The sequence below is a fragment of the Sceloporus occidentalis genome, unplaced genomic scaffold (assembly GCF_023333645.1).
Source record: "Sceloporus occidentalis isolate IW3139 unplaced genomic scaffold, rSceOcc1.0.p SCAF_4, whole genome shotgun sequence".
NCBI lineage: Eukaryota > Metazoa > Chordata > Lepidosauria > Squamata > Phrynosomatidae > Sceloporus > Sceloporus occidentalis.
The window spans coordinates 82,674,812-82,818,990 of NW_028316984.1; the positions used below are offsets into that span (position 1 = coordinate 82,674,812).

The window sequence follows — 144,179 nt, forward strand, 5'->3', positions numbered from 1 at the left end:
GCTGGTCCTCCTCGTGCAGCCCCAGTGCCTCCATGGATGAGTAGCCCAGAATTGGGCCGGGGAGCTCTGCTCGTTCTTTAAGGCTCGCTGCACCTTGGCTGGAGGCGTTGGGAGCCGCCAGGGGCCAGAGACGGCCCACAAAAGGGAGCACCAGCCAGTCAGCTGACCGTCACCCCTGAGGAGGAGGAAGGAGAGGAGGGAGAGGCGCAGAGGTGCTTGGCCGGCTTGCTTGAAGGCGGCAGAGGTGGCGGGGAGGAAACCCGCCAGTACCCCATGGAGGAAGGGAGGCAGGGATGGCAAGGGAAACCCATAGGATCATAGAATCATAGAGTTGGAAGAGACCACAGGGGCCATCCAGTCCAACCCCCTGCCATGCAGGAAATTCAAATCCATCTCTGCTCATGGTCTTCCTTCTCCAGGACATGCCCTCCACCCCCCCACCCCCCACCCCCGGCACAGGCTTTTAAGTCCAGGTTGCTGCTTATGTCACTAATGATTGACATGTATTTTGAAGCGGGGCAACTAGTGGGAATGACAACTGTGCCACAATAAGAAGTGATTTCACTGGGGAAGAAAAAACTCCACTTTCATAGTGGGAACAAGGGACCTTTTGGAATCGAATTCCAAAACGCAGGGAAAGCAAATCAGGATTCGAATTAAACTTAGTGATTGGAGAAACCCATGTTTTTCTTCTCGTTCATTGAGAACTTGAAGAGAATTTCTTTAAAAAACATTTGTTCCACAAAACCCCCTTTCAAAAGGTGATTTCTTCTCTCCCTTCCAGCAGCTAGCGAAATATTTTTCACAGATTTCTCGAATGACAATAAAAGACAAGTTGAATAATTATGCTAATTACTTTGCATTTCAAACTCAATTGCCATGTCAAAAGGAAGTTTGGCAGATGTTTAAAGAACATTCCTATGCTTAAAAAAACCTGAAGGCACACACACAAAAGGGGAAAAAAAGCCCAGTCTCAATAAATAAACTGTGATTGAAGCCCCAACAAGAAATGGTAGAGTTGAGGGGACCTAGGAGTTGGAATTGAAGCTGGGAGCAAGTGACTTGCCCAAGGTCAGCCAGTGAATTTCTATGGTGAACTGGGAGAATGAAGATCTACTGAACTTTTCCCCTTCCCCACTGCCATTCCCTTCTCCTTTTGTCTCCTTCATGAATGAATGCTGATGGTTCTGGCCTTTGGTTTTGTTTCATTTCAAGAAAGCCTCTTTAAATAATAAAGTTACAATTTATTTATTTATTTATTTATTCATTCATTCTATGATTGGTTTGCTTTTGGGCAATGATTGTTCAGAATGTCCCTGAGGCTGAGACAATATAACTTACCCAGAGACACCTCTGCATTTACCTGGCTGAGCTGGGATTAGAATAATAATAATAATAATAATAATAATAATAATAATAATAATAAATGCCCAGCTCTTCAGCCAAAAGGCTATCAGAGCAGCTTACAAATTGTTAGACATTTCCCTGCCCTCAGGCTTCCAATCTAAAGGAGAAGGGAATGGCAGTGGGGAAGGGGAAAAGTTCAGTAGATCTTCATTCTCCCAGTTCACCATAGAAATTCACTGGCTGACCTTGGGCAAGTCACTTGCTCTCAGCTTCAACTCCAACTCTGCACCTCTCCCATGGTGATGCTAAGGTCATGCAATAATAATAATAATAATAATAATAATAATAATAATAATAATAGGCAAGGAGAGTGCAGAATATCCATGAGTGAGAGAGTGTGACTTACCCAATGTCACCCTGTGGATTTACATGGCTGAGCTGGGATCAGGACTCTAGCCTCCCAGTTCACCATAGAAATTCACTGGCTGATCTTGGGCAAGTCACATGCTCTCAGCTTCAACTCCAACTCCTAGGTATTCCTTCATGGTAGAAGAGGGGGGTTGGATGATCTCTTGGAATCCCTTCGAATGCTAGGTTTTATCCATCATGGCAGAATTCCTGCCATTGCACCCTACCCTGCTCCTTCTTCTCTTTTGTGAGGGTCACACTCTCTCAGCCTCAGAGGCAGGGCATGACCAACTCTGCACTTCTCCCATGGTGATGCTAAGGTCATGCAATAATAATAATAATAATAATAATAATAATAATAATAATAATAATAATTGGCAAGGAGAGTGCACATTCTCTCAGCCTCAGAGGCAGGGCATGACAAACCTCTCTCCAGCTCTCTCAAGGTGATGCTAAGGCAAACCTACTTTTATTTTGCATTTTAATATATATATATATATATATGGCAAGGAGAGTTCAAAATATCCACGAATAAGAGTGTGTGATGCATCCAAAAAGAGCATGGCATAAAGGGCCGAATGTCTTATCTACCACCAACACACAAAATGCCTCCCCTTTTGTTCTCTTTTGTTTTTCAAAGTAAAGCTGTGAATGAGCAAAGATTGGGGGGGGGGGGGGGAAATCACCCTAACAAAGGAAATAGCCTCTGGTAAAACCCAGGATGAATGGTAGCTTTTCTTATGCAAAATACCCAAATCCTGTAGGTCGAATTTGGCAGCTGAAAGTTTCTTCTCTTCTCTTCATTTGGAAATGATTAAAAATCAAAATTCTTACTCATGATCGAGAAGTGATCAGAATTTCTTCTCTATAAAATGCTTTTGAAATTTTCGAATTAGACATATTTCTACTAATTTTCGAATTTTGGAGAATATTCTTTACATCCTTAATTAAACTGCAAGTGTGAATGACCCCTTGGTGTGAGGCGGCAGATATCACTTACACACAGTGGAAAGTACAGCTCCACAGAAGAGGCACTGTTGTCTTGCTCTAATGTCCACATTATAGAGCTTGACAAATGTTAATGGCTATGCATATGAATTCTCTATAAGGGTATACCATTGAGCTGTGGATGTTGAAAGTGTCCTGGTGGAATGATTCTACTAGGGAAGGAATTGTCAGTTAGCCCATTAAACAGTTACACACCACTCTCAGCTTCAGAAAATCTTGTGATAGGGTTGCCTTAGAGCAGTGCTTCTCAATTATTTTCTGTCATGCCCCCCGCAGGAAGAAGAAAACATTTCGCGCCCCCGCGCGACTGTAAATAGTATAATTTGTCTATAAAATTGTTATAAGTACACCTCTGCATAACAGAGCCTTGCGCCCCCCTTTACGGAGCCTCGCACCCCCCCCGGGGGCCCACCCCACTATTTGAGAAAGGCTGCCTTAGAGTCACCATAAATAATGACTGGATGGCACACAACAATGACTTGTGTATGTGTATCTTTCTTCAAGTCACTTGTTGACTTAGGGCAACCTCATAGGTCTCGGAGGGTCTTGCCAGTTGGCCAATAAAGCAGTCACACATCACTCTCAGCCTCAGAAAATCCTGTGATTGGGTCACTTTAGAGTAACCATAAATCAAGAAACAGCTGGATGGCACACAACAATATATATCTTCCTTCAAGTCACTTGTTGACCTATGGCAATCTCATGGCTCTGGAAGGGCCTTCTCAGTTAGCCAATAAAGCAGGCCAATGGGTACAGCCACCCAGTTAAGCAGTTCAGGTGAAACAGGGGTCTCTACAATACAAAAACACAGTGAAAAGGCTGTATCTTTTTTACATATACAAATCCAGGCCTCTTGTTAGGTTGAGTGTGTGCCTTGTATAGAAAGAATACTGGTTGTACAATGTGTTGTGATTTGTGAAACAATAACATAATGTTTGGCAATAAAATGAAATCAGGACGCAGAGTAATCTCTTTATGGAACTGGAGAAAAGGTTGGTCTGAACAGAGAGCCACTAGCTCACTGTCCTGTTTCATGGATATGGCCATGACAAATGTTGTTTGCTATGTGAAAAAACAACAACAAATGTTGTTTTCTATGTGAAAAAAAACAAAGGTCCTGTGTTGTGAAGTGTCCAAAGGTTTCCCAGTGAACCTGAAGAGGACTAGTTGCAGGTTCCATGAAGGAACTATTAGTTTTAAGTAAGAAGTCTTCAAATGGTTTGAGAAAACCTTAACCTCTGAGTATATGAACCAGGAAAGACCTGTAAGGGGTGGAGAATGTGCTGCAATTCCCACCAGATACATCTTCATAAAAGAAATACAACTTATTTTTAACCAGGTGGGCTAGGAACTAAAGTCCACCCACATAAGTGAGACTGTGTGATCTCTTAATCCTATGAAAATATGGGTGTGGTACAGACCACCCCAAAAGGGTGGCTTGCCGGTGCCTGTTTTTCCGCTGAAGGGAAGCCTCAGCCACCAAACCGTGAGGCTTCCTTCCGGTGGAAAAAGAACCCACAAAAGCAGGTTCTTTTGAAGCTGCGGCGGCAGTGTAACTAGTGCGCCACTGGCGCACTTGTTACATAAGTGCTGCCTGGCGCCATGCAGATGCCACGCGGTATTTACATAACAATGGCGGCACCATGTATGCTGGGCACCGCCATTGTTACACCCTCGTCACGTGCGAGGGTTGCGGGGCGTATCACGTGACAAGGGTGCCTAAAAGGCCCTTATGTATCAGGCCATGGAAAGATTTAGGTAAGATTTTTATGCCAATGGATTCCTTGGTGTGGGAAGAGTATTTTTCACATGTGACAAGTATGACATATGACAAGTGCTGTCTGGTGCAAGATATAAAGTCCTGGATATAGGACAGATCTTCCCTGTTGGGATATTTTGACTGCAGTGAGAGCTTCCAGTAGTGACCATGTGTTTACTCAGTGGTTCCCAAACTTCAATCCTCCAGATGTTTTGGACTACAGCTCCCACAGTTCCTTATTGTTGGCCAAGATGGCTGGGGTTTCTGAGAACTCCAAAATATCTGGAGGACCAAAGTATGAGAGCCAGTTAACTGAACAAGGGTAAAGCAAGGTTGCTGTGGCCACCACCATCGTTAAAATATGGTGGGCTGGAGTCTCCAAATTTTGATGATAGCCATTGCTGGGGGCAGGGAGAGGTAAATTGTATAGTTTTAGCTGCTAAGCAAATTATCTTCCAGATAGTGAAGCTAATTCCCCTGGAACAAAATTATTTATAATGGGCATTCTCTTGTGTACCAAATGCTTATTGTGGAAGCACCCCATCTTGTAAGTAGTTTCACCACTACATGAGGTGCCATTCCTGCAATACTTCTGTTTTGTAGCTCAGAAAAATCTGGTAAATTACTGCTCAATCTTGTTGTATAGTAGTATGGAAGTGTCCTTGCTAATGCACCAGTCCCAGAAGCACAGAAATTCAAAAAGGAATGACTCTCATGCCTCCTTGGTTGTTTATGTAGTGTATCATGCTGGTATTGTCCGTCCCAAATAGGCACGTGACCTTGTAGAGTCCTCAAATACAAAAAGAACTTCATTACTGAGATCTTTAAGAAAACAAATATGGAGAGATCTTTCCTCACATCACCATGTCTGCTCAAAATTAGATGGTCAAAATGATCTCCCCATTCTACTTTGGATGCAGCCATAGTGACCTCTACTGTTGGGTGGTGTGTACAAAATAGGTCCCCAGTAATCTTGGTCCCCAGTAAGTTGGATTGGTATATCCACCATGCTTTATGATGGGTGGTAGTATTGCCCATCTGTTCTTTGTATCAGTTCAATGAACACATTTGTGAGTGAACTTATACTGTTACCCTACAGAGCCATGCTAAATCACTGCTGTAGTTGGAAGCCATGTGATCTGTACTAAGCACATCTCTACTCTTGGTATGTTCATAAAACAACATGCGGTATCCCTTATTCTGTATTCTCTTTCAAGAAGCAACAGGCTTTTCCCCACTGGGATCTAACAATGCTCTGATGAACTTTTTTTTTTCTTGAGTTGGGAATAAGATCAATTTTTTATTATGACTCCTACTTGGGACAGTAAGAATTTGATATAGGTCTGCATACTACTGAGTCTTTAATAATTTAACTACTATCTAGTCAACTACATCTGGGAAAATACATATCCTAAATATTCTTAGATAAGCAGGAACCACCATCATGTAACTCAAACACGCTGGGGCAGTGGACAGGACAAATTTCAGAAGCCAGAAGGATGGCTAAATAACAGAATTATTTCCTTAGAGGTCTTTAAACAGAGGCTGGATGGCCATCTGTCGGGGATGCTTTGATTTAGATTTCTTGCATGGCAGGGGGTCTCTTGCGGTCTCTTCCATCTCTATGAGAATGACTGAGGACATGGCTTCAAGTGCTGTTTAACTAATTGTTCATATTCCATGATAAGCCCATTCTCACAAAGCTAATATAGTATAGTGCTTATTAATTGCTTTACTGGGATCTGGAAGATCCAGGTTCTAGCCTACAGTGTCATTACATTCACTAGGTGGCTCTGCGTCGGTCACTCTCACAATGACCTACCCCACATGGCTGTAAGGATAAAATGGGGAAGAGAGCCAGAAGATCATTAGACAAAAAGCTAGGATGTAATCTATAAATTTTATTAACAAATATATATGTATTTTAAAACATCCTCCTCCCCAAAAAACGGATATGGTTTGCAGAATGGGAATTGCTTCAAATTTAATTTTTTTTAATACAGAAGGCCCTGGGACACTGGGTAGGTAAAGGTGTGGTAGGCTAATGATCAAACTCTCATCTAAGCTGGGATTCCCCTGAATCTGAGCTCACATCATAATCAATATGCAGACCCACACATTTTTTCTTGAAATTTTTATTCCAAAATCCACCCCATGAAACAAAGTCTCCCTTCAGAGGCTGGTATATTTTCTTTCCCCATTCACTTGTCTCTCATTCCTGTGGTAATATACTTGAGGAAAGATTCTCTAAAACCGTTATTGGCAAATGATTAGAAAATGAAAAATCCCAACTATCTTCCCTCCCTTTAGCCCCAAATATTCCCAAACCCTAAACATGTCAACCGAGAGAGCGCAAGACTTGGTTTCTTTTACCCTTAATGCTTACATTTAATTTTAAAGCACAACATTGGAGATTGACTCTAAGTTAGCAACAAAAAATATATATTTACAATTTCTTCAAAAAACACAAAAGAACAACCAAACCCTTTTAGACAATAGTGACTTTCTTTAAGGAGTTTTTATTTAGGGAGCATGTTTTCTTTTTTAATCACTAAGTGATTTTATATATAATTTCTCTTTCCTTTATGTCACCATTTACCGTCTGGGGTGGTGGCCCGTTTAGGCAATGAAGTTTCACAATTTGTTTTTAGTCACTTAAGCCACAGTCACTGGAGGGCTACATTTGAGAAGGCTGCAGGACAGCAAAGCCTAGGCCCACAATACCCTTCCCAATCAGTCTGATGCTTGCTTCATCCCTCTTGCCGCAAGACGAGATTCCTCCCAGACTCTAATGCTCCTGACATGCCAGCTTTCTGCAGTTCAGCACCTCTCAGGCTGAACAAAGCATATGGAGAGTGGTGAAGGTGCTCCCAACTTTTGAGAAAAGAGAGAGAGAGGAGAGAGAGGAAAAAAACAAACACAAAATACCTAGAGCCTAGAACTCTCCAAGCTGGGAGTTATCTGGGCAGATGCACTTGAACCTCCTATATGGCTATTCTCAACTTCCTCTTGAAAGAAAAAAGCAAAACAAAACAGAAGATTGATTCTACAATATTTTCCCCATGGGAGTCAACACAAGGCAGAACGTATCCACTTCTAGAAGATCAGCGGGTGTTTTTGCAGGGGAAAAAAATCAATATGCAGCAAAGCTCCTGTGTACTGAGGCACTCTGGAACTCATCACACTAGCATTGTCCTCTTGGCAAAGAAGCCTGCTCCTCCTATGAAGTGACAGGGAACCTCTGGATCCCAGCACACTTAAACATATATAGATATGCCCCACCCCATTCCCAACTGTGCAGGCGAAGCTGCTCTTCCCCAAGGCGCAGATGCCCCAGCATTTAACGCAACTGGGCTGGGCAATGCGGGGAGCTATGGGTGTATTCCTCCTCCTCCCTTATTGCTTCAGAAGCAGCGAGGGTGCATTGGGCTTTCCTCCAACTTTGTCACCTCTTTTCCCCTGCTGCACAGACACTGGAGAGCTCTTTTCTTTTTTGCCATGTGAGGCTCAGAAGGGGAGGCAGGGGTGAAGGGCAGTCTAATTTGTGCTATCACTATGGGGAAGAGAGCAGAGTGCAAAGTGTGCATTCAAACCCTGACAAGCTCAGACAGCTGGAAGGAGTGTCCAGTCACCCAGGTAGGGGGAAAAATAAAATAGGGATCCAAAATATTACCTTTCTTTCTAAAGTGCAAAAAGCTCTCTGCTGCCCAAGAGAGAAGTTCTTTGGACCGGCCATTCATTGCAAAAGAAGAGAGGCAGCTAATTGGGCATTCACCCATCTCCCAGTTCAAGAGCCAATAGCTACGCCCCCCTCCAATGTGTAGGCATTTTTCTCAAACCAGCATGATAGAGAGCATTTCTGCTGGTGTTAGGATATCTCACCAGATGCCTCTCAAGCTTTCAAGCTTGACTGCAGCTTTCCCCCTACATATGCTGCCATCTTTCTGAACATGGCTCCCTATATGTGAAAGCTTCACCATCCCCACACTAGCTTCAAAATGGAAAATACCTGCAGGCTAACCACAGGGCACACGGAGTACTCCTCACCTCAGAAGGGGTACCACTATTGTGGACACTGCAGCTTTGAGTAATCAGCATAAAGTGGTAGCTGCCCATTGCAGCTGCTGATGGGTGAGAAAAGGAAGCTAGCACAGTGCCTTGGGCACAAGAAGTTACTCCCAGGCCCGGTATTTAGTAACAAATCACACACCAAGACAGCAGAGAAACAGAAGTGACCCTGTTTAACACTATTCTGGTCTGATTCCCCCACAATCTGATGGGGCAGTGTGATCTATTTTTGTAGGACTTATGGGAAAGAGCAGAGACTGAAAGGAGAGAAAGGGACACATTCCTCCTGAAAATGCTGCTACAAAACATCAAGTTAGGGCATGTAGCTGATGAGCAAGTATCCCACAAAAACAGCCGTCCTACAATCCCTTCTGGTTCCACTTCCTCAAATATCTGTGGGATTTCCTGGTCTACAGAAGTCCCAAGGAGAGGAGGGACATCATAGTCACAAACAGGCTGCTATTTTCTCTTCCTGTTGATGTTGAGGAAAATGGGGGAGGGTCTGCTCTCCAAGAGGGGTTGTCTGGGATCTTTCCTTCTCTTCAGTCTATCTGTGGCAAATTTCTAGCTGATTTTCTGGATCAGCTTTTCATCTGACAGGCAGTAAAGGCTGTTGATTGATAGATCTGAGATGAAGTGCTCACAGGCCTTACGGGTGATCTGCTTGCAGCCACGAAGGTCTATCAGAGTGACATTAGAAATGCGCCGCAGGTAAAGCAGGGACTGGTCTGTGAGCTTATTGCAGCCTGTGGAGAGGAAGACAGTGTTACGGTCTACACAGTCCTCATGCCCATTTTCACAAACTGCGCAATGCTACAGAGGAATAATTGAAGTGATATGAAGACTCAGTAAAGGTTACACACAAGCATAAAAGGCAATTCTCCCCTAGACATATGCACTGTTTGACTTTTTGGTCACCTAAGAGTGTGACTACAAATAGGCTGCACCTCGTGCATATATGGCTTTGACCAGATGATATGGAACAAGACAGACTTTATGCCTCGATTAATGAGGAATAAAGTAAAAGCCATTCTTTGCATCAAGATGCAGAAAAAAAAGTTTTTTAGGGTTTTTTTTTTTTGGCAAGCGCTGTTTACACCAGTGTAATATATCCAGATTTAAATGTTAGCATTGCCTCAAATATTTATTTTGCTATATCCATATTAAAAAGGGTCAGAGAAAAAGGCCCTCTTGTACTATATGATATAGTACCCCAAATACACTTATCTCTCCACATTCGCTGAGGTTAGGGGCACAGGACCCCAGTGAATGTGAAAAAACTACAAATAACAAAAACACTGTTTTTACCTGAGAACATCTCTCTAGGTCCTCCACTGCAACTCTGTGGTCAACATCTGCCAGACTCTGACCACAGAACTGTGCTGCAGGAGCTACAAATGCCTAGTGGAGTGCTCTCTCTAGGAATCTCTAGGTCCTTCAGTGCAACTTTTGGTTAAAGTTGAGTACAGTGTTGCATTGGAGGATCTAGATATTCCTAGAGAGAACATATTAATAACATTCATGAATAATCAAATCCGCAAAAGTCAAATCCGCAAATATGGAGGGACAAGTGTAGTGATATAACTACTAGCCTTAAATCTTCACTTAAATCTGTGGCCCTGTGTGAAAACACGCCACATCAATTTACATGTAAATAACTTCTTTTTCCAGTAACAAAGAAATCTCAGACTAGCAATGCTTTGCCATAGTAGTCCCTACATGTCAGAAGGGATGGATACACTTAAGAAAATGTCCAAAGACACACACCTGCCATATTGATTTCAGTGAGTGAGTTTCGTGTGGAAGATCCCACAGCTGTTAACAGGTTGGTTGACTGGTCTGTAAGGTGATTGCAGTGACTAAGATCTAGTCTTGAGAGCAGAGGCATGTGGCGGATGATGAGTCGGAGTGTGGCATCTGTGATGTCCAGCCCAGCCAACCGGAAGTCTATCATGTTACGGAGTTTGCTGCGATTGTCTTGGCCTGTTTGAAGATATGTAAAGATGTTCAAAAGGAATACAGATTCTTGCCTCTCTAGAGCAGACATCATAAACCACATTCTTATAAATGCATCAAACTCTTATTTCTCATCATTTTGTCCCTTCCACAAACTATCTCACCAGCAAGAACAAGTATAGTGTAAAGGCAAAACAAACAAACAAACCAAAAACATACTGGGTTTATCTGATGGAGGTGTGAGCAAGTCCCGAATCTGAGGATCCTTGATTCCTACTGCCCACCGAAGATCGAGAGTCCTGAGAAGGGGGCAAGTGGAGGTACCGAGAGCAGAAACTGCAGACCAGGAGCAGCCTGCTAAGATGAGGTCTTTGAGGCCTGTGAGACAGCAACCGAAACAAGTAAACAAAAAACAGTGGAACTGTTCATTTCAGAACAGTTCCTTTTCCGTATTCTCTTTTACAATAGTAGAATAGCAGCCCCCCCCCCAAAATAAAACTCCCAATGTGAACAACAAAATCAAAGTTATATTTTGATTAGGCTATAAATAATGGGAAGCAATAGACCTCCTGGGCTGGGTTATAATGGCAGATGCCACATGAACAACAACATGCTACTCAGAGCAACTTGCCAGAGTTACAGCTAAAGAACAATGAAGTGAAGAGGAAGGCAATCTTATGGTATTCAGAATCCAAGTGCGTATTCACAAACCAGCTTCAGGGATAGATGAAATATAGGAAATTACTTTGTTCAATGCAAAGCACCCAAACTAATGCCAAGTGTTAAGATAAGCTGATCCACCAAGATGCATACCTGGTAGTCTGTTTATGAGCCAAGTGAGCTGTTTTCTGGAAATATTGGTCCAGCTGAGGTCAAGGCTAACTGGCTGCCTCCTGATTATACCACCAAGGGCTAGGGGTGTGATGGACTTGTACCTGCTTAAATCAATCTTTGTCCACAATCTTCTATCACCACACCTAAAGGAAAACACATGGAGTTAGAGAAGTGCTTTCCCCCTTCACCATATCTATATACTTATTGGTTCTTGATAAAGATTTTGTGGCAAGATCCCCTTTACAGATAAGCATATTTGCAGGGCAGTAGTGGATGCCCATAAATAAAACCAATCTAGAATGAGAGGAAACCCATATTCAATCTTGATTTCAGTCAACTTCCCAATTCCTGCAACAATTTGTGCATTTCATGGATGAAACGTAATTTGGTTTTGCCTGCAGGGATGACCTAATAACCACAGTCCTTGCAAGGAACTGAAGGACAGGTGAAAGAATAGACTGAGTCACTACTACGGCCATTTGCAAGACTGTCTTTTGGGTTCATCAAGTTTTGTGATCTGTATACCTCCTTCTAATGACCCATTAAATCTATTTCCACAGAAAAGAGTAAGGGGAAAGTATCTCTCCTGGGCAACCTGATATATACTTCCTCCTTTAGCATCCCAGATGCTCTCAAAGAAACACCTAATTCAAGGTTCGGTGATAGTAACTCTCTATGGAAAGACTGAGATTTTATGTGGGGAATGCAAAAGCTCATAAATTTCTTACAACTATTTCAGCATTTGCTGTCCTAAACTAAAACTAGGGGTGAAAAAATAGATTTTCTTAATATTATTCATGTCTCCAACCCAGGGCACAATCTCCAATAGGGAATCTCAGAAAGGATGGTTCACATTTTTCTAACTTTCGTCCTCTGATTACAGCCTAAACATGAGCCAGTTACCAGATGTAGGGGAGCTAAGGTTTTCTATGATGGAAAGACTCTCCAAGAGGCACAAAGATTTGGTCAAGATGTTAAATAGTATCCAAGGCATTTCTGGAACTATGGGTCCAAATCCAGTCTTTCAGTAGCACAGGAACTAATAGTATTCATATGACTATTCCCAGCCATTTTTTTCCTTTGCCTTAAAGAGTTATAAGCTTGAGAACTCAACCTTAGCCCATCTATTGAACGAGAATGGATACTGGCTAGACTGAACCTGAAGCAAAACTCAGGGCTTTAAAGATATCCTGCTAAAAAGTAGAAAACATCTGAATTCTTATACAGAAAGGCAAAAGAATCCAGGAAGTCTGACAAGAGCCAGGTCACTATTTTTGTTTGCCAACATGTACTTGCTGAACTTGGATTATGCCAAGCAAGAGGCTTCTTTAGCCTTTCAGGGTGACCAAGAGCCCTAGTACCGTGAAACGCAATATTTAAAGCTGCTATTCAGACTTTATATCTGAAGACACAGAAATGTTGGCAATAACAATTTAAATTTTAGGCTTAAACTAGGAATCTTTTTTTCGCTCATTCTTGTATGCGTGTTTGGGGAATCATTCCTAAAGAGCCTCATAAAACACATTAAAATTATCGTATTTACTCAACTATAAGTTGACTTCATGTATAAATCGAGGGCAGGTTTTGGGGCCAAAATTAAGGATTTTGACATGGATAAGTTGAGGGCAAAACTTAGGGGCACGTAACAAAGGATGAATCAAAGCAAAGCAATGCCAAAAATATTATAAAATTCCATCAGACATGTTTGTGCTCACAGTAAAGGCTGGGTGGATGAGAGAATAGAGTGGGGTCAGTGATTCCAGGAGATTATGCTTTTGCCTTTCTCCAGGTGATGTTTCCTTTTTAAAATAAGAGTTAAAGTACAGTACCTACACTGACCCATGGATAAGTCGACTCAGTTTTTTGGGGTCAATTTTTTGACCAAAATTTCTAGACTTATATATGAGTATATACAGTATTTTAAAACAACCAAAAACTTAAAAAAATAAAATATCCCCAATAAAAAGCCCCTTTCCTTATACATTAAAAACCCGCTTAAACAGAAAAGTCTTTGCCTGCCAACAGAAGGAGATCAATGAGGGGTCAGTCTCGACTCTTGTGGAAGGGAATTCCAGAGGGTGGTAGCAGCCATGGAAAAGACTGTCTCTTGTGTCCTCACCAAGCAAGCTTGTGATTTTGGTGGGACTGACAGAAAGCCTTATCTTTAAGATCTTAGGGCTCTGGTATTTTTCTATCAGGAGATATAGTCTTTTAGATTTACTTTATTTATGATTTCATAATTGACAATTATTTATTAATGAAATCAATACTACAAACATTTCTTTCTATTGACCAAATCCAATTTGTTTTCTCAAAAATATTTCCATGCCCTCCAAACACCTGAGTATTTTACATCCATTCCAACCAAACTGATGTGGTTGTATGGGTGAGCCCAGGCCCTCTGTTGTTTGTGCTGCACAAGTCAATCTTGGGAATTTAAGAGACCAAGTTGTCGTCATCGTCATCATCATCGTCATCATGATGGTTTAACCTTTTTTGTTTTAGAAAATACCATACATGGCTCAGTCAGACCATGACAGGAAAAATTTAACAGGATACTTTGTAGGAACTGCTACACTGTATCAAGATAAATGTTTCCCACATTTCTGTTTTCAACAGTGAAACATAAAAGCAATTTTTTAATTGTTGTTGTTGTGCAACTTCAATGGTGACCCTACCATGGGGTTTTCGTGGCAAGATTTCTTCAGCAGGGGATTACCATTGCCTTCTTTTGAGGCTCTCTGACAAGGTCATCCAGTTGGTTTCCCAGACGGACAACAGATTTGAATCTTACCACTACACTAGATCAATATTTTGATTACTCCCCTTTCCCCCAACTTTTATTTAGTACCCATATATAGCCAGCATGGTATAATGCAGTGATGGCGAACCTCTCAGGGGTTGAGTGCCCAAAAGGTCTTTCAGCACCGGGTGTTAACTGGTGCCAGGGGCGGGTGCTTCCGCCATCCAGGGGTGTGACTTCCAAAGTGGAACTTCTTCTCCTGACCTCCCAGGCCTTCAGCTGCCTCTCCAGAGACAGCTGAAGGCCCAGGAGGGCGAGGGGGGAAGAAGAGGAACAGGTGTAGTGCAGTGATGGCGAACCTCTCAGGGGCCAAGTACCCATACTAAAAGGTCTTTCAGCACAGAGTGTTACCTGGTACCAGGGATGGGGGCTTCCGCCCGCCTGGGGTGTGACTTCCAAAGTGGGACTTCTTCTCCTGCCCTCCTGGGCCTTCAGCTGCCTTTCCAGAGACAGCTGAAGGCCCAGGAGGGCGAAGGGGGGAAGAAGAGGAACAGGTGCATGACTCTTTCTCCTCCTCCCCACGCACTGTTCCCAGCCTTCAGCTGCCTCTGGAGAGGCACCTGGAGGACAGGGAGGTTGGAAGGGAGGAAGAGGCGTGTGTGCTTCTTCCTCCTCCTCCTCACGCAGCGTTCCCAGCCTTCAACTGCCTCCAGAGAGGCAGCTGAAGGCCTAGGACGACCGGAAAGGAGAAACAGGTGCATACCTCTTCCTCCTCCCCGCCCTCTGTGTGCCAGGGAAATGGGTTCCATAAGGTGCCATCGATTCGCCATAATGGGTGTAGTGATTTGAGCATTGGACTACGACTCTGATTCTCCACTCGAGCATAAAAACCCACTGGGTGAGCCACATTCTCTCAGCCTCAGGAGATGACAATGGCAAACTCCCTCTGAAGTAACTTGTCAAGAAATCCCTGTAACAGGTTCACCTTAGGGCTGCCATAGATCAAAAATGACTTGGCGGCATATGACAACAATACACACACACACACACACACACACACACACACACACACACACTGCTCCTGAAGATGAGGGTTTAAACTTTTATCTAGATGTTACTGACAACCTAGCCATGGATTTGTCAAAGTTTTATACAACAGTCATCTGGGTTTTTGCCATCACTACAGCCTACTGTATAGCAGGGATTCTGAGAGTTAATTATGAATTGCATAAATACATTTTCTTTTCCTCCTCTGCCCACTTATCTTCCCTTATGTCTACTTATACACAAGTCTGTAAGATCCAGATAGAATTGAGTCTGAGAGGGATATGGGTTTAGTAAAGCATTCTGAAAGACAGAAACAACAGATAAATGAGTAGAAAGTGCAATTTGGGTAACAAGTTCTTTCCACTTACCATTTGTACCAGGTTTTGCATACACGCATACATTCACAAAGCTCCTTGCGAGTGAGATAGCGGAAGACAGACATCCACACTTCCTTCTGCATCAAGACCTCCTCCCCATCCGGTGCCCTGCCACCCTGACCATTCAATCTGGCTGCCCCACTCTCCTCAGCACTCTCCTCTTCCTCATCTGCAGTTTCCTCTTCTTCCTCCTCCTCAGCAGCCTCATCATCTCCTCCCCGCTGGGGTGTCTTAGCCGAACTTTGGCGCATGACCACACGGGGAGAGTGTCGCAGATTAGTGGAGGCCGTTATTGCCTGCAGCTTGGGCACAATGGAAGTGCCATGCATGTCTTTGGTAGGTCTTTGCAATGTGACTGTAAGGTAAGAACCATGGAGCTTGGCTTTCTCTACCTCTGAAAGCTCTTTCTTGCCACTAGGGTTGTTCTCTTTTTCCCGCACTACTGTGCGCTCTGCACCCTGCAGCCGAAGTAGCTGGCGCCGCTTAAAGCGTTCATCCCGACTTGCACCATGATGGTCACTAGGACCTGCTCCTGGAGAGGATCGTGTTACTATGCTTCGTGGTGACACAGGGTCATGGATCAACTGCAGCATTGGGGTAGGTGAATGTGGTGGGGGAGTCAGAGGTTCCTCACAGCTTCTCAAAGGTCGCAGGACTTTGGCTTGGACTGCATCATCATCACCATCATCCATCTTCCGCTTCTGCAATGTGAGCAGCACCAGATTAACATTTGAAGGCTAAACATCAGGCTTAAAGACTGAACAAGAATTTTAGTCTTGGAGCTGGTATGACAGAACAGATTAAGTTAAAAGTAAAATGCATGAGGGAGGGATCTCGATGTCTGCTTCCACAAGATTAAGACTAACTCAATATCTCTCAGTAAAAAGATGTCTTTTCCACTCCCACTGGCATCAACTAAAAGCTGTTCACCATTACTAGTAAAAATTGGGAATAGCAGAAATTGCACTGACTTACTATAAAAGCAAAGGAGGCTTAATACAGAACCAAGGTATTTATCACAAAGGTCACTAATGCAGTCGTCATGTGTTAATATACTGTAGGTCCTAGTAGAAACCTCCCTGAAACAGAGTTATTGAGAAACTGAGACTTATTGCTCCCTTGTTGATTCTTTTTATTTTAAATGGTCCCTAACTAGTTGTATCATTATTACAAAGAAGTAGAAGAAGAAGAGAAGAGACAGGTTGTATCAACTCTTTGCTTCTACTTCCTGTGTGGGACAGAGAGGAAGTGGAGAAAAGCAGAAGCTGAATTGCTTTGAGTGTATTAAGGCCCTGGCTGGGACAGTGGAGGGGCAGAGACCACAAAGGACAGGAGTTATGCCAAGGCCTTAAGGAGTTGCTGCCTAGGCTTTGTACAGGACTCAGACCTTTCCTCAGCAGCCAGAGCCTGGGCAAATCCTGTATGACTGTTCATGGCAACTGCTGTACAGAGCCTTAAATGCCTATTTTAAAGAAGTTCTCTCTCACTGCATGTCATCTATTTCTAGCGGAGACAATTAAACCCCTATGTATGAAAGTGTAATCTTTCTCCTATTGACCACTGTGTGAATCAAGACCGTGTGTGTATGTTGTGTGCCTTCAATTTGTTTTCAACTTATGGAGACCCTAATGCAACCCTTTCTTGGCAAGATTTGTTCAAAGGATTATATTCAGGTGGAAAATCTTAGACAACCTCTACATTAGTTCTTGGCTAAACAGGGTCTGACAGACTTTGCTCTAAACAAAAAGGCAACCTAAAAGTTAGAGGTCATTAAGGGCTTTGAAAAAAGTGGCAAAGAATATAATACGTTGAATATAATACATTGAAGTTCTAGCATATATCCAACAAAAAGTTCTTACGTTGCAGAATAAAACTTGAGCGCACCAGAGGCACATATGCATCCACTATGAAGTAAAGTAGCAAATATGGTAAGCTAGTCAACTATTACACCCAACTCAAGCTACACATGGTTTAGAGCAACTCTTAGTGTGCAGAATAGAGAATGTGCAACTTTTCTGACAGATTAATTTGCGAGCAGTTGTTGATGCTGAAACCAGCCAGCATCTTTGCTCTGCAGAACTGTGTTTCATTTAAAAGTGGTGATTCCCAGAAAAGTAAAATGTGTCAGAAGGAACAAAACGAGTGTTACTTAAACTGAGGAGAGATCCAGAACCCATATTTTACACCTTAGTAAGAAACCTGAAAGTAGCTTACACAAGTGTTTATCATACAAGGACTGCTGAGAATAATAATAATAATAATAATAATAATAATAATAATAATTTGTTTTATTTATATACCGCTATTCCAAAGATCATAGCGGTGAACAGCAAGTAAGCTAATTAGCAAGTAAGCTAATTTGCCCCCATCAGTCTGGGTACTCATTTTAGCGACCTCGGAAGGATGCAAGCCTGAGTCGAGCTTGGGCCCTTTTGCTGGTCTTGAACTCGCAACCTTGTGGTTTCGAGTGAATGGCTGCAGTACAGGCATTTCCCCACTGCGCCACCAGGGCTCCTAGTGATGAGACTGATTGCTATGACTCAAGTTATCCAAGACTGAATAACGTGCTGCAGGGTATACTGGTCATCCAAAGGACAGCACTATAATAGTATCTGGAAATAATGTCTGTGTGATGCCACCCATCCACTTCTACCCATTTCTTTTGCTTGCCTTCAGTGGGATGCTCTTTGATGGGACAGCTGGCATAACTCCATGTAGGATCTTCTAACCATGTTTCTGCTGGAGCCACTGATAATATATTTGCTGTTTGGCAGATGAAAGGTGATATTACTACCTTCTCAGGATCTGTTTTTTCCTCAGGTTGCAAGAGTTTTCTCACTGATGCCCGTAGATGTTAGGAAGGTGGCACTGGCAAAGCTAAGTATCTCCATTGTATACTACCAGCATATAGTGTCACCACTGCCCATTTCTAGGTGGAGGTATTTTACTCAATGGATAGCATCCGCTAATGCTCATCTGCCCAACTCTTACTCACATGCCTTACTAAGCCTTCCCAAATGTGCAAAGAAAAGAAGGCCAAGAAGTACACCAGAAGAACCTCTTTCTGAAAGCTTAAATACAAAGAAGATGGAATGTTGAATCTTACCATGTGCAAAAGCTTTTCTCTTTATTATCTATGAGCAGTGTTTAATAATGGATCCATTTCTTATGGTAAAGGGAAAGGAAAATCCATTTCTTACCTGGCCTTTCTCTGCTTCATCTCCCTTGTAGCACTTTGGACATTCCCAGCAGTTGGGCAATTCATCATTTAGTAGCCCTTCGCCATCCATCTGCAGGGGAAAGAAACTCAACAGTAATTTCTAGGAAGGCATACATTCCTCACAGGATGAGTTAAATAGCTGCTTCTGACTATGCAGGTCAGACTTTCTCACCTGTAGACAACCAGGGTGAACAATCTCATTGCAGATGCAGCACTCCATTAACTTCTTTTCAAAGTCTTGTGAATCCTCATTCTTATCTACCTCCCCACAAAGTGCACATGTGACCGAATGAGGCAGTCTGGGCTACAAGGTAAACAAGAGTAATGCAAGCAGTTACGCTACAGCTTCAAGAATAATTACCGTCGGCCCTTCTTATACACGGATTCAAGCATACACAATACTGCACATTTTCCATCTTAACCAATTCTACACCCACAAAAAGATCTCTCTGCTAATTCCTATTTGACCATTAATTAACATTTGAGACCTTTTAAAATCACCTCCTTAAATTCTGCTCATCACATCTGAAAAGTACCACAGACTGCATTCTGTTTTCTTGAAGAAATTAAGTCAAACACTTTCAAAGAAAGACATTTAATATATCACAGGACTTACTGCCAAGCACTGCCGTAATACACAGGACTGCTTCATGCGACCAGGCCCTCCGAACTTTTTCATATCCCTGCAGTAGTGACACATGCCACATTCCCCTTGCACGCAGGCCTTGCATTTACGGCATCGTACTCTCCTTCTGCGTGCACCTGATACAATAGGAGAGACTGTGGGTCTCACAGTTGCTGGCCGTGGAGCTGGTTTCATGGTGTGGGGTTTGGTGATAGGTATAGTGGGTAATCTTAGCTTTGGACGAGTTTGAAATTTGAGCTGTCAGTGGAAACAGATGGTGAGAAATTAGGAACAGGAATTTGTCTCATTTATTTTGGCCTGTCTGTACGGGGACAATAATAATGATGATAATAATAAAACTTTATATCTCGCCTCTCTGTCGATGACAATTGAGGCAGCTTATAATTTAAAAATGACATACAATCCCATATCCCACCCTCCCCTAAAACATCAATTAAACAACAAACAATTTAAAATCATATATTAAAAAACAAAATCAAACAATGGGCTATAGCGGATTCAGAGGGATCATAAATTCAACTTGGTGGGTGGGTTTTCTATTCAGGAAAGGCCTGCTGGAAGAGATCCATCTTGACAGACTTTTTGAAGCTGTCTAAATTGGTAATGTGATGGTTATCCTCCGGCAGGTTCCCACTTTTCCTTCATGAGCTCAAGCAGGTATCATGGCTCTTTCCCTTATTTTATCCCCACAGGAGTCCTGTGAGGCTGAGAGAGTGATTGTCTGAACATCATCCAATGAATTTCATAGCTAAATAGACTCTTGCACCCAGATCTCCTTAGTCCCAGTCCAACATTTCAATCACTATCCAAACTGGCTTTCCAAAAGCCCCAAGATGTCAAGATGCAGTTGCATGAAATTCAATCACAGGCACCGGAACAGAACAGATCATGCAGGGAGAGTGAGGACTTTGCTCCCAGAAGCAGAAAGTCTAAATAATAGTCTTGTGTTTATTATTAACCAGCTCTGAATTCTGGCAGTGACAGTTGGTACAAATTGAAGCCATGATCATCATCTTTTTGTTACTTCACTTTTGTATATCTGCAATTTGTGCCCTTCACTCTTTGTTCTTACAGGTATAAGGGAAGTGGCAGAGTCTTTTTCTTGGCTTTTTGTTTTGAATTATGAAGTTACTCCAGCCAGCTAAAAAAAACTACACATAAGTGGAAAAATCATGTTCTACAAAGCAAATTTGAGCTAAGTCATGGGTCAGTTATTTACCTTATCTCTCTTCGGCCACTGGACAATAGGGATTGCAGTGAGTGCCAGTTTGGGATCACTGTTTGCGTATTCTTCGAGCAATAGCTACAACAGAAGCAAAATACATTAAAATAAAAATATTCATTTCACTCTTAATATTTCTATGGAACATTAGAGTTCAAAATAATTCAACAGATACAATCCTTACAACAATTCCATAGCATACATTACTGTTAGTTTTTCCATATTACTGATGAGGATTGAGATATGGTGGCTTGCCTAATACAATACGCTATATTAATGGTGGGAGGTGGAATCAGACCAGAAATTGCCTAATACACATACCAAAAAACACTATGCCAACTCCAATTTTTAAAAAGGGCAAAACAGAAGCGGATAACACAGATCATCCTTTGAGACCAAGGTTGTTCTCTGTTATGCTGCAGTGTCCTCCATCCAACTCACATCTGATGCATTAGTGTCTAACTATGGTGATCAGACCTGCATAGATCAGTCTGCTATATACTTTGAACAGTATATCAATGGCAATCTTTCCAACATCCTATTTTAGTATGCTTCTCTCTACACTATCAGCCCATGCCTAGGAGTTAGCAGCAAATGGATGCAATTCCAGGCACTCTGGCTTTTAGTCCTGTTCTGAGACTTCTGCTGTCCAGCCCACCCACCCATTCTCAACTGGCGTTTCTGATGTGCTTTATTTACTTGAGGTTACTATGGTTACATTGCTGGCATCCCCTTGCAAAGGGAGTGCAGTCTTTCTTGCTGCCAAGAAGGAAAGAACACCGCATGGGCTGGGCTTGCTCTTCCTGGCATTTATCGTACCAAAGGGATTCACATTCCCATATGAAGCTAGTACTGGGAGACTGCTTTCCAGCAGCTTAGACTGATTTAAGTCATCAGGGATGAGGGCTGGCTCACACCAACAATTTAACCAGCTTTCCAACTGATTTGTGTCTTGAACAAGCAACATAAACTGTTTGCTATAAAGAATTAAAATCTCTCTCCGCCATCATCTAGAGCCTTGCCATGACCTGGGGGTGTAGCCCAAAATCTCTGAGCATGATGACTTTATGCCCTTCCATGACAAAAAATGTACTTGTCTTAAAAAATAAAATAAAATAAATGTCAACATCTTATTTGGTTCTCTACTCACAGGTAAGATACCAAGTAAGACCAATGAACTGCAGATGAAATGCCCAGAACTTTCTAGAATCAAGAACTGGTAGTTAATCCAGTAGAACAGTTATTCTCCCTGGCATGGAATGTAGTCCATAGTGTTCAGTCTAAATCAGAAATTTAGAGCCCCACAAAAGATGATCTGTAACTCCTGGGGACAACAAGAACTTGGGGTAGCGCAAATTTGGCATTTTAAGATTATAGTCTGCCCCCTTCTGCACTGGCTTCTGATACACACAGGTCCAAAACACACTGCAGAAATAATTCAGTTTGAGTCCACTTTAACTGTCCAATCTCAGTGCTAGGGAAGTCTGGGTTGTAGTTTATTGTGGCACCAAAGCTCTCTGACAGAGAAGGCTCAATGTCTCACAAAACTACAGTTCCCAGTATTCCCTAACACTGAGCCAGGGCAGTTAAAGCAGTCTCAGACTGGATTATTTCTGCAGTGTGTTTTGGACCGCAGGGAAGGAGGTGCATATTGTTCAGTCTTCTCTAGGGACAAGACTCCACATCCTCCCCTTAAAAAGCAGTACACCACAAAGGACTTGCACAAGGGAAATAAAATATGTATGATGAACGTCCGGGGTGTGGGAGAGAGCAGAAGAGGATGCTGCATTAGCAAGAAAGACAAGGAAAAACAGGGTTTCAAAAAAGTGTAAATCTAGCTCAAATAAACCTAACACTAGGACAGTCAGCAGAAACAGCGATTTCATTTAATATTTCCCTGAGATCTCTATGTGCTATGTATTTATCATGACCATACTTCTCTCTCAGAACAAAGTTATCATTGCCCAAGTGCTATGCCTAGGTCTATCCTTTGCTTCTTGTTGTTGGAAAATTAGGTGGCAACACTGCATATTTGGGCAATGCTACCATCATTATTCCAAATTGGAACAGCAATAGAATATGGGAGTAAGTACATTTCAAAAACCTGGTCTCAGTAGTCACATTTCAGTATTTGGTTTGAAACAGCAACTCAGTGCATTTGGCAGTTTTAACGACTGAATGTCAGTTTTAAATCTGTTTGCATTATATGAAGGCACTTAAAATACAGAGGCTGAGGCGGCATCCCCAATCTGGTTTGACACCACTTTAACAGGCATGGCTCCCTGCTATAGAATTCTAGGAAGTGTAATCGGTTGTGGCACCTTTGTTCTGGTGCCACAGCCACCTTCCCAGAATTCCACAGCACAGAGCCATGGCAGTTAAAGTGGTGTCAATCTGGGTTGTTTTTGCAGTGCGCAGGCAGCCTGAATGTCCCTCAAATAATTTTGGAAAGGGACAAGCTCCATGTGCTGCAATCTGGTGGGAAAAAACCACCCCCCTCCCATTCCCAGTGAGTTCTCCACCCTTCCGAAGCAGCCTGGGGGTGGGCAGGAAGTAGCCTCCATGCCTGGCCCACCCACCAAAACTGCAGAAGCGCCGCCCTCTTCCTTCCTCCCAGGTCGGTGTCTGAGGAGGGCATGAAGGCACATGCTTGACGGGGCAGGAGGGAGCACTCTCTTGGGTCAGCCTGGGGCACTCGCAGGGAAGCTGTACCGACGGGCAAACTCCGAGGGAACAGAGGCACCCGGCTCCACCGACTCACTCCCCGGGATGTTAGGAAGAGCAGCACTCCCACGGGGGGGGGGGGGCAAGGAGAGAGAAGGGGCCCCCACATGCAGAGGCTGGCTTGGAAGGAGAAGGGATGGAGGGAGCTCCTGTCCTGAAACAGCCAAGAGTCTCCTCCAAAGCAGCTGCAGCCATCTGTGCTCCTGCGGGAATAAGGCAGGGAGCCCCTCCCTCCCTCCCGCTCTGCTTAAACTCCAGCACTGACTTGGCACAAAGAAGTTCAGCACTCAGCAGGGGCAGCCCTTCCCCCCGAAGGCTTCCTGACCTTGCCTGCTTCTCTCCACTGAAGCTGCCCAGAAGTCGAGCAGGAAGAAGTTCCAGACTTTCCCTTTGTCTCCCAGTCTGCCAAGTTGGGGCTCCGGCGGCAAGGCTGCGAGGCGCCGCTGCTGGCTCTCCGCGCGCCAGGAAACTCAGCCCCCGCAGCTGGGGCGCCCCGAAGCCAGCCTCCTCCTCCTCCTCCTCCTCCTCCCCCCGCCCGCCGGCAAACAATGCTGCTGCGTCACCCGCATGCAGCTCCCAGCAATGCTTTGCAACGGAAGAGGGCAGGAGAGAGGGAGGGAGCCAGGGAAGCAGCGGCACAGGCGTTCTGCGGCAGAGAGGGGGCGGGGCCACGCCGTTCCACGACTCCTGATTGGCTCAGGCGGGAGCCTGCGGAGACTCCCCCCGCCCCACACTCAGGCTGCTGCTCCTGCTCCTGCAATTGGAGAAGCTGGAGCCTGCACAGCCAGGGGTCCTCCTTTCCCCGGACGCGTCCTCCACTCCAGAGACCTGTCCGGGAGGGATTTCAAAATGTCCCCCCACCCCGTTTCAACAGGGCTAAGCAGCATGGATTTATGTTTATATTATGAACAGCCAGGGTGAGCAGACTTTTCCTCCTTTTCAGCCTTCTCTCCCACAATGTCCTCCCTTTGGAGCAGGACTAAGAGGCATGGGTTTATGTTTCTAGGAGTGTCCTTAGCTTTCCTTGGGCCATCGCCTACATTCTATAGGGCGTTATATGGTCAGGGTGACAGGATGTCCTCCTTGTCCTGGACGTGTCTGCCATTTCAGCCTTCTACCCAGGAGGAATTCCACAATGTCCTCCATTTGGAGAATGGCAAAGAAGCATGGCTTTACATTTCTGTCAGCGTTTCGAGCATTTCTTTCAGCATATCCTCAGTTTTCCTTGAGTGTCCTCCATGAAGAGCATGACTGAGAAGCATAAACTTGCATTTCTCGTTGTCCTTTTAGCTCTTCTTTGCTCATGTCCTCCATTTTTTTAGTGCTTTGTCCTCCCCTGCGGTTATGACGTCTTGGCACCCTGGTGTAGCTGGATGCTGGTGTACGGTCACATTACACTGGGAGAGGGAATCCTACCAAAGGTATTTTGCAAAGGGCAAACAGATGTCCCCACTACAAAAGAGGACAAGGTCCCACAAAATAGAGGACATGGCCAAAGAAAAGCTTAAAAAGCACTCACAGACATGTAAATTCCTGCTTCTTAGACATGCTCTAAATGGAGGGCATTTGCAAATTCCTCCTGCAGAGAAGGCTGAAATTGAGGACATGTCCTGGAAAAGGAGGACATCTGGTCACTCAGGACCCATTAAGGCAGACTCTTGAGAACAGCACAAGAAAAGCTCTTAGGCCACACTACTTGCTGCAGCTGCATCCTCCCTGCAGAACTAATTCAGTTTGACACTTCATTAACTGTCCCAGCCTCAGGCTATGGAATTTTGGGATTTGAAGTTTTGTGAGGCATTTAGTTGCCTCTGTCAATAGAGCTCTGGTGCCACAACAAACTACAAACCCCAGGATTCCATAGCACTGAGTCATGGCAGTGAAAGTTGTGTCAAACTGGATTATTTCTGCAGTGCAGATGTAGCCTGAGTCTTCTATCCTGGACAAAGGAGAGGTGACGACTTTCTCTTCATGACTCAGAAGTTGTTACACTGATCTTTCGATCAGAGCTCTGGTGTCACAACAGATGATTCCCAGAATTCTGTAGCATGGAGCCATGGCAGTTAAAGCAGTGTGAAACTGGATTATTTCCACAGTGAGGATGCAGCCTCAGTTGGCCCTTCTCTCCCTGCCTTCCTCACATGCAACTCATTGCTTGATACATGGTGTTTTTCTCAGTACCCACAGTGGCATTTGGTAACCCTTAAGAGGTCATGTGCTCCCCTGTTTCCACTCTCTGGAAGATGGAAGGAAGGGAAAGGTTTACAGTGCTTGCTGTGGATCCAGGGTGATCAGATACACTCCTTTTCCAGGACACAACCATTTGTATGTCATCCATTTGGAGCCTGACCAAGAAGCATGAACTTGTTTCTTCGAGTGTTTTTAGCCTTGTCCTACATTGGAGGGACTCCCCTTCTCAGTATAATCCGACTATACACCAGCAGCATCTAGCTTCACCAGGGTGACAAGATGTTGCAACCACAAAGGAGGACAAGGCACTGCAAAATGGAGGACATTCCAGAAAAATGGGGGATATGTCCAAAGAAAAGCTAAAAACATGAATAGAGATGTAAATTCATGCTTCTTAGTCATGCTCTAAATGGAGGACATTCAAGAAAAATATAAGGCATTGCAAAATAAAAGCTAAAATACAAATTTATGCTTCTTAGTCATGCTCAAAATGGAAGACATTGTGGAATCCCTCCTGGACAGAAGGTTTACATATCCTGGAAAAGGAGAACATCTGGTCACCCTGAGCTACACACATTACGTGATTACATCCATCCACTTATTAAATTACACTACAGGAAAAGAACTAAGTTAAGTAACAGGGGAAGGTTTTCCTGAAGCCATCCCATGGGTGCTTGTCAGTTTTCAAGGGAGGACTCTCTGCTTCCTGCCCTCATTTCTCACATAGACCCAGGAGCCACACAACCAAGGTGGCCAGATGTCATAACCACAAGGGAGGACAAGGCATCACAAAATATAGGTCATTCCACAAAAAATGTAGGACACAACAAAAGACAAGCTAAAACACTCATATGAATTCTTGCTTCTTAGTCATGCTCAAAATGGAGGAGATTTTGGAACTCTTCCTGGACAGAAGGCTAAAGGATGTCTGGTCACCCTGCACACAATTTGACTGGGAAGTTGGAAATGTTATGTAGAGGCTTGGTGGATGCCATACACAGGTTAGGGAGATGAGAGTAACTCATTATTAAGAGGAATTACTGTGATCTAACATTTGGGCTGCCCTAGTGTGGGCCCTTCTGGGATGCAGGGTCCCTGTGCACAGCAAAGCCTCAACATTTTTTATGACCACCACTGGTTTTGTTGTTGAAATGCATTAGGGACACAGGCAGCTAACTGAGACAGACCTACCAGTACTTTCAGTGTTGACTGACAGCAATAGTTTCAGCCAGGAGTCTTTCTAGCTCTACAATGTTTCCTAGCAGCCTCATATCCAAGTACTAACCACGCTCCACCCAGCTTAGCTTCCAAAATCAGGCAAGATTGGATAGTACTGTGGCATAAACATTGGTATCAAATATACGTGAAATGTAAATTTGAAGAGTCTCTTGCTCTCTCAGTAGCTCAATGCTGTAAATTATGCAAACAGTTTTGTGTAATAGTTTCTAAATGCTACATAGGCTCACAAATCAACATTTTCAAAACATCAGTACATTAACAAGCACTTAACAGAAGCAGGTGCTATGCCAGCTAAACAGGTATTACTGGATGGTACACTGCATTACTGGCTAGCTGAAAATTACCTAGTTGTAACCTATGACTACACATTAGAAGGCTGAGGTAAGTAAAAGTGTTTAAGCATGCATCGTGCCTATATATCTGTAACTTTTCTATCATGAACAATGAAAACAACAACAACAATAATGCTCTAGGTCATTTCTGTCTCCGAAGCAAAATCTCTTACTTCACAAGCACCATCAGTAGCCTACAGAGTTCAGAACTGTAAATTTTGGTGTGACACAGCGGGAAGACAAACTACAGTCTGTAGGCCACACAAACCTCCCCCTGGGTTTCTTTTACAGCTGCTTAGGCCCCTTAAAGCACCCACATTTGGGGAAGACATAATCACCCCAAATTAATGAACAGCCACCAAGTCAGATAAACAACACCAAAATAAGGAAAAACAATTGTAAACAGAAACCAAAAGGAACTTTCAGAGGGCACAGCCAGGGAACGGACAGGAAGAATAAGGAATGAAAAGTGAACCCCATGTCTGCTGCAGTTACCCACTTATGGTAAACATAAATATAGAATCATATGAAAGATAAATATTCTGAAATGTCTTTTAACATTAGTTCTCTCCCATTTAACCCTAGAGGCTAGTTTACACATTATATTTTTGGAAGACTTTCCAGAGTGTACTACATTAACTGCTAATTTATAAATAGCATTCACATGCATATAAGTTTAGAATTTTACTGACACACAAACAATATGCTGAATATAATGGGGCTCAAGCATACACGTTTTTTGTTTTACGTGGGGGGGGAGGGGTCCGGAACGGATCCCTGTGTAAAGCAAGGGCCCATTGTAGTTGGCCCTTGGAACTTGCAGGGGATCCATTCCAGACCCTCTCGCAAATTCCAAAACTTGTGCATATTCGAGCCCCATAGGCTTGAATGGGGCACGTGCCACAGGCACTCCCCCCATTGACGTTAATGCAGTCACCCCTCCATGGATTTTTTAGTCTGCGGACTTGGAGGGGCGACTGTATATATTGGTTATAAGAGGCAGAAAGTTATCAAATTTTAAGGAAAAATGGACACACTGATTCCTCCTGTTTTCCCAATATCCATCAATTATTACTTCTGGCTCTTGGACCAAAAGACATAATTAACTACTGCTTCATCTATCAGGGTCACTTCAGCATCTTCTGGGGACTTTTCTCCCCTGTAAGACATCTACCAATATGTAGGTTGCATAGAATCTTTTTGATGCTGTGGGATCAGGAGTGCAAAGAATAGTAAAGAAGAGCTTAGTGAAGGGGAACAAGTTTTGATATGTGTTCCCAAAGCCAATTTCAATCAGCTTTCCAAAATATTCAAGAACATGTGGTGAAATTGGGGCCATATGCCATATGATGGCATTGCTAATGTGCAAACCGCTTCCTATGGATAAAGCTAGTTGACACTCTGACACTCTTCAGAGCAAGGGGAAATGAAAAATACCCTGCAGAGCCAATTACAGGATGTGAGATATCATTACATCATGTTATAAAGTTCACAACAACTGCACATCCAATGTGGAGGTGGATGAATCTAACATGCCCAGAGACAAAGGATGAATGCCTTTAGGAAAACTGATAAAACGCTTCATAAAACAGTCAACTGAACCCTAGTAGAAAACAGCAACTACAGTGAAGCAGACTTTGAGCTTTTGAACAGCTGGAATACAGCCTATGGTAAATGCATGAAGGCTGGATACTGCCTTTTCAATCTCAATTCTAGCTAGTGCTAAAGAAGTCAACAGAAGAACGAGACAAATAAATTTGCATCATACCTTAACATCTGCAATAAGGGCATCCTCATCCTCTATGCCTGTGGGTACACATTTCTTGTGCAGAGGCAGAGATTCCAGTTTATCTACCAGACAGCGGAGACCCTCAAGCTCAAACTGTGTCAGGTGCACTTTCTTTCCCTTCTGAGGGCTGTGAGAATCCCAGGCTTGGCCATTGTGAGAGCCACGGCTGGACTCAGAGTCCATGGAGAGAGTCCTCTTGAGACCAGGCAAACTTCGACAGCCTTTATTTAGTTCTTCATAGTCTAGATTAGCACCATTGGCCACAGGGCTGGTGAGGACTGACCGTCTGGTGACTGGCCGGCGTGATTCCTTCGCTGCTGTTGCATCATCTTCATCCACATTTCCTGACTCGGAGCTGCACAGCTCCATATCTGTTTTAAAAAGCCCAAATAATGATATCAAGTTTAACAGGTCTGTCTGACAGCTTTATTTACTGTATAGTGGGCCCTTCTTATCTCTGGGGGGTTCCATTCCGGACCTCGCCCCAGATGACCTCAAGTCCTGCAGAATTTGGGCTACCACTGTGCCAGGATCACATGCACACATGTTCATTGAAATCAATGAGGCTTGCCATCCATAGATGCTCAAATCCATGGATGGCAAACCTGTGGTTGGGATGGGTGTGCTGTATTTGATTCCACTTTTCAGAAAAATTACCTTCCAAGGTAGCTCACAATAATACAAACCTACCATCACACTTTTAAGCTAAAAAGACAAGACATAAAAAGGGAAGAGATGAAAGTGAAGGGGAGAGAAAGAGGGTGATCAACTTTTCCCAGGCCAGAGCAAGGTGGTTAACTATAAGCAGACATTTAAAAGCAGTTTGTGCCAAGGCAATCCTCTGCTAGAGCAGTGTTCTTTCTGGCAGGGAAGGACGTAAGTTCCCTGCAGCTCCTGATCCTCTGGCTGAAAAATGGGTCAGTCTGTCTCCCTTTTGTCTTGCTATTATTCATGGGGAAGCAGGGGGTACAGGCTCCCAATGCCCCAGGTTCCCTGACTGATGTTAGTCTCAGGGTGAATACTCATTAAATGGAATTAAGGTGTTTCATCATTTGCACTTTTCACTTAGCAACCTGGTCCTAGTGAGAACAGAGCAGAGCTCTGCATGTGCTACACAAACATACAGATATGGCAAAAGAGTGAGTATGCATATGTGGAAGCCACTATGCTCTGCTGTGCTTCCTGGATGGGGAAAACAGTTCTATAGCACCACCTGCCTCTCAGCCACTGATAAGAGGCTACTTGACTTCACTATCCTGCCATACTATCTGTATTTTCACACCACCCTGTTGGGTTGTAGAGTGATCTCTAAAACTAAAGCAAGTCTTACCCATGTTCAATGACTCCTTTTGAAAGTCCTTGGTCAGGTGGGAGCGGCCAGTGATGCAGTAGACATAGCGTTCCAGTACATACCAACACATTTCATAATAAAAGGGATAGCGAAATTTATTTGGTACCTGTCAATGGACAAAGTACAAGAAGACTAAGTAAAGAAAATGCTATCAATTACTGACATTTGTTAGACAAATATAATACTGTCAGATTACATAGGGTAACTTTGGAAGGTCCAGAGCCATTTTTACCTTTTCCTGAATCCAGCTGCATTCCGCACTGGGGTGTCACCTGGTGTGTGTGTGTGTGGGGCTTTGGGGGGAGCCAAAAGAGGCCCCTCCCTCCTTGCCACACAGCTTTACTTTAGAGTAAAGCAGCGTGCAGGGCAGGGAGGAAAAGGGCCTCCCCGTTCCTGCTTTGCACAGCTGTACTCTAAAGTAAAGCCTTATAGGGCAGGGACTGGGAACACCAGATCCACCATCCTTGTGAGGCTTGGAGATTCAGCCTTGGAGGCAGGGACTGGGGACACCAGGTCCTCCACCTCCCTGCTGTACATGGGAGGAGATGTCACCCAGTGTGGTCCACACACCCCTTGTGATGCTACTGCCTCAATCTCCATCCTCCTCACTCTGGGGGAAAAATAAAGTCTTGCACAACTTGCATTTGAAGGGAAAACTGTGCCCCTCGAGGCTTTTGGGCAGCACACTTTGAGGACTGATGATCCAATATCTATCTCTATCTCTATCTCTATCTCTCTATCTCTCTATCTCTCTATCTATATATTTGGCAGTGGCAGTTCAGTTCATCCTTGTCATAACTAAACAATCAAGAATTCGACACTAACTGAATGAAGACTAGAAACTGGGGAAATGAACATTGCCTTACCTTGTGAGATGTTTGTTTTCAGCGTTGAAGGCAGATACATCCTTCATAACGGTTGGTTTCCCCTGTTCGCTCCCATCAGGTAGGACCTAGAATTCTGGGCATGAACCCTGGGGAATCCATCCCCCCTGTTGCCCAGTCAATGAATAGCCAAGCTGAGGAATGTCTAATAACAAATTATCAAAGGCTAACAACAACAAAAGTTTTAATATTAATTACGAACAAACCTGGATGCTATAACAATAACCTTTAAAGTGTATAACTGATCCCTCTGGTACCAGGAACACAATCCTCAGTCTTGGGAGGGCAGGATGTCTCCGCCTTCAACACTGAAAACAAACATCTCACAAGGTAAGCCAATGTTCGTTTTTCCAGCGGTGAAGGCGGAGCCATCCTTCATAAAGGACATACCAAAGCTTCCCTGAACTGGGTGGGAAACTGAGGTAATATCTGAATTATAAAATAGACTGAAGAATCCATCTACCAAAAGAAGCCTCAGCCGATTGGAAGGCGCCAATATGGTAGTGATGGATAAATGTTGACGGAGATGACCAAGTGGCCGCCCTACAAATATTGGACAAAAGGGCATTTGTGGCCAGGGCAGCAGACGTGGTGGCACTACAAGTAGAACAAGCAGTGACCTTTCCTTGAAGAGTTGTTCCTGAAACTGTACAGTCCGTCCTCGCCTTACGCAGGGGATCCGTTCCGGATCCCTCCGCGTAAGGTGAATTCCGCCTATGCTCGAGCCCCATTGGAAACAATGGGGCTCGTGTGCGGTGGCGCGCGTGCGCGCGCCCATTCAATTGAATGGGACGCGTCACCCCTTCCGCCCTGCGCGCGCCCCGCGGCTTGAGCGCATATGCTCAAGGCCGTGTATGGCACACCCGCGTATGGCGCGGGCACGCTGTGTAACACTTGGAAATACATGATCAGATCCATCTTGACAATGTAGATGAAGAGACCCTTTTGTCCAGGTAAGTATTGCTGAATGACATGAATAAACGATCTGATTTTCGCCAAGGCTGGGTGTGTTTGATATAAATGCGTAAGGCCCTGCATTCATCTAGGGTATGCCATGTCTTTTCAATTTCTTTTTTAGGATCTGGACAAAGGAGGGCAAAATAACCTGTTGAGATCTATGAAAGGTAGTATTGACCTTAGTCATAAAGGTAGGGTCTAGGCGTAGCAAAACAGTCTTTTCTGAATATGCATAACTCTTTTCTGGTTGATAGGGCTCCTAGTTCAGAGATTCTTTGGGCAGAAGTGATAGCCGTGAGGAAATGGGTCTTCCAAGTCAGAAACTTTACTTCTGCAGTGTCTAGTGGTTCAAAGGGTGGCTTAGTCAGGGTCTGAAGAACGGTGTGAAGATCCCAATTGGGATATCTATGTATTGTAGGTGGTTTATTGAGAGCAGCCGCTCTCAAAAACCTTTTGACATAAATGTGGTTGGATAATCTGAATGCTGATTTTGCCGGGAGTGCCGATGTAATAGCGGAAACCTGTCTCTTTAAAAGTATTAGGTCTGAGCCCCTTGTCGTGGCCATCTTGCAGGTATAGGAGGAGGGTATCAACTGAAACCGACGAGGGTAAGGTATTCTTGGAGACACACCAGTCAGAAAAGGATCAATAAGAATATTCGTAAATCCTACGAGTAGAATCCCTGCGAGACTCAATGACAGTGTCAACCACCTGGGAAGAAAGACCATCTTTTATTAACAATCACATTTCAATTTCCATGCCTGAAGGATTAGCCAGTCCGGGTCTGGATATATTATCTGACCCTGTGATAGGAGGGCTTTGCGTAATGGAAGACGGAAGTGGCCCTGGGCTAGTTGAGATATCTCTGGAAACCACGCCCTTCTTGGCCAATGAGGAGCCACGAGAATGATCGTTGACCTTTCGCTTCTTAGCTTTTGGAGGCATCGTGATATCACTGACGTCGGTGGAAATGCATAAAGACCTCTTGGCTAAGGGGAGTGGAAAGCGTCGATCTGTTCTGCTCCCTGAGTCTCAAACCTTGAAAAGAACCTGGAGACTTGGTTGTTTACTGGAGATGCAAATAGATCTACCAACGGCATCCCTAAACTTTGAGTTATGAGATTGAACGTCTCTGGGTGGAGGTGCCACTCCACTTGGTTTATGTCTAACCTGCTCAACCAATCGGCCTTTGTGTTTAGTTCTCCTTTTATGTGTTCTGCCTTGATGGACAACAGGTTGGCTTCCGCCCAATGAAGGAGAATGGCTGTTTCTTTCATTAATGACAATGACCTGGTCCCTCCTTGTAGGTGTAGACGTGCTTTTGTTGTCATGTTGTCTGTGCGGAACAGAACTATTTTGTTTTTTATGTGTTGAGCAAAGGCCAGGAACACCAGCCTTACGGCCCTCTGTTTAACCCAGTTTATGCTGTGAGATTTTTCAGACTCGTTCCATCGTCCCTGAGCACAGAGATTGTCCAGGCTGGCTCCCCAGTCACTCAGGCTGGCATCGGCTGTGATCAAAACTGGCGGAGGAGGTAGAAACGAGCATCCCCGCCGGATGTGATGAGATGTCCACCACGTTAGGGACCATTTGACTCTGTGGGGGACTGGAATCTGTTTGTGGATTTGGTGAGTGATATACTCCTGGTGTGGCAGAATCAACCATTATAACTCACGGGAGTGAAAACAAGCCCAAGGGACGCATTGAGATGCTGCAATCATTAGACCGTAAAGCCTCGCTAGAAGGAGAAGATCTGTCGAGGGACTTTTCTTTACAGACTTGATAGTATCTTGAATGGTCTTGATTCTCTCTGACAGGAGATGTAGCGAGCAGCTTTTGGTGTCTATGATGACTCCAAGGTGTTGGATGATTTGAGATGGAACAAGGTGGCTCTTCGCAAGATTTACCTAAAAACCATGGAGATATAGAGATGTAAGAATGAAATTGACATCTTTCGTTCCTTGTAATGGAGACGATGAGGCAATCAGGATGTCGTCCAAATAGGGAAAGACGCGAAAGCCCTGGAGCCAATGGGCCACTAGGGCAACCATGATTTTGGTGAATATCCTTGTAGCCGATGAAAGACCAAACAGGAGTGCCTTGTATTGAAGATGTCTGTTGTGGTAACAAAAATGTAGAAATCTGCGGTGGTCTGGATGTATCAGAGAGGCCAGACAGTCGCCTTTTCAAAGAGATTGTGTTATCGTTTTGAGCGTTTCCATCCGGAATCGATGTTTTGTCACAAATTTGTTGACCCTTTTGAGGTTGAGGACTGCTCTCCAAGATTTGTCTCTTTTTGGAGCAATGAAGAGATTGGAATAGGATCTGCAAGAGATTTGAGACAAGGGATTCTACTGCTCCCATTTGGATCAAATGGTCGATGGCTTCTATCATTAACTGATGTTTGTGAGGTCTGCGGGATCTGGGAGAAGTGATGAAATGATCTCTTGCAAGGTGCGTAAACTCTATTAGACATCCTGATGACAGGGTGGAAAGGACCCATCTGTCTGAGGTGGTGTTGGACCACATCTGAGAGAAAAGCTGTAGTCTCCCTCCCACCCTGGGGTCCAGATAGTCATGTAGATGAATTCCATTTTCCTGAGGAGTTGGAATTATTGGACTGTCCTGTGTTAGTTGATCTTCCAAAAGACTTGTTGTATTGAGATCTAGAGGAAGATCTCTGGTCAGACCACTGTCGTCCGCCACCTCTGCCGCCCCTCCCATGGGAGGATCGAAAGGAAGATTATCCCTGACAAGATGATTTTTTGTCCTCTCGGCAGGGAATGGAAGGGAGAGCCTTTTTCTTATCTTTGGTTTCAATAAGGACAGTTTCTAAGACTTCACCAAATAGCTTGACACCCCCGAAGGGAGCCAAAGTTCAATTTTGTTTAGCTCTAGAATCTACCTGCCAGATTTTTGGCCAAAAATGTCTTCTGACAGAGATAGAAGCTGCCTGGGCATGGGCACTAAACTGAATGACATTGAGGGAGGAATCAGCAGCAAAGGCCAAGACCTTTAATAATTTATTAATTCCTGGCCGTTGCCTGGGATTGCCCCGAGGCACCTCTAATATGAGGTTCTTGGCCCAGAGGTGAGCAGCCCTGGTTAACACACAAGTAGAGGTGGCGGCCCTGATAGCAATGGATGATGCCTCAAAGGACCTTTTGAGGGCAGAGCCAGCCCTTTTGTCCTCTGGCAATTTAAGGGAATCTTCTCCATCTTTAGAACAGATGGCAGATGTAATGAGAGATGACACTGGAGCGTCTACAAGAGGAATCTATAGTTTGGACATCATGGTTTGCGGCAGGCAATATAATTTTTTAATAGAAGAGGGATTGGGTCTAACAGTTGCAGGTTTTGTCCATTCTTCCTTAAGTACTGTCATGAATTCAGATGGGAAAGACACCCCATCACTAGCCGGGGAAGGCTCAGGGAAGGAATCTTTTTTGCCCTTGGGAAGATCAGTCTCTTCTTGATGAGGAGTCGGTGTTTTTTTAAATCTAACTCAAGGACTATAATGGCCTTTTTTAATAAAATAGGAAAATCATCAGCACAAAAAAGTATGAAGAAGACGAAGAAGGCTCAACAACTTCGTTATCATCAGACCACTCTCCTTCCTCTGATTCAGAGGCAGAAGTGGAATGGGATCTGGATAAGGCCTCATTCTCAGAGGAGTGTCTCTTTTTTTGGCTTAGAGGACTTGACTCTTGAGAGCGCTCTACGCTTATGTTTAAGCTTAGAATGAGCAGAGGTAACAAAGGATGAAGCATGGTTCCCTCCCATTTTTGATTTGAATTTGCATGCCACCGAGTGTTTGGGTGCGAATTTGCCCCTTTCAGATAAGGGAATGGCGTCCCTGGATGAAAGGGAGGCAGGAGGGGAGGTTGAGGACTCTCTGGCCCTGTTAGACCGCCCAGGAGGCCTGTCGCCCTCAGAGTCAGAGTCCCTGAGAGGAACTAACGAGGGCTCCTATATGGGGTGAGCCTCCCTATCGGAGGAGGGCAGGGAAGAAGAAATGGCTGCCGTAAGGGCAGACACCAGGTTAGCCAACTCTGGCGGGAGTGGTTGGGGCGAGACATGGCCGCACGCTGCAGCGTTATTCACGCTCCTGGAGACCTCCGAGTGAGCCGCTCCCTCCCGATTTCGGGTGAGGTTGCAGCGGCCGGGCGTATTAGAGCACGAAGACGAGGGATATCCCTCCTCCGGCTGTGCCTCGCGGCCTCTGAGCCACGCACCAGAAGTCCGGGCCAACTCTCTCCGCGCTGCAGGAGCCCTTGGCAGATGTCCGGAATCGCCGGACATCCGGGGGCTGTCCATCTCCTCCATCCCACATCTAGCCTGCTCCATAGGAGAGGGGAGGTAAGGGAGAAAGGAGAGGAAAGAAAGTTTTTTTTTTAGGTGAAGAAGAAGAGAAGGGAGTCTGAAAAAAGCGACCTGATGGAGCGAAGGCAGGAACTAGACTGGGCAACAAGGGGGATGGATTCCCCAGGGTTCACGCCCAGAATTCTAGGTCCTACCTGATTGGAATGAACAGGCGGAACCAACCCTTATGAAGGATGGCTCCGCCTTCACGGCTGGAAAACAAACCATTTGAAGGCCATCATTATCATCATCATGTTTTGTCTTGCTTTTGAACTTTCTCGGTTATCTAGTGTGATGGAAACTGACTACTGGATTAGATGTAATCTTGGTTTAATCCAGAAAGGTAATTCCTATGCTCTCTGTCTTTAAAACATGATGGAATATCATTATAATTTGTGTACATCTTTAGTACACACTTAATTTTAAATTTACCTGTTGCCCAACAAGAGCATCTTTCAGAAGACATGGAGATTAATGTGAATGCCAATGTGAATACTCATGCCTTCTCTGGTGATTCATGCAATGACTTGATATGTTCGGGCTTTCTTTGGTGTGAGTATTCTAGTGTAACACTGGTTTGAACAAGGGTGATGATAGTAGTGTAATAACTATTACATAGAATATAAGACCACACAGTGCCAATGCCTGCACTTATCTTCCAAGAGCAATATAGAACATCCCAATACCATATGCTCCCCAGAAAAATAGCTGTTTCACCAAGTTTCATTTCATTCACCAAGTAAGTAATAAAGATAAACAGAAAAGTCTATGGGAATTTCTAATTCTATGAGAGCAATACTTTTAAAATGCACAAGACTTTCAAGCTTGAAACCCCCTTTTTAAAGCTTCTTACCCGTGTACGGTCTTCAATACTATAAATCTGCAGCTGCATAGGGATGTTGAAGCTGTGCAGAAAGTTACCTCCAAAAACAAGGGTGTCCATAGGAGTGTACACTGCATGAATCCAACCTGAAAGGAAAGAGCCTATGGATTACACATTCTGGCATTTCAGAGTTGGAAGCTTTGTACCACTAAAGCTGGAGTTTCTGTGCTTTCTAATTTCCAACTGCTGCGATACTTTCTGAATTCAAAGTTGTCTACAGAGACTCAGACTCAGATATTGGTATTACTGAAAGATACAAAGTTCTACTACCACCATGCATGTAAAATATGTGTTTTTGTTTCCATAGGAATGATACTTTAACTTGAAACAGATTATTTTCTAACCTTGACTGCATCTCATTCCCCTGTACTCCTAAATCTTTCCACGTGTAGCAGACATTACTGGGCTCAAAAAGGCAACAATTGCTTATTTTATTTATTGATTGATTTTACTTCATTTATATGTTGTCTTTCTCCCAAGATGGGACCCAAGGCAGTTTCCAAAAATAGTAAATTCAAAATGTTTACAATAAAAATTTTAAAAACAGTTCCCACATTAAATGCCATAAAATACATTAAATACCATAAAAATTAAAACAAAACAAAACAAAACCTTCCCTGCTTAACCATTAAAAGTTCGCTTAAATAAAAATGTCTTTGCCTGCCAGTGGAAGGAAAGCAGGGAAGCGACCAACTTAGCCTCTCATGGACAGACTGCAAGGTTAACACAGAAGCCACAAGATATATTCATTTTAACAAGAGTATGGGGCTCTGTGCTGCCCCTTTCCTCGCCTGATTGGGGCTGCGGCATGCGTGGCCCCGATCTGGCCTTTCTGCGGTGGGGAAAAAAAAGCCGCAAAAAGAGGTTCCTTTTTGCACTGTGGAAAGGGTGCCCTAGCTGCAGTGGCAGCATCTTTTTGCCACTTCTTCAGTGCAGTGCATGTAAACACTGGACTGAAGACATGGCGTGACACCACCCGTGTCTGGTCAGGTGTGTGGTGTGGGGGCAGAGTCAGGGGGGCCAGTGTGCATACACCATGCCCCTACACTGGCATATAATGCCAGTCTGTCGAGCCCCAAAGTTGTTAAATTTTGTTGCATCTACCTGAGGGTATGACAAAAGTATAGCCTTGCTTGAGCTCAATACGCTGGCAATTTGACACTCTGTCACCGAGAAAGATGTCCCCTTGCTTCCCTGAAAGCAGCCAGTTTTCATACAATTCCAGGTTCTGGGGAGTAGGTGGAATTAACCAGAAGATCTGCAAGCATGAAAAAAAAAAAACTGATTAAAGAAAGTATTCTATTGTAAAACCAGAGTTCCATTTAATACTTTGGTTTCAATGTCGGATTAGGATTCTTCAATTCCCACTTAGCCATGGAAACCCACTGGGAGGGGCCCTTAGGCAAGTCACACTCTCTCAGCCTCAGAGAAAGAAAATGGCAACCCCATCTGAACAAATCTTACCAAAAAAATCCTTGGTTTACCTCAGAGTAGCCATAAGTTGAAAATGATTTGAAGACAAACAACAATAGCAACAACAAGAATATAATCTCAGACAAGCTTAAAAGGGACTCAGAACAGCATTTTTAAACTATGCAACGAGTGGCTGACAGAAAGTGATTTGTCAAAGTTTGTCTTCCTAGTAACCTTCCTACATCCTACATTATTTAGCAGACTGGGTATACTGAATGTGAAAAAGAAACATGAATTCCCACTACATGCTTGGAGACATGCCAGGTCCTGCCAATCATGGTTCTTCTGGAGGAGAGGCACAAATGTCATCTCCTTCAAACTGCAACTGGTAGGTATGAATTAATGTGGACAAAAATCACATAAGAGGTGAATTAAATCACTTGGCACTTTCCTCCATATTTCATACTCCCACCTCTCTGTCCTCTTGCATGCTGCTGGATGCACCCAAAGAACTGTCTTATTCTTGCAACAACCCTCCTTCCAAGTAGTGGATTCTCAACACCAAGTTCTCCACAAAACCTTTTCTGAAGCATTATATCAGTGTGTGTATATGTGTGGCGTGCCTTCAAGTCATTTTTGTTGTATGGAGACCCTAAGGTTCATGGGGTTTTCCTGGCAAGGTTTGTTCAGAGGAGGTTTGCCATTACCTTCCCCTGAGAGCATGTGACTTACCCAAGGTTCCCCAGTGGGTTTATCATTGAGCTGGAAATCAAACCCTGGTCTCGATTCATAGTCCAACACTCAAACCATTACGCCATGCTGGCTCATTCTATCGGTATCTCTGTCCTTACTTAACTACTTCTTTGCTTCTACCACTTCAACACTGTCCATCCTATGTGCATAGTGGAACATCCTTCCTCAAACTGGTGCCTTCAGAATGCTTACCATCAGCCCCAGCCAGCAGGATAAACAGTTATACTGGCAATGGCTGATCAGACCTTTAGCTCAACACACCAAAAGCAGCAGAACAACAACCATCTGAGTGCAGGAGCACATCCTGTATGTTTTACATGTATCTTGATATAAATGCAAATGGAGAGCAGAACTATTCACTGTAAGGAGCAGCCACAATGTTGTGTGGCTACAGGAAGTCTGGTTGGAGAGGCCAGTTTGCAGAGCTAACACATCTCAGAAAAATGAGAGTCACTGCAGCAATGAAATATGCCAAGAATGAGACTAGGAAAAGAATGTAGAAAAAGTCATGCCATAATTCTGAATACAGTGTGCAGGTGAAACCGTTATGGCCTGCATTTGGTAGCAATGATCAGACTATGTTATACCATTCTTTTCAATATTAAGGGAGATAACAGGAAACTGCAATTAAGATTCAGTTCCCATTTATATATATCTTCAGAAAAAATGGACTTTACTTTTCAAAAGTCCTATCACATTACTTGCCTTTCACACTTAATTTTACTGTTATATTGCCAGGATAGATTACTACATATTTTATATAAAAATAAACTTTTGTTGGTGGAGAGGCACTGAATGTCCAAAGTAACTAAATCAGCATGAATACAAATTATATTAAGATAGCATGGAGGCAACCAGATAGGGCAATAGAAGTACAGTTGTCCCTCTGTTTTCATGGGGGATCTGTTCTGGACCCCCCGTGAAAATGGAAAATTACCAATGTTCAAGCCCAATTGGCTTGAATGATGGTGCGCTCCATTTCGTCTCCCTCTGTTTGCCACCCGTGAACAGGCAAGGGATGCGGATTCCAAGTTTGTGAAAATGGAGGGGTGACTATATTTCAAAAAGAAGAGGCTCAAATAGGCTTTTAGTATTGTATTTGCTACATCTGCCTTCAGTAGGCATTTGTATGTGCATAAACATTAATGACACAAAAACAGCACGCATACTAGAGAAAACAAAACATAACAGTATTTGCTACACACTCTCTCTTATTGCTTGCTAAGTATGATCCAAACACTGAGACTCAAATGACCGATAGATAATTTCTCTCAGTAGGACGTTTCCAATGGAGAAAAGTAATACTAGAATTGCCCTAATCTTGTGGAACCTACAAAGAAAGGAATTCAAAACTGTGTACTTCTAGTTTGAAGGAGAAGGGTGTTGAGGGAGAAAGAGTACAAGAAGTTAGGAAAACATGGACTGTCTAAAATTGTATGTTCCACCTAGAATTGTATGTTTAGATGCACTCAGACACTGTATATGTTGAGAAATAACTTGTAATAGTTAATTATGAATTATATATGGGCACAAACATTTGTTTCAATTTACAGAGCAGGTTAAATGAAAGGCCCATGAGTATTTGTAAAACAGGAATAGGATGGAAAGACTACCAGTGACTGGATGTCCTGAAAGTATACACAGATTATTATGTAACACTTCAACACAAGCCTAAAAGTTTCAAAGCATATCAAGTAGACACATAATTTCTCAGTGTTATTTAGAAACCATTTCAATGAATGATCCATTAACAGATTTATTTAAAGTACTCACATTGTGTTTATGTAACATAAGATCATCAAAGAATATTGGAAATTGAATGATTAGGTACACAATTGAGATGAGTCATAGGAAGAGTTAAAATATAAACATAGATATCAAAGATTTGTGTTGAAGTATATACTATATGTAAACATAGAGCAAGGAAGAGAAATTATAACATTTGTGAAAATGGTAATTTGCATGGAGCAACAAGTAACAAAACGTGATGTAAATGAAAATAATTTCTTTTTGTAACAATGATTTATTGTCACTGTTATTTTAATTAATAAAAATAAGTTAAAAAAAAGATCATCAAAGCAGTCAATTTAGATATTATAACTAATTAAAGCACACGTGTGTGTGTGTGTGTGTGTGTGTGTGTGTGTATGTATATATATATATATATATAAATAAAATATTGGTTCACATGTTCTATGAATTACAAAATCCTGTGCAACAACACAATACTATAGATTCTGCACTTGGTGGCCAAACACCATCTGATAAGCTGCATGTAGTTCCCAGATAATTAAAGAAGTTGCTAATAATAGAGCAGCTCCTCAGTGGGCAAGTGTACTATGGGGACAAAAGACCTATACTTCAGTCATTTATACCATCTCTGACCCTTACTTCTTTTAGTGAGAAGCTGGTTTAAGGCTGACAAAAGCAGAAATGACCTCATACCTGACAGAATCCCTTGGTAGGCAAGAAAGAAATTCCATTTAGATTCTACTTGCAACATTTAAAAAATTCTGCCCAATCTTCTCCACAAAATAGAAAAACTTGCTGGCACAATACCTTCCCCCCTCTGTGGATATGATACCATACTGAAGTGCCACCGAAGTCTACATGGAAGTCAGTATAGCAGCCCTTGACGCTCATAAGACAGTACCTGAAATGAAATGAGCAATATGAGATTGCAACTCAAAGTCCAAACATGCATTTCTATGCAAAAACTGAATAAATGTTTGGCCCTGGAGTGTTTGCTGACAGTATCGTATGGATAACTTGTATTCTGGGTAAGAGCTCTCATCATCCAGAATCTCTAGACAAGGGGTAGGCAACCTTTTTGAGCCGGGGGCCGGGTTGCTGTCCCTCAGACAACTGGGGGGCCGAAGCCGGGGGGTGGGGGTGGGTGGGGCTTCCACCCTCCGGGGCGGGGCTGCGTGCTGGGGGTGGAGCTTCCACCGTCTGGGGTGGGGCCACATGCCGGGGGTGGAGCTTCCACCCCCAGGGGGCCAGGCCTCCCCCTCTTTGCCGGCCCCTGACGGGGCCCCAGACCCCATCAGAGCCCGGCAAAAAAGCCGGCGGGGCCCGCCAGCGCTGAACAGCTCCTCCTCTTTGCCGGCTCTTTTGCCGTCGCTGGGGCCCTCTAAGAGGGCTCCGGGGATGGCAACGGGCCTCCCAGAGGGTCGCTGCCACTGCCGGAGCCCCCCTGGAGGGCCCCGGCGACAGCAACAGGTCTCCCAGAGGGTCGCTGCCGCCGCTGGAGCCCCATTCGAGGGCTCTGGCAGCCGCAGCGGGCCTCGGCAAAGTCTCGCGCAACCTTTCTTGTGGCCGCACAAGACTTCGCCTGTAGGCCGCCGCCATTTTGAAAAACAAAATGGCGGCACCCGGGAGCAGGGAAAAGCCGCAATCGGCGGCGGCCGGGGCAGGCAGGGGCTGGCGGAAAGGCCTTCGCGGGCCACATCCGGCCCGCGGGCCGGAGGTTGCCGACCCCTGCTCTAGACAATCAGAATACTGATTCCCATACCAATCAATGTTGTCCTAGAATGGCCCATCAGAATCAGTACATGAGGAATATCTACCATTCTATCAGAACAGTGGGTAAGAGGAAGCACTGTTGCAATTCCCATTAATTTCCTTCTACAATATAATGTGCTTCTATTATTGCTTGGGATAAGATTTGGGAGTGCTTTTAAGATTCTGGTTTTAAATACAGATGCAACAGACTTTATTCTGAAATCTCACCCCAATGAAGGGGGCAGGTTGTTCACACAAAATCTCAATCAACTTACTTTTGCACCTTGGGATACTGCATATCTAGAATAGCATTCGTTGATTCTGTCTGGCTTTCCTTCAGATGTCTTGGCCACATGTTATCAACCCAATCAATCAAATCCACCTGAAACCATATAGGTATTAGACCAAAATTTGTATTTTAAACAAAGGCAGTTCAAATACTGTATTACTAGGCAGTCTTAATGCCAAAGAATACAATTCCAAGCTGTCAAAGTAGTTCAGTGAAATAACGATGAAGGACTGTATGTTGAGAAGCATGATCAGTGAGCTCATTTAAGTTTCTGAGAACAGATTATAATTTTATAATACCTAACCAAGAAGTCTCAACATACTGAGATAAAGCCAGATGCATAATTATGTCTGATCAAAATTAGGCATGGATTAATCCATATTCATGTTGATTGCTTCACTGCACCTACCAGAGAATTACTCTCCATGACTATTTAAGGATGAAGTCCCCAAGGGAAGGAAGTGCACCCCACTAACCGTATTTGGTCTTTGCACCAGGTTCTCAAGCCTGGTATGACTGAATTCCAGGCTGATTACATTGTATAGTTTCTTTCGCTCCTCCTCTGGAGTTTCATAATAGCGTGCCCACTGTGTCATAGTCATTTCAATGTCTCTTTGTGTGTTAACATCCATTACATCCACCATCCTGCGACTCCCTATTTAGACACAGAGATACATGACTACTTTAGCTATGAATTGCAACAGGAAAGATAGAAAGCAAGTATAGGAGATATGGAAGAAAAATAGACAGGAGGCCTATGATGGAGAAGGCATAGATTTTCTACCTAAGGCCTTGGGACTTAGGGACCTTGGCTTTTAAACAAATATTCTTCTACTGTCTGCCAAAAAGGATAGAGTTTTGCTATTTAATTTAAAATGTTAATCAAATTCTATGCCAAATTAATGTGTGTGTGTGTGTGTGTGTGTACACACATAAACACAGGGTGGGCCCCTAGTATTTGCTGGGGTTTGGTTCCACCCATGGATACCACAATCTGTGGATGTTCAAGTCCCATTTAATACAATGGCATAGTAAAATGATATCCCTTATATATAAAATGGCAAAATCAAAGTTTGCTGATTGGACATTATTTTTTTAAAAAAATTTCAAGCTGTGGGAGCTTGAATCCATGGATAAAGAATCTGTGGATACAGAGTGCTGACTTCACCTGATTAACTTAGAACAGGAGTGCATAATTACCTACATAGAGACGCACATCATTCACACTGAAGTCTGGATCTGGCATCCTGCAACAGAAAAAGACACCAAATATGACATTCCCACTGTAGGTCTGTCTTCCATGCATTTTTCCCCCATGCATTTTTATGTGAGGCACCTCAAGCTTACACAATTTTGTCAGAATGTATGTGTCTTGTAAGGAGCTAATGAGAAGGTGGGACACCTCTTTTTTTCCTCTCAACTTTGGCTCTTTAGGTGTTGCAAGTCTTCACTGAAGGCCAATATTCCATGGTGAAGAAGATAAGCACACACTCAACTTATCATTCTGTTAGCCATTTTCAGCCACAACCGTACCCAATTCAAAAAAGAGGATCACCACTTTATCTTTTAAGCTTAGAATAAAATTGATACTCATGTTAATGTAATCCACTTTTTGTAAAACTGAACTGAAAAGCAATATACTTATACAATGAACAAGAGCAAATGAAGTTTGACTATTAGCTGCCATTCCCCTTCCCAGGTGCACCAAAGTCTACAAGAGCAGTTCCTGGTAATGAACAGGAATCCTCTGAATCAGAATGCCCTCAATGTTTCCAGCTGGCACGGGTGGCACTCAACTCTAGTTATTCTGTGGAATGCACAACCTGACTTTTGTATAACTGGTTATTTGGATTCATTTTAACCTCCTCTAATGTCTGTTTTGGGTCAAAAACCAACTGTTGTTGTGTGTCCTCAAGCTGTTTCCAACTTAAGGCCACCTATGTATTCTTGGTAAGATTTATTCAGAGTGGGTTTGCCACTGCTTTCCTCTGAGTCTGAAAGAGTGTGACTTGCCCAAGGTCACCCATGACTGAGTGGTGCTTCCAACCCTAGTCTCCCAGTTTCATAGACCAATGCTTGAACTACTAACATTGCCTAATCTCACAGATGTCCAAAGCCTGTAGAGACTAGAAAGCATGATTTTGTTCATTCTCTTGGATTACCTGCAGGCTCTGATACCATCAGCCATATCTTCATTCAGAAGAAGGATTAGCAACTGCTCATCTATCAACTGCTAGCACTTTGGGCCCGTGAGAAACCCTACCTAGTGGGATGTTTCTAAAAGGCGAAGTTCGAAGACTCCTATCATTTGTGCTACACAGTCATGCAAGGTTGTCTCCCATGATAATTAAAATTTACAACAAAAATGAGAATGATGTAGACTTCTAGCTGTTGTTGGACTGTGATTCCCAGCATGTCTTACAACTCTCTATGTAAATTAAGGCTGCTAGAACACCCTCTGAAGAGCCACATGATTCCCACTCCTGCCATAAAAAATTAGCTTTGTCCCTCATTTAAGACACTAGCCGAGACTGGTGTGAGCAACCCCTGGGCAGAAAATGGCCTGGCCACAGTTGCCATTCATTCATTCATTCATTCATGGTTTGAAAATTCTTAGATCTGCATATTTCAAAGACGTGAAACTGGTGGTTGCCTCAAATGTGGTAATCCAACCGAGGAATTCTCTGCACAGGAAGCTTTGACTGGCACCTACTTTTTTGTTAGCAAAGTGCCAGCAAAAGATCTGTTATTTTTCTAACCTTTTAATTTGAGAGACTTAGAGTGATTTCTTCATTGTGTCGCTGCCCTTTTAGTTTTACAGATTTTATAGCTTTCATTTTTTTTTATAGTTAGCTGCCCTGAGGATATTTCATATTGAAATGTGACATATTCCCTCCACCCCAATTCTTTTATATCACTACAGCTGTACTAGGAGCCAGTGTGGTGCAGTGGTTTGAGCTCTGGACACCAGGGTTCAAATCCATTCAGCCATGGAAACTCATTGGGTGACCTTGGGCAAATCAGTCTCTCAGCCTGAGAAGAAGACAAAGGTAAAGTCCCTCTGCAAAAATCTTACCAAGGAAACCCTGTGACAAGTCTGCCTTCGTTGCTGTTGTGTGCCTCCAAGTCATTTCTGACTTAAGGTGAGACTTAAGGAGCACTGGTGGCGTAGTGGTTAAATGCCTGTACTGCAGCCACTCACTAAGAAACCACAAGGTTATGAGTTCAATACCAGTCAAGGGCTCAAGCTCAACTCAGGCCTGCATCCTTCCGAGGTCGCTAAAATGAGTACCCAGCTTGTTGGGGGCAATTAGCTTACACATTGTAAATGGCTTAGGGAGTGCTTAAGTGTACTGATGAGTGGTACAGAAATGTTTTTGCTATATTATGGTGATCCTCGGGAAACCTGTCATGGGAATTTCTTGGCAAGATTTGTTCAGAGGGAGTTTGGCCTTGCCTTCCTCTGAGGATGAGAGTATGTGACTTTCCCCACATTACTGAGTGAGTTTCCATGGCTGAGTTGGGATTCCAACTCTGGTTTGCAGAGTAGAAGTCCAACGCTCAAACCAGTAGGCTACATTGGTTCACCTTAGGATAAGTGTAAGTCAGAAATGACTTGAAAGTACAGAACAGCGACAACAGATGGGAGAGTTGCTGCAGTTATACCAGTACAAGTTTAGTGGAAGAGGATATTTGTATAAAGCATTTATGGCATAGTTTTCTTCAGAGGAAGATGAAGTTTCAGCCAATGGAACATAAATGTTCTTTCTAAGCAGAGTTGCACTCTGTCTCATGATCAAAGTGATGAGAAGGAGCAGACAAACACCTTAGGCCCACTCCTTAAATTTTTACTGAGGGAGGGTGAGTTTCTTTTTTGAAAACTCACCTGGATTCAGAGAACCCTATTGTACTGTTCTCTCTGGTGATCAGGAGACTTGAAGAAAATTAAAATACCAGCAAACAGAACTGCATACAATGCCATTAGTTTCCAAGGTCCAATATGTCATCAACCAGCTGGGTAAGGATTCTTTTCTGAATCAGATACTACTGGAAAGCTACAAAGAGGGACCTTTTGGGAACTCTGGCACACATTTAGGTTATTTCACCAGGGACAATGACTTTGTTTTTAGATATCAAACTCTCATTACAACACTACTCACTTTATTCCAAGTCCATCACAATTCTTGAAGATCAAGGGATCTCTTAAACCACCACGCTGAATGTATTCCATTGTGAAATCTATCAGGAGAGAAAGTGAGAGAACACATGTCAGACAGGTTAGCAGCTGACAAAAGTGAAACAGGAAAGGGAGCAGTAGTGAAAAGGCTGGAAGATAGTGACACTAAATGTAGTGCAGTAGATCTGCCATTTGCACAAATAAGATTCCTAATTTTGCTCCCTTCCTTTGGCCCAGAGAAGGTAGGCACTGTTCTACAAATACTTTACTATAGCCCTATACAGACAGGCCAAAATAAAGCTGCTTCAGTTCACTTTGGAGGTATGGTGTTTCAATGATGCATGCGTCCTAAGAGTCGGGACGCTGCACCAAAGCTGCACTCCAGTCCTTATGACTGGAGTGTGGCTTTGGTGCAGCTTCTGGACTCTTAGAACGCATGTATCATTTAAACAGCATACTTGCAAAGTGACTCGAAGCAGCTTTATTTTGGCCTGTCTGTATCAGGCCTATATTCATTAATATAATCCATATTGATGCCTTTTTCAAATTATCCTTTCTAGTTTTCAGGCAAAAAATATCAGAAGGGTAAAATGGAGTGCCTTGAAAATTGTCAAGAAGGGCTGGGAAGTAATCCAAGACTACATAGCTCTGGAACTAGAAGAGTTTGTTCCTCATCACTTAGTCTTCAGTCTAGAGCTGCAGCACTATTATCCTGTAGGTCTGATTGCTGAGCTGTAGGACTAGCAAAATAGCATGCTCTTTTATTTTGAATTTAAAATAGCATAAATTGGGGAGGGGAAATAATTACCAAATCTCTTCCACAATCTATGGGAAAGTTGTTGGAGCTGGATTAGGAGACGAGCAACTCACCATATGCATTCCCTAACTATAATCCTTCCTCCAAGATACCACGAACTGTAAAAGAAACTGATCAGAACAGTTTCTCTTTTTCCTTCCCTCTGAACACTGTATGCCTCTTGGTCTCATTACTGTCAGCTGGGTAAGTCTGCCTAGTTTTCTTTTTTTCTTTATATTACTTTTTATTTCCATTTTCTTCACAAAACATAACGCATTTTACACATTAGACATAAAAAGACATCTTCATATAGAGACTTACAAATATTACATAACTTCCATATATTAACTGACACCAATATCATTCATACTTTCTAAAAAACATAACATAAAGTTGTGACTTCCTTCTACCTAGCGTTCTCTCCTTTATTTTCCTTCTTTTCTCAGTTTAGTTGTTTTATTTTCCTTTCTTTATTTCTGTATACATTACAATAACTTGTTTCCTCCTAATGCCTAAGGTCGCTATTACTATAATTTTCTTCTAGACCATCTATACTGTAATCATTGAGTAAATTTGTAATTTCATGAATTTGATACATGTATAAATTAATAATATACTTCACTTTATCATCATTTTACTTTCTTCTTTTGTACAGCATACCATTTTTCTTGTATCTTATGTTGCCTGCCTAGTTTTCAACAGACAATTTTGTTTTCTCCATACCAAAGGAGTTAGATAGAGTTAAACAGACTAAGGGGCTGCCCAGACAGGCCTGAAAGGCCATCCTGGGGGCAGAGTTGAGGGAGGGCATCCTGATGGCGCATGCCCGGCTCCACCCGTCTACAGCATTATGTTGCGCCTCTGGTGCTCTGGCCAGACAACGCAACACTGAAGGGGCAACATAGAGCTGTGCCACTGCGGCTATGGTGCACTTTTGAGGGTGCAAAAAGGAGCCGCTTTTTGCAGCTACTTTTTGTGTCCTCAGAAGGCTGGATCGGGACCGTGGCATGAGGTTGCTGCGGCCCTGATCTGGCTGAAGCAGGGGCAGCCAAAGACCGCCCCTACAGGGCTGTTTGTACAGCCCCTAACTCTCCTATCTTGTTAGCGAAGTGCCTGTTTCACTCCACAGCTGACAGGACCATTTCCCAGGTCTACAGTGGCAAGAAAAAGGTTGGTGACCCCTAATCCTAATTGTAGACGTCTTTGTCTGGATTAAGCTTCAATTTGTTCAGTTTGTTGGCTCACATCCATTACTGACAACTGACACTGGTTTAGTGCTGGAAAAGCTTCATTAGAGTGAGAGGGAAAGGAGGGATAGATTTGGGCATCAACAATATGCTAGTGACACCGACCCCAAATCTCCAGTCAACCTCTCCCATGTCAAAGAGCATGGGTGACAGAAATGAACCCTGAGGGACACCACAGACCAATGGCCAGGGTATCAAACATGAGTCCACCTTCTAGGTGCATCCTTCCAAGAAGGACTAAAGCCACTGTAGAACAGATCCTTCAGTTCCCATCTCAGAAATGAGGCCCAGAAGGATATGATGGTTCATGGTATTGAAAGCTGCTGAGAGGCCCAGCACAACTATCAGAGACACAGTCCTCCTGGCCAAGTGCCCTGAGTAGATCATCCACCAAGGTGACTAATGCTGTCTCTGCCCCATAATCAGGTCTGAAGTCAGTCTGAAATGGATCTAGAGAATACGTTTAATCTAAGAAAGATCAGTCAGCTCTCCCAGGAGCAGTCATCTACTCAAGTATCTCAACAACTCATCATTCAGAAAATCTAAAAAAACCCTAGTGCAACATCCAAAGATCTGCAGGCCACTCTTGCCTTGGATAATAAGTATGTTCCTTATTCAGTGATCAGGATGAACTGAATAATCATGGTTTTCATGGAAGGATAGCCAGGAGGAAACCACTGCACCCTGAAGAGAACACTGCTGACCATATGAAGTTCACTCAAGATCACACAGATGTTCCCCAAGACTTCTGGAACAAGGTTCTCTGGACAGACCAGTTCTCTGGAAAGACAGCAATTTTTTATCCTCAACTAGAAATGTACTTGCTAACTATTATACTGGAGTTGAACTGAATGTGGGCCTTGCAACATGACAAATGATCGTTAGTATACAAAGCAGGAGTGCCAACAAATGGCTACAGAAGAAGAAAGTCCCTGTTTTAAAATGTCCTAATCAAAGCCCATGCATAAACATAATCAAATTTGGGGTCAAGACCTGATGTTCCTGTTAGGAAGTCGCTGAACTGAAGCAGTTTTGCAGATTGGCCCCAAATTTCATGAAAATGGTGTGAGAAACAGGCCATAAGTTATACGAGGTGCTTAACTGAAGTCATTAGTGCTACAAGAGGGTGCCTGTGGGTAAAAAAAGATTCGTGTACTTCTTCCACTCATGAATATTGACTACTGAATCAGAAGAAATAAATACTGAAAATGAATCCTGATCTTGTGAAACTTGTTTTATATGGTTATTCTGTTCTTTGCTATCTAAGATTATGTGGTCAAATTAAGATCTAATAAAATTTTAAGTTAGAAATGCAACACAATCCTAAGGGATTCTCAAACTTTGTTGCCACTGTAGTACTATCAGAAACAATTACATTATTGGGTTCACTGCAGGCAGATGTATTCCAAAGGCCAATATAAATTGCATATAAGTCCTTGTGAGTATAATCATCTTCTTATCACACATTGCAATGGTGGTCATGATTCTAATCATGATCACTTGGTATAATGCTGATAGATTCCCAGGACATCAGTATTTAGTAGATCATATGACTCTTGTTGTTGTACTTTAAGTTCAAGTAGCTCAAGATAGCATAACCAATAGTGAGGAATGTGAACTGCAGTCCAGCAATATCTGGAGGACTACACAATCACCCCTGACCTATGGTATCTTTACCTTCCATACTAGGCTGTTCTTAGCCTGTAAACAGGGAGAAAAATATATTAGGTTTCTAGCACTTCCAGTAATGGTACCCTTTCTGTTGCCTAGAGGATTCACCAGCTCCCTTTACAACAGGCATTAGAACCAGGTTGCTCCCGCCATTATTCCAGCTTGGGACACAGTAATTTGCATGTGGTGCAAAGGGCTAATAGGTTTGCTCCTGTTTTCTCCTAGAGCTAAGAAGTCATGATTTACACAGGTTCACTCAGAAGCAAGCCCAAGTGCAGTGGTATTCACCATAGTATACATCTTACAAATGCTATTTTAGCCTTTTTACTTTGTAGAGAAAACAACGGCCACATTCTTTTCAACTCTGTTTATCAATACCACATTAATACTATATCCCCACCAGAACCTAAGCTTCCTAGTTACAATGGGGAAAAATAAATACAGCAAACTGTATTCTGCTGGAAGAGACACTCACCTTTCCCTTCCATGAACACCACAAAGCTGGCGTTAAATTTGTTGGTTGAAAGTTTCTCTTCAAGGTCAAATGTCCGTTTGCCCTCAATTTCATCATCCGAAATACCATCATCCTCATAGCGTCGTCTCATAGCACCACGCTGTGGAAAAAACAATTTAGAAGGTAAGGTAGCTGTTATAAACTCAGTAGCTATAAGGAAACACAATTAGTTGTGCAATGTACTGTATGTGTAGACAAGTTTCCTCAGATTATCCAAAACAACAATTTGTAAAAAGTGAAGAAGAAAAAATCCTACCCATCATTGCTTGTTTCTGAGTAATTAAAAGGATTTGGGCCATTATGAAATCAGCCCCTTTATTCAATTTAAATTCTACAAGTACTGCATATGAAGCTTATGGTCTGCTAAACCAAAAGACAACTAGCTGTCCAAGGAAGATGCATTTTCCTACCACATCTTTGGAAATACAACATACGGTCAGCATACCAAATCCAGACCAAATGTCCGGAATGCCATGAGCTGACTGAAGAAACAATCAAGACATCCAGAAGGGCCTTGGTCTAAAATTGAACTAAACACCAAATTTGAGTAAGATCTAAGATTAGGAAGAAATTTGAGTAATTCAAGCGGAACAGCATATTCTTAAGGATAGCCTCCTACTGTAGGGGAGTCCTATTCTATTGGAAACAATTTTTCCTCCATCCTATCAGCAGCTACCCAATCTATTGTTAACTGTTATTTTCCTTCTAGTAGTACTAAACAGATATTTTACTGAGACAGCCTTATCCAAATGGGCCTATCTTCTCAACAAGCCTCTTCTTGCCTTCAAATTGCACTGGAAAACCTAAGTTCAGTGTTATGTCACTATTGGGTGCTCTATGGTAGTCATTTATCCCCAGAGGGTAGAGAAGCTCTCACATCAACTGTGACCAATGATCATGCCTGTTAAGAAGTTGGGAGCGCAACAGTATCTGGGAGAACCACAATCCTCCAACTGCCATAAGAGAGCTAGACATCACATACACAAAGCCAAAATGCTAACAATTTTTAGATACTAATGTCCTAACCAATGAAATTTATTTTTATTGTTGCCTTGATAATTTGCACATTTGTGCTGATAAAATGAGTGAGATAGTTAAAGAATATTTTATAGGGTTTATACGGAGGGTTTATTAAATAGTTGACCAATGTTAAAATTTATCAAGAATTTACATATTTAGCATTACAAAGTTCTAATAATTTTTCAAAGCAATTTAGGCAACTTACATTTTTACAATCTTGAATACACACACACACACGCGCACACACACACACAGAAGCAATATATGAATATTTGCATATACATCATGAGACATCTTGGAGATGAAACCTAGGTCTAAATATGAAATTCTTTTATGTTTTGTATACCGCTTATACACATAGTCTGAAGATAAACTTATACATAATATTTTTTAATATTTCTGTGCATGAAGCAAAGCTTGTGGAACCATCAGAAAACAAAGGTGTCCCTAGCTCAGCCATTCACATGGACCATTTTGGATTTTGAAGTATTTTGGAATTCTGGATAAGAGATACTCAACCTGTATATTAAATGAGCATGTTAAAAAGTTAACTCCATGGTTACTCCTTACTACAAATTAAGGGCAAATTTCAAAACTTGCTGGATATTCATGGTCTGAAAAATGTAGAAACTGTAAAAGGCTTAGCTTCTTTGCCATAAAAGCATTAATAATGCTTATTTGATTTGCAGACTCTCTCTTCAGTTAAAACCTAGGCTCTATGCATCCATACTATCACTATGAGCTGAGGTCAACTGGAGGGCAATTAACAACAACAAACAAGAGACATTTCCTTCAACTAAGCTCTACTTTCATCCAGCCTGAGATATTTCTCAAAACTAACACTCACCCAGAATGTACATGTGCTCCAAGTACCTTATAGTTCTAGACCAGTGATGGTGAACCTTTTAGAGGTCGAGTGCCCAAACTGCAACCCAGAACCCACTTATTAATTGCAAAGTGCCATGTCCCTCTGGCTTTCTAGTAACAAACTCTAGCAAACTCTGTGCTGGGGCGATGGCACATGTGCCCACAGAGAGGGATCTGAGTGCCACCTCTGGCACTCGTGCCACAGGTTCGCCATCACTGTTCTAGACTGTAGGTTTCAATATTTGAAGCTCTGTTTCTATGTCCCTGGTGCCTAGAAATTTTAAATGTTTTTTGCTTCTAGAACACGGCCATCAAAAACAGCACATTAAATACTTCCATAGTTTCATAAGAGAAGCCAAGAATTCTATGGATACAAATTAAAATTTAACATGAGGAAAGACATCATCACACCCTTTACACATCTGTGAAGGCCTCTTCTCCTATACAATGCCGTTTTAACTTTTCTACATTTTGTTGAGTTTTAGAACTTGGAAGTGAAATGGTTTTAACTGCACTGTAACAACTTCATATACACAAGGTACTCAGTACTGGGAAGATACAAAATGATTTTACTGGGGCACTAAAGTTTAGTAAACAAAAATAAATTGGCACGTTTTGGTTACACAAATATTCACATCCCATCTCAGTTAATACAGGCAAAATCATAATTGACAACAGTTATAACTGATAATTAATCAGGTAAACTTGAAAAGTAAGGAAGTTCTGTTTGAAATGTGTAGTTTTTTTTACTGTTTAGAATAGGAATCTATGTTTAGTAAGGTTGTATGTTTTGCATTGTTGTATGTGTGTTATGGATGTTATGATTTTATGTTTTACAATAAAAATCTAATAAAAAAATAACTGCAAGTTTTCTTGGGTAAAGTTTTGTGCATCTGGGTCATACATTTTTGCCCATTCTTCCTGGCAAAACTGCTCCAGTGCTATCAGGTTGGATAAAGACCATTAGTGAAGTGCAACTGAAATCTTGTCACAGATTCTCAATTGAACTGAGCCTTGGTTTTGACTAGGCCATTCTAAGACCCTAAGGTTCTCCTTTTAAATCACTCCAATGTTACTCTGGCTGCATGTGTACAGTTATTTTATTAATAGAAGGGTAAACCCCTGTCACAGAGACAGGGCCCTTGCACAATAGAACAGGTTTTTCTCTAGACACCAGTGTTGCCAATTTCACGACTTTCACGCGAAAACGGGGACTTTTCAGAGCTTTTCGTGTGATTTTCGCGCCTGGCTCTATTTCAGTGCCTTTTCCGCGACTTTGGCCCATTTCAGCTCCAGACTGCTGCAGAGCAACCAACCCTTTGGAGTGTAACAGTTTTCAGCCAAGAGGGCTGGAGAAAAAACTCTCTCTCTCTCTCTCTCTAATGACTCCCTCTGAGAGCCAGGACGGAGCAAGCCCAACCAACCCCAACTGTTTGGAGGAATCACATTCACACTAACAGTTCAGCCAATCAGAGAGAGGACAGTGATTGCCCCCCCCCCCCCAGGCATTCTCAGGCTCCAGGGGAAAGCAAAGTGGCTGCAGTGCTGGAGGGAGGCAGGGAGTGAGGGATCTTGGCTGGCTTCCCAATTGCCTTGGATTTCCAAGTAAGACATAAGTTTTAAGGCACACAAAGGCAATACTTGATAATGGTATCATGGCTTGATGTTGTGGACTCCTGAGAGTGACATTTGAATTTCTGAATTCCTGAGCTTGGGCAGAGTGCCCCAAGCCTACCTCTCAGGGTCGTTGTTGTACTGTGAGGTGGACCATTTGGGTTGTGTGATGTGAATGTGATGTCCCTGAGTGTGTGTGTTAGTGATTAAATATGCCTCTGAGCATGGGCAGAGCACCTGGTAAGTTGGCACCCCTGCTGCCCTGTCTTCCCAGAATTTTGTTTTGTGGCTCTCTTTTTCGTTCTCTTTTCCATTGCCATCCATACTGCAGAAATTGGCACTGCTTCTAACTGCAAGGCTCCCTGCAATGATGGGATTCTGGGCACAACAAACCACCAAGCCCAGAATTTCATGCATGGAGCCCTGGCTGCCGGTAAAAGCAGTGTCTCAACATGTCACAACAAACTACAATTCCCAGGATTCCCTGGTTGAACAAAGGAATTGCCTGCACGCTTCCAGATCACAGCCCCAGAGAATGAGTCTACAGCATATCAGTGTTGCCAATTTAAGTCCAGTTCTTCAGCTGCATTTGGATTTAATAATGATAATAATGGTGATGAGGATAGAGAGATCTTGTAGCATCTTTGAGTCTCACTGAAAGAAAAGTTGGCAGCATGAGCTTTCCTAGACTTAAGCCTACTTCCTCAGATGCATGGGAATTGTAGTTCATTGTGGCACCAGAGCTCTTTCTCACAAAACTACAATTCCCAGGGTTCTCTAGCACTGAGCCAGGGCAGTTAAAGCAGTCTCAAACTGGATTATTTCTGCAGTGTGTCTTGGACCCAACTCAAGCTGCATCTTCACTCACGTTTTAATTGCCATGGCCCAGTGCTATTAAATACTGGGAACTGTAATTTGTTGTCACACCAGAGTTTGCTGAGAGAGAAAGTTAAATGTCTCACAAAACTACACTTCCCAGGATTCCCTAGCACTGAGCCAGGGCAGTTAAAGCAGTCTCAAACTGGTTTATTTCTGCAGTGTGTCTTGGACCCAACTCAGGCTGCATCTTCACTCCAGACTCCAGAGACAATCCAGTTTCATACAGTTTTTACTGCCATGGCCCAGTGCTATGAAATCCTGGGAATTGTAGTTTGTTGTCACACCAGAGTTTGCTGAGAGAGAAGGTTAAATGTCTCCGAAAACTAGAATTCCCAGGATTCCCTAGCACTGAGCCATGGCAATTAAAAGGGTGTCAAACTGGATTTATTTCTGCAGTGCGGTTGCAGCCGAACACGTTTCTATTTGGCACAAAGCTTCCAGAACCCCCTTCATGTCAAAATAAATATCTTAAAAGGACTGAAAGATTCTTTGTTTGGTTCAATGGTGATTTTGAGAGTTGAAATAAGTTACAATTATTTTTATTCAATTATGTTTACGTTTATTTATAAAACATCCGCCATTTTAACATTATGGGAATTTTCCGGGAATTGTGACTGAATATTCCGTGTGATGCGGGGGGATTCAGCGTGTTTTGGACAAACATTTTCGGGAATTATCTTCGAGGCTTGTTGGCAACACTGCTAGACACTGTATCTAGCTCCATCCATCTAACTAGCTGTCAAGAAAACCCTATGACAAGTTCACCTTAAGGTTGCCTTAAATAAAAAATGACATGGTCCTGCCACCATCACAGGCTTGCTTGGTGAGGACAGGAGAGACAGCCTTCTCGGTAACTGATCCCACCTCTGGAACTACCTTCAACAGAAGGCTAGGCTGGCCCCCTCCCGGCAAGTAAAAATGTTTTTATTCAGGCAATTTTTAAAAAATCATGACAGGGTGGCTTTTATGTGGGGTGTGTGTTTTAGTTATGTTTTTAACTTGTGTATGTTTTTAATGTTAATTTTATACTATGTAACATGATTATTTTAATTGTTATTAATTTTTGTTGTAAAGTTTTTAAAGTGTTTTTATCCTGTGATCCCTTTCTGGGAGAAAGACGGCATAAAATGAAATAAATAAATAAATAAATAGCCAATTCGAATTAAATCCATTTCAAGTCCAGGCTGTAATACAACAAAATGTGGAAAAGTCAAAGAGGGTGAATACCTCTGCAAAGTATAGTACACTAGATAATATTAACATATATTGGCCTGAATTCACTTAGGGACATATTCATGCATAAGTCATGCTATGCATACAGAGCCAAAAAGCTATCAATGAGCAGCAACCATAGCCTGCTGATAACAGCAGAAGCAGAGTTGCAAAGACAGCATGCTGATCCGTGTCTTGCTTTTGCAAATTGTGCCTTGTGGTTCTGCATCTAAACTTTGCATTGTGGTTGCGCAACATGGATTGTGCAATGACACTTAGTCACTGACATGTATTTCACAACGTTGCAATTGTGTCTGGGGGTTGCATAGTGCTGTGTTGGCATACTTATTCTATGCTAAGGGTATGTAGCATCGAGGAGACCGTCTTATTACATTATCAGTATGTTCACTGAATAAATCCCCTAATGTTTACAAAGTTTACAGTAATAAAAATAAGTTTTCCCCACTCTTTTAAATTAGTTTTGATTGCGTTCAAAGCTCCAAGAGCTTACACATTTCTATAAGAAACCTTTCTATTCCCATAGTGACAAGCATACGGTGGGGCCTTGGGATCAGCTGGGGTTTTACTCCACGTATCCCTGTGGATAACAAAATCTGTGGATGCTCAAGTCCCACTGAATACAACGGTGTAGTAAAATAGCGTCCCTTCTATAAAATGACAAAACCAAGGTTTGCCTTTTGATTTTTCAAACCGTGGTTGGTTGAATCTGTGGATACTAAGGACTGACTGTATTTCTTAACAATTAGACCACAGCAATCAGCACTGGGTAAAGCAAGGATATATGAGACCCAGGGAATATACGAAGTCCTTTATGAAGTTTCATGATCAAAAAGGAAAGATCCCTATGAAAAGAATGTTGTAATCTTAATAAGCAAAGAGAAAAAGAATAAAGAGAAACAGACCAGAGAAATCTGAAGAGAAAGGAAACACAGGAACAGCAGAGGTAACATCAACTACGACTTCCCAATTGGGTAGCCATCTTAATCTGTTGTTTATATTAAGACTATTGCAGTTGGGGATAAGAAAGGAATAAAAATAGTGCTTTGGGGTATTTTTTGTATAATCTGAAAAAATGCGAAAATGCTTAAGCAAGAAAGCACAAACACAGGTAGCCAATCTTAGACCAGAACATTAAAAAAAAAAATCTTGTGCCTGTCCCTATTTGCCAAGTAACCATAAAAAAGGACATTCTGTAAAATGCAGACAGGTACATTTTCACTTTTAAAAAATGTTATGTAAAGAAAGGAGTGACATTAACGGTACAGTTAATATATTTGTTTCCAGTTTCTCAGATAGGACTGGCTTCCAAAGTAGCATGCAATTAAAGACAACACTTTTATCATTAAAATAAAGATATAAAATAACATCCAATCTTACATTCTGTTGTATATATAAATTGTTTATTACAATTATATTAAAAATATTTTTTCACTTTGAAGTAATATAAAAATAAAGAGTTATGGTAATTTGTTCCTCTTCAGAATAGTGGGCTAGCCAGAGATGGGCACTATGCACCTAGGACATGGCAGCTGACAGACCAAGTCACTAAAACATCTCCTTGGGCCAAAACACACTGCAGAAACCATCCAATCTGAGACAACTTTAACTGTCCTGGCTCAGTGCTAAGGAATTCTGGGAATTCTAGTTTATTATGGCACCAGAGCTCTGACAGAGAAGGATAAATGTCTTATAGAACTACAGTTCCCAGAATTCCCTACCATTGAGCAAAAACAGTTAAAGTGAGCTCACTCTATTTAATATAGAGAAATCTGTCTGCCAGGAGAAACAGTGGACAAAAGACATTCTTTAAAAACACAGCCAAAATTTTGTTTCAAAAAACCCAAAACAAACCCACAGATAAATAAAGTGGCTATTAAAAACACCTTATTAAAAAAAAGACGAAGGGCCTTGATCTGTCAGAAGATCAAGGGAGGACACAGCCAACCTGACTTCCCTTGGGAGGACGTTCCACAGCTAGGGTGGTGCAAAAGAGAAAGCCCTGTCACATGGACCCAACAACTTAGCCTCCTGTGCTGCTAGTACGTGTAACAGAGCTGCCACCAAGGAACCAAATTCTAGGCAGATTCAAATGGGAAGAGGTTGTCATTCAGATAACCTACTTCCAAACCAATTAATGTTTTGTGTGTCAAAAATTTGAGTACTCCATAAGTGGCGCTCAGAAGAAAAATGGAATCCATGGAAGTTGGTGTAAGACCAGTTAAATGTAGCACCTAAAGTGCATATCTGACAAAAAATCTGCCAGCTGTACTTTCTACTGGCTGTAGCATCCAAACACTTTTCAGGGACAACCGTACATATAGCACACTGCAGTAGTCTGAGAGTAATGAAGGCATGAGCCACTGTGGCCAGATCAGTCTTTCCTGGGAAGACAAAGCTGATGCATGAGCCAAAGCTGGGCAATTGCAATTCTGGCCACAATAGCCACCAGATCTTTGAGAAGCAATGCTGGGTCAGACAGCAAGCTATGAAACTGGTATTTCAGATGGAGTGCAACCTCATCTGTAATAGGTTACAAAGCCAATCCCAGGCTTATCTTGACTAGGCTGGAAGGAAGTGGTATCCTTCTCTCACCTCTATTATCTCAACAATATAACAGAGGTGCACATCCCTTCCACCCCTCACTTAGAGACTTCTTCTGTTTCAGGATCCCAAGGACCCTTAAAGCATGCACGACCCTGCTCATTATGTTTTGCACATATCATGGGTCTGCAAAAACTTCAAGTAGCTAAATTATTTTTGTCCTTGTACCAGATACTGTCTGATCGTGGAAGCTAAGAAGGGTCAGCTCTGGTTAGTACTTGGCTGGCAGACTGCCAATGAATGCCAAGTGCTGTAGGCTATATATCAGAGGAAGGAACTGGCAAAACCATCTCTGACAATTCCTCACCTAAAAAAATAGTATTTGAAATTCATGGGGCTGCTATAAATTGACAAGCAACACATACATGCATACCACCACACGCAGAAAGACAAACCCACTGTTTCTTTACCTTATGTGCCTTTCCTGTTAATAGTCTTGTTTTGGCAAACAGCTGAAGACAATGGCAATGGACTAAGAATCATGTGTGAATGCAAACGGTGTAAGTTCATGTTTAACAGAATAGGTTGCATCCACACTGCAGAAATAATCTGGCTTGATACCACTTTAACTTCCATGGCTCAATGCTATGGAATTCTGGTAATTGCAGTTTGTTGTAGCACTAAAGCTTTGCTCTGCAAGAACAAACTGCAATTCCCAGAATTCCATAGCACTGAGCCATAGGAGTAAAAATGGTGGATGTAGTCATAGAGGAAGAATGCCACACCTTGAGCCTGCTAGAGGAAAGATGGGGTATAAATCTAACTAATAAATCCTAGCAGGCTCAAGGTGTGGCACTGTTTGGCAAAACAAGGTGTGGCACTCTTCCATTATGGTAGGAAAGTAGCATGTTATATTAGGTCTGTGAAGATTTCATTATCTTTATATACTACCACACATCTTGCATTTACTTATGGAAGTGAAGGAATAGCACACATTATTTGACATTTTTACTAGCATGCTTTCTCCAACATAATTTTTAAAAATGGCAACAAAGACTCAACTCATCAATGGAAAAAATAAAACATGAATAAAACTTGATTTCAGTAAGGCCTTTGACAAGGTTTCCCATGACATTCTTGCAAACAAGCTTGTAAAATGTGGGCTAGACAAAGTAATTGTTACATGGATTTGTAACTGGTTGACCAGCTGAATCCAAAGGGTGCTCAACAATGGCACATTTTCATCCTGGAGAGAAGTGACCAGTTGGGTCCCACAGGGCTCTGTCCTGGGCCCAGTGTTATTCAACATCTTTATCAATGACTTGGATGACAGAATTGGGAGCATACTTATCAAATTTGCAGATAACACCAAATTAGGAGAAACAGCTAATACTCCAGAGGACAGGACCAAAATTCAAAATGACCTTAATAGACTTGAAAGCTGGGTCAAAGCTAACAAAATGAAATTCAACACGGAGAAATGTAAGGTACAGCACTTAGGGCGGAAAAATAAAATGCACAGACATAGGATGGGGGACACCTGGCTGAATGAGACTACATGTGAAAGGAATCTTGGAGTCCAAGTAGACCACAAGTTGAACATGAGTGAACAGTGTGATGCGGCAGCTAAAAAGGCCAATGCAATTTTAGGCTGCATCAATAAATGTATAGTGTCTAGATCAAGAGAAGTAATAGTGCCACTTTATTCTGAAGGGTCTGGAAACCATGCCCTATGAGGAACGACTTAGGGAGCTGGGATGTTTAGCCTGGAGAAAAGAAGATTAAGAGGTGATATGATAGCCGTGTTTAAATATTTGAAGGGGTGTCACATTGAGGAGGGAACAAGCTTGTTTTCTGCTGCTCCAGAGAACAGGACCAGGAACAATGGATCCAAGCTGCAGGAAAAGAGATTCCACCTCAATATTAGGAGGAACTTCCTGACAGTAAGGGCTGTTCGACAGTGGAACACACTCCCTCGGAGTGTGGCGGAGTCTCCTTCTTTGGAGGTCTTTAAGCAGAGGCTGGATGGCCATCTGTCAGGGATGCTTTGATTTGGATTTCCTGAATGGCAGGGGGTTGGATTGGACAGCCCTTGTGGTCTCTTCCTACTCTTCGATTCTATGAAGAGTGAAGATGGCACAATTATACAGGTTTTTTTAAAAGCAAGACATCTAGAAAAATAAGATTGTCATTAAATTGGACAGATGCCAACATCTGATTATATTTCACCTTTTTAAAAACTGCAAAAGCAGGATAATTTGGGGAACAGTAGTATGCGACAACCCAAACTACTAAAAATGCCTGGAGAAATGAAGGACGCCAACATGGGAATAAAATCTATGGTAGCTACATTAACACCAGTAGAAACAAATTTTGTTAGTAGGGAGGTGCCTTTATTCAGGCTATCTGAAACTTTCACATGGAGAAACCTTAAGGCCAAAGCTAAAAATATACTAGACAAGTACCAATACTAAGAGGAAACTCTGTACGGTCCACTTATAAGAGGCTGTATAATTGATTACAGCTTGATTCATTCACTTTCCTGATAAAAGCAGGATGTCTCAAATTGTTGAAGACTGAAGGGGGAACTCAAATACAAAAAAATGAATTCACTCATTTCTTTTCCTCATGCAAAACCCCACTGTACATTTTGGAAAGCCCATAGCTTGTTCCATATAGTTCAGTAGGATCAAGGTCAACTGGCGGCTGGGTCTCAAACCTCTAAGGTTTCAACTTGGTACTCAAAACACATTAATAGGGAATGCAGAAGTCCAACTACATGGCCTCTCACAATTCTATGACTCCACTCCTAACCTGTTTCTCAGTGAACCCGGGGCACAGAAAGCAACAAAGATAATATGCTATGACACTGGCTAGAAAAATTTTCCACAATGAAACACTTCCCATTTCTAGAAATCCAGTGTTTCACAAAATCAGTGGCATAACTAACACATGTAGTATTTTTCAAGCTGAGCAGTTTCTAAATTAATTTTAGTCTGGATGAAGCATAACCACTTATGTTGGTTCAAACCTGTACTCCCTCCTCATCCTCCCTCAACAGGATATTAGTCCAATCTAAGAAGGCACACATAACTTCATATTCTAAAATTAAATGTTTCCCCTTTTACATGATTGTCAATTTGTGTCCAGCTGTAGGGATCGGTGCTTATCTCCATTACTAAACCAAGGGAGCCAGCATTGTCAGAAACGATTCCGTGGTCATGTGACAAGCATGACTAAATGCACAGAACGCTGTTACCTTCCCACCAAAGTGGTAACTATTTATCTACTTGCATTTTTACATGTTTTCGAACTGTGAGGTTGGCAGAAGCTGGGACTAGTGATGGGAGCTCACTGCATCATGCGATGCTTGGGTCTTGAACTGCCAATCTCCTGACCGTGCAAATGTCAGAGTCAGCGTCTTAACTACTAAGCCACCACCATCCCATTCCTTCATATTCTACCTCAGTCAAAAAAAACTTCAAAAAAGCAAGATATTCTTACAGGGGACAGTGAGGAAAAATGACATTGTTGTTGGACATGACGGGCTTACCAGAAAAAGAGCACAAGCCCCCTCCCCCACCCCTTTCTTTGCTTACAAATGTCTGTGTTGTGGCAGCAGCCCTCTAATCCACAATCTCCTCCATGCAAAGCCACCTTGAATGCCACTACCTGTAAACCTGACTCCCCCTGCCACACTTTCAAACAATGCATTCTGAACAATGCAATATTCAACGAGGCACTACATTGCTTACAGGAACTGGGCATGGACAGGGGTAGCGTTTCCCTGTTAGTGCTCTTAGACATCTCAGCGGCTTTCGATACCATAGACCATGGTATCCTTCTTGAGCGCCTGGCAGAGGTGGGAATCGGGGGCACTGCGCTCCAGTGGTTCCGGTCCTACCTCTCCGGGAGGTTCCAGATGGTGCAGCTGGGGGACGTGTGCTCCGATAAGAGGGCCCTGACATCTGGGGTCCCTCAAGGAGCCATTCTGTCTCCCATGCTCTTTAACATTTACATGAAACCGCTGGGAGAGATCATCCGGAGACATGGGGCGCGGGGTTATCAGTACGCTGATGACACCCAAATAGTTTTCTCTATGTCTCCGACTGATGCAGTGACTGGGGTTGGCGTCTCTCCTCTCGTGGCCTGTCTGGAGTCAGTAATGGGATGGATGAGGGAAAACAGACTCAGCCAGAATCCGGAAAAGACGGAAGTACACGTGATAGGTTCTCCTGGTTCGGGGTTGGCGGTGGTTCCACCTGTCCTGAACGGAATCACGCTTTCCGTGAAGGACTCAGTACGCAGTCTGGGGGTGCTCTTGGACTCGTCGCTCCACCTTACATCTCAGGTGGATGTGACGGTCAGGAGCACCTGTTATCAGCTTCGGCTGATACGCCAGCTGCGACCCTACCTTGACCGGGGGGACCTTGAAACTGTAGTACATGCTCTGGTAACCTCTCGTTTGGATTTCTGCAATGCGCTCTACATGGGGCAACCCTTGTACCATACCCGGAAGCTGCAACTCGTGCAGAATATGGCAGCCCGACTGGTCACTGGTTCTGCCAGGGCCAGTCATATAACACCGGTCCTTAAAGACCTACATTGGTTGCCTATTCACTTCCGGGCGCAATACAAGGTGTTGGTTATTACCTATAAAGCCCTAAATGGCTTGGGCCCAGGGTATCTGGAGGACCGCCTCTCTCCGTACAATCCGTCCCGCACCCTCAGATCATCAGGGCAGCAATTGTTAAGAGTTCCAGAGGGGAAATATATTTCCACCTCTAGGAGGGCCTTCTCCATTTCGGCCCCCACCCTCTGGAACTCGCTGCCCTTTGAGCTCCGCTCAGCCACCTCCCTAGCCCAATTTAAGAAGGGGTTAAAAACCTTTCTATTTGAGCAGGCTTACCCCTGACCTTGTATGTCAGCACTGTTTTGCCGGTATGAATTTTATTATTTTTATTGTATTGTTTTAATTAATCTTGTAAAATTGTACTATTGTATTGTTATGCGTCTGCTGTGCACCACCCTGATTTTAAGAAGGGCGGTATACAAATAAAATTTTTATTTATTATTATTTATTTATGCTCTTCTCCACCCAAAAAATCAGCAGTTGATAACCCACAACACATAACCACCCTCCAGACCTGCAATTTCTTGCAATGCCCTTTTTGGCTTCACCTTTCTCATCTTTCCTGAAAACAATTTTAACTCCAGTCAGCTCCTCTATGCTACCACCCTAGTTGGGCTCAGTGGTGAAATACTCTTCAGTGAGGCTGGTTGACAAAAGTACAACCTGAGGTTTAAGTATAACGGCCTGCTGAGTGGGTGGTGCTCAATGCTTTTTTTACCCATTTGTTATGGCTTTGTAGGTTCTGAAAAGGTAGATTTTCCTACTAGAGTTATTAGTAAGTACAGGAAGAATGAAGCAAAAGTGAGCAAGATTCTTTTCTTTCTTTTTAAAACAAGGTGCTTGAAAGACTGTTGATAAAATAGCAAGTATCAAATGTGAACAGGTAAGCAATAAAGTTAAGGAGAAGGAGCAAAAGCAAAAGAAGCCTGTCTTGGACTATTGTAGATGCAGGAACTAAAAGATCTAGGACTTAAACACCTAGCTTCAGACCATGTAACCTCTGTATGGCCTGAGTAGACATGGAGGTTAATCTATGTCTGTATCCTTCACGTAAGCCAAGAAAGGCCAAGCACAGTATTAACATTTCAGGATGAGTTCATAAAATACACCATGATTAATGTATATCACATACGCCTTTACAGATCATTTTTAGTTAGGCTTACCCAAATAAGCAAAAATAAATACATAAATAAAACACCAAATTATCAGCATGTGCAAACAAAGTTTAGCCTCACTGCTTACTGAGTGTTTACAACCAATGGAATTACACATTGTTACATACCTTTCTATCTTAACAGTAATTGCTTTTTGGGCAAGAGCAAGCTGAAACTACCATAAGGGGTAGTTATGGACAGGTAAAAATGACGAATTAATTCCAATACCTTCATCTATATACTGCTGCTTCACAGCAGTCTTTCCCACACTTGAGCCTAGATGTTCAACAACTTCTACAACCCTCATCAGCAACCATGATAGGCTTAGATTATTACTTGTGCACCCTAAGATTTGGAAATGGTAGTTAAATGCAAGATGTAACACAGTTAGTACCATGCCTATTCTTCACAAAGCCTAACCAACTTTTACTATTCCCACTCTGTTGGCTATCAGTAACTGCTTATTTTCTCAATAAGCACCACATTTCCCGCTTTATGTTTTATTTAGCATCAGAGCAGTAACTGTCATGCATTTGTTAATTTGATGTTCCGCACCTCTATTCATTGGGAGATGCTGGTAAGAAATTAACAACAAATCTTCAGCCTTAATTTTATGCTATTTAAAAAACTTTCCTACAATAAGACACTGCAGGATTGAATTCTAGATTTGTGGAAGCTGGAAGATGTCAAAAGCAGAACTGATGCAAAACAAGCAGAAATAAATTTTAAAAAATTCCTAATAGCTATAGAACAGAGTGAAGGCATTTTGGAAACTTTACTTTCATAAAGCCTAGATATAAATTATATTTTGGAATGCTGTTTAGTTTTTGTAGGGCTACCACCATCCATATTTTAGTTTACAAAAACCTACTACCTTTATATTTTGTATACACAATGCTAAAGATAGTCATTCCAGGCTACCAAGATAAATTCTTTCCTGGGTATTTCTTTCTTTTTTTATTTTTGGAGAACAAGTTAAAATATTACTCAGAATTCTAATCAACCTTGTTTTCTTTATCAAGCATTTGAAAATAAGCAGCCATTACAAAAACAAAAACAAAATTGATTGTTCAGAGACTCAGGACATATGAACTTAAAACCATCAGCTAGCTAAAGTTAAAACTATAAATAAAGCCTCAACCTGTAATCAGATTATCCAACTATGCTATTCACAGCAATTGAACTCTGTTGGCTAATAGTCCCTAAAGCAGGAAAAGGGGCTTGAATTGGTACTTGTGGAAGATAACTTTTTAATTTCAACATAACGGAATAATGAAGTAAACCCTTCCTGATGATTCTCAAACATTGTTCAACATCCACCACCACACCACCATTTTTTCCAGAGATGCATACATTGATTTCTGTTACATTCTGTTACAAAATCAACTTTTTGTCAAACTGGGAAAAATGCATCTGAACTGCATTTGTCCCAAACTAGCTTCAAGGGTTGGGTTCACTCACATTTGACACTTTCATTGGCTTGGTTTGTCCCAACACTTCTATTTCATAAATTTTCAAACTATGTTATAGAAAACCTATCATTCCCTAGATACAAGTCAAAGATTTTTTTTAGTGCAAAGATAATTAATGGATACATATCCCCAACACAAAATCTTTCCACTGTCAGTCTTATGCTCCAAAACACAGCTATGGAGGTGGTAGAAGTATCAAGTTAATTCAGTTTATGTGAGATGACTGTGAGGTCTAACAGGAGAAACTAGAACCCTACTTCACCTAATGAGCCACCCAAAATTACATCATCCTTTTGAGAAGCTGTGGCATCTATACTGGCCTCAATAGAACACAAAGAGGGAAGGATTATTTGAAAGTTTCACATCCACTACTCTACAGTCAATCGTTCCAAAAAAAGAAATTGATTTACATATATTCTTCCCATCACTTTTTTCCTATCAAAATTAACTCTGCTCATATATTCCACTTTCATTAACTCATACTTCCTTCCCATCTTAACTCCTTTCTCCTCCAACTTTCACAAGTTCAGATGATCTTAAATCAAGGTTGTGAACATATACCTTAACTCTCATAAGATCCTCTCATCCCACTTAGGGGTTTGAAATGTAATACCAGATGGCTATAGAGGAATGTATAAACATGTGAAGGATCAAAATGCCCGAGTTATAAGTGAAAGGAGTCACACAGAGGCACCCCCTGTAATGATACACCTACACTTCCTTAAAGTTAGTTTTTTAAAAGTAAATATGTTGTATCTGAATGGGTGAGAAATCCAACTACTGGAGGCACAGAGATCTGAAGAGGGATGAACTGCCTTAACCAAGCTTCACTGAGGAAATCTTGCCTGGCAAGGCAGAAAGAAGAGACAATGTTTATTTTTGCTTTCCCATTCTGTTAATATCTGTTTTTTGAACTTTAACAGGTGGAATGCATAATGGGAATTATGCATGTCAGCTCCAAGGCTGGTGTAGATGTCCTTCTATATCAGTGACATGTCTGAGGACTGGACATAGATCCTGTAGATCCATCCTTTCTCTGATCTGACATAGAAAAACCTAGCAGTTACAGACATTTCCACAAAGGTTGGGATGGGGCCTGTGAGATCACAGCCGTTCTCTCAGGATGGACATCTTTTTCTATTCTTGCTAAGGGAGATCCAAACTCTCCTATGATACCTAGGTTGCCTTTTCAGGGTCTATAGGCTGGCAGTCTAAAGAGGCCTTTGAATTGAAATAATTAGATAAAAATCTAGCTTTGCAACTTCTGCAGCTATGATCTTTAAGCTTCATCTATACACTGTCATTACTTCCACTGTGATTATTACCAATTATACTTTCTTTCTGTAATGCAGAGGGATGTGTGGCCATTTCATACTTTTAGCAAGTACCAGACATATGCAGAATTTAGTAAGATGGCAATATATAATTCTTGCTTAAAGGGAACTACTTATTCTAACATTGTCAGAACTATTCACTTTATACCTGTTTGGTTGGTTTCCTTAGGACTCCAAAAACTATAGTTAAATCCTGCAGCAGTAACTGACACTATTTGTCACTTATCTGCTACAGAAACACAAAGTATATAGTAGCTGGGGCACATTTGGTAGTAATTCCAGCAATAAGGCGCTATTGCAAAGGCACTTTCAGTCACAAAATCTAATCACAAATTGATGTTCTATTTTAACCGTTAATCCTTCTGATTTCAAAGCCATAACTATTAAAGCTTGCAAGGAAAACAGGTGTCTTGCCTTTTTAAAAATGAAGCTAACAATCTGTAGCAACTGAACAAGATCAGAATCTAATCACAATTTTTCAGGCAGAGCATAAAAGTTATTAATAACCCACAGTATCCTAGATATTCAAACCAAGTATTATATATGGAAGACTGCAATATTCTAGAGTTTGCCAAATTTACTACAATTTCAATTTAACTTCAAGTATTTCAAGTGAATTTCAAATCTTCTCTCTCTGAACGTTAAACACATCATATCTTGAAATACGGGTTCCAGCACTGCCCTTATATGTTTAGCATTGCAAATTACTATGTAACAAAGCATGCTAATGACTAATCTGGAACTACAAAATACCATTCTATAGAGGTTCTTCATTTATGAGAAATATAATTGTCACAGCACTGACAGATAGATCTGGATTTCCACTGCTGGACAAGTAATGGATATTGACAAAACTAGCCATTCAAAGAAGTGCAGTCAAACTTGTCTTAGGAGCTTCTCTGAACTATTACCACTTCTTCAAATAAATTTCTAGACGTTTCTTTACCAAAATGAAATATGTTAGTTTCTCTATCTGTCAAATTGTCTGTTTGTTTTTGGTGTAATTCGTTTATGTTATATATGATATTCAAATGTAAATTTTATATTGTTTTTTAAACTGCATTAATAAAAATAATAATAAAAATGCAATATGACAGCAATATACCACTTGATTTCTAATTCTCCTCAATGTAAGATCTTTGTTTATGTAACTTTCACATTTTAATCTCTCTTATAAAATCTGTTTAAATGGCTATAGAAGAATTTAAATCTTCCCTTTTTAAAACTCTTTTTTAAAAAGTTATTTCAATATTTCAAAAGAAGCTTTGGACCTGGACTACTGAATCTCCAGGAAAACAGTATTCTATAGCTTTGGGACAGCACTTCACCTTGTCTTTATTCAACTTACAATGGTGTAGTAAAGGTGGTCTTTGGACTGGTTTAAAGAGTAAGAGAATATAGGGGAAAGGAAAAAGATTTCTGCAACTTTATAGATCAAAGCAACTATTTTATGCTTGGAAGATAATGCAGAGCCAGCGGAAATACTGGAACATGCAGTATATTGTGATCTTTACAATCTACTCCTGCCAGGAAGCCAGCTAAACCAGCTGAAAAGTCTTCAAGAGAAGCTGCATCAAAGCACCTTAAAGTAATCTAGTACCCAGATTACAAAAGCACTACTAGACAGATCCAACCAGACAGTAATGAATTCAAAATTACCTATCTTGAAGCTCAGAGAAGGTTATTTATTGAATTTATATTTCTCCTACCCAGACCAGCCAACTAACATAATCTCAATCCCTGGCTATCTTGGATGGATGAGGGTTTCAGTTCAAAAGCAGAGCTTGGGGAAATCATGTCTGGAGAGCCATATGTTAGCCAACCCATATGAAAGTGGTCTGACTAGTCCCCATTAGATTTTTCCTAAGTATGAGTGGACTGAATATGTCCAAGTGTGTGAACAGAGTAGATAAGTGTGGATACTAACCAGTCGTTGGCTATAACGGATCCGTTCTTCTTCAGGCTCCATCTCAGACTCTTCTGATGAGAGCGAGAAGGAGATATCAGAACTGGTGTCTTCCTCCTCTTCCTCCTTAATATATAAGAACATGCTATAATTGTTTCTTTCATGGCATGCACCAAAAAAGTGAAAATTAACAGATGTGAAGAGAAAAGTAATAGAAACTATGAATTAACAATATATTTTAAAAAGGCCCTGATAAAGCTATTGCACTTTATTACACACTTTATTAGCCAAGTGGCTTGCTGTTCTACAGTGGAATCAAAACCATGGCATGCACATTTGAAAGTCAAGCTATCTGTCTAGTATCCATGTGTATGTGTACACAGACATACATATGACATACACAGATTATGATACAGAAGACTCTACGTCACCTATGTTTTTAAATGAGTTGAGAAGGACAAGCATGCTCAATTTTGTCAACAAATACCTGTAGGGATTTTCCTAGCATATCAGAACAATGAGAGATAACCATAACCCATCATACATCATTCAAATAAAATGGCTTTTTAAAGTTTTACACATCATGGCCCTGTAACAAGGTACTGTTATTTCACAAAATGTTTTTAAAAATGCAATCTGGTTGTAGGTGGACAAAGCAAACTGTGCAATTCATTATCTATTTGTATACATTGGGGGATACTCAGTGAAAAGCCTGTTAATGAATTTGGACAAACAGAGTGACAAGACACCAACTACAGCAGAACTTGAGAGCCTCAACAACACAACATTTTAACAAGCTAGTATAGCCACAATGTAGGATTGGAACTATCCTGTTTAATATTTTATGTATTTTAACCCATACAGAACTCCCCTCCACTATACAAGGGGAAAAATGCACAGGGCAGAATACATTGGATAATTGTATAACTCTTTGGCATTATAAACTTCTGTACAAATGCCTTGGCAGAGATGCCACTGAGGCAAAAAGAGAGGGCCTGAGCTGGTTCTAACACTGGGCTGATAATCAGTATTCCTCAGGAGGTGGCAATCAAGGTGTTTCAAACTGAATGCCAAGATAACAAAAATTAAATAGTGTCAGGAAAAGGAGATTCCACTAGTTTCAAGTAACACAAATGGTGTTATGTAAGAACTGGCCATGGATCACTCCCTAGTAAGCAGTAAGTCTAGTATCCGCTTATAAAAAACTAGCTTGCATCACACAAAAGTATGCGACATGGACTATGTAATCTGTTTCAAACCAATACAAAGTTGACTGATAGCTGTGTTTTTCCTCATGCCTTTTAAAGCACAATACTACAGGAGAGGACTAGGTGGGGTGAGGGGCACCCAGGCTCAAAACACACTGCAGAAATAATCCAGTTTGAGACCACTTTAACTGCCCTGGCTCAGTGCTATTCCTGGGAGCTCTCTGACAGAGAAGGCTAAATGTCTCACAAAACTACAGTTCCCAGAATTCCCTAGCACTGAAAGAGGCCAGTTAAAGTGGTCTCAGACTGGATTATTTCTGCAATGTGTGTTTTGGACCACAGCCGCTCTTACTTGCTGCCCTTTACTTCAAATCAGAACACACAATGTCCCCAAACGATTAAAATGAAGTCTTTCACCATACATTAGGGCAACCCAACCCTACCAGGTGAACTCGGGCAAATAACAACAACAACAACAACAACAACAACAAAACCCCAAAACAACAACAACAACCAAACAGGTCCAGCAAAAACCTTCTCTGGATTTAAAAGACTTGGGCTGCATCCACACTGCAGAAATAATCCAGTTTGACACCGCTTTAACAGCCATGGGATTCTGGGAAGTGTAGTTTCGTGAGCCCTTTAGCCTTCTCTGTCAGAGAGAGCTCTGGTGGCAGAATAAACTACAATTCCCAGCACTGAGCTGGGGAAGTTAAAGCGGTGTCAAGCTGGATTATTTCTGCAGTGCAGATGCAGCCTCAGAAGATAGATGTGAATGCAAGGAGGCCTTTCATTGGAGGAAAGAAGCACAAGATGCGAAGCGAGAGAGAATGTAAACAAAGGTCGGGTCTTACCAGGTCTATGGCTTTCCTTTGCCCCTTTCTAGGGCAGCCGAAGTCAGAAAGTCAATTGATCCCCCGAGAGGGCTTCTCCTGGACCCTGAAGGCTGGAGAGAAATGTGGCATCAAGGAAAGGGCAACAGACACCTCAGGAATAAAGAGGGGGGAACCTGGGAGGGGGAACCTGGTTTGACACTGTTTTAACTCCATGCTAGGAATCCTGGGAAGTGAGGGCTCTCTTGACAGAGGCTGCATCCACACTGGAGGAATAACTCGGTTTGGAACCGCTTTAACTGCCCTGGCTCAAGGCTGTGGCAGTCTGGGAGTTGGAGTTTGTTGTGGGGCCTTCCTTCTTTAAGCTCCGCTGCGCTCCTGGCCCACAACAAACTCCAACTCCCAGACTGCCACAGCCTTGAGCCAGAAAATGAGTTAAAACCGGTGCCAAAGCGGGTTATCTGTCCAGTGTGGATGCAGCCTCTGTCAAGAGTGGCCACAATGAACTGCACTCCCCTAATGGCAACTAAAGCGGTGTCAAAGCGGGTTATTTCCGCACCAGCTCCTGACAGAGCGGCAGAGGCGGGGTGTCTATGTCTGCCCAAGAGCCGCTCCCTCCCTCTCCCTCCGCAGCCCCAGGGGCGAAGCGAACAGGCCTGAGGAGGAGGCAGCAGCCCTGGCCGGGGCTCCGGGGGAGGGGGTCCTGGCCAGGATTAGGGTCAGCCAGGACGTCGACGCAGCCGCCTCAGCCACAGAGGGGCCTTCTACGTACCCACGGAGGGCAGGGGAGGGAGGGAGGGAGGAAGGACGGGGGCTCCCTCGCCGTAGATCGGGGCTGTCTGGCTGACGCTGCGCCTCCTCTGCTGCTGCGGCTTCTTCTCTTCTTCCTCCTCCTCCTCCTCCTCTCTGGCTACTGGGCCGAGCGGCGCGCTCACAGAGTAAACTTCTTCTCTCGCGATGGCTCTGCTAGGCAAACCTGCCACCGCGAGACCTGCGTCCTGTTCCCGCGAGACTTCGGACGTCGCGCGAGCACCTCTCCGTCTGCTCGCGAGAAGCAGTTCTCTTTTTTTTCCTCTCGCGAGAATTGAGGCGTCCGGGTGTATATATAAGCCGCCGCACGTCTTCTCACTCAGCCAGTGGGGGTTGGGAGGCGGTTAGGGAGGGAGTGTTTGTTTGCTGCGGGATTAGGTTGGTTTGCCACTGGAGAGGACATACTGGGCGTGTGTGTGTATGTGTATATATATAAATAATATAAACACACACATATATAATATATACACATACTATACAAATACAAATACATATACTAAATTTATACTGTATATATACACACACACAAAATATGTACACTATACATTTACTGTATATATATATATGTATACTGTGTGTGTATATATAGACACACTATATAATATATACACATACCATAAATATACTATATATATACTGTATATACACACAATACAAATATACATATACTGTATCATATATATATATATATATATAGAGAGAGAGAGAGAGAGAGTATATATATGGCATATGTATAGTATATGTATACATATATTGTTTTTAGTGGGTATTTTGGGCTATGTGGCCATGTTCTAGAAGAGTTTATTTCTGATGTTTTGCCTGAATCTGGCTGGCACCTTCACACACACACACACACACACATACATATATATATATATATATATGAAATTTGGGCTTATGTTGGAGATAGAGAATGTTTTGCTGCGTGTGCTTTGTATTTATTTCTTTAATTTTTGTTCAACCTTTATACCCCACTCTTCATCCACAAAGGTCCAAACTGAGAGAAATGGATTTGAATCAAACACATAGAATTTAGCAAACTGCAGAAGTAATCCCAGTTTGACACCGCTTAAACTGCCCTGGCTGTGTGGAAGGGGAATCCTGGGAACTGTATTGTGGCACTAGAGCTCTCATAGAAAGAAGGCTTAAATGTCCCACAAAACCACAGTTTGCAGAATTCCCTAGTATTGAGCCAGGACAGTTAAAGTGGTCTCAAACTAGATTGTTTTTGCAGTGTGGGATTTCTGGGGTTTGGTTCCAGGCCCCCGTGTGGATACGAAAATCCATGGATGCTCAAGTTCCATTAAATTTAGTGGCATGGTAATGTTATGGCCCTTAGGTTAAATGGCTAAATCAAGATTTGGTTTTTGGAATTTATATATTTTTAAAATATTTCCAAGCCATGGATGCTTGCATCCATGGATAAAAAAGTCGGTCGATATGAAGGGCTGGCTGTACTAAGGATCGAGGGTGTCTTATTGAGGCTGGAGCAAGCTTGTTTTCTGTTGCGCCAGAGACCAGGACCTGGAGCAATGAATGCAAACAACAGGAAGAGAGATTCCACCTCAACATTGGGAGGAACTTCCACTGTCAAACAGCTCTTACTCTCAGGAACATGGTGCCTCGGAGTGTGGAGGAGTCTCCTCCTTTGGAGGTTTTTAAACAGAGGCTGGATAGCTATCTTTGTTTGTGTGTGCTTGTACTTTGATTGTGAGTTCCTGCATGGCAGACTGGATGGCCCTTGGGGGTCTTCCAACTCTGATTCTATGATCAAAAGGAAAGATTTACCTTACAATCTTAATGAGCAATGAGCAGGAAAAATAAAGAGAAACAGACCGGGGAAAATTGAAGAGAAAGGAAACATAGAAACAACAGCAAAAGTAACATCAACTACAACTTCCCAGTTGGATAGCCATGTTATTCTGTTGTTTACATTAAGACTGTTACAGTTGGGAATGAGAAAGGATTAAGGCCAAATGTCCTGAGAATGAATTTGAAGAAATAGCGCCAAATAGCATGGACAGACAAATGGGCCCAGGAACAGATCATGGCTGAACTCTCCAAGATGATTAAACTGAGGCTGTTGTACTTCAGCCACATCATGATCATTAGAAAGGACAATCATGCTAGGAAAAGTAGGGGGCAGTAGAAATAGAGGAAGGCCGCAAAAAAAAAAAAAAAAAAAGTAAGATGGATGGACTCTACTAGGGAGTTCACAGGTATGCATTTGCAGGACCTGAGCAGATTAATGGAGGACAAGGGGTCTTGGAGAATTCTCATCCACAGGGTCACCATGAGTCAAGGTCAATGAGGGCAGCTAATAACAACATTACTGACTTATACTACTTATATTTTATTTGCTTTATGTTCTTGGTTATCTGTATGCCTAAATATTTGAAGCTAGAGAAGGACAGAGTCATATTTGTGTATTTCATGTTTAGTTCTGAGGAAGATGCTAAAACAGCATACTTTTATTTAGTATTCATATATTTTTAAATAAACACAACATAATGTTGAGGTGGAATCTCTTTTCCTATAGATTGCATCCATTCCTCCAGATCCTATTCTCTGGAGCAGCAGAAAACAAGCTTGCTCCAGCCTTCAGGCACCCTTTCAAACATTTAAACAGGGCTATCATAGCACCCCTTAACCATCTCTTCCCCAGGAAGGTTCCCTTCTCATACGCAAAGGACTGATACCATTTTTGTGCACATGACCTATAGGCCTGGTAGAGACTGGCACTATGCACTGGTCTGGGGCCAATTTTATGGCTCGGGAGCCGGGAGCCTCTGCATGCTCCTGAGCCCTACTGCGCTGCCTAGGTGCCATTTTGGTGCACGTGTTCGCATTGCATATGCCGATGACGTGCCTCATGCACCATGTCCAAACGACATCACCATGCCACTCCAGGGCGCTAATGGCACCTCGGCAGCAGCAGAGAAAGCTGCATTTTGTGATTCCTTTGCTGTGGCAACGATCCGCGCCTTGTCACCTCTTTCTGCCTGTCTGTATCCCCCCTATAATTGTTTTCCCTGGAAGCATGGTTTATGGACTGCTACTTTGAGCAGCACTGTCATGTGCCACTGACTAAAATTACCAAGGGTGAAGTCTTCAAAGTTTGTTGTTTTTATTATTGTGTGCCTTCAAGTCATTTCTTATTTATGGCAATCCTAAGGCAAACCTATCATGGGTTTTCTTAGCAAGTTTCTTCAGAGGAGGTTTGCCATTGCCTTCCCTTGAGGCTGAGACAGTGTGACTTGCTCAAGGTCACCCAGTGGGTTTCAAGGACGGGTGGGGAATCGGACCCGCTTTCCGGAGTCAAGAGTCCAACTCTCAAACCTTAAAAGTACTTACCGGCAATTCATTGAATTTAGTTGGGCTTATAGTATACACAAATGTCTCGCCATCTAACATTATCTGAAGCAAGCTTACTTTATTTCTATTTCCTGTATCTATGATTTTTAAACATTAAAATGATGCAGAAGCCTGATGTTCTCTCTTTCCTGAAAACCATATGGTGGTAAGCCCCTAAAATGAAGACGAGACAGACATCTGCATAAAACTGATTAGATCTTGGTTGATTGTTATTATCTATTTCACTTCGTCATCAGTTAATGTTTAAATTTCTCAAAAGCGTGAATAGGTGTAATCTCATTTTTCTGGGTTTTTTCCTTAAAATCCCAACAGGGGCATATCAGTTTCGTTTCAATCTGGTCTTTCATCAACTTGATGGGATTACTTTGTGAGATTTAGAAATAAATTGGGTGTGTTTCTTTTTATCTTCATAGCTTGATGTAACAATTTATATGTTTTCTGTCAGTCACAACAGTCTAATCTTAACAAAGCCCTAGTGGAATTTACTCTTGAGTAAACATGTATAAAACTGCCAGTTTTGCTGCAAGTTCCCCTTAGAATTATATGCATGTGGTTTACACCCAGTTTAAACCACGATACTCCCATGTTTCAAGATTATATCATAGAATAAATTCCATTGTAACAAATGCACTATATTTGTGAATTCTGTGGCTTATTTGGATTCAGAATACATGTTTTGTTGAAATAAATGGATGAGCACATTAAGTAGATATACCATTAATGGTACTGTCCTAATCCTATTAATTCAACATATGTTTATACTCAAATTGAACATTGTGTGGGTCCCTATTTGATGACACAGTATATACCTTTTCTTTTGTTGACCTTCCACTAGAAATATAAACAAACTCATTCCTGTTCTGTTATTTCCTTAATTTTCTACAGGGTTTTAAAGGCTTTGAAATTATTTTCCCTGTTAAAATGAGACTAAAAATGCCAGTGAATTTTTCATTACTCATGCAGTTCAGAAAGATGCAAATGAGAGAGGCAGACATCATAAATATCCTTTATCTTATTTAGATGTTTTAACTGAAATCCATAGTATGTCATCATAATGTTATTAATTTAAATTTGCCTCTCCTTATGGTATTTTGCAAAGCAATCATCAAGTTAGACAGTGTAAGGATAATTTTGCATTCCCCTTCTCTCTTTTATTTCTTGTGTTCAGTGAAACCTATAAGAAACTGGAACTAGAGATGGGGGGATTGGGTACCATAAAATACAGGAGGTTTACACTGTTCTCGCCCACATTTTTTGTTCATTCTTTGATTTCGTATTTATTTCTCATGGCTTGACTCTTGCATCTCAAGCCATAGGTGTGGCTGACTCAAACCAACTTTAAATGAATAATTGGAGACTCTTTTGTTCTTGAGCACTGAAGCACTCAGCAAGTTTGTAAGGACTGACTCTATATGTTCCCTGTGATTCCCCTCTGATTCCTACAGCTATGACTTGAAAAGAGCTTGCATGAAATGTTGATGCCTGGCAACTTTTTAGCATTGCATAACTCAAGCACAGCATCATTTCTGTTGTGTGCCTTCTAGTCATTTCTGACTTACAGCACCTTAAGGTAAGGAGAATGTATCATGGGGTTTTCTGGGCCTAAAAGTGTGTGACTCACCCAAGGTCACCCAATGGGTTTCAAACCCTGGTCTCCAGAGTCCTATGGCATGCTGGCTCTACATCTTCATTTACTGTGCTTATTTTTTTTTTTTTTAAAGGGGAGGGATAAAAAAGATAATTTAATCTGGGCCTTAAATTTATCTTACAGTACTGTGTATCCTGTCTCATTTGTAGACATCTCCTTTCCCTTGGGCTTTCAGATGGTTCAGATTAATTGAGCACTAAAAAAAGTTGCATTCTGCACATGCTCAGTTACACAAGCGTTATCTGTCAGAACACTGTCAGAACAGTACCCATTTCACAATGGGAAAGAATCAGCCGTCTGAGGAAAATTCTAATATTTGCAGAAATATTTTCCCTGACCTCATCCAAAAGAAACACCAAAATAGCCCAATAAAAACAGACCACGATTAGTGACCAGGGAACAAAACATTTTGTTAGGAGAATAGATATTTTTAAATCAGGTGGAGGAATGGAATGGTGTATCCTGACAAGGGTGGTGGCTGGACTCCTGAAGAGATGCACTACTCATTGAAAATTTTGCAGGTGCCTGGGCCTGGCTGCAGATGGCAAAATGCACCTGAGGTTCAGCCCTGTCAGAAATTAAAGTCAGCACCTCACCTGGGCCCCATTTCCACTGGCTTATAAAGCGGATCAAGACTCGGATTATGAGGGCATCGTTCCCATTTGAGCGCACATTCAATTGTCATTGCGCCATTTTCGTTCCCATTGGAATTTGGAGCTGATCCCCAAATAATCGATTTTTCCAGGGAAAACCCGAATTAGGAGGGCTCAAACCCAGGTTAATTTGACTGGAATTTTTTCCTGCACCTCCCGAGTCCGATCCGGGGCAAATGAATGGGAACCACAAGGGTGTCCAATTCAGGAACTTGGGGATGGGAAGAGCAGTGCTCAAGGGGTTGGCCTGGGGATGTCACCCACTTTGTTCTCTTTCCTGACACCATTTCCCCCCATTCACGTAGCCTTTCCCCCAGGTAAGGAGATTGCGTGTGTAGACAAATTAAATTTTTTTAAATTAAGCTTTTGATTGCCTAGGTGCTCTGTCAGGTGTCTAAACATAGCAAATTGCTACATTGACCTCCAAACGTGGTAAACACATTACGCCCCTCTGCAACCTCCAGCCTGCTCCACATTCATAGACCAATGTGTGAGGAGACCCATTGAACACCATTTTAAAACTATTATTACATGCCTACTCGATCACCCCCAGACAGCCCAGGGAGCAATGGGGGAAGCAAAGGGACTTGCGGGGGATGGAGGTTCCTTCTCATTTTCCTAGAGGGGCTCTGGGAAGACACAGGACTGCTTGGGAGGCAAAGGGACTTGGGAGGGATGGAGGCTCCTTCTCCTTTTCCCAGCGTATAACAAGGGTCTACTGTACTGAGTCTGGGAACCCAGTGTATAACAAGGGTCCACTGTACTTAGCAGGGGCAGCACTGCTATTTAGGAGAAGGAGAAAATTATCAGACAATCAAATGGTTGTGATTTTTGGACTCCAGTTCCCAGCATTTTAAAGACTGGTTACCATGTCTTAGGCTGGACTGGAGCTGTAATCAAAAAACATTTGGAGGGCTGCATAATTTCCACCCTGTTTTAAGCCATCTCTGCTATTAAAAAGTTGTATCCCTTCCTTCTAATCAGTACTTTGCTCTCAGACTCTTCCCTGCATTCTGAGGGTGATAAAACCTATTCTCTTCTCTCTTCTTTTCCTCCCACTTTCCTCATTTGCCTGCACCATTTACAGTGAGAGGTCTTGGCTCAGAATCTCCATGCCTTTGCCTACCTTGAATGCTTAGCTCACTTTCATGAGAATGTGGTTGACATCTTTTCAGAGGCCTCCAAATCAGGCTTGAATATAATGAAGAAAAATCAGCGCAGGTACAAACTCAAGAGGACTTTAGACCTGTTTAGGGTTGCCATAATTTGCTACCACGAAACTGGGTCAAAATGTAGGACATTCAAGAAAAATGGAGGGCATAAACAGTTACAAGCAAAATACAATAATTTTTAAAAAATTAATATAAATCCTTATTTACAGAAAACATTCTTCCCAGACAGAAGGCACACAACAACAAATATAATAAAATACATCTTAGGAAGTAGAATAAAGATACAGAGCTCTTGTTGTACCTGTGAGACTAAGCTGTGGCAGCCTCCCTCTATTTCCTTGGGGCCCAGTGGCGGACTCCTTCTTCGAGGCCTAGCCGGCCAGCTAGGCCCCATGCTGTGTGGCTTTTCCCAACGCTGAAGGAGGTCTCGCTGCGGCAAGGCCTCCTTCTTTGGGGCCCAGCTTCTCTGTATGTCAGACTGGTATAGCAATATGTGTGTTTGGTGGAACTCCATCAAGTGCACAGTGGAAGAAAACCTAGGCCTCATTCCCACTGGGCACAAAAAGTGACGTATATTGTTGCGATTCTGGCTCAAATTTTTCCCCCAAGTCCTAATCAAATCTGGCCCTTCGTTCCCATTAGGAAAGCCTGCAAAATAATTTGATTTATTTTGACCCATGTTTTCGTTCGCATTGGATTTTTCCCTGCTGTATTTTAAAGCAGAGTAATTTGCTCCCCGTTTCCATTGCCCTTCTGGAACCTCTTTTTTTCTAGGCAGCTGTCAATCAAGCGCTTAGGCGATTAGATGTCACAGTGACGTAAGTTGCTTCGATACATTTTTGGCGTGGGCTATTTTTGTATCCAAAGACCCCGTGGATAACAAAACCCATGGATGCTCAAGTCCCATTAAAGATAATGACATAGCAAAATGTTATCCCTTATAAAAAATGGAAAATCAAGGCTTGATATTTGAAATTTATACTTTTTTTGAACATTTTCAAACTGTGGAGGCTTGAATCCGTGTATAAAAAATCCGTGTATAAGGACTATATATGTTTCTAGCAACCCACTTGCATTGCACAACCAGAGATGCACTACTCCACTTTTCTTTGATTGCCATTTCTCATTATCAGCAAGCATGAACATATGCAGAGAAGACAAATAATGTGGCCTGAGACTTAGGGCACTGGGCCCAGGACAGACCCCTATGGGACCCCACTGGTCACTCCTCTCCAGGATGAAAAGGAGCCATTGTTGAGCACCCTTTGGGTTCGGCCAGTCAACCAATTACAAATCCATGTAACAGTTACCTTGTCTAGCCCACATTTTACAAGCTTGTTTGCGAGAATACACAGGGTCCAAATAAATATTAGAAAAAATACACAGGGTCCAAATAAATATTAGAAAAAATACACAAGGGCCACGCACCTCCTCCTTCTCCTCCTCTTCCTCCTCATCATCATCCTCACCTCAGTGCCAAAGGAAATGGCCCTCTCTCCTCTGCTGCCTTGCTGGGACCGGTCCATGTGGGGACCAAACAGAGGAGGAGCTCCTCCTCCTGAGGCTGGCTGGCCAATGGGGGCAGACTGGGGCTGGAACAGCCCCGCCCCCTGCCAGCACTCACAGGCTCTGGCCTGCAGCAGGGGCAGGCTGTTCAGCCCTTGCCCTGCCAGCCTGCCCTCAGGAGGAGGAGCTCCTCCTGCTTAGCCCTGCATGTGGCCCTGAAAGGGCATGCAGCAGGGCAAGGAGAAGCGCTGGCAGCTGACAAAGGTTGCATTGGGGGTGGCGGCCCCAGTGGCGGCCGCGCGCAACGGCCCCAGCAGGAGCGGCCGCGCATGACGGCAGCCGCCGCCGCCGCCGCAGCAACCTCCTCAACCTGGGAAAAACATGGGTCAATGAGGAAACCGTGCAGGGACGCCCCCTAGTGGTGAAAAACCGGGAATGTCCCGCCACCAGCCGGGTTATGGCAACCCTATCCAGAAGTTCTCAAAGATTATTGCCAGTGGCTCCGTTATTACATTTACCAGTTCTTGTAATACCCTTGGATGTAGTTCATCTGGTCCTGGAGACTTACATTCATTTAGATTAACCAGGTATTCCTGTACTATTTCCTTACTTATTCTGTGCTGAATTTCTCCTATTCTGTCCTCTGCTCCATTATCCTCAGGTTGAGCAGCCATTACCTTTTCTGAGAAAACTGAGGCAAAGAAAGTGTTGAGTAATTCTGCCTTTTCTCTGTTAGCATTTTGCCATCTTCTCCACACAGTGGCCCTACCGTTTCCTCCTCCTTCCTTTTGCTGCGGACATACCCAAAAAAAGCCCTTTTTGTTGTTCTTAACCTCTCTAGCAAGCCTGAGTTCATTCTGCACTTTAGCTTTTCTGACTTTACCCCTACACATGCTAGCTATTTGAATTCCTCTTTGGTGATTTCCCCCCTTTTCCATTTCTTATACATGTTCCATTTAAAACTTAGCTCAGTTGAAAGTTCCTTAGTCATCCATCCTGGTGTCTTGAGACACCTCCCATTTTTCTTCCTCATAGGAACTGTTTTAATTTGTGCCTTCAGTATCTCCCTTTTGAGAAACTCCCATCCATCTTGAACTCCCTTCTCTTTTAGTATTCCTGACCATGGGATCACCCCCAGTATTTCTCTAAGTTTACTAAAATCAAGTTTCCTAAAGTCTAGAATGCATGTCTGACTATGCCTGGCTTCCCCTTTCCATTGTATAACAAACTCCAGGAGAACATGGTCACTTCCACCTAAGGATCCCACCACTAGGTCATCCCTGTTGGTTAGGATGTGAACATCTCTGATATATAATGCTATTCCTTCTCCTTTTGTCTTCAGCCTGTTTCCCTTTGAAAAGGTTATATCCCTTGATTACTACTTTCCAGTCATAAGACTCATCCCACCAGGTTTCAGTGCTGCCTATTTTATCGTATTTGCTTTCCTTTGTTAGTGGGTCAAGTTCATATATGTGTCTGTCTCCTAGAGATAGGAGCAATAAAGAACTGAATAGGGTTTTGGGGATCCTACCCCCATCCCCCCATTTCTACTGACATCAGCTTTCCTGAGGTCTAAAAAGTGTGTCTGACTATCCCTGGCTTCTCCTTTCCGCTATATAACAAACTCCAGGAGAATGGGATCAGTCCCACCTGAGGATCCCACCATATGCACCCCATTAACCAATTCATCCCAGTTGGTTGGGATCAGATCTAAAATGGCTGATCCCCTTGTTGCCTCTTCCACCTTTTGGACAATGAAATGGTCTTCCAGTCAAGTGAGGAATTTGCTAGACCTTGAGGATTTGGCTGAGTGTGTGGTCATCTGTTCTAGAAAGGCATCATCCAATTCCTCCATCTGACTTGAGGGTCTGTAGTAGACTGCCACCATAACATCCTTGTTGTTTCCCTCCCCTTTAATTTTTATCCAGATGCTCTCCACCTGGCTTCCATGACTGATGTCCTGGATCTCTTCACTGGTGTAAATGTCCCTGACATATAGTGCTATTCCTTCTCCTTTCCTGTTTGGCCTGTTTCTCTTAAAAAGGTTATACCCCTCTATATCCACATTCCAATCATGAGACTCATCCCACCAGTTTCAGTGGTGCCTATTATATCATATTTGCTTTGTTATACTAGGACTTCAAGTTCATCTTGCTTATTTCCCATGCTCTGTGCATTAGTGTAGAGACATCTTAAACCATGGGTGTAAACCTGAGCAAGTTTTTTTTGCCTCCCACTGTTGGGTCCTTGCACTGTTTGTCTTGTTCCCTCTATGACAGTTTGACTATTTTCTCCATCCCTTTTGCCTTCCAGAATACTGTCTCCCTCCCCCACATAACTCAGTTTAAAGCCCTCCTAATCAAATTTTTAAGACTATTGGCAAAATGTTTTTGCCAACTGGTGTGAGATGCAACCCATCCCTTGCTAGTAGTCTCTCCTCATGGAACCTCAGACCAAGATCCAAAAATCCAAATCATTCTTGGCAGCACCATCTGTGGAGCCAGTTATTCACCTCTGCTATTTTCCTATCCCTACCTAGACCATGCCCTTCAACTGGGAGAAGAGATGAGATGACAACCTGTGCATCCATTTCTTTTAACTTTTAACTTCCTACCCAAAGCCTCATAAGAGCCCTCCTTCTGACCACCATCTTGAGGGGGAGAGAGGCCTGGCCTGAAGACAAAGAGCCCGTCTTCCGACCACCATCTTGAGGGGGAGAGAGGCCTGGCCTGAAGACAAAGAGCCCGTCTTCCGACCACCATCTTGAGGGGGAGAGCGGCCTGTTATGTTTTATTTTGACTTTGGATATTGTATTGTACTTCCTGTTGTACACCGCTTTGATCTAATCTGGAAAAGCGGTATATAAATAAACATTATTATTATTATTATTATTATTATTATTATTATTATTAATCCCTTATGATATTCTGAAGGCTGTGCCTTGCAGTATCATTGGTTCTCACATGAACCAAAAGAAAGGGGTGACGGTCAATAGACTTGACAAGTCTTGTCAACCTCTCTGTCACATCATGGATCTTTGCCCCAGGGAGACAGCACACCTTCTGAGACATCTTGTTGGGCCCACAAACCAGTGGTTCAGTGCCTCTCAACAAGGATTCCCCCAAGATCACCACACGCCGCCTCCTAGGCTTAGCAGCACTGTTCCCTTTGGTGGTACTCCCAGTGTCCCCTGCTCTGTCCCTGAAGTCTGTCCCTGCTGCTGTTCCTCATCATCCTTGATAACAGAGAGAGATTCAAATTGATTCTGTAGCTGCAAGCTCACAGAACCTTCCCCGATTTCCCTATTTCTGTGTGTGACATTCCTCCAACTATCTACTTCTGTTGTACTTCTCCCCAGCAACTTCCTCTATATATTTCCCGTTCAGAACCATCTGGTCCGTTCTGGTCAGGAAAACCTCTTGCTTCCTATGATGCTGAAGTGTGGGCCTCCAGCTGCTGTACTTTCTCTTCTAAGAGGGTTACCAACTTGCACTTGGTGCAGGTGAAGTTCCCCACATTTGTGGGCAAGAAGACAAACATCTCACAAGTGTTGCAGGTGACTGCAGCAGGCCCTCAGTGTCCATACTGAAAAATCTTAAGGAGGCACCGAACAAGACTGTGGGCGTCCCTGGCTCAACACCAGTGTAAAGAACACCTGTGGGCCTGGCTTTTGTCCCAAACTCTGTTAAAGAGCTCAATCAACTAGGACTCTAGTTATGTACAGAGCTCCTGCCTACTAGCTCTTTCCAGAGGCAAGTCTCTGACTGACTTCCTCTGAGCAAGTCCCCACAAGCCCCTTAAGGAAGTTGTGAACAAAAAAGTGTAAAATTGAAGGAGATGTTTTTAACTTGTTGATGACACTAAATTATTTGCGGGCATGAGATCACAAAGAGCTTGGAAAGGTTCTCTTCAATAAGCAGTAAAATGGGCACTCATTTTACTGACCTACAAAATAATGGAGGCTGAGTGGACCCTGGAGCCCTGACTGGGATTGAACTCACAACCTTGTGGCTGTGAGTGGCTGCATTACCAGCATTTAACTACTGTGCCACCAGTAAACCCCCCCCCCCAACCCCAAAGCCCCATCTGAATAAATTTTGACAAGAAAATACTGTGATAGGCTCACCTTAGAGTTGCCATAAGGTGGAAACGACTTGATGGCATACCACAACAACTTCTTCACACATCATGTATTTAAATAGTGAATTCACTGCCTCAGGATGTAGCTACAGCTACCCACTGGGATGGTTTTAAAAGGAGGTTAAATGAATTCATAATGGATGGAGCCACTGATGGCTAATCCTGAGGATAACTGCATATGACTCCAGTATCAGAGGCTATATCCATCTGTACATCAGCTGGTGGGAACTGGAGTTGGAGAGTACAGATTCACTCATATCCTGCTGATGGCTTTCTGATAAGCAACAGATTGGTCATTGTGTGGACAGCTACATAGATGTTTGGTTTGATCCAACATGGGTCTCCTTAGATAAGTGGTCCCCAAACTGTACACTTTAAGAGATTTTGGACTTCAGCTCCCAGAAGCCTCAGCCATGTTGGCCAATAGTCTGGGATTCTGGGAACTGAACTGGGAACAGTTTGGGGACCACTGCCTTAGATTCTTAATCCAGTTGATAATGTACCAATTGTTACATGCAAATATGAGGCATATACAAAAGGCTGCTTGTTTTGCTTCCTGGAATGGGATGGGTTACAGTTGGTCTTGATGCAGGTTCCTGAGAAGAACTTTATCTTTTGTTAGGTCAGTTTTGCAGCCAACCAGCAATATTGGAATCTCTTTGCAAAAATGTTTCATTTCAGGGCACCACTAAAACAAGTGTAAAAAGGAGCAGGATGGATTAGGACAGGGATACACAGACTTTAGACTTCAAGGATCTGTTTTCTTTTTCACTGGAACCCAGAGGTCCATGAACTGATGAGTTATGTTGAAGAATTAAAGTTACTTAGAATGGAAGACACCCTTCTGTTTGTTTTGGGAATGATAACTTTTTAACAAGCTGAGATATGCCAATGGATCTAAATCTACCTTCTGCCCACCCCAAGAGTGAGACAGTGATCTTGATGGATAGATTCCATCATAACTGAGCAAAGATACAGAGATCTTTCATATGAAGCATATCCTTGAATTTTTAATCTGTCCAGCAGATAAATAGGACTGTATCAGTGGATCTTCCTCCTGAAGAGAGCACTCAGTGGCCATCTGCTAGGTACTGTATTTTCTATAACCCACATAACCATCTTTGAAAGTTTCGGTAAAGCCAGCATTTTCTTTTAACAGATGTTGGTGTTATTTTTTAAGGTGCCATTTTCATTTACCATGATTGTTGAGGTCTTCCTGTTGGTAATTGCTACAGAGTATCTATCTTACCTTGAATCTCTGCCAGCTGTAAGATGCCCCCAATATTTATATTTTGAAATAATCCAAGGAAATGAATAATGGGCCAATCTATTCTCTTTGTTTTGTTGTGGACAGAAGGAAAATTTCCTACTCTGAGATCACAGGTAAAAGTCAAGGTTCACAGCACCAGTGTGTCTACAGGACAGAATGGCCAAGAGCCAATGCAGAAGGGCAGGTGTGGTTGGCTTGCAAAAGAATTGGCTGGCACAAGGTGGACAAGATAAACAGGAACATACTCAATGAGTCATCTACCCACAGTGTGGTACATGTAACAGTTTTTTTAAAAAGAAAATATGCTGCACCTTGTCTTTTCCCACACATTGCGTTTTTAAGAGCACACCTATACTATTTCAGATGTACATCAAAATATCTCAAGTGTGAATGTGACTAACAAATGTAACATGGAGAGGTAATGGCTCCAAGGTGGGGTTGAATAATATGAGAAATAGCACGCCCACCCACATGTCACCTGCTCTTACTGTAGCCAAGGGTCTGATTAGGGGAATTTTATTATTGTTGTTATTAGCTCACTATTGCAAGAGGAGGGCCTGCTACGATGGCCCTTACAGAATCGTCTCCTGTTGTGTATACGGAGTAGACCAGGGGATTCCAATAAATGGAGCTGAGACAGACTTCTAGAATTAATAACCAATTTATTTATAAGGGGAAAAACACATATGATTCACTAGCATACACACATACATATAAGGCTCAGGAAAAGCAGAGGTTAGCATGGAATAGGATTTTAGGCATCACTGGGGTGATACGTACCAGAATGTAGACTCCCTCCAGGAATCCAAATGGAATATGATGGGGGTGGCATGAGGCTCAGCCATGGAATGCCTGGCCAGGAGTCAGGTCAGGATTCAAAGGGACATAGCTTCCCCCTGAAATCCAGACTGGCCCAGTGAACAGGCAAATCTGATGATATTTATAGGCAAAATCTTGCTTCTGGCAAAGGTGCTTGATGGTGAGAACAAAGGTGTTTAATTACTTTCTTTTCACCTGGATGTCCCTGTCTGATTGTCTTAGTGGTCTTAAGCTGCTCAGACAACAGACCTGGGGAGGGGGTAAGAGGCTCAGGTAAGGCAAGCATTTACTCTTCCTGGCCATATGATAATCCCATTTGTGATTTCCTAGACTATCTAGAATGATAATGTGGTTGCCCCTCAGGGGTGTGTGTACATGTCCTCATGCCTTGCTGGCAATGGAGGACAGGCTACTAGAGTTCATCTAGGGGTCATTAAGGACTATCATTTATACCAAAATTTATATGGAGCAGCATGGGTAACATTACCATTTCAACCAAACCATTCATAGCAAAAAAGGCAGAAGATTCACACATACGTCAATTAACACAATGTCAAATACACATATCAGATAAGTCATACATTTATGATTACTTGTGTATACAACTATAATGGGAGGTAATAAATTTACCAAGGAAGTTAAATGGTGTATATAAAAGCACACACTCTGTGTAACATGTTTGGTGCATCATTTTAAATCCTTTGTTAAATGTCAATGCCCTAAAACATATATATTTTTCTCAGCATTGTGCACACATATGGAAAACAATCTGTATAAAATTTGTTCCAAATATATGTACACTGGGTCTGCTGGGGTTTGGTTTCAGGACCCCCTGTGGATACCAAAATCTATGTATGTTCAAGTCCTATTATATGCAATGGTGTAGTAAAATGCCTGTATCTAAAATCGCAAAATTAAAGTTTGTTTTTTGGATTTTTAAAATAGATTTTTCCAACATCCATGCTTTAAACACTTATCTTTCAGTCCCTACAAAACCATAGCAATAGACAAACTAACAAAATAAGACAACAACAACAATCAGAAAAACAGACAGAACAAAACAACCAAACAAAAATAAACAAATTCATTCATTTACTTCCTTAACTACAGTACTTGATTTTAGGACCCCAAGCACATTGTCTATATCTTCTTTAAAATAATCATACCCTATTCTGTTACCACTAACTGAATTATTTTGTATTCTTGTTCTATTATTGGAACACTACTATTGTTATAATATGTGTTTGTGTGCGCGTGCGTGGTGTATGTGTATAATTTCCCCCTCCCCTTTTTGACTTCTAATGTTAAAATCTTGCAATTGCTAGTTCTGCTCATTTTTTGTTTAAATACTTCATCACCAAATTCCAGTCTTTTTTGAATTTCTTCCAATCTCCATCAGATATCAATCTTGATAATCTGTCCATTTTGGCCTTGTCATATATTTTCAACAACTAGTCTTCAGTTTTGGGAATCCTCTCTTCTTTCTTCATCTGGGTATAAAAGAGTCTTGAGGCTCTTGAAAATTTATTTTAAAGCAGTGCATGGTTGAATCTGTGGATATAGAGGGCTGACTGTGTATTTTTGAATTGAATTCCCTAACTCAAATTACATCAGCATTGTGGACCCCCTTCATTCTCTTTATCTGAAATACATATTGAAGAGTAGTTATAGCTGTTTTCTCAAGTTGAATGGATGTTCCATGTCCTTGATAACTGTACTGGTATCAGTGAATGTGGGCACATTCCTTCAACCTAGTCCTACATATGATACCGACCTATGTCTGCAAAAATAATGGAAGCCAATTGGGCTTGTATCTGCTTTGCTCTCCATTCTTCCTTTGAATTCAACACAGATGAACTACCTTGTTAATAGGCCATTAACCTTGCCCCCCCTAAGTTATACTGCTATCATATGGCCATGTTTCAAATAGCTCCCTGAAGAAATAGAATGTCTATAGGTCAAGTGTCAGAAGGGAAGGTTACACAAAAAAGGTATGTAAGGCGGGATACAGACCGCCCAAAGCAGGTGGTATCCCGTTGCCCTAGTTTGCTCCGCGGGGAAGCCGCAGCCTCCAGACTGCAGGGCTTCCCCACGGAGCAAAAAGAACCCTTAAAAACCGGGTTCCTTATGCGGCGCCATTGTGACGCCACAATGCACCAATGGTGCACTTGCGGCATCACAATGGCGCCAGGACGTGAGGACGCTAAGCATCCACCACGTCAAAATGGCAGCGCCCAGGTACACTGGGCGCCATCGTTTTGACGTACAGATTACGTACTAGAGTTGCGTGGCACATATAAGCAGCACCCCGAGGCAACCCTAGTACGTATGCAGGCCGGCACTTTCACCTGACTGTACAACACCTAAATTATTCTTTTTAAAACCATACCCTGAGTTTCTGCCTCTACCAAGCCCAAATCTATTAAGAACTGTTAACTCAGTTGCCCTAATCAATTATATGCCGTGACCTACAACTTTCATCAGCCTCACTCAGCATGACCAATAGTGAAATATTGTGGGAGGTTTTGACTGCATATGCACTGCGGAATTAATGCAGTTTGACACTGCATAGCAGCTTTACCTGCCATGGCTCAATGCTATGGAATCCTGGGATTTGTAGTTTTGTGAGATATTTAGCCTTCTGAGTGATCTGGTGCCATAACAAACTACAAATCCCGTGGCAGTCAAAGCAATGTCAAACTGCAATGTGAAGTCGAAAGCTTTCATGGCCAACATCTATAGGTTTTTTTTGGGTCGTTTGTGCTATGTGGCCTGAGAAAGATGCCAGCTACAGATGCTGGCGAAACTTCAGGAATACACCCTTCTAGAACATGGCCACATAGCCTGAAAAACCCACAAAAAAACTATCAAACAGCAGTATTTCTGCTCTGCAAAGGTTCCATTATTATTATTATTAACCTTTATGAAGCGCTGTAAATTTACACAGCGCTGTACATGCAATCTTTTTAGTTAGACGGATCCCTGCCCTTGGGTTTACAATCTAAAAAGACATGACACAGAAGGAGAAGGGAGTGGTGGAGGGAAAGGGTAAGAGGTCCAGCAGTTCCTCTCTACCTCCAAGGCCTGGACCAAGGCAGATGGACTGGAGGGAGGGCTTGGTTTCATAATGGATGGTTAATCATTTTCCGGGGAAAATACATACTCTCAAGTAGGATAATGCATGTACAGTACATAGCAATACAGGAAATGGTTTGATAAACAGGCACCAAAAGAACATCAAATAGTAAGCGACAATTATGCAATGCCTGGGAAGGCTTCTCTGAACAGAATCATTATCCATTCTGGAGAGGGGGATTCTGGAACATGTAAACCATCTGGTGATATGGTGCCCTGAGTGAAATTTTTAACATTCAGGAGATCTTTCAGTAATAGAGCAACCAGGAACAGTACTTTTTTTATGGCCCACCACCATGTGCTTTTAACAGCAGCCAAGAGGACAGAAATCTAAATGATGAAGCTTTCTGCACACTCATTTTGATGTAAGAGAAAGCCTAATTTATTACACATGTAGCAGGTAAAATGGATAAAATGGAAAGATAAAAGATAAAATGGAAGCAATGCTGACACAAAGAAGAGGAAATTTGGCATTAAAGGTGGCATCAAGATAAGCCCACAATGCCCTGATTATGCTCACATTCTCCAGATCTTCTTCAGTCCTAGTGTATTACTGAGATTTATTCGCACTGGGGCAGAGCTTGGAAAAATAATTTTTGGACTTTGCACAATAATAACAATATAACAATGGATAGCCCAAAAAACCCACAAAAAACTATGGATGCCGGCCATGAAAGCCTTCGACTTCACATATTAAACAATGTTTAATTGTGCCTCTCAGACTACTATTTAACACTCACATTTGGTTTCAATTGACTTTTATGTAAGCTATGTAATTGTGTACAGTACTACCACCTAAATTTAATCTCCAGCTTTGCTGTTACAGTAATTGCCATGGTGTGCCATGCTTCTGGTCTAAACTCAGGAATCAGTGACATTCAAAAAGGCAATGGTGAGTAATTATCTGGTGATTTTCCAGAGGATGAAGAGCAAGAGGCAACCTGATACTTTAACATCTTTTCTTTTAACTGATGCTGCAGTTTCTTTCTTGCAGCTATAGAGAGACACACAATAGCTGGTACTGTACACCAGATTTTTGTCTTTTTGTTTTGCTCCCTACTGCTTACGTTTTGTACCAATTTGCTTGAAAAATAGTTCTGTAGAATGTGATAACTTTTGCCAAAATTTTAATGGTATTAATAAAGGTAGTAACCAGCTCTGAATTTTATAGTTTTTTGAGGGTTTTTTGGGCTATGTGGCCATGTTCTAGAAGAGTTTCTTCCTGACGTTTCGCCAGCATCTTCTCTGAAGATGCCAGCCACAGATGCTGGCGAAACATCAGGAAGAAACTCTTCTAGAACATGGCCACATAGCCTGAAAAACCCACAAAAAATAATATAGATGCCGGCCATGAAAGCCTTCGAGCTCTGAATTTATTTTGTTTTATATCTAATTGGTTATCTAATCTGTGCTGTGTTAATTTTGTAGTGACATTAATAGAGGAAAATGCATAAAGATTCTTTTGCATAATGATTCTTTTTTGTTGTTGTTTGTAGTTAAAAGAAGAGCTTCAGTGAATAACTGAAGAAACTCTTCAAAGAGTTAAAGATAGATGAAAAGCAACTGAAAAAGTGACCAGAATAGGCATAGTTGTGCAGTTGTACAACTTGTGCAAAGGTTTGAAAAGAATTCTTATAATCAGTGCAAAGAAAAAGAAGAGAACAAAAAAGGTAGAACAAGCTCTCTCTCAAGATCTAAGAAATCAAAGGGAACTTTAAGCCAAGAACAAGGATGCTGAATGATTAACAGTTTTATGATCAGGACACTATCAAAAGAAGATGGGAGAAATATACTGATGAATATAGAAGCGGTCAAAGAATAAAAGATTTCTTCAAATTAGAACTTTTTGATGAAGAAATGACAATTTTAGAGAATGAAGCAGAAGATGCAATTTAAGCACTTGGGAGGAATAAATTACCAGGAACAGATGACATTCCAACAGAACTGCTTCAAGCTTTTGGGGAAAAAGCCCCATTCAAATTCTAACAAAAAATTGCCAACAATTTTGGGAAACAAAATAGCCTACAGACGGCCACTTTTTAATACACATTCCAGTTCCCAAGAACAGGAACACCAAGAATGATCAACACTGGACTATTGCCTAAATTTTCCATACAAGCAAAATGATGCTTAAGATTTTGCAACAAATACTTTTACTGTTTTTAGAAATGTCAGACATTCAAACTGGATTCAGAAAAGGAAGAGGAACTAGAGATCATATTGCAAAGATGTTGGTTAAGAAAGTACACCAAAGAATTTCAAGGGGGGAAAATCAATTTGTGTTTTATAGATTACAGCAAAACCATTGACTGTGTAGATCAGTGGCTTGTTCTAAAAGAAAAGATAGCTTTACAAACTCTGATTGTCCTGCTTTGTAATCTATTTCTGGACAAGAGGCCACTGTCAGGACAGAATATAAAAGGGTTTTAAATTTTGGGAGGAGGTGTTAAATGGAAGAAAGGAAAACCAATAATTAAGATAGTCTGGTGACACTATTACTCAAAGAAAATAGCAAAAACTTGGAATGGCCATCAGTGAAAATTAAGGAAAAAAGCACAAGAGTTGAGTTACTGTTGAATATTAAAGAAACAAAAGTAATTACCACAGAAGATTTACATAACTTTAAAATAGGGTTATGAAGACACTGAGATTGTGAAAGATTTTTATTCCTTGGCTCAGAGCAAGTTACAAATCAAAATAGAGAGCATAGTCAAGAAATCATGAAAAGGTTAAGACTTGGAAGGGTTACTGTGAAGGAGCTAGATGAGATCCTCAATTGTAAATCATATTATTATTATTATTATTAAAGATATATCATTGAATATAAAGTCAGAATCATCCTTGTCATAGTACTTCCAGTTTCTATGTACAGTTGTGAAAGCTAAACAGTTAACAGCTGACAGGAAGAGAATCAACTGATTTGAAATGTATTTGAAATGCTGGAGGAGAAGTCTACAGCTATTACGGTCTGTCCAAACAAACAGAATGAAAGAGTCCAAGATGAAATCAAGCCTGAACTATGCCTAAAAGCCAAAATGCAGCTATCATACTTTTGACATATTAAGAGATGACATGCTCATTAATAAAGATGATAATGCTCAGAAAAGGAAGTAGGAAAAGAGGAAAACTATATTGCATATGTCTTAATATAATTAAAGAAGCTATGTCACTGAGTTTGCTAGACCTGAGCAGGGCAATAAATAATAAGGTCTCTTGGAGTTTTCTTATTCATAGGGCCACTGTAAGTTGAAGCCCACTTGATGGCACCTAATAAACACAAAAGATCACTGTGGGGTGAAGCAGACAGTCATGGCTGCTCCAGTTGTGATTGGGCTGCAATTGGCCTCGGACTGCAGCAATTGCATGGTTCGCTCTCAAAGCAGGCCACTGTTGTCGTCCCAAAGCCAGCCGCCAGCAGAAGCTGTTTTTCTCTGTTCCTTTTTTTGGCACTTTTGGGCTGCCTTTGGCGGCGTCAAAGCAGCTTTGGACTGCTCAGGGGGCATGCGTCATCTGAACACCATGCTCTCGAAGTGGCTGGAAGATGCTTCTTTTGGCATGTCTGTTTTGGGCCTATGTAGCCTTGGATAGTCTTGCTGCACAGTCCACTGTATACAATTGGTCTGAGGAGAGAGAAGTAAAGTTAAGAATTACACATAGCCAAAAACACCTCAGTTTGATTTATTAATTTATTAATTTTTCCCTCTATATCAGTGACAGCTACTGGCCACATGTACAGTGTAAGCCTATGCATAGCTACTCAGAATTAAGTCCAGTTAAGTTCAGTAGGATTTAACGGTCAGGTAAGGAGGTGATTAAAAATGTTCCCATTCAGAATGGTTAACTTGTTATATGCCCAGGGACGTAGCCAATGGGGGGGTTTCTTGGGGTCCGGACCCCCCCCCCTTCCATTAGAAAAATGAATGGTGTGTGCTGCTGTGCCGCTGCACCCAAGCCCCATTATAATGGTAGCACTTAGTCTGGACCCCCCCTTCCTAAAATCCTAGCTACGTCCCTGATATGCCACATCTCACCACCTCACCATAGCTCCTTTTCAGAACAAAAAAGCCCAACAGTTCTTGATTCTTACTGACTTCTCAGGAAACTGAAATACAGATATTGGCTTTGATAGAACAATCTTTAATCCAGTGAAAATTCCTGGCATGTGTGTGATTTTAAAAACAATTTCCTCCACTGCTTCCTTTGTTCCAGGGTTTTGAAGAGGGAATCTTTGAAACTTGCCTCCCTTTCATTCCACTAGTGGGACTATCCTCTGAGCAAAACATCTGGATCTAAACCTATAGTTGCTTCTGGGTTGTTGTTTTTTGGGGGGGGAGGAGGTTTCAAACTTTTTACAGTATTCTTCATAGACCCCATCCCTGTATATTCTTGTATGAAAACTGAAGCTCACACTTCAAGCATATGATTAAGTGTTTGCTTTATAGTCCATAAGAGCATATGCTACAATAAAACTGGCCATTTTAGAAGCTGTATTTTCCTTCCAACTTGAATAAAAGAAATAACCACATGATGGCAGCAAAACCTTGAAAATAAATGTTGATTTCTTCCATGTGTGGTAAGACACAGGTCTCTGCTGACTAGAAGAACAACATTTATTTATAATGCCCTTTCAACCAAAGGACAGAATATCAAACCTATACAGAGACAAATATAATAAAACATAACATTGTAAATATATATAAAACCCCCAACAGCCCACTTACTTCCTTTCTGCTGTAGAAAGCTTTTCAAATGTTGCTCTCAAATGTACAGGGGAAAGGGCAAGGCAGTGTGCAGAGTCTGAGCCTGAAGCTACATATTAGAAAATATGGAGATTCAGCCACCACTTCCCGCAAACCTTGGACGATATCACACAACGGGTTTTGCAGCTCCAATCAGAAGTCACTCCTGGTCCAACCATGCGAATTCACGTTAAAACGTGATATATTATCACACATGATTGCTTTCTATGGGGAGTACTTCTGAACCAGATCCAAAGTCAATCCAAAGTGACACCTGATTTTTGTGAATTCAGTAACAAGCGAATTCACACAAATTGTTTCCAAGCCCACTTCGATTTCAATCCGAATTGGTCTGGTGTGGAATGCAACTTTGCTTCTGTCCTGGTACACTTCCCCAAACCTCCAAGGTGGCAAATTTCCCATGATGCAGTGCTGCAATTTTGCTCCATTTGCTTCCAGTACTCCTTCAAGAACGGAGGCTGCATAATAATTCTATAATAATAATAATAATAATAATAATAATAATTTCTTTCCTGCCTCTCCTCAACGCTTGAGGCAGGGTACCCAAAGTAGAACAAGGCATCCTGCCTCCAGCCTTGAGGAGAAGCAGGAAAGAATGTATTATTATTATTATTATTATTATTAATATTTCTTTAATAATAAAAACAATTTATTTCCTGCATCTCCTCAAGGCTTGAGGCAGGGTACCCAAAGGAGAACAGGGCACAGCAAAATAATAATAATAATAATAATAATAATAATAATTTATTAATTTGCTGAGGCACTAGAGCTCTCTGGAGGAGAAGGCTCAATGTCTCATGACACTAAAGTTCCCAGAATTCCATAGCACTGAGCCAGGACAGTTAAAGTGGCTGGATTATTTTCCCAGTGCAGATGCAACCTAAGAGAAGGCAACTGTTACAAAGGGAAGGAGAGGATTCAGGGAGATGGTACTTTAGGAAGCATGGAGAATAAAGAAAACCGGATCATTTCTGCACTCCTCCAAAATGGGTCTCCTTCAGATCCAAAGGATTTACAGTGGTACCCCGGGATACGAATGCACCGCGTTACGAAATTTCCGGGGTACGAAAAACCTAGATTTAAAAAAACTGTTCCGGGTTCCGAAGGATTTTTCGGCTTATGAAGATTTTTTCGGCGCGTTTCGGCGCGAAATTCAAAAGCCGCCGCTAGCCGCTAGCGGCTTTCCAGCGGCTTTTCGGGTTGCGAAATGTATCGGGTTACGAACGGCGCCGCGGAACGAATTAAATTCGTAACCCGAGGGACCACTGTACTTCCAAGTAAAGCTGCAGCTTTTACACTGATTATTTTACAGTGAAATAATTTATTATTATTATTATTATTATTATTATTATTATTATTATTATTCATTACTAATAATAATAACAACACAGAGGATAGATGTAGATGTGGCTGAAATGGATGAGGAGAATGACAGGAGGATAGATGTAGCTGAAATGGATGGGGGCTCTTACATGGAGGAGGACCCGTTTGGATTTGGCTGCCAGGGATGGGAAAATAGAAGGGAGGAAGAAACGTGAAGCCATCATTCACGTGAGGCTAGCATTCACATGAAAATGGAACTAGGAAGTGACTCCCTTCTTCACCCCAGAAGTGCAAAGGTTCACGATGCGTTCAGAGCCCCAAGGAGCATGTGCAAGGGTGCCAATTCGAATTGCTTACTCCACATGGTATGTACTGGTGTGATAATTTATTTCGCACTCACTTCGCTTTGCCTCAGGAATGACCAGAATTCCGCTCTTCACGTGAGATAATTAATCACGTGAATTGCCTTGGATTCGAATTGACTCTGCTTCCCCTTCCCTTCGGATTTGCTTTGGATTTTAGTTCAAATTTCATGTGTGATAAGCTCCCTTGTAGCAATTACTGTTTGACATGGAGATTTTTAATTGTAACATATTATTGTTAAGTCTTTAACTGTTCCTTTTTGGGAGCCGCCTGGAGTCCCACTCAGGAAAAACGGCATACAAATTAAACAAACAACTGAGAGGTGTTTGTATGGTTGTTACTCTAATGACTAGCAAAACAGCTTTGCCCTTGTGCCAAGTGAATATTCTGTCCCAGGATGCTCCGAGGATCAGCCACATGGACTGCCAACAGTTGAGGGTGTGGAGAGACACAGAAGTGGCCAGAAATTCACATCTGCTTTTGAAAAGTGGATTAAACAGTGCGGTGAGCTATGGAACACCCCTCCCCTAGGGCGGTCCAGTGTTTGGGTGGATGGGGCGCTGCTCCGCCTGGAGCTGGCATGGGCATAGAGCAACCAACGGACTATATGTGGCACCTGGACCCCACTTTTATGGCCTTTGAAGCCTTCCACCAGTCCCAAAAAGTCCCCCACCTTCCTTTTTTTAAAAGAGCAATTTGGGGGCAATTGTTGACCCCAGTCCATGCAGAAAGCCTTCCAAACACATAGAAATGCACAAAAATACAAGTATCCTACATTAACTCTAAATGCCCAAATTTTAAACAGGTGTAGAGCCTATTTAAATGGTAAATTGCTGTACCTGGAGGTATTGAGGAGAGGCTAATCACCACATTACAAAATAACATATTTTTTTTGTTTTTAATATAATATGTTATTTATTAATATATCAATAAAATTGCATCACAATTCAATTATTCATTCTGAATTACCCTTCCTCCCTCTCCCCTGCCCAAATTATAATGCAGAAAGAATCAGCTTTCCTGTCAGTGCTCCTACCATTACCATTTTCCTTCTATACAATATACATTATTATTTCTACTCTTTAAGATGTTCACCAGTTATTAATCCAGAATTTCACTGGTTTGCTAGAAGGTTTAAACTCAGTATTCCTTTGAGATATAAAACCTCCATTTAATGTCAAATACATCTTCTTTTATATCCCCTCTTGCTAGTTTAACTTTGTACGTTAATTTCTCTGATAAAGCTGCAGCCCCATTTTTGTTTGTTTGTCTCCAGAGTCTGGAGGGATTATAGGCCACAAAAATAATCTCTGAAGGTTGCATAAAGCCTTTGGTCTGCACCTTCCCACCTTTGCTTTAGAAAGAACGTGAGCTCAGAAAACCCTCGTGCAAATGTTCCTATGCCAGTAACATATCTTTTTTACATGCTGCAATCAAACATGGCTCACGGAGCCCCAGTGTCAGTTAGAAAGGGCTAGAATAAGAGCCTGGCCATTACATTATGTTACATACTATTACAGTCAGGAACAATCTCTTCCTACTAAACAGCTCTTAGCTGTCTGATATTACTGTTGCTTTTCCTGCACAATTTCCAAAAATGTTTCTGCCATTTAGAAAAAACATCACTGGCAGCAAAACCTTAGGCCTCATTCCCACTGGGCAAAAAAATAATAATAAAAAAATAAATAAATAATAAAAAAAAGGCTTATTTCGCTGCGATTCTGACTCAGATTCTGACTCGGATTCTGACTCGAATCTCACCCATCGTTCCCATTAAAAACGGGTGCAAACAGACCTGGTTTTTTTTTACCCCTGTTTTCATTCCCATTGGTATTTTCCCTGTGATAATTTGAAGCGGGTTATTTTGCTCCCCGTTCCCATTGCCCTTCCGGAACCTCTTTTTTTTAAAGCAGCTGTCAATCAAGCACTTAAGTGCTTGATGTCAGAGCCAATCAGTCGCTGAGGCCTGTTACAGACAGCCAAAATAAAGCTGCTTCGAGTCACTTTGGAGGTATGGTATTTCAATGATACATGCGTCCTAAGCGTCCCAAAGCCGCACCAAAGCCACGCTCCAGTCCTTAGGACTGGAGTGAGGCTTTGGTGAAGCTTCCAGACTCTTAGGACTCATGCATCATTGAAATACCATACCTCCAAAGTGACTCGAAGCAGCTTTATTTTGGCTGTCTGTAACAGGCCTGAGGTACTTTTCCCCTCCGGGAAAGGAAGAAGGAGCCTCTATTCCCCTCAAATCTATTCTCTGGAAGAGAGAAGTAGCCACTATTCCTCCTAAACCCCTCTGCATTCAAAATGGGTGTTATCGCATTCATCTGTGGCTGGGTGAATGCAACCCATATACAGCCTGGTTGCCAGCTGGGCTTATACTGTGCCTTTTCAAGAACGGGATTTTCCCATTTTTGAAAAGCCACAGGATAAGCCTAGCTGCATCTGGTCTGTATATGGGCTGCGTTCGCCTGTCCACGGCTGAATGTGATAACACCCATTTTGAAAATTAAATGTGCCTTTATCCTGTTGGAGATAAGGTGCTTTAAAGCTACAACCTCAATATGAGGAACAAAGGACAAAGAAGAGTCAAAGAGAAAGCCAAGACTCCATGCTTCTTTCATGGGATAGATGGGAACATTATTGACAGTGATGGAAAATGTATAATGTGATGAAGGGTTTTTTTTGGGAAATGAATAGTTCCGGCTTTGCCATAGTAAGTTTAAGGCAGTGAAGAAACATCCATGCTGAAATACTGGAAAGACATGCTATATTGAAATGTTTGATATCCAAAGAAAGTTCAGGAATAGAGACATAGAGTTGAGTATCATCGGCATAATGGTGATATAGAAAATCATACGAACTGATAAGATTACCTAAGGATAGTGTGCAAAGAGAAAACAACAAAGGGCCCAGAATGGAGCCCTGAGGAACCCCAACTGAAAGGGGAATGGAAGAGGATGCATGACCACCAGCTATCGTGTTAAATTATTGGCCTGAGAGATAAAATGAAAACCACCTGAGAATGGAATCAATGAACCCTAAGTTGTGAAGTGACTCCAACAGAAGAGCATGATCAACTGTATCAAAAGCTGCAGAAAGATCAAGGAGAATAAGGATGGGATATAGGCCTTTTGACTTGGCCTGAATGAGGTTGTCTGCTATTTTCATGAGAGTTGTCTCTGCAAATGGCCACCATGTCTAAACAGCAGGTTCCAATATTGTTAAGAGGAAAGTCAATAGTGAAACAGGATGATAATTAGAACAAGAAGTTGGGTCAAGTGAAGATTTCTTGAGGATTGGAAAAACCATGGCATGTTTTAACTCAGAAGGAAGTGAACCAGACAAAAGGGAGAGACTGATAATATGACAAAGAAAAGGGAGAATAACAGGGGAGATGGTAATTAAAAAGTGAGAAGGAACAGGACCCAGAGAGCAGGATTTGAAGACTTCAACATTTTGGATAATTTATCTAATAAAATAGGGAGGAAACAAAGAGAATTTAGAACAAGTGAGCATTTGATATATTGGTAATGAGGAGGGTTCAGGAATAGGGAGAGAAGAACAGATGGTTTCAATTTTGGTATTGAAAAAAGGTGCAAAACAATCAGCAGAAAATGATGGAGGAAGAGTTGAAGCACAGGGCTTTAGAAGAAAGTTAAAAGTAAAGACAAGACCCTGTGGACATCGGAATTAGCATGAATCAATGATGTATAATAAGTCTGTTTGGCCAAAGAAATGGCACAAGAGAAGGGAGAAAGAATAATAATAATAATAATAATAATATGATTTATTTGTATACCGCTTTTCCTACGATCAAAGCGGTTTACAGCATACATATGCATATACAATAACAAAGCAAGTAACAAAACAAAACAAAACAACAACAACAAAAACCAAAAAACAAAAAACTGCTTCTCTCCCCTCAAGATGGAGGTCGGGGGGAGGGCTCTTCTTCTTGGCAGGCAGAGGCCTGTTGTTTCTTGCCTGCTTCTCTCCCCTCAAGATGGAGGTCGGGGGAGGGCTCTTCAACTTGGCAGGCAGAATAAATTTATAATGAATATAATCTGCCCACTTGCTGGCCTTCCCCCACAAAAGCTCAGCTGTGTGAGAACAGAAATAAAGATACTGAACAGTGGGAGTAAGTCATGGCTGACTTACTGGGAGAGACCATGCATGCTGACAGTGGGCCAAAGCTATCAAGAGGTGAGGATAAAGTTGACTTAAGATATCTGAATCTAGAGAACCAAAAGAATTAAAGGGAGGCAACAATGAGACCAAAGCCTGAGAAAAAAGGCTTCAGGATTAACATAATGTAGCTCTTGAAAGAAGGATAACAGGATGATGAGAAGGTGGGTTATGAACAAGCACAAACAAGACAAAATGGTTATTAGACAAAATTCAGTAGCTGAAAAGCAAGACATAGAACAATTTTAGTAAGAACAAGATCAATTTCATCTTTTCAAACAGGCTGGTGCTGAAGATTGTTGTTGTATCCCTTCAAGTTGTTTCTGACTTATGGCGAATCCTAAGATGAACCTATGATGGGGTTTCCTTGGCAAGTATCTTCAGAGGGGGTTTGCCCTTGCCATTCTCTGAGGCTGAGAAAAGATGTGACTTGCCCCTTGGGTTTCCATGGCTGAGATGGGATTTGAACCCTGGTCTTGCAGTGTCCTAGTCCAATGTTCAAAATGCAACACCACACCAACCCTGGTGCTGAAGATACAGGCATTCAAGAAGCCAGCAGGCTGGTATCTTTGTTTGGTTTGGAAGCAGAGGCTGGGGTGGTGTGGGGAAGGAAGACTGAGCAAACAGAATTACATAAATAAATAGATAGATAGTGCTTCCTCTGTCCCACTTCAGGTGCAAAGAATCGTCACTCATGCCTCCTCACTATCATTGCTGCTTTGTTACCCAGACCTTCCTCTTCAGCTGGACCTTTTTTTTCCCTTGTGTTTGCTGGGCAACATGTGAGTGGCTCCCCTCACCCGACTCACCCCCGTCTCTTTAATGCAGGGGTAGGCAACCTTTTTGACCCGGGGGCCGGGTTGCTGTCCCTCAGACAACTCGGGGGGGGGGGGCGAAGCAAAATAAATAAATAAATAAATAAATAAATAAATTGGGACAAATGTAGGACAAAAATTTAAAATGGAGGACACTTTTTTAATTAAAAAAATGGAGGGCACGCAAAAAAAATCTGCTGATTTTTAAAAAAATGTTAACATAAATGCATGTTTCTGAGGCTTCTATAGACGATTGCCCCCCTTGCTCCCCCTTGCCCGCCGCTTGCCCCCGCTTGCTCCTTCTTGTTCCCCTTGCCCGCCGCTTGCCCCATGCGCAAAGGGTTACAGCAGGGGTCGGTGACCTACGGCCTGTGGGCCACATGCGGCCCACTGAGGCCTAGGAACTGGCCCCAGCCCGGCCCTGCCATAGATTGCTGCCGGGGTCTTTGGCCTCCCGCGCAAGGGCACGGGGCCTTTGGTTTCCTGTGCAAGTGTGCAGGGCCTTTGGCCTCCCACGCAAGTGTGCGGGGCCTTTGCGCACAGGGCAAGTGGCAGGCAAGGAGGGCAAGGAGGAGCAAGTGGGGGCAAGCGGCGGGCAAGGGGGGCAAGGAGGAGCAAGTGGGGGCAATCGGCGGGCAAGGGGGGCAAGAAGGAGCAAGAGAGGGCAAGCGGCAGGCAAGGGGGAGCAAGGGGGGCAATTGTCTATAGAAGCCTCAAAAACATGCATTTATATTAACATTTTTTAAAAAATCAGCAGATTTTTTTGCGTGCCCTCCATTTTTTATAAAAGTGTCCTCCACTTTAAATTTTTGTCCTACATTTGTCCCGGTTTATTTATTTGTTTTTTAAAAAATTATTTAATTATTTTTTTTTGCTTCGGCCATCCCAAGTTGTCTGTGGGACAGCAACCCGGCCCCCGGGTCAAAAAGGTTGCCTACCCCTGGGGTAAACACTATCGCCCATTTCTGCCAAAAGGCAGACGTTTGGGGAGCAGTGGAGTCACTCCCCTCTAGAGTGTCACCTGATACAGCCAACACTCCCCATGCCCCCCTAGTGACACCCTTGGTAGCATCAGAAATGAGTGTGAGAGCCACAGGGGCCACATTCCTCCTCCTGTTTACCTTTTATGATTGGGGTTGTGGAGGCATTGCTACCACTGAGAGCAGTGTTCTAGTTTCTGCCTCTTGCTAAAAGAAGGATTTTATTTTTGCAAGTCTGAGTTTGCTTTCCTTGCACAGTGGCATAAATTTGACATTGAAATTTCATGAATTTTTGCTGGTTTTGTTAAACTGTTCATTGTGTTCAGAGTTGTGTGGCTCCCTGGGCTCCCTTTTGCAGACGCCTGACTTAATGGCATCTTGCGTTGTTCCTCCCTTCTTTGCCAGGGCTCTGCCTCATCCACACCAAGCTCTCTGAAATTCAGGAAGCCCGGACGGCCAGGTGAGAGCCTCCCTTTCTCTTTTGCCAGCCCCTGCCCAGCCCTCTCCCTTGTCCATATAATGTGGGGCCCTCTGCATAATATGTGCTTCTGTTAACCAGCCTCCGTGTCATTCCTCTCCTTCTGCGTCCACAGCTGGTGAACGATGGTTTGCTATGGTGTGTTTGTGGTTGTTCTGGGAGCATTTATCTTTGGACAGACGACGGCCAACGCTGTCTTGATGGACCTCATGAAGTGAACCCTCTAACTCTGCCCTTCAGGGGATTCAGTCTCTCCTTTGACAAACAAAAGCAATCCAGATCTTGGGAGTGTCTTGAATGTAAATGGGAGGTTACCCTTCTTTCCATTGTCCTCAGTGGTTCTGTTCCAGTTTCCCTTCATTGGATTTTGGTTTCACAAATCTTGTTGCCCTTCTTTTTATTGAACTTGTCTCATCTGCTCAGGCACATTCCCTGTAGGCAGGTGGGAACTTTTCCATGTGGACACAAACTGAATTCCTGTTTGCCTTTTGGAATATCACCCACGGACAGGAGAAATGGGACGCTGTTGTCTCGTGTACACGTTGATAGGATGCAGGCCATCCACAACGCAACTTGTGCTCTCTATTTATGTGACTCGTTTTTATATCCTTACCAAAACTCATGACAAAACTCATGTGTTGATGGCCAGCATCATAACTAAAGCGATGACAAAAGGGCCTCATGTAAATCTGTTCCCTGGCCCCACGTTTGGAACCTTGCCCCTCTGTGCTGGTGAGGTCCTCATGCTGGGAATGCATTTGCACTTGGGTCCCAGTGGTTCTGCTGAGAAGTGCCACCGGCGCAATTTCCATGTTTACAAGTAGAAGCATGAGGATTGGGGTGGTCACAGCAGAAAGCACGGAGGCAGGGGGCATGTGGCCCTGTTTTTTTGGGGGGACACAACTGGGGCTCCCCTACTCCAGGCCTGGGAGGTTGCTCACCCTTGGAGTGAAGGGAACTGCAAGCCAAATGCTCCATAGCTCAAAGACAGGGTGGGCAGGGGTTGGATATGGTTGGAATGCAACTCCCATGATCCCCTGCCATCAGCTGTGCTGACTGGTGACTGATGGGATGGGCAGTACAGCAACTTGGTGTTCGAAGAAGTTGGTGGTGTTTTAAATCAGTTGGTGGAATTTACCTAACTTGTTTCTATATGGGAAAGGGCTGTGTAATTGTACTGGTGCTTAGCTTCCTTTATCAACTGTATATGAAAATGGATCGTAGGAAGATAAATGTTTGGTCTATATACTTTGGAAAGGGAGGGATGGTCAAACGCATTTGAGGGAGTTTCCTGCGCACCAGATTCACACAACCCCTTGTTGTCTTCTCTCCCTCGGCCACTCGCAAAATTCATGTGCTGAAGGAGAGGCATTCCTTTCCGGTGACTTCTGGTGCTGGTTTATTGAGCCAAGCGGCTTTAACCAGAGCAGAGTAATACCTGGTTGCTTTTATGCCATGGCTTTCACACTACACAGTTATAGCACATTGATTCTGCTTCAGCGGCCATGGCTGCATCCTACAGAAACCTCATACTTGTATTGTGGTGAGACACTACAGCTTTCTTGCAGAGGATTCTTTCTTTATGCCCCAGGAAACTGCAAATCCCAGGTTTCCATAGGATAGCACTACAGCAGTTAAAGTGGGATCCCAGTGCTATGATTCTCTCTTGAGGTCAATGTTAAGTTCTGGGTTGGCAGCAGGGCTCCCTTAAAATACATATCTTCCAGGGTGCCATGCATGGTGTAGCACATTCTCATGTTTACAAAGCAGCGGGTCAGAGACCTCACAAGGTCAGTTAAGTCCTTTTAAATATCAAAATAATTATGTGTGTGTTATTTTTCAGGTGCTAACCTTCCCCCCCCCCTCCCCTTTCATGTTTCAAATCTATGTTGCCTGGGATTTGGGGAGGTTTAAAGGGACAATGTCACAGCAAAAAATAGCAATTACAATAAAGATTGTGACTTCTGGATAACTTCTAATTAATTTGATGTGGTGAAAAATAGCCACAGGTCAAGGAGAAGGCCACTATGTGGGCCACCTGAAGCTCACATGAAAAAAGTAGAATTAAAAAGCAAATAAACAGAAGCCCAGAGCTATTCAAAAATGCAGTTGCACAATGAAAGGTGGTTTCAGGTTTATCTGGACAGGGAGACTATTGTCAAGTTCGAGTTATTTAAATTTCCACACCCAGAAATAGTCTGAAATGATACTGTCCACTGTTACTACAGCTTTAGGACCACTAGTCCTGGAGCTATTACTTTCTAAATATATAATGTCTGGCTTCAGAAACACCTAATCTCAGCCCTGATAAGAAATTGCTCAGAAGGACTTCAAGTACTGAATCTAAGGCCAGGGAGCAGGTGAGGTCTATAATTTCCATGAGACGAGAGCTCACTCAAACACCTTGCATTTCCAGGTGGCTTATCAGATTTCCAACAAAGCTGTTTGCAAAGGGAGGCAGTGACACGAAGGGCTCTCTGGGGCTTTAGCAAAGTTTTTCCAGACATTGAGATTTGCCCAGCAAAAAGGGGGGCTTGGCACTGAGTGCAGGTGGGCACCATTCATAGTTTTAAAAGTTTTAAAACAATTAAAAACATGTTAAAAAGGCCAATCCTCCCCTAAAAACAAACCATAACTACCCCCCCCCCCCAATATAAAACCCACACCATGGTTAGGTATTTAAAAGAGGATTAGGTATTACCAATAATAATAATAATAATAATAATAGTACAGTGGACCCTTGTTATATGCTGGGGTTTGGTTCCAAGATCCCCATGGATAACAAAATCCATGGATGCTCAAATCCCATTAAATATAATGACATAGCAAAGTGTCCCTTATAAAAAAAAATGGAAAATCAAGGTTTGATATTTGAAATTAAAACTTTTTTTTGAACATTTTCAAACAGTGGAAGCTTGAATCCATGTATAAAAAATCCATGTATCAGAGGGCCGACTGTATTGCCACAATACATGATTATATATTACGTTAAAGCCAGGGTGGTTTGAGCATTGGGACTATGCCTCTGGAGACCAGGGTTTGAATCCTGGCTTGGCCATGAAATCCACTGGGTGTCTTTCGGCAGGTCACACTCTCTCAGCCTCAGAGAATGGCAGTTTCTGGAGAAGGTTTCTGCCAAGAAAGCCCCATGATAGGTTCACCTTAGGGCTGCCATAAGTTGGAAACGACTTGAAGGCACGCAACAACAACAGCTAAAACCAGGGACTTTGCCGACTGGGCCAGTCTGATCCCAGGCTCCATTAACCAGACAAGATGAAGGCGACCTTTCCAGGCTGGCAGGTCCTTCAGGACAAGCCACGCTCGGCTCATGCACCTGACTTGTACAACAAGCAATACTATCTCCAAAGAACAAGAAACAAACGGCTGTGGGGCTGGCTTTTGGAACAGCAAACAGGACGGACGTGGTGTATATATAAGTCTGTCATTGGCAACCTGGGGAGTAAACGGCATCATGATGGTGGCGAGAGTGAGAGCCATCTGGCTGGCCTTCTTCCTGGGTGCCTTCCTCGGTCCAAGCACCGGACAATACTCTCCGGACCTCATCACTTCCCTGCCAGGCTTGCCTGAGATGCCAGCCTTCCAGCAATGGTCAGGATACCTCCAGGCTGGACCTGGCCAGTATTTCCATTACTGGTAAGTGGAGGAGGGCTTGGGAGTCCATGTGCAGGAAGGAAGGGCAGGATCGGACAGGTGGAAGGCAGGCGCCGTAGGTGAGAACCAGGGTGGTGTGGTGGTTGGAGCATTTGATTATCACAACCATGCATTATGCTCTCCCCTTCTTCCCCCTCAAGGTTTGTGGAGTCCCAGGGCAACCCATCCACTGACCCCCTGGTCCTCTGGCTCAACGGGGGTCCCGGCTGCAGTTCGATGGAGGGCTTCCTGGCCGAGAACGGCCCTTTCCACGTGAGTCTGCCTGTCACTCTTCTGCTTCTCTATTGGCCAAGTTGATGGGTCCACTGGGATTTATAGTTTCACGAGGAACTTCTAATTTTTTGCCAGACCCCACTAATAACTTAGAGGTGTGATGTTATGTCCTTTGCAGGATTATGTTGAGTGGAACTAATCTGGCTATTGAAATGGCATACTTTTGCAGTGTGGACACATACTCTCAGACCCACTCTACTTCCACCCATTTATATCTGACTTCTCTAAATGGAAGGGACTGGGATCCTTGGGGCTGGACTGGGAGGCATCTTCTGCTACGGAAAACCCAGGGAAGAAGGAGAAGGAGCCACAAAGGCTGAAGTGAAGCCTGTCTCCTCCTGTCTCAAAGGTCCTCCTTCTCTGTCTGATTTGTTTCAGCTGAACAGTGATGGCACCCTCTACCTGAACCCCAGCAGCTGGAACCAGGTGGCCAACATGCTCTACATTGAGTCCCCAGCTGGTGTTGGCTATTCCTATTCCACATCTGAAGACACCACCATTGATGACAGCCAGGCAAGTCACCCTCCTTCCTCCATTTCATGATGGGAAGATTTGGGGAAGCCTTGACAGGCTTAATGGGAAAAGCATTAGTAATCTCGGGGGGATGGGCAGTATTATTAGCGGTCACAGCAGAGCTCAGAAGGTGGTAGGCTAAACTTTGTTCCTCCATATGTTTTGAACTTCAGCTTCCAGAATTCCAGGCTGTTGTCCAAGCTGCCCAGAGCTTCTGGGAAATGAAGTTCAAACCAAAGCTTTGGAATCCCTGTGGCAGACTCTTTTGCAAGGACACTTGGCCACAGCCTGTCTGCTTTGGGGTCATTTGCAAACCAGCTTTCCTTTGCCTCTGGCCTCTCTTTCTCTCGTCACACTTCAGGTGGCTGAGGACAACTACCAGGCCCTTCAGAGTTTCTTTGCAAAATTCCCCAACTTTGCCAACAACCCGTTTTATGTTTTTGGGGAAAGCTATGGTGGTGTCTTCGTCCCCAGTCTGACGTCCAAGATTGCAGAAGGATCTGCTAGCATCAACCTGAAGGTAAAACAAGATTTTTTTTCTCTCCACTCCATGCATCTGAGGAAGTAGGCTCAAGTCCATGAAAGCTCATGCTCACAGTTTCTTTCTTCCAGCGACTCTCAAAGGTGCTGAAAGATCCCTTTGCATACAGCTTTTCATTTAGTGATTCCAGTGTTCACCTTCATGTGTTACCACCTTCCTCCTTCTCTTCCTTTACTATCAATACCGCTACTGAATAATCTTTTGTTATCTGATTCTGTCACAGGGATTTGGAGTTGGCAATGGCATGCTGAGCTATGCCCTCAATGAACTGACACTGATGGAATTTGGCTACTACCATGGAGTGTTTGGAGACGAGTGAGTAGGGAAGGAGACATTGGCTCAAACCCTATGGCTAGTACTAACTAGAGTGGACTTACTACTGGATCAATGTGATTTAACTACACGTTGACTCACTGATTCAATGGATGTACTTTAGTTGTTGCTCATCAGGCAAATGCAAGAATGACTGATGCAGCATGGGACCAACCCAAAACAGGCTCTCTGTCCTCTCCAGGTGACATCTTGGAAGCAAAGCAGCTGCCTGCAGAGATCTTGCTCTCATATAGGTCTCATGGTCCTGGAGCTTCAGGGGGTGTTCCCACTTGGCAGATAAAACGGATTATATTGGCGTGATTCTGATTCGGATTATGTTCTGGGAATAATTCAAATTTTTTCCTTCGTTTCCGTTACAAAAAGGGGCAAATTACCCCGATTCATTTAGACCCTGTTTTCGTTCCCATTTATTTTAAATCGCTTTATTTTAAAGCAGATTAATTTGCTCCCCATTCTCATTTGTGTCCGCAAGCTGTCAATCAAGCGCCTAGGCTTCAGACGTCACAAGTCGGGGGGGGGGGAGGTTTGGGGCAGCCAATGGAAATCGGCTGCCTCCGAGGCTCTTCTGTTGTGTCTCCCCAGACTAGAAGGAGCTTTTATTTGTCCTAAACCCCTTGCTCTTCTGTGTCTCCCCATATTAACTGCCATAACTCAGTGCTAGGGAATCCTGGGAATGGTAGTTTATTATGGCACCAGCACTCTCTGGCAGAAGAGGATAAATGTCTCACAAACACAATTCCCATAATTCCTTAGTACTGAGCCAGGGCAGGTTAAGGGGTCTCAAACTGTATTATTTCTACAGTGGGTTTTGAACTACAGATGAGTTTTTTTTCATAAATTAAAAAAGTTGTTACTTTATAATTTACTTTAGAAATACACACACACACACATGTGTGTGTATATACCTATATGTGTGTGTGTGTGTATATATACGCATGTGTGTGTGTGAGTATTCATATATAAACATATGTATGTGTATAAACATCTCTCTCTCTCTCTCTCTCTCTCTCTATCTATCTATCTATCTCTATCTATCTATCTATCTAGTGTGTGTGCGTGTGTGTTTGCCAAATCAGATCAAGGAGGAGAAGGCAGTGGGGTTCAGTGGGTAGAGACTATGCATCCAAAGCTCAGGCTTGGCAAATCAGATCAAGGAGGAGAAGGCAGTGGGGTTCAGTGGGTAGAGACTATGCATCCAAAGCTCAGGCTTGGCAAATTGGATCAAGGAGGAGAAGGCAGTGGATTCAGTGGGTAGAAACTATGCATCCAAAGCTCAGGCTTGGCAAATCGGATCAAGGAGGAGAAGGCAGTGGGGTTCAGTGGGTAGAGACTATGCATCCAAAACTCAGGCTTGGCAAATCGCATCAAGGAGGAGAAGGCAGCGGGATTCAGTGGGGAGAGACTCTTTGGGGAAGAGAGAAGAGAAAGCTTGACCCGCCCCTCAGATCCCTGGGTGTCCAGGCTCTCCTGTGTCTTCCCATAGTTCCTCTGGAAGGAGCCTCCATTCCCCCAAATCCCTTTGCCTCCCCCATTGCTCCCTGGGCTGTCTGGGGGGCGATCAAGCAGGCATGTACTGCAAAGCCTATCTGCTGCTCAGGCGCTCAGGCAGAGGCGAAAAAATATAAAATAATAGTTTAAAATGGTGTTCAATGGCTCTCATACATCGGTCTATGAATGTGGAGCAGAGGGGAGGTTGCAATCCACCGAGGTAAAGGCTATGCAAATTGAAGAAAATGGCGCTGGCGATGCAGAAAGAGAACAAAGAGGGTCACACCCCCAGGCCAGCCCCTTGAGCACTGTTCCTCCCATCTCCAGGTTCCCGAATCAGACACTCTTGTCATTCCCATTCGGATACCGCGAATCAGACCCCAGGAGCAAAAATAATTCGCTTTAAAACCTACTGTTTTTTTAAACCGGTTTATAGGCATATAATTCGAATTATTCTTGATAATCCGATTCAGATTCGAATCTCTATGGGAACGATTCTGGGGCAATGCAGATCTAATTCGGGCTTGAGTGGAAACGATACCCCCTAAATTCACATCATCATCTGCTTTATAGGCGAATGGGAACACCCCCTCAAAAGATGCTCCTCCTGGGAGAAGGGCTGAAAACCTGGTGGAGCCACACTACACAATTACAGCAGTTCAATCCCACTTTAACTGTCTTGGCTATGGAATCCTGGAATCTGTAGCTGGCTAAGGGACTTGGTCCCATCAGTGAAGTCTCTCCCCAAACTACAAATTCCAGGATTCCATAGGGTATAACCGACTGGCAATTAAAGGAGCCTCAAACTGCTATTACTTTTCAGTGCTTGGCCAGTCTCCACTTGTGCTTTGAATCTTTTCTTCAGCATTTAGAGTTAACCACCATTTATTCTCTCTGCTGAGGGCAGGGCAAGAAGCAAGAACTGAACTTGTGCAACCTTTGGCAAGGCTGTAGAACATTCTTTCTAGTAAAACTCTAGCCAGATTCCTGTCACAGTTTTGGGTACAGGTTGTTCTGTTTCAAGACATGGAACTGGACGTCTGGATCCCTTGGTTGTCATCAGTAGGATGGTTCTAGTTTTCCTTGTTCTCCTAGTTTATGTCCCCTGCCGGTTTATCCTGACTCGTCAATATATTTTCTGTTCTCCTGCAGCCTGTGGGCCTCCTTGAATGAAAACTGCTGCAGTGATGGGACCTGCAACTTCTCTGACAATGAGAACAGCAATTGCATCACAGCTGTGAGTGATGGACCTAAGGCGCCTTACATTAAACTCTCCTTTAAATTTAACTGCTTTGCACAAGACCGTTCCTCCCTCCCTCCCTCCCTCCCTTCCCAGAGCTGGGGTGCTTCCTGGGACTGCATTTGGCCACCTGGACCAGCCTTGTCCTAAAGCTTCTGTACATTAAATAATTCCTCTCGGTCTTCCCTTCAGCAAATCAAAGTAATGACTGTAATTCTATTGAGCAAGACTAGCAGGTGGCCAGGACAAAAGGATAAAAGTGTATGGAGAGTCCTGGAAATGGCCCTGCCTGGTTTCTCTGCAAGCAGATCCTTTGCAGAGCATTGGACAGGGATTTGGCACCATCTGCTTCACCCTGAAGCTCGGAGCCTTTTAACAGATCTCCTTGTGGGTCATGTCTTCTGGATGTGCAAAGGGCATGCCTCCTTGCACCTTCATGCGCATGGACACAGAGCATTGCTAATGCTCCTCTCTTTTCTTTTCTTGTTTACATCCCAAGATATCAGAAGCATATGGAGTCCTTTATGGGATTGGCCTCAACATATACAACCTCTATGCGTCCTGCTGGGGAGGGGCGCACTACCAGGACCGTTACGAAGCCGACCTCTCCAACCTCTTCCGCCAATACCAGTTCAACGTCCCTGTGCCGGTCAGTTGCAAGCAGGCTGAAGTGACCTCTGAGAATGTAACCTTTGTGTAGCATGGAGGACGAAGTATATGTCCCACTCTTCCCCAGATGACAAATGCAGACTCCCAACGTTCCTCATCTCTTGGCTTTGCTGGCTAAGGGGGAACTCTATGATTTTAGCCCATAATTATCCCCAAAAATCCCAGGACATCTTTTTTTTTTTTTTACATATAAAGGACAAGGGGATGTAAAATGTGTTAAAAGCAAGTGGGGTGGGAGGTAGGTTTCCCCTTTAGGGACATTAATATCTGGGCTCCTATCTGAAAACAAAGGAGCTGTCCAAAGTGCTGGAGCTGTTTGGGTAATGAAGGGGCCAAACAGACAGGCAAAAAGAGGTGCTTTCAGGCTGACTTGAAGGTGTGGCGTTTAGATGACACCTGCCTTGAAGCCAGCAGGAAAGTGCCCTCTAGGCGCCTTATGCAGAGAAAAGCCATTTCAAAAAGAAGCAGCTTTTTCCCACTTCTTTCTGGCTTGAAGCCATATCATGTGGCCCTGACATGAGCACTCCAGTTGCCTTGGGATCCGGTGGTGCAGTTGGTGGGGTTTCAATGTGGCTTCAGAAAAGGCAGCTTAAAGCCACTTTTTCCTGCCCATCTGTTTCACACCATAGTTTAGCTACTTGGATAGGTCCTTTGAAATCTGGAGTAAAACTCTGAACAACTCGCTGCCCTGCTAGCATTGGAACCCCCAGCATCCCCTGAAGGAGGAATGTCCTTCAAGCCTTAAAATCTGGCCCAAGGCAGAAATAGAGGACATATCACCACAAAGTGAGGTGCAGAGGATGGAGACATACTCCTTAGGAGGTGCAGTCACCAGAGGAGGAAGGGTTTGGGGTAATTTTCCTTCATCCTGCTGTTTCCTTTTCAGAACGTGGGCTCCATTCCAGGAGTGCCACCGTGCATCAACGCCACAGCCATGTATGTCTGGCTGAACGCGGGTGACGTCCGGCAGGCCCTCCACATTCCCAACAGCCTCCCAAACTGGGAGCTCTGCAGGTGAGAGGGCCTGAAGGTTTCCTGCCTTTGGGGAGGCAAAGGCTGCACGGAGATGGAAGGAAGGGCTCTGGGCCAGCAAAGCCTTCGGAGGAAGTGGTGCTCTCTTCCCGTGACCGGTCTCGAAGAAGCTTGCCAAGAAAATCCAGTGATAGGTTTGCCACAAACTGGAAATGTCTTGAAAGTTGGACTGACATGCCTGAAAGGGGATTTGAACCCTGGTTTCCAAAGTTGTAGTTCAACATTCAAATCATTACAACACATTAGGTGTTTGTTGTTGTTGTGTGTCTTCAAGTAGCTTCAGACTTATGGCAACCCTAAGGTATGCCTATCACAGGGTTTTCTTGGCAAGATTTGTTCAGAGGAGGTTTGCCATTGCCTTTTCCTGAGGCTGAGAGAGTGTGACTTGTCCTGGGTCACCCAATGGGTTTTCATTGCTGAGCTGGGAATAGTGCCCTGGTCTCCAGAGTGAAAATGCACTGCTCAGTCTGTTCATCTCACTGACGTTGCAGGGCTGGAAGTGGGTTCAGAGGTAGATTTTTGTGGTCGTTGTTGTGGCCACCTCTCCTAGAAAGTGGAAAGGGATCCCTCTTTTGGGAACTAGGCCTGAACCGCATGCATCCGTCTCCTCTCACCTCCTTCCCTGCTTTTCTTCAGCTCCCAGGTGAGGTCCAGCTACAAGAGGGAGTACAAGGACATGGCGCCTTTCTACAAGTCCCTGCTGGCCCAGGACCTGCGAGCGCTGGTCTACAATGGAGACGTCGACATGGCGTGCAACTTCTTGGGGGGAGAGAAGTTTGTCCAGTCTTTAAACCAGTCTGTAAGTAGCTGAGGGAACATGGTAACCCAAGGAAATCTCTTAGGCTTGCAGGAGGAAAAATGGGGAGCTAAGGGATGGGCAAGCTGACAGGGGACAAGGGGAAAAGAGAGTAACTTTGACATCTTGCAATATCTTTTATGTTTTCCTTTGGGCTTATTCTCGGCCTCAGACTCTAAGCTTTGGTCCACCATTCCCACATTTATCTCTAACTGCTGTCTTTGACTTATGGCAACCCAATGAATGAGAGACCTTAAAGTCACCATCTCATCCATAGTCCTGCTCAGATTTTGCAAATCTTGCAGATCTTGTGGCCTCCTTGATGGAGTCTCTCCATCTGGAATGCAGTTGTCTTCTCTTTCTTCTCCTTCTCCTTTTTCTTCTTCTTTATTTATATACCCCCCCCCCCCAAAAAAAAATTGGAACTTAAAGGAGTTTCCTCTTTTCCCACTGCACTGCACTTTGACAAGTATTATTGTCTTTCGTTGAAAAATACTGAGGAAAATATCTAATCCTAATTTTCCTAGAAAATGTATGTTTCCACAAAGGTTGACCCTTCGTATCCATGGATTTTTTTATCCACAGATTCAGCCATTCATGGCTTGAACTATATGTATGTATGTTTATATACACATACAATTTCCAAAAAGCAAACCTTGATTTTTCCCATTTTATATAAGGGACACCTTTTTACTATGCCACTGTGCATAATGGGAATTGAGCATCCATGGATTTTGGTATCCACAGGAGGTCCTGGAACCAAACCTCAATGGATATCAAGAGCCCACTATATAATCTTAAATACCCAGGTGACAGGTGAGACTCTTCTGGTGGAAAAAAAATCTCTTGTTTTAACGGATTTAGGAATTATATTCAGTTGTGTGTGTGTGTTAACATGATAGGAAACATGATGTGAATAGACCAAGAAAGCTTATTTTTTTCCTTCACCCAATCCTCCGCAGGTGCTGAGTGGTTTCCAGCCCTGGTACTACAATGACCAGGTTGCTGGATTTTTCAAGGAGTATGAGAAGATCACATTCCTCACTGTGAAGGTCAGTGGCACCCAGCAAGGCTTCTTTGGGATCTGTTATTTTTTGGAAGGGTACTAAGACCCAATTTTACTTTGCTTTACGTATTGCCTGATCAATGAGTGCAGCATTTTACTAGGAGCTCACAGCTTTTTTTGGAAATGTACTGATGACACCTTAGAGCTGGAAGGGCAGCTTTGATGGCCAGTTTTCTGCCCCACTTTCCAAGGGCTGCACAGACTCCCCCCAAATGGGGTGCTCTTTGAGAATTAGAAAAGAAAAAGTTAAACAAGAGTGCTTTAATGTTTTTTAAAAAACATGTTAATGTGGATGTTCCAGCCATTTGAAAAGTGAATGGCCACTTGCTAACTACATTCGTCCCTCCACATTCGCTGGGGTTAGGGTCACAGGACCCCTGCGAATGTGGAAAAACCACAAATAACCAAAACACTATTCTTTTTACCTGAGATAACACCTCTCTAGGAATCTCTAGGTCCTCCAGTGCAACTCTGTGGTCAACATCTGTCAAACATTGACCATAGAATTGGGTTGGAGGACCTACCAATGCCTAGTGGAGTGTTCTCTCTAGGAATCTCTATATGTCCTTCAGTGCGACTTTTGGTTAAAGTTGACCATAGAGGTGCACTGGAAGACCTATATTCATAAAGAGAACATATTAATATGATTTGTGAATAATCAAATCTGCAAAATCTGGGCACCACAATTCAAAAAGGACATTGAGAAACTGGAGTGTGTCCAAAGGAGAGCGACTAAAATGGTGAAAGGTCTGGAAACCATGCCCTATGAGGAAAGACTTAGGGAGCTGGGGATGTTTAGCCTGGAGAAGAGAAAGTTAAGAGGTGATACGATAGCCCTGTTTAAATATTTGAAGGGATGTCATATTGATGAGGGAGCAAGCTTGTTTTCTGCTGCTCTAGAGACTAGGACCCGGAGCAATGGATGCAAGCTGCAGGAAAAGAGATTCCACCTCAACATTAGGAGGAACTTCCTGACAGTAAGGGCTGTTTGACAGTGGAACACACTCCCTCGAAGTGTAGTGGAGTCTCCTTCCTTAGAGGTCTTCAAACAGAGGTTGGATGGCCATCTCTCGGGGATGCTTTGATTGTGATTTCCTGCATTGCAGGGGGTTGGACTGGATGGCCCTTGTGGTCTCTTCCAACTCTACAGTTCTATGATTCTATGATTCTTAAAGTCAAAGCTGTAAATGTGGAGGGATGAGTGTATCTGAAAAGGGCTAGAAATAAACCTCTCGCTCAAGAGACCTTTCTGTAAATAAGTTAACTTAAGCGAGTTTTCTGCACAGGTTGCATGCACTGTTAGGCTTTGTGACTTTAAAATGTGTGAATAATCAACGCCACAAATGTGGAGGGACGAGTGTATTTGCAGCAAGGACACAGGCTGCCAAGTAAATGCATCTCTCCAAGGGGAACAACAAACGCGAGTTTAGTCAATGGGCTTGTTAGCTGTGCTCAAAAGGGAGAATTTGGAATTTTTCCTGGAAAGGTGATTGAAATATGTAGGATGTGTCCTGGAAAAGGACACCTGGTCAACCTGAGCTGGTGAGCCTTGTCATTGACTCCCAAATCCCATTAATACACAGACAGCAGCCCATTTAGATGAGTGCCTGGAGTTCTCTCATTTGCAAAACTCCTTGCAAAAGATCTTCTAGCATCTTTTCAGACAGGCACCATTTATTTATGATACGCTTTTACTGACCGGTCATGTCCTGTTTCTGTTCCCAACTGTTCAGGGTGCTGGACACATGGTCCCTCAGTACAAGCCCGGACCGGCTCTGAAGATGTTTGAATGCTTCCTCTCGCAAACCAGCTACGTCTGATCCACTCCTGCCACTGCCATCATCACAATAACTCTGAAAAAATGGAGGGGGGGGGGAAATAAGTCTGCAATCCTGTTCAGAAACATCCCCTGCATGAGCCTTGTAAACACATTGTAAAGCAAACTGAGGCTGTGTGTGTATAATATATGTTTCTATTACAGTTATTAAAACTTATTAATCATGCAGATCTGCTGTGTTTGTGACGCTCGATCCAGATCGCACAGGAAGCAAAGCAAAAGGGCTTTGGTTTCCAATCATGTGTACATATATTATGTGGATATTTATTATGATGATATAATCGTGTGTGTATGTGTGTGTGTACACACACACATTTTAAACTTTATTTATTGTTGTTGCATTTTCCTTGGTGAAGAGCCCAGTGTAGCGTTGGAAGCTTCCTTAGTTTTTTTTATCCATCTTCCCTGATGAAGAGCCCAGTGTAGTTTAGGAGTTCAGATTTATCATCAATGTGATCCATCTCCTTTTACAATATTTCATAACAGCTTCCCAGCATTCTTTCCATTTTCTAATTGGTTTCCCATTTATTAAAGCTGTAAGCTGGTCCAACTCAACCATATCTAATATTTTATTTTATTTATATATATATCTAACATATATCTATATATTTATATACTGACCTCACGATCAAAGTGTGTCCTGTCAAACAACTCAGACACTTGTTAGAAGATGGAAGGGGAAGCAGGTAAGCTTTCTGTTTTTATGACTGGTCAAGCAGCATGGGATCTTTGGGGTGTCTCTGTCTTCCTTTGGGAATGCATGAATTAATGGAGGTTTTTAAAAAAAATTTTTTAAAGGGTTTTGAGTCCCTCAAGGAGGCTTATTATTATGGGGCCAAGGTCTCAAAACTCAGGGAGGACCTTCTCAAAATGGAGATACAAATCCTAGCAGGGCCTCAACAGTGGTGCCTCCCCCAATTATCACAAAATATTAAATTAATGTATAAATTAAAAGGTGCTGAGGCCTCAAGGAGGTTTATTATAGGATCCCCCATTATTATATTTAGAGGGGAAACTGTGCCCCCTCTGAAACCCCCTCTAGAAATGTGACCTGCCATTTTGGAGAACATTGAAGACACCTGCCCTTTTAGGCAGAGGACTGAGGCCCAGGAAAGTACATGGCAACCAAGATTCCAAGAGAATCCTTGCCTTGTTTTCCTTCACAAAGCTTCCATCTTTGCTTTAGAATGTAGAGCCCATTCTGGAAGCCAACAGTTGCCTTGCAACTATTAGTTACTGACCATCTCCCTTCAGCTGGTGGTCAGACATCCAGCAGGTTCCTTGGCTTGGCACCCTCTCAAGTCCCCCTTTCACCATGCCCACGGCAAGGGGCTTCATCAAACTGAGTGAGGAGGAGAGGTCAAGTGGATGGGAGGTCAGTTTGGGGTTTGCTGAGTCTGGCTAGCCATTTCTTCTGGCTACCCATTCCCAGAGGTTGGGAATCTAGCAAGGAGTCTAGCAAGGATACCACTTCTCTCTCCTTCCTTTTCTGTAGAATCTGTGAAGAGCTGATGGATGAGGTCCTATCTTCAGCCAACTGCAACCTAGATTTGTGTCTAAAACACTTCCTGTGCAAAATGAATGTAGGCTCTTAGCTGTGTCAGAACACTCGGGAACAGCTTTTGGCCAAGGTAAGGGGCTGACCCTCACTCATATGACTCACTCACAAGGTAGGAATCCAAAGTAGGTTCCCATCTGCTGGTGACCTTCCCTCTTTCCCCATGGTCTATTGAGGCTACAATCTCATTGTCTCCTCAGAAGAAAGCGATCGAAGGGGTTAGTGCCATTGTAACAAAGTATGCTAATAACAAGTGTCTGAGGTCTTGGCTCGTGTCCATATTCTCAACGCTGGGAAACATCATAGTCGGCCAGTTCCATAGGCAGGAGATGAGCAGGAATTCCCACATTGTACATAGACCAAGAGTAAGCTGGATTCAAGAGAGGGTTGGGGGCAGAGGTTGCCAGTGTGACTAAATATAGCAATCCAAATCTCTGAACCAGCTATCTTTTCTGTCACCTCTCTCTGGCTTCTTTCTCTCATTTCTGCAGGGAAATAACTGATATCTTCGGAACTCTTTTGCTGAGACTGAACCTGATAGGCCAGATGAACACCAAGCTCCCTCTCGAATGAAAGCCCTGCCTTCCATTGCAGTGAGTTTCGCATCCCTCTGTCTGTCTCTGTCTGGGGGATGGCTTTCCCTTCAAAAGGGAAGATGCACAAACCCAAAGCATCTCTATTTCCCCCGTGCAGGACAGAAAGATTGTCCATTCCACCTACGCCTTAGTTCTGCCCCAAAGGACCCCATCCCCAGCCTGCAAGGAGCTCTGCTTCTGCTCAGTTTTGAGAAGTCACTGGAAGACTTGGATTAAGACTCTCTGCAGCCTCTGGGCAAAAAGAAGGATGCCATCACACCTTTCTGCACTGCCCCTCTTGCCACTTGGACGCTGGGTGCGGACGCTTCCCCATTTGGGGCAGGACATGTCAGGACCATGGTAAACAGGTCTGATAAAATGCATTGGATGTGGCCACTAGGTGGTGCTGTTGTGTAAGTTATTTACAGCTCTAGTGGCAGCTATATGTGGCAGCATTTAAACAGTGCATCATTGGAATGTTGATGCAACTGTCAGCTGTCATTCTCTACTGTCACTGAGGGAAAATGAGACAGTGTGTGCCTCAGAGTCGGTTGTTACTGATGTGGATGGTGGATGGTTTCGTTGTATATAGCGTTGTACACAGTGGAACTTCTTCTATGAATAAAAGCATCTGAGAGAAGATTACAGTGTCTCTTTGCTCATTGAGAAAGCGACAGGTGTTTCTCCAGCTCACAAGCTACTGACTACAGTCACAAAGGTGGAGAATCTGGTGCCATATGTGAACGTGTTGCCTCTTGTGCTGCACAACATAGCAATGTCAAAAGCGTTTTAACAGGACAATCCTGCCGGTTCCATCCAGGATTAAAATGGCCCGTCCAGATTGAGCCGCCTGTCCCAGGTTCCAGTGACGGGACACAGCACAATGGGGAAGACGAGGTGACCGCTAACACCCAAAAGCTGGGTCTGGATTGAATTCTGGAGCTTCAACTCCTAGCTGGGTTCTTTGAGTACTGGCTGGATTCAAATCCCTGCTCAGCCAAGAAAGGTGGAGGGAGGAGGAAGGAAGGGAGAACTATATCTCCCAGCAGCCCCCACCCACCATGCCCTTCCTGCCACTGCAGGTCAGTCGGCCAGGCTCCCCAAAGCTCCTGCTTCCTCCTCTTTCTTCCCCTTCCCTCTCGTTCCCTTCCTTTCCCTCTCCCTTCCCCTCCCCCCTCCCCTCCTCTTCCTTTCCCCCTCCCCTCCCCTCTCTCCTCCCCTTCCTTCTTTCCTCCCCTTCATCCCCTTCCTCCTCTTTCCTGTCCTTGCTCTCTTTCTTCTTCTTTTCGCTCCTTCCTCTCTTTCCTTCTCTCCTTCCTCTTCACCCTGTTCCCCTCTTTCTTTCCTTCCTTCCTTCCCTTTTCTTTGCATCCCTTTTCCTTCACTCCTTTCTCCCTCCCTCCCTCCCTCCCTCCCTCCCTCCCTCCCTCCCGCCCTCCCTCCCTCCCGCCCTCCCTCATTTCTTTCTTTCTTTCTTTCTTTCTCTTCTTTCTTTCTTTCTTCCTTTCGTTCCCTCCCTCCCTCCTTCCTTTACTGAGAATCATAGAGTTGGAAGAGACCTCAAGGGCCATCCAACCCCATTCTGCCATGCAGGAACTCTCAATCAAAGCATCCCCGTTGACAGATGGCCATCCAGCCTCTGTTTAAAGATTTCCAAGGAAGGAGACTCCACCACAATCTCTGAGGAAGGAGTTTCTTCCACTGTCGAACAGCCCTTACTCTCAGGAAGTTCCTCCTTAAGGTGAGATGGAATCTCTTTTCCTGTAGCTTGCATCCATTGCTCCGCATTCTAGTCTCTGGAGCAGCAGAAAACAAGCTTCCTCCCTCCTCAATATGACATCCTTTCAAATACTTAGGACCTTACCACACGGGGGCTTTTTGAGCGTCAGTTCGCATTGGCCGATTCGTATTCGCGTCATATCGCATCGTTCATCCACACTCGCGTTCTCTGAATACGCTTTACCGATTCATATTCGCGTCATATCGCATCGTTCATCCACACCTGGGCAGCCTTCCGGATCGAGGTCTTGCGCATCGGCCAATGCGTATTCACGCAAAGCGAGGCCAGTGCAGATTGGATCACCACACCAGCCCAATACAATGTGTGTTCGCCGATGCGCATTGGCAGCTTTGCGCATGCTCTGTGGTGCTCTGAATGGGGCACAACATTTTTAACTTCCGGGGTGAAGAATAAGGTCATTGTTTAGCACAGTATATCGCGAGATTTGCTGCCTTTAGCCACTTATGAAAGGGGTATGCACCATCTGTATATGTGTGTGTGTACGTATATATATATATATATATATATATATATATATATATATGCACACACATAAATACATACATACATACTTATATATATATACACATAGTGGTACAGCCAAAATTGTGATGCCTTTTTTATGTGTACACACACATTTGTCTGTATGAGAGTTTATATATGTATGTATGTATGTATGTATGTATGTGTCTTTTTAGATTGTAAGCCTGAGGGCAGGGAACCGTCCAATTAAAAGGATTGTATGTACAGCGCTGTGTAAATTTACAGCAATTTATAAATAAAGGTAAATAATAATAATAATAATAATAATAAGATATATAGATACACACACACACACAAACACACACATATATATACAAAAACACACTGTGCCACAGCCAAAAGTGTGATGCCTTATTTATATGTGTACACACACCTGTCTGCTTGAGTGTTTATATATATATATATGTGTGTGTGTGTGTATGTATGTATGTATATACACATACACACTTATAGTGTTACTGTCAAAAGTGTGAAGCCATATTTATATGTGTACATACACAGCTGTCTCTCTCTCTCTGTATGTGTGTATATATACACATACATATACATATGCACACTCACGCATACACACACACACACACACACACACACACAAACAAACTGTGGAGCAGCCGAAAGTGTAATGCTGCATGTATATGCTTGCACACACATCTTTGTGTGTGTGTGTGTGTATATATATACACACACACACACACACACACACACACACACACACACTGTGGAGCAGCTGAAAGTGTAATGCTGCATGTATATGCTTGCACACACATCTTTGTGTGTGTGTGTGTATATATATATATATATACACATACATATACATATACACACACGCATATATATATACACACACACACACAAACTGTGGAGCAGCTGAAAGTGTAATGCTGCATGTATATGCTTGCACACACATCTTTGTGTGTGTGTGTGTGTGTGTGTATATATATATATATATATACACACACATACATATACATACACACACAACCATATATATATATATATATACACACACACACACACACAAACTGTGGAGCAGCTGAAAGTGTAATGCTGCCTGTATATGCTTGCACACACATCTTTGAGTTTGTGTGTGTGTATATATATACACACACACAAATATACATTCCCCCCTCCCCGGACACAAAAGGTTTCTGCTTTATCTCGTTCAGTGGAAATAACGCTCCCCAGCACCAGCGGTTGTGCTAAAAGGGGAAAGGGCCAACGGAAGGAGAAGGGGGAAATTCCAGCGCAGCATCATGGGAGATTTGTAACCGATGGTCTTCAGGAGAACCAGCGGATTGGATGTACACACCAGCCAAAGCAGCAGAGGTTCCGCACTGGCCATCAATGCGGACCAGCCGATCCCCTAATTTTGCGGACTTGGAAAACGGAGGAGCCGGCTGCCTTCAGTTTGGAACCCAGCCATAAATACGCATTGGCCAAAGCGTATTCACATTATATCGCATTGGTCAATGCATATTCAGAGCTCACAGGTGTGGAACTCCAATGCTATATAACGCAAATACGCATTGGCCAATGCAAACTGACGCTCAAAAAGCCCCCGTGTGGTAAGGTCCTTAGACATGGCTCTATCATATCACCTCTTAAACTTTTCTTCTCCAGGCTAAACATACCCAGCTCCCTAAGTCTCTCCTCAGGGCTTCATGGTTTCCAGACCCTTCACCATTTTAGTTGCCCTCCTTTGGACACATGGCTCCAGTTTTTTCAGTTGTGTTGCCCACAACTGGACACAGTATTATTCCAGGTCGGGCCTGACCAGAGCAGAATAGAGTGGCACTATTACTTCCCTTGATCTAGACACTATACTTCTATTGATGCAGTCTAAAATAGCATTGGCTTTTTTTGTTGCTGCATCACACTGTTGACTCATGTTCAGCTTGTGGTCTACTTGGACTTCCAGATCCCTTTCACACATATAAGTCTCTCGTTCAGCCAGGTGTCCTCCATCCTATATCTGTGCATTTCATTCTTCCACCCCAAGTGCATTACCTTACCTTTCTCCCTGTTCATTTTGTTAGCTGTGGCCCAGCTTTCCAGTTTATTCAGGTCATTTTGCATTTTAATCCTGTCCTCTGGTGTGTTAGCTACTCTTCCTAGTTTGAAGTCATCTGCAAATTTGATAAGCATGCATTCTATTCTTTCATCTAAGTAATTGATAAAGATGTTGAATAGCACTAGGCCCAGGACAGATCCCTACTGGACACCCCACTGCTTACTTCTCTCCAGGATGAAAAAGAGCCATTCCTTCCTTCCTTTACTTCCTTCCCTCTTTCTTTTTCTTCTTCGTTCCTTTACTTCCTTCGTCCCCTTTATTTACTTCCTCCCTTTCTCTCTCCTTCCTTTCCTCTTTCTTTACTTCCTTCCTTTCTATCTGCTTCCTTCCTTCCTTTCTACCTTTCCTCCTTCCTTTTCTTTCCTTCCTCCTTCCTTTCCTCCTTTGTTCCTTTCCTCCCTCCCTCCCTCCCTCCCTCCTTTCCTCTTTCTTTATTTCTTTCCTCGCTTCCTTCCTTCCTTCCCTTTCTTTCTTTCTTTCTTTCCTTCCTTCCTTCCTTCCTTCCTTCCACCTTCCTTTCCTCTTTTTTCCTTCCTTCTTTACCTCCTTCCTTCCCTTCCTTCCTCTTCCCTTCCTTCCTCCTTCCTTTCCTCTGTTTTTGGTTCCTTCCCTCTTTATTTGCTTCCTTCTCACCCTCCTTCCTTCTTTTCATCCCCTCCTTTCCTTCCTTGCTCCCTCCCTCCCTCCCTTAGCTCTTTTCTTTCTTTCTTTCTTTCTTTCTTTCTTTCTTTCTTCTTTCTTCTTTTCATTCCTTCCCTCTTTCTTTGCTTCCTCTCTTCCCTTCTTCCCTTCCCTCTCATCTCATTTATTCCTCCTTCCCTCCCCTCCCCTTCCCATCCCTCTCCTCCTTCCTTCTCTCTTTCCCTTTCTCTCCCATCTTTCCCCCTTCCTTCCTTCCTTCCTTCCTTCCTTCCTTCCTTCCTTCCTTCCCTTTCTTTCATTCCTTCCTTTCTACCTCCTTTCTTCCTCCCTTCCTTCCCTCTTTCCTCCCTCCCTCCCTCCCTCCCTCCCTCCCTCCCTCCTTTCATTAATCTCTCTTTTCCCCCTTCCCTTGCTGCCTCCTTCCTTCATTCTTTCCCTTTGTCTTCCACCTTTCTTTTCCTCCTTCCTTCCCTCTTTCCTCCCTCCCTTCCTCTCTCCCTCCTTTCAGTAATCCCTACTTCCCCCTTCCCTTTCCTCCTCCTTCCTTCTTTCTTTCCATTTTCTTCCATCTTTCTTTTTCTTCCTTCCTATCTCCTTTCTTTCCTCCTTCCTTCCCTCCTTCATTCGTTCCTTCCTTCCCTCTTTCTTTGTTTCTTTCTTTCCCTCCTTCCTCCCCTTCCTTCCTTCCTTTGTTTCCTCCCTCCCTCCTTTCTCTCTCTCTCTCTCTTTCTTTCCATCCTTTTATTCCTTCCTTTCTTCCTCTCCTTCCTCTTCCTTCCTTTGTTTCCTTCCTTCCTCCCTCCCTCCTTTCTCTCTCGTTCTTTCCTTCCTTTTCTTCCTTCCTTTCTTCCCCTCCTTCTTCCTCTTCCTTCCTTCCTTCCTTTGTTTCCTTCCTCCCTCCTTTCTCTCTCTCTCTCTCTTTCTTTCCTTCCTTTTCTTTCTTCCTTTCTTCTCCTCCTTCCCCCTTCCCCTTCTCCCCTTCCTTTCCCTCTTCCCCTCTTCACTCCCCTCCCTGCCTCCCTCCCTCCATCCCCATGAAAGAAAAGGGCTCCCAATTCAGGAGAGTGGGAGCCAGAAGCAAATTGGGGGGGGGGGGGCTCTGCCTCTCTGCTGCCATCCTTCTCTTTGCCCTCCCTCCCTTCTTTCTAACCATCTGCAGAGAATGGGAGGAACCAGTTCCCAACAGTGTGGAGCCCAGCAGGCCAAGACTAGAAGAACCAGGAGAGAGTCCTATGAATGGGGGAGCAGGCAACCAAAAAGGCTGGGGAATGACAGTTGTAATTATTTTTTAAATTATTAAAATTAAAATGATTACAAAATATAATTATTAGTGTCACTGTTAGCCTTTTGTTAAAGCTGTTATTACTTAATCTTTGTTATTAATGAATTTTATGATAATAAACCGTTATGTTTGTGCAGTTTGCTGTGTTTTTTCTTCAGACCTTCTAACTTCCCACTTTCTCAGCTGCTTTTAATAATGCACTGCTTTCTCTTCCACTTTCCCCCTTTGTGAGTGGCTCCCCTCCCCTTGTTCCTTGCAGGGGCCCTTATCACACGTGGGGGGGGGGCTTTGCAGCTCAGATCCACAGTCACTCCCGTTCTAGCAATGTGAAACGTCATGTTTGTTCACACCAGATCCGGAGTCACTCCTGTGTAGCAATGCGAATTCACGGTAAAATGTGATGTTTTACCACACCTGGTTGCCTTTCTGTTGCCCTTCTGAATTGAGGGGGAAGCGGAGTCAGTTCGATTCCAAGCAAGTCACATGATGCGGATTCAAGCAAAGGGGAGTGAATGCACATTGTATTACTACACCGAAACATAATTTGAGGGTTCTACGATTCAAATCGGCACCCTTGCACATGCTAAGTGGGGCTCTGGACGCTGCCCTCCTTCCCTGCTCCCTCCTTAGCTGTCTCATCTTTCATCGAGGTGAAGGAGGACACAGGGGATGATGGGATGGGTGGTAGGGTGAAGAAAGGGAACAGATCGGGGTCTAGGAGGATGCAGGGGATGATGGGATGGGTGGCAGGGTGAAGGAGGGGAGCAGATCAGGGTCTAGGAGGACACGGGATGATGGGATGAGTGGCAGGGTGAAGAAGGGGAGCAGATCGGGGTCTAGCAGGACACAGGGGATGATGGGATGGGTGGCAGGGTGAAGGAGGGGAGCAGATCGGGGTCTAGGAGGACGCAGGGGATGATGGGATCGGTGGCAGATTGGCAGAGAGGAGGAGATGGCATGAAGGAGGAGGAGGGGAATGATGGAGCAGGACGCAAGGGGCCAAGTGGGGTGACATTGGAGTGGTTTTCCACACCAGGCCAATTCGAAGTGCAATTGAAGTGAGCTTCAATGCGAATTCTGTGAACTTTTTTTGGTTTCATCAAAATGAGGGGTCACTTTGGAATTACTGCAGAAGCACCTTGTAAGGAGCTCCCATAGAAAGGAATGGCGTCTGATAACACATTCATTTTATGACGTGAATGCGCATCGCTGGACCCGCAGTCATGTCGGAACTGAGCCGGAAAATCGCCAAAAAGCTCTGTGTAATATACTCCAGAAACAGCAAAGCTGCTGGGTGAAAAAGAAGGCAGGGAAAGTGAAGCAGTAGTAGCATCCAGTGATGTCACTGAGGTTGGTATCACATGGCGTGGTAACGCATGGTGTCACTCCCCCAATTGACCTCCTCCTATACTACACCATACAGAATACTTATGAATGTTTTTGTGCTAATGTTACTCATAATTCGTAATTTTCATATATCACTGAATGTTGTAACATAAACAACTAGCAAAATTAAAATCATACCTTTAAATTACAATATCACATGCACAACCTAAATGTATTTACATGTGCATAGTTTCATATTGTTAAAGTGAAAATTTGGTAAGATGTGATGTTTTTAAAGAACATTTAAAAAGAATATATATTTTTTAATTTTTAAAGACTTTTAAAAATATTTTTCAACAATTTAACATTTTAAAATTATTTTAAAACTTGGGGCCTCTCCTTTCTCCTCTTGCCATCTCACCCAACTCACCCCATCTCTTTAATGTTTTGAAGGGTTACAGGTAAACATGATAGCCCATTTCTGCCAAAAGGCAGATGTTCGGGGAGCAGTGGGATCACTCCCCTCTAGAGTGTCACCTGATACAGCCAACACTCACCATGCCCCCCTAGTGACACCCCTGGTAGCATCAGAAATGAGTGTGAGAGCCACAGGGGCCACATTCCTCCTCCTGTTTACCTTTTATGATTGGGGTTGTGGAGGCATAGCTACCATTGAGGAAGAGGAGGGATGATATTTATAGTTCCTAGTGTCAGCTTACAGTGATAGATGGCAAGTAACAACAAACGGAAGCAACGAAGTGGATGACAGTGGGAAAGTAGGACATTGTAAAAGCCACTGAAAATTCAGGAATGCACAAGATTAAGTGTGGCCATCTTGGCTGATCCTTGGCACTTGGAGGATATGCACTTCCTCAGAGGCTGTGACAATCCTGGACTTTGTTCATCTAAATTTCATTTCTTTTAAAGTCAGCTCTGGTCCTGTGTTTCTGGAACTCTTAATAAATGTTAGTTGAAGGTATCTCTGTGTAGCGCTGTTTGCCATATTCAAAAGTCAGCCTACACATGAAAGGCTCATACTGCATATGCCTTGAAAGTCATAAAAATGGTCATTACCACATTGTCAAAAGGTGAGAAGAGAACAGGGAAACCCTGATGTTCAACTCAGTGTTTTTGTCTGCAACATTATTTTAATTTTCCTCCAATGTGGGTGAGGTTATTTCTGGAGAAGAGGGTGTGGAAACGTGTGGGCAGCTTCAGATGATACACAACACGATAAAAGTCACAGATTGCTCAATAGGAGATAGAAGATTAATAGAAATCTTACATATTGCCTTTCCCAGCATAGACAAGACGCTACATATGATGGCATGTGGGAAAAAGGCCCCCTTTCATCCAGTGCTGTACAGTTTGTACAAACACTTTCTATAGGAAGAATTTTATTACATAATTATAAGGTACTCATCTGCTAATCTCTTCACAGCCAGCTGTTGATTTATTAACTTTTGCACCAAGAATTGAAAAGAGCAGAGGGTAAAAGTGTACAGGTATGTTGAAATAACTTTTTTCTCTATGTGATTCTCTGTTGCAGCCCAGGGGTTTCTTTTTCAAAGCTGCAGTCCCAAACACACTTATGGGGCAGAGGTGAGTAAGGCATACAAAACACAATGGGGCCCTCTGACAATGGCCACCATACAACTGTAGAAGTCTGTTTCCAGGAACCGTGTTGTTGTTGAAACTTACTTTTAGAAACAGGGCAACATCTTTACAGCAGAACTTTCTTTTAGTAGTTACAAATAGTTTTTTCCCCAGTCATTGTGTCATGTTCTGATTTTAATTTCTGGGATCTCAGTGTGTACTTTAAGTAAATCATAAAATAGCAATCAGATTGAGGGATTCAATCTGGCCAAAAAAAACCTGCATCATGGCTTTGCCTTGGGGTTGTCATAAATGGGAAACGACATGAAGGAACACAACAATAAGAGAAAGAGAAGGGGGTACATCTTTTATTTGTTAAAGATTTGTATGTACAGAGGTTAGTAGTTCCTGGCCTTCTCACCAGTTCTTGCTGGGTAAGGATGAAAGCATTTCACCAAGTGGACTGGTCTGATCTGGCCACAGTCAAGCTCTCAGGACCATAAATTGAGCCGGTTAGCTAAAAGTATCTGATCATACTTTTGATCAGAAAATATTCTGGGATGAATACTATGGATCTCCAAAATAAAATACAAAAGAACCGGAAAAAATTCCATTTGGGACTTTTGGGCTTTTTTAAAAAAAATCCATTTGGATACAACCAGACTTTTCATTGTAAGTGTAATTCCCCTGTTAACTGGAAATAAAATAAATATACAAGAGTTCTTTTTTAAAAAATCTGTATATTAAAATGTTAGGACTCAATGTTTTTTTATTTTGGATTCATATGCAGTAGATGCTACCCTTTCCATTGATATGGGGCCTGCTTGTCATGTCATGGTCATCAACTAATACTGTATAAGCATTAATAAAATTAAAGTTTTTTTTAAAAAAAAAACAATCATAAATTACATTTAGAATATTTTCAAAGTTATCTCATGTTATTTCATGTTATTTTCTCCTCTTCTTGTCAGCAGCTGCAGATATAAGATTACCAAAAGATATTCTCTCCAAAATCCCATGACATAATATATTTTATACAGCAAGCATTAAATAACCACTTTTCTTAAAAGCATATAGTCACAAGGTATGTGGGCGCTGAATACCATATATGCCTTTAAAGCGTTACAGCATTAAAGTCATGTTAATTACTATGTATGGGGTTCTCAATCTTTGTGGGCCTATGGGGCTCATCAGGATTTTGACACAGTGACACAAAAATTGCTGCCATGGGCAGGACAGAATCAGTCACAGCACTGCTGTCATTTCAGAGATAGAAACAATCCCATTGTGAACTTTTCCAACAAAACGTCATGGCACAGATAGTAAAAAGGTGCAGCTAAAAGATGAGTATCTTCCCCAGCAGAAAAGAAGGATGGATGGAATATATGAACTTCAGAACATAAAGCTACCGTACTCTTTTGAACCTACTGTCTTTTACTCAGATATAAAAACATTTAATAGAAGGCAAATCACTTCCCTGAATATCCTCTAAATTAGTGAATTTCCATGGATATGCACATCACCTTTCTTTTCTGTACAGACCCTGGTCCATTTTCTCTTTCCCTTTCAATTCCTCAACCCCTGTCCTATTTTTTCCTTCTTCTCTTTCCTTTTTTCATTCAAACACAAATATATCTGAGGCCCTTTGACACTACACACTATACACTATGATTCAACTAACTGTCATGTTTCTATGGAATCATGGGATTGGCAGTTTAGGGAGGAGAATCTAGCATTGTCAGCTATGGAGTTTCACTAGTGCTTCAGCAAACTACAAATCTCAGTATTCCAAAGGATACAGTTATGGCAGATATAGTGGATCCTTTTTGCTATAATTGTGTATTGTGAAAGGGCTCCCACTTATTTGCTATCTTCTCTCCTCTTTTCTTCTTGGAATCCATTTTTCCCTTGCTGATAACACCATCAAATTAGAACTTTTCTTTAGTTATTCCATGGCGTTTTAATTTGGTTTACTTCTATCCAGATTAAATCTTAATTCAGGTGGCATCCTGATCTAATCAGACGTTTTTTACCACCTAATTTGCCACCCAAATATATCACAGGTCCATCCCCACTTTCAGAGCTGCTTATCCCAGCTCTTTTCATATCCGGGACTTTTTTGGCTTGAGAAAATGGCCGGAAGTGGGGATCGACCTGGGCTGTATTCAGGTGGTAAATTACACACGCTCTACATGGGGCTACCTATGTACCATATTCAGAAGCTTCAAATGGTGCAAAATGCGGCAGCCAGATTGATCACTGGAACATCTAGATCAGACCGAGGCGGGTTACAGACCGCCAGAAAGTATGTGACAAGCGCGTACTAGGGTTAGGAAGGGGAGGTGCTTCCGCACTCCCCTAACCCTAGTATACGCTCCGTGCGCACAAAATGGTGGCGGCTGTTCCACACGGCCGCCGCCATCTTGACGTAGCGGATGTGCTGCGTCTGCACATCGCACCCCGGAAATGATGCTGTGAGCGCGTGACTAGCGCCTCGCGGCGTCTTTTCCAGGATGCAAGAAGGAGCGCGATTTCCGCGCTCCTTCTCTGCAGTGTCCAGGAGCCACACAGTTTAAAGGCTGCGGCTCCAGGATGCTGCAAGCGGAGGCGGAGCCAGACCGCCACTTTTCGGCAGTCTGTAACCCACCCACATAACACCAGTATTAAAACCTCTTCCGTTTAGCTTCTAGGCTACCATTTAGCTTCCAGGTGCAGTACAAAGTATTGGTTATTACCTTTGAAGCCCTACATGGCTTGGGCCTGAGTTACTTGAGGGAATGCCTCTCCCTACACAATCCACCCCACACTCTCAGAACAACTGGGAAGAACTTATTAAAGTATGTAAACACCAGGTTAACAACAACTTCCCACAGGGCATTTACTACCGTACCTCCTAAATTATGGAATGGCTTGCTGGAGGAGATTCATCTCATTACCACCTTAGATGCCTTTTAGAAGGCACTTAAGACAGATCTCTTTTGGCAGGCCTATCCACCCAATCTGCTATAAGAGAGTTAGAAACACCCCACCTCTATTTGTAAAGATATGTATTTTAAATGATGATTTAGTCTATGTATTGTACTGATAGTGGTTTTACTGTTTTATTGAGTGTATTTTATATGAAATTGTAGTTTTTTATCTTGTAATGTTGTTTCTATTTTTGTAATCCCACCTCGATCTGCAGGGAGAGGCGGGAAATATAAATAATAATAATAATAATAATAATAATATTAGGCAACAAAAACTGTCTGATAAGATCAGGGTGCCACCCGAATTAAGGTTGAAACTGGATAAAGGTAAGCCAAATTAAAACACCATGGGATAAGTTAGCTTTCTCATTGAAGAAGAGATGGACACTTCTAACTGGCTACTCTCTTCTATTTGTTGGTAGAATCTATCAGAAAAATCCATTCTATCTTCTTCCATTTCCCCCCTGATACTGCTGGCAAATCAGAGTATCAAAGGAGACCTGAGAACACTATGTTGATGAGAATGAAGAGAAACAATAGTGCACATTGTAAAGTGTTTGACACTGAGAAAATTGAGGGGCTAGGTGGACCTCTGTTCTGTGAGCTGACTGCAAAAATGATGTGGGAATGTAACATAAGCTACTGATCTGCTTATTCCACCCTCTTTCTGCTTGAAGGTGAAAAAAGTCTGGGGAACAGGAAGACAAGATCACCCTCTACTTTGCTTGTTGTCAGTTGTCTTCAAGGTGACTTTGACTTATGGCAAACCTATGAGTGAGAGACCTCCAAGTCATCCTAACTGAGGTGGTATTATAATAAATAATAATAAATTTTTTATTTATATACCGCTATTCCAAGGATCACAGCGGTACACAGCAAGTGATAAAAAACAGTTAAAAACATCACAAACCCCAGTACCCCCAGCAAATAACAACAATTAACAATAACAACAATAGACCACCAAACAGCTCCCCATACAAATGGCTGTGTAGAATGGAATACAACGTAACACTGCCAAGGGGAAAGAATGACAGGCAAGGCTCACGGGGGAAAAACCTGGCAGAACAAGAAACTCTTTAGATCCTTCTTAAAAGTATCAAGGGAGGAGGAAGTATGGAGATCATTGGGGAGGGAGTTCCAGAGTTGTGGGGCTGAAATAGAAAAAGCCCTTCGAGTTGATACATAACGAACATCTGGAACTCTTAATAGATGTCTCTCACCCGATCTGAGTGTGCGGGGCGGATTATATGGGGAGAGGCGGTCCTCCAAGTACCCTGGGCCCAAGCCATTTAGGGCTTTATAGGTAATAACCAACACCTTGTATTTGGCCCAGAAGCAAATAGGCAGCCAATGAAGATCTTTCAAGACTGCCGTTATATGGCTGGCCCTGGAACATCCAGTAACCAGCCTAGCCGCCATATTCTGCACTAATTGAAGCTTCCGGGTTTGGTACAAGGGTTGCCCCTTGTAGAGCGCATTACAGAAATCTAATCGAGAGGTTACCAGAGCATGTACAACAGTTTCAAGGTCCCCCCGGCCAAGGAAGGGTCGCAGTTGGCGTATCAGCCGAAGCTGATAGCAGGTGCTCCTGACTGTCGCATCCACCTGAGCAGTAAGGTGAAGCGACGAGTCCAGAAGCACCCCCAAACTGCGAACAGAGTCCTTCACAGGGAGCGTGACCCCATTTAGGACAGGTGGAACAATTTCCTTATCCGGGCCAGGAGAGCCAATCACCAGTACTTCCGTTTTCTCTGGATTCAGGCTGAGTCTGTTTTCCCTCATCCAGCCCATTACCGACTCCAAGCAGGCATTTAGAGGAGAGATGCCATCCTTAGTTACTGCATCAGTCGGAGACACAGAGAAGACTATTTGGGTGTCATCAGCGTACTGATAACACTGCTCCCCGTGTCTCCGGATGATCTCTCCCAGCGGCTTCATGTAAATGTTGAATAGCATAGGGGACAAAATCGCTCCCTGAGGGACCCCAGGTGTCAGGGCCCTCCTATCGGAGCGACAGTCCCCCAGCTCCACCATCTGGGATCTGCCCGAGAGGTAGGAACGGAACCACTGCAAAGCAGAGCCCCCGATACCTAACTCCCTCAGGCGTCCCAGAAGGATACCATGGTCGATGGTATCGAAGGCCGCTGAGATGTCCAAGAGCACTAACAGGGACACGCTCCCCCTGTCCATGCCCAGATGGAGATCATCAACTAAGGCGACCATGGCAGTCACAACTCCACAGCCCGCCCGAAAGCCGGTTTGAAATGGGTCCAGATAATCCATCTCCTCCAAGATCCCTTGAAGCTGAAAGGCAACTGCCCTCTCGATCACCTTCCCTAAAAATGGCAACAGCGAGACAGGCCAATAATTGTTCTGAATTAGGGGGTCAAGAGAGGGCTTTTTTAACAAAGGTTTTACGTTGGCCGTCTTCAGAGTAGATGGAAACTGCCCATCCCTGAAGGATGAATTAATAATGCAGTGCAACAAATTTGTTACAACCGCTCCCCCTTGAGCTGTCAGCCATGTAGGACAGGGATCGAGAGAGCAAGTCGTCTTCCTAACACTTCGAAGGATCTTGTCCACATCCTCGGTATTAACAGACTCAAAGTGATCCAGAACAACAGGGTCCACGGAAGCTCTGGATACCTCTACTCTAGATTCTGAACTAATAATAGAGTCAAGATCAGCGCTTATCCGAGAGATTTTATCCGCGAAGAAGTTGTTAAGCTCGTCACAGCAGGCTTTAGATGGTTCCAAAATAGGGTTCAGGGAAGGAGAGAGTTGAGTAAGGTCCCTCACTACCCTGAACAGCTCTGCTGGACGCGACTCCACGGATGCGATACGCACAGAAAAGAACGAATTCTTCGCTGCGATTATCGCCACTCCGTAGTCCTTCAAAAGAAAGTCCAGGAGTGTCTTGTCGGCTAAGTCCTGATGTCTCTGCCATTTGCGCTCTAGCCGTCGCAGAACCCGCTTCCTGGCCCAAAGATCTTCCGTATACCATGGCCGTCGTTTGGAAGCAGGTCTGAGAGGACGCTTGGGAGCGATACTGTGTATAGTCCTGGAGAGATCAATATCCCAGATGTTAGTCAGGGCATCAACAGAGTCGCCGTCAGTTCCAACCATAAACCCCTCTAGGGCTTCTTGGAACCTTTCGGGTTCCATCAGCCTTCGAGGGTGGACCATTCAAATAGGTCCGCCACCCCCGGGGGGGGATACGGGTAGAAGCCTTGATACTAGCCTCGACCAAGAAATGGTCCGTCCATGACACGGGAGAGACCTTAGTAACCTCTGCCCACGGAATCTCCAGATCTGTACAGAAGATAACATCGAGTGTATTACCAACCGAATGTGTGGGCCCTGAGACTAATTGGGACAGGCCCATGGCTGACATGGTAGCCATGAACTCCCGAGCCGCACCTGTTGGACCATGATTGTCCTCGAAGGGGATGTTGAGGTCCCCCAGGACAAGAAGCCTAGGGGACTTATGACACAGATAATCCCTGATTTTGTGACTCCTTTAAGGAGTGATTGCTGGACACCCAACAGCACTGCTGCTTGCAGATATTATGAGCACAATTTAGGGGATGGAATAATCTACATTATTAATCAGTTCATCTGCCTCTTTGGCCTGATGGGGAACGGAACTGTCCTTTGGTGCCTCAGATGCTGTGTCATGAAGAAACCCATCATTATATACATCCTCAGTTTAGCACTAGCTGACTTTGCCTACCTCCTTTGCTGCTTGTTTGTCATCCTAGTTTTTTCTGTGGAATATTTCAGTGGCCATTATTGTTTCCCATGGTGCAAGGTGTTGTTCACAGTGTACAAAGTGGAACTGTTCTTATACAGCACTGGCATGTATTTCCTAATGACCATTAGCACTGAAAGGTGCCTGTGTACTCTTTTCCCATTCTGGTATTGCTGCCGTCGCCCTGGGTGGCTGTCTGGTGCTCTGGCTGTAGTGCTGTGGAGCCTTGCTGCCTTGCTTTGTGGTGTCAACTTCTGCGCTTTATGGGGTAAAACAGGCTACCAAGAGATGGACAAAGCAATCACTGTTGTAAACCTCTCATTCATCACCCCCATTATGATCTTGTCCAGCCTAATTCTGTTCACAAAAGTGAGGTGCTCTTCACAACAGCAGCAACTAGGACAACTCAGTATAACTATATTACTCACAGTTTTCTTCTTTATCATTTTTGCCACTCCCCTTAGCATAAAACATTTGTTCAAAGATTCCAACAAGGTCCCAAATATGTTTTACTTGCTTGCCTCAGTGAACAGTAGCATCAATCCAGCTATTTATTTCCTAGTGGGTTGTCGTAGGGAGAAATGGTCCAGTGAGCCACTTTAGTTTGTCTTGCAAAGGGCCCTCAATGAGGAGAGAAATTCTAAAAAGGGGATGGTCTACAATACAGATAGGCAGATAAAAAATAACCAAGGTCAGAAGAAGTTTGTGGTTTTCATATACAAGACCTAAATTGGCTTTCTGTTAAATTGGTGTCTTGTTGGGATAATAGTATGCAACGGGATCTTGCAGCACTTTTGAATTAACTGTGAAAAGCAATTGTAGCATAAGCTTTCACAGACTCAGTCTACTTCTTCAGATGTAGACTGAGTCTACAAAGGTTTTTGCTACAATGTCTTTCACTTTGGGGCTCTATAGATTGCCCCTAAGGGGCAGCGGAAGGCCACCCCTTTCCTGGATGGGTTGGGGCCACAGCAACCTCACGCCATGCCCCTAATCCAGCTTTTGGAGGGTGCAAAAAGGAGCTGCAAAATCGGCTCCTTTTTGTACCCTCCAAAGGGGGCAGGACAGCTATATGGTGCCCCTTCAGCATTGTGTCATCTGGACATAGCGCCAGAGGTGCGTCATGATGCCACATGCCATCTGGAACGGCACATGGCATCATGGCACCTGGGGGTGGATTCAGGGCCTTTTGGGCAGGTCTGCCATAGTTAGTCTCAAAGGTGCTACAGTATCCCTTTGCATACTGATTTTCCAAACTAACATGGCTTTGTGTCTGAATTCTACCCCCTTGTTGGGTTAGTGGGAGCAATTAGATAATATCAAAAAATGTCCATCTCTGAGACAAATGAGACCTTAAAAGGAATGTGTATTCCATTAAATTGATACAATTTCCTTCTAGAAATAATAAATCAATGTCTCAGAACTAGAATTTGCAAATTATTTACTTTCCAATGACCAAATGCAAAACAAGGCACATTAAATGCAGATGATGCATGGCTATGGCAAATAGATGCCACCACCACTTGAGGTAGCTCCTCTCTATGCTAAACATATCTTATAGTTTGACCCTGAGGGATTTTCTAAGGGACAACTTTGTTAAACTGTTTCAGTTTTAAAAGAAGGGGAAGAAGAAAGACCTAAGGGTTAATTTATTTCATTAGCTGTCATCTCATGTACTAGCAGAGGCCATCCAAGTTAAGGGCTAATTAATCAATCAACCTAGGTACAAATGAAGAATGATGCTATGGAGCTTAGAATATTCTCTTAATGTCTACCTGCTGTACAAAATAAGTAAGAGGATTGTGAAGTTGAAGGCTTTCACAGCTGACATCCATAGTTTTTTGTGGGTTTTTTTGGGCTATGAGACTATGTTCTAGAAGAGTTTATTCCTGACATTTCGCCAGCAGCTGTGGCTGGCATCTTCAGAAGATGCCAGCCACAGCTGCTGGTGAAATGTCAAGAATAAACTCTTCTAGAACGACCTCATAGCCTGAAAAACCCACCAAAAAACTAAGTAACGGGACTGTTTAGAGCTTTGCAGTTCTTTCTCTCTGTGTTCACTTTGCTTTCATAGTGAAGTCTCTCTTTTTGCCAAGCTTACAATTTGGACTGAGTCATTTATAGGTTTTTGCTAACTAACATAAACATAACCCTTCATTAGCTGAAACGCACACTCAGTTTCTGTTGTAAATTACCTCCCTTAGAGCCAGTTGACATTTTGCTGCCTAAAAAAGTAGCAACTGGCTCCTACAAAAGTTAAGATGGAAAATGCCCCAGGTGTAAGAATATTTGGAATTCATGCTACTCGGTGAGCTTATGGCTATATAACAGCGGTAAATACTCCAGGTGCTCAGACTAAGGTAAAAACCAAAACAACCAAAGCGTTTGTTTATTGTTTTAGGGAATCTATTCAGTGATGGTGCAGAGTTCCTAAACTTGGCTACAGAAACAGACTTCCATGAGTGAGGTTGGCTTTCATGTGTGCAAGCCATTATGGAGATCTCAAGTGTTGCCTACGTCTCTCTAAATAGGAGAAGAAGAATCATAGAATCATAGAATCATAGAATCATAGAATCGTAGAGTTGGAAGAGACCACTAGGGCCATCCAGTCCAACCCCCTGCAGAAGCACGAAGTAATCTCAGATAAAGAAGGAAGGAAGTAAAACCTCAACATTACCATCTACATATAGATGTAAAAAAATGGAGCAAGCACTAGGGCTACTCCTCTCCTCTTCTGGTTTCCTGCAGCTTTGGTGTTTTAATGGTCAATGAAAGGCTGGTGAAATTATTTTGGCAGCTGATATAGAAAAGACAATGTCTTTTGTTTCTTCCTGACTGTAATAGCGGTAATGGATTGGATGAAGGAATTGAAGCTGAATCCATACAAAACGGAGGTACTTAACGGTGTCGGCTCTGAACCCAGGCATCGGGAAAGAACCTCCAGTCCTAGAAGGGGTCATACTCTCCTCAACGGACTGTGTTCGCAGTCTGGGGGTGCTCCTAGATTCGTCGCTTCACATGACAAATCAGGTGAATACGACAGTCAGGAATGCCTGTTACCAGCTTCGGCTGATATGTCAGCTGAGCCCTTTCCTGGAAGTTAGGGACCTTGAGACTGTAGTACATGCGCTGGCAACCTCACATCTTGATTTCTGCAATGCACTCTACATGGGGCTACCCTCGTGCTTGGTCTGGAAACTTCAGTTAGTTCAGAACATGGAATCCAGATTGGTCTCTGGTACATCCAGAAGAGACTATATAACATTGATTTTAAGATCACTCCACTGGCTGCCAATCAGTTTCCAGGCCCAGTACAAGGTGTTGGGTCCAACCTATCTTTGGGACTGTCTCCTTCCATATAATCCTCCTTGCACACTTAGATCCTTGGAGAAAAACTTGTTACAGCCTTGTAAAACAAGGCTGTCTACGACCTCCCAGAAGACTTTTTCAGCTATTGCCCCCAGATTGTGGAATGGCCTGCTGGACGAGATCTGTCATATTACCACCCTAAATAGCTTTAGAAAAGCTATAAAGACGGATCTCTTCCAGCAGGCCTTTCCTGAATAGTTATCTGGCCATCAGAAGGAAAATCTAATTGCTGACCTCTGATTTCACCACAGTTGATTGAATTGTTTTTAAGTATGTTTTATGTTTTAAATTCCACATTGTTTAATTGTATTTTAGGGGGGTGGTTGAGCTTAGGCTTCAGAGCGTATATTTTAACCTTGTAAGCCGCCCCGATTGCATTTTTCACAGAGGTGGGATATAAATAAAATTTATTATTATTATTATTATTATTATTATTTACACAACATTAGTAAACTTGATCTTTAACAATTGCTAACCATTTATGAAATGTAAAGCCAACTGCTTGAAGTAGCTGCTTTATTTTACCAACTGATTGGGCTATATCTGTAGCAAATTATTAAAATAATGTATATACAGTTTATAAGTTGATCAGTTTATCAACATCATCCTATAAATATTACTATTCATTTAACTCCAAATGAATAGAAGGCTTTGAGCTCAACAATGAAACTGCAAAAGGTAACACCTGAATTAGTGTAGGGTTGTTGTACTATGCGGTGCCTGTTTGGATCATCATCTGGCTCAGATTCCAATATTTCATTTTTCATAGCCCAAGTCTTTAGTCCCTCTAAGAATGGAAGGTAGGTGGCAAAATGTGCAGTCACTCTTCTGTTCACTTGTTTTGTAAGAAGCAAGCCTGCCCCTGCTTTGAATTTGTTTCGATAATGAGTAAAGTCCTTACCACCTATCAAAGACATTTATAATTCACTGTCAATTCCAGTTTCCAATTCTCTGTGTCAATGGTAGAGGAAAGTCTATCTGAAGTCTATTTCAGATCTTAGAATTAACTTGTTAATTAACTGGTTAAGCTATTACCCTTCTAGGTTTATTTTTTAAAAGCAATTTCTTCAAACTCATTTGGTTTTCCAGTTAACATTGATGTTAACAATATGATTTAGTGAAGTGGATTTTGAAAATCATTAGAATTCCTTAGGATAGGTGTGGCTCCCCTCATCCTATTCAATAAAACAGGAAGGCCTGATTACTTGAGAGGAGTAGAATTAAGATGGGAGGAAATCCATTACTTGCTTTTGTTCTTAGACAGGCTAATCAGGTGATCCTTTTTATTGGGGGAAGGATTTCAACAAAGATATTTAATAGAGGCAACAGCACAAATCACTGATTCATTCAGTTTTAAATATAAAAGAAAATAAAGGTTTTTTTTTTTAGAGAAAACAGAGCCAGTAATATGAGTAGAATGTTACAGTGTGACCACTTGACTTATACAGTGGGACCTCAGTATCCATAGACTTGCCATCCACAGGTTTCAGCATCCGTGGACTGCAAGCCCCTATTGTCTTTGGTGGTGGTGCATGCATGTGGTCGCGCCACCATAATGAAGTCCCTTTGTCCCTAATGGCAGCGCAGCCGAGTGCATGTGCCTCCATTGGAGACAATGGGACTTGAGTATCCATGGATTTTGGTATCCATGGGGGTGGGCAGAACAGATCCCCGTGGATTCTGAGGTCCCACTGTATGACAAAATTGTGAAAAAGTTTGTATTTTCTGATTCTTTCCAACTAAATTAATTTTTAAAGGTTGACTTTTATTTTTCTAATCATTCAGAACTTCTGATAATCAACAGTCACATAAATAAAATGAAATAAGAGGCAAATCTCCAACCATTTCTTAAAAAATGAAATATCTAAATTCGCTTAAACTATAGACAGCTTTTATTTTCTTAAAGTTACAAGGGAGAGTTTTGCTTTGTTCTGTAATTTTCAGTCTGTTTCCATTTATCTAACTTAATGGAATGTTTGTTGTGCACTGTGTGCAATGGGGCAGGGAGTACGTCTTTACCGTGTTCTAGTAAAATGAATAACCAATGCAGAATTTAAAAGGTGCCTAGGATTTAAGCAATACAAGAGCAATTACTGCTTTAGCTATTCACCCCCCAATGGTTTCACCACTTGATTGTAAATAAAAAATCATTAAAATGGATGTGGCTTTCATATTTCAAATATTTGTTCAGTGCATCATATGTACTTCGAAGAAAGAAATAACCCACATCCAAATTCCAAATGTTTAACACTTCATTTGGATTACAGGAGGCTGTAGGACTAAAATATATATATATATATATATATATATATATATATATATATATATATTTAAAAAGGAGCCTTAAATATTTTTCTTAGACTGGAAACCTCTTACAAAACAGAGCAATCCTATATACTCTTGTCAGGGAGTAAGTCCTACTGAATTCAGTGGGGCCTGCTTCTGAGTAGACACCTATAGGATTGTACTGTAGCTGACACACCACCCTTCCAAAGGAGTTACAAGAGATCCTCCCTTAGATAGCCCTGGAATAGAAAATGGATAAAAAGAGAAGCAAGTTTTTGTACTTCTTCTGTGTAGGGTAACTTAAGTTTCCTAAAGCTTCAGCCTTTGCTAAGGAAACAAAATATTTAAATATCAAAAATAATGTATGGATGGCGAGCTTCCAAAATGGTGCCATCCATACAAACTAGGGCTGGAGAGCGTGTGGATGCTGCGCACTCCCCAGTCCTAGTTTTGGCCTGAGGATGGCGCTTCTATGCCATCTGTATCGGGCCTATGATTCCCAAAGAATTGAGGCTGACTCAGAAACAACACAAGTAGCTTGTAGTTTAGAATTTTTCTGTGGTGGGAGTGCAATTCAGTAACTTTTCCTCATGTATTGACTACATTCTGCATATGTTTCTATTGCATATTTTAGTATAATATTACTTGAGGTGAGTTGTAATGAATCCATTTGTAATCTAGTTTGGATCTTGTTCTGCTTGGTTTTGTGATGTTGGAAGGATAGTCCTGTGGTAGGTTGCTTTTATTTGTAAAGAGTTTCAGTTGTAGGATGATTAAATTTTTAACCTGAAGTGTGCTGTACATTTGCTGGTTATGGAGTGGTTCTATTGTGAAACAACAACAACAAACCTGGGCTAGAAAACTACAGTTGGACCTTGGTATGCATGGATTTCAGCATCTGTGGATGGCAAGCCCCTGTTGTCTCCAATGGTGGCCCGTGCACATGGCTGTACCTTCATTAGGGACAGTGCCTCAGCATGGATCCCCCTCCCCAAGATACTGAGATCCTACTGTACTAGATATATAATAGGGCTCCTTATGAACCTATATGTAATGTATAAGAGATTATTTTTAAAAATATATTTTAAATTAAAAATGAACAGCATAAAATGACATTAAAAAGTATATATATTCTGTTCTTTATAAGTCCGAATAATAGTCATATAAATACCCAAAATTCATTTTTCATTCATATCACCATCCACTACAAAATCAAATTGGTAACATCTTTCTCATCCAAAACTGAAATATATCTCTACTGCGTAAAATCTGCTTATTTTGAATATAATACATTATTTAAGCTATACATAAATTTCAACTTTCTTTTTTTATCCTCATCTCTTGTAATTTAACTACACCACATAGGTATTGTTTGTAGAAGTCAACTTGGGGCAACCTTATCATTGGGTTTTCTTGGCTACATTTATTCAGAGGAAGTTTGACATTGCTTCCTCTAAGGCTAAGGGTGAATCTGCACTGTCAACATATTGTAGTCTGACACTATTATTATTATTATTATTATTATTATTATTATTATTATTAACCTTTATTTATGAAGCGCTGTAAATTTACACAGCGCTGTACATGCAATCTTTTTAGTTAGACGGTTCCCTGCCCTCAGGCTTACAATCTAAAAAGACATGACACAGAAGGAGAAGGGAGTGGTGGAGGGAAAGGGTAAGAGGTCCAGCAGTTCCTCTCAACCTCCGAGGCCTGGACCAAGGCAGATGGACTGGAGGGAGGGCTTGGCTTCAAAATGGAAGGTTAATCATTATCCAGGGAAAATACATACTCACAAGTAGGATAATACATATACGGTACATAGCAATACAGGAAATGGATCGATAAACAGTCAACAGCAGAACATCAGATAGTAAGCGACAAGTATGCGATGCCTGGGAAGGCTTCTCTGAACAGGATGGTTTTCAACTCCGTTTTGAAGCTGGTTAAAGAAGTGATGACTTTAAGTGACTTTAAGTGCTGTAGCACCATCCGATAGAATCCTGGGATTTATAGTTTTATAGAGCTTTTAGCTTTCTCTGCCAAGGAGTGCTGGTGCCTCATGAAACTACAACCCCCCAGACTCTGTAGGATGGGCCTATGGCAGTTAGAGTGGTGTTGAACTGCATTATTTCTACATTATAGATGCACCCTGAGAGAGCATGATTTAACCAAGGGCACCCAGTGTGTTTCCATGGCTGAAAAGAGATTTAATTTATTTATTTATATCTTGTCTTTCTCCTTTCACAGGACCCAAGACTGTTTAAATCTTGGTCTCCCAGAGTCCTTGTCCAACACACAAACCACTATACCACACTGGTTGTTATCCCACATAGGCATACTATTAACATCTTTCTCCACTCTACTTTTGCAGTCCAACTGCTACATTTTGGCCCAGGGGCATGGCAGGTTTTTCAATGTATTTAAAATGAGCAGCTTTGCTATTGCTGGCTGTGCAACCCAGTGCTACTCCAAAGGACTGATGGGATCATTCACACTAGCGTTTTTGTGACAAGTAGATCTGGGGAGATTTGATGATGCAATGCTGAATCAAAGTTCCCACTATGGTTACCATGATCAAATCTCTCTGTGGCAATTTAACCCTGATGAAATTCACATTACCATTTGTATCGATTTAAAATGGAGCCCCAATTTTGATCGTTCTTTGTTTTATTAAACTGTCAATCAAATGATGCTCATCTACATCACACTATTTGCCCCCCCCCCCCCAGCCTTGGAGGATGGATATGGCAAGCTTCTCAAAACAACTTTTAGCAAGAAACTCTGGAATAGGTTAGGCTTGGGGGAAGTCACACTCTCTCAGCCATATAATAATATAATCTCTCAGCAATATAATATGTGCATGAGAGCTTTAGTTTGCACCAACTTGGGAGCAGAGTCTGTTGTGGTTTTATTTACTGGGAAAGAGGGAAAAGCAAACCCTAATCCACAACCCTACTGATAAGTTTTTTTTTTAATGTCAAACAAATCATGTGCACCATTGTCATACTTATGACATGAGTATTTTAAGGTGCAGTCTACTGTGGCCAGGCAATAGCAAATGTGTGCATAAGCTGTCAAATATTATTTATTTATTTTAAATACATTGTCTAATGATGTTCCCAGGAGAAA

At 42.8% G+C, this 144,179-nt stretch overlaps 2 protein-coding genes and 1 pseudogene across 5 annotated transcripts; 2 read left to right on the forward strand and 1 right to left on the reverse strand.

The window, feature by feature from the left end:
- Window positions 1-7,021: 7,021 nt before the first annotated feature.
- Window positions 7,022-72,507, reverse strand: KDM2A (lysine demethylase 2A). 4 transcript variants are annotated; one of them, XM_089520591.1, is made up of 21 exons: window positions 72,426-72,507; window positions 70,385-70,489; window positions 51,672-51,810; window positions 47,466-47,544; window positions 44,506-44,552; window positions 43,782-43,960; window positions 43,292-43,398; window positions 42,072-42,165; window positions 38,451-38,604; window positions 37,317-37,432; window positions 30,240-30,366; window positions 28,889-29,280; window positions 20,633-20,716; window positions 19,384-19,650; window positions 18,940-19,071; window positions 18,748-18,837; window positions 15,539-16,248; window positions 11,360-11,523; window positions 10,766-10,924; window positions 10,358-10,573; window positions 7,022-9,336 (listed from the first exon to the last, which is right to left on the reverse strand). In XM_089520591.1, the coding sequence occupies exons 2-21, from the start codon at window positions 70,424-70,426 to the stop codon at window positions 9,155-9,157; spliced, it is 3,480 nt and encodes a 1,159-aa protein (XP_089376717.1). In that variant the 5' UTR covers window positions 70,427-70,489; window positions 72,426-72,507; the 3' UTR covers window positions 7,022-9,154. The 4 variants fall into 4 exon arrangements, with proteins under 4 accessions (XP_089376717.1, XP_089376718.1, XP_089376720.1 ...); XM_089520592.1 differs by lacking the exons at window positions 70,385-70,489; window positions 72,426-72,507 and adding an exon at window positions 50,116-50,305 and having other exon boundaries at window positions 51,672-51,731; XM_089520593.1 differs by lacking the exons at window positions 7,022-9,336; window positions 11,360-11,523 and having other exon boundaries at window positions 10,482-10,573.
- Window positions 72,508-107,311: 34,804 nt separating this feature from the next.
- Window positions 107,312-117,282, forward strand: LOC149314141 (lysosomal protective protein-like). The gene is made up of 11 exons (XM_089523066.1): window positions 107,312-107,493; window positions 107,652-107,763; window positions 108,163-108,297; window positions 108,659-108,817; window positions 109,062-109,153; window positions 111,812-111,896; window positions 112,399-112,548; window positions 113,455-113,582; window positions 114,237-114,399; window positions 115,359-115,448; window positions 117,196-117,282. The coding sequence occupies exons 1-11, from the start codon at window positions 107,312-107,314 to the stop codon at window positions 117,280-117,282; spliced, it is 1,383 nt and encodes a 460-aa protein (XP_089379192.1).
- A 17,789-nt stretch (window positions 117,283-135,071) lies between these two features.
- On the forward strand, window positions 135,072-136,121 carry LOC149314142 (mas-related G protein-coupled receptor member H-like; annotated as a pseudogene).
- The last annotated feature ends 8,058 nt before the right edge of the window (window positions 136,122-144,179 follow it).

Coding starts and splice junctions, on each gene's coding strand:
- LOC149314141 (XM_089523066.1), top strand. CDS start 107,312: ATGATGGTGGCGAGAGTGAGAGCCATCTGGCTGGCCTTCTTCCTGGGT. Junction 108,818..109,061: donor CTGCTAGCATCAACCTGAAG/GTAAAACAAGAT, acceptor ATTCTGTCACAG/GGATTTGGAGTTGGCAATGG. Junction 113,583..114,236: donor CCAAACTGGGAGCTCTGCAG/GTGAGAGGGCCT, acceptor GCTTTTCTTCAG/CTCCCAGGTGAGGTCCAGCT.
- KDM2A (XM_089520591.1), bottom strand. CDS start 70,426: ATGGAGCCTGAAGAAGAACGGATCCGTTATAGCCAACGACTG. Junction 51,811..70,384: donor TCCGTTATAGCCAACGACTG/GTTAGTATCCAC, acceptor TTTTTTCCACAG/CGTGGTGCTATGAGACGACG. Junction 16,249..18,747: donor ATGAAGCAGAGAAAGGCCAG/GTAAGAAATGGA, acceptor CTCACATTGCAG/AAGCGGAAGATGGATGATGG.